Below are 144,179 nucleotides of genomic sequence, written 5' to 3'. Positions count from 1 at the left end.
ACTCGTCAAAAGTTTACAGACGCACTGTGCTCAAATGCTTGCGTTGGTATCTGCAGGTCAAACACGCTCACTTACACTACTGAAATCCTCTCAAAAACACACGTCAAAAGCTTACATACGTACTGCTCAAATGCTCTCGCTCACACTGCTCAGAGGTTTGTGTTAAAAAACACTTGTCAAATTCACTCACAAACTAATAGCAAAATCTTACACACATACCAGTCAAATGTGTTCTCAAGCACTGGTGAAATCCACTCGTATACAGTACTGAAATCCTCTCATAAACTTATCTCAAAAGCTTAGACACATACTGGTCAAATGCGTTCGCAAGCATTTCTGAAATTCTCTCACATACAGTACTGAAATCCTCTAATAAACTTATGTCAAAAGCTTACACACATACTGCTCAAATGCATTTGCAAGCATTTGTGAAATTCACTCACATACAGTACTGAAATCCTCTAATAAACTTATGTCAAAAGCTTACACACATACTGCTCAAATGCACTTGCAAGCGTTGGTAAATTCACTACTGAACCTTGCGGAACACCGCAGGTAACACGGCTCAGATGTCATTTCACCATATTTAACACAGTGCGTCCTATCTGAGAGGTAGGATCTGAACCATAAGAGGATGGTTCCTGAGAGACCAATCCATTTTTCCAACCGTTCTAGTAAGATATTATGATCCACAGTGTCAAATCACAGAATGTAACTTAAGAACAATGTTTTTAAAAACCGAATGTAAGAACAAGTTTCAGTCCTTGTTGCCACGAGTCCTCAGAAAGAAAAAGATATTTATTACCATACCCTTTTAATTATGATTGTTGATATTAATGTAAAGAGACAGTGTGTAATATTTAGTGCCTCCTTGTGGTACAAAAACTTTAATCCAGTAAAAAAAAACACATTGGTTTGAATAGTGGGCAAAAATACATTAACTATCATACCAATGTTAATTTTTATTTTACACCAAGGAATACCCATTTCAGTCAGCACCATGTTTGTCCAGCATCCTGCCACTGAGCTGTGCCGTTTATCACTGGCCCTCACTCATACAGGACAACACAGTGCCGTTTACTCACGTACAGTACTGAAATCCTTTAATAAACTTATGTCAAAAGCTTAGACACATACTAGCCAAATGCGTTCACAAGCACTGATGAAATTCACTCACATAGCCCACAATACTGAAATCCTTTCATAAACCTATGTCAAAAGCTGAGACACATCCTGGTCAAATGCGTTTGGCAGCATTGGTGAAATTCACTCACATACAGTACTGAAATCCTCTAATAAACCTATGTCAAAAACGTTCACACATACTGGTCAAATGCGTTCACAAGCACTGATGAAATTCACTCACATACAGTACTGAAATCCTCTGATAAACTTATGTCAAAAACGTACACACATACTGGTCAAATACGTTCACAAGACTGATGAAATTCACTTACATAGCCCACAGTACTAAAATCTCTCATAAACTTATGTCAAAAGCTTAGACATATACTGGTCAAATGCGTTTGCAAACATTGGTGAAATTCACTCACATATAGTACAGAAATCCTCTAATAAACTTATGTCAAAAAGGTACACACATACTGGTCAAATGCATTTGCAAGCATTGGTGAAATTCACTCACATATAGTACAGAAATCCTCTAATAAACTAATGGCAAAAGCTTACACACATACCAGTGAAATGCCTTCTCAAGCACTGGACAAATTCACTCACATACAGGACTGAAATCCTTTCATAAACTTATGTCAAAAGGTTAGACACATACTGATTCAATGCGTTTGCAAGTACGGGTGAAATTCACTCACACACAGTACTGAAATCCTCTAAAAAACATCTCAAAATCTTACACACATACTGCTCAAATGCGTTCACAAGCATTGGTGAAATTCACTCACATACAATAATAAAATCCTCTGATAAACTTATGCCAAAAGCTTACACAAATACTGGTCAAATGGGGTCGCAAGCACTGGACAAATTCACTCACATACAGTACTGAAATACTTTCATAAACTTATGTCTATCAAACACAACGTTTGACCATTGTGTAAGGAAGCATTTCAATACTGTTTCTGGGCGTATTTTACATTTTATTTGTAGACACCGACATTTCACCATAGTGTGTGAGAGCATTTGACATGTATTTGTGAAGGTGTTTCATCGGTTTGAGTCAGAGCATCTGAGTGGTAGAAGTGAACGTGTTTCACTAATTTATGTGAGAGGTCATCCTTTCAAAATAAAATACAGAGCTGAAGCAAAACCAAGAAAGTACCCTGATTCAACAAAGAGCGTGACCTTATTGCTTTGTGCGGAGTGCATACACACAACCAGACATACATCGCTCATGTTCTCGTTCAAGTCTTGGGTTAAAACATCGATTCACCCACGGATTCAATGCAAACATTTTGTTTTGAAGGTTTCCTACCACCCACATGATGTGATGTACGTCCATCATTTACGTCACTAACGATGTATTCTCCTTTGCAGCAAGGTTCTTGTAAAAGTTATTGAAGGTATTTACATAAATTAAATGTCCATCTGTCCTATGCCTAGTCTTTTATGTCGAATAAAGTTTGTGCTGGGTCTGTTGCTGGGAAAAGATTCCGTGTGTTTGAGCATGTTTTGTGTTAGCGCTGATGTTGAAACGATTCATGATCCTAATGCCGATTAGTGCGCATGTGTCTGTGTTTTAGGTTCTATTTAAATCAAGTCAAGTCTTGTTTTTTTGTATAGCCCTTAATCAGAAAGTCTCAAAGGGCTGCACAGATCAAAAACTATTGCAAACTACAGACTATTATGACACCATCCCCTCATTTAAAACCTACATGAGGGCAAACAATACACACATTATCAACATCAAATATAGGTTTTCATATGCTATAGAGTAGAAGTGTGTTTTAAGCTTAGATTTAAACATTTCCACTGAGGTTGCAGATCGAATCTCAGGGAAAAGAGCATTCCACAGCACCGGGGCCCGGATGGAAAACACTCTTGAACCTGCGGATCTCTTCTCGGCTCTTGGGATCACTAGTAGACCAGCGTTTCAGAGCGAAGGCTCCGGACCGGAACATAGGGAGTGTGAGGGAGCAAGTCCATGCATGATTTTGTATAATACCAACAGGACCTTAAAATCACATCATAAGCTAACAGGGAGCCAATGCAGGTTAGCTTAAATCGGGGTAATGTGATCAAATTTTCTTGTCTTAGTTAAAAGCCTCGCTAGAGCATTTTGTACCAGCTCAAGGCTCTTGATTTTGGACTTCCTGGAGACCGAGAGTAGTGCATTATAGTAATTGACGATCCGCATCTGACTGAGACAGCATCGGACAAATTTTAGCAATGTTGTGACGATGGAAAAAAGCTGTACTAGTAATATTCTTAACGTGTGTTTGAAAGGACGGATTGTGGTCAATATGACACCAATATTTTTGACTGAGTCACTCTGGGTGATATTACATTTGTCAATGTTCGGACCAGTTTTTGAGAACAAATCACGGCATTTAGATGGACCAATAACTAACATTTCGGTCTTTTTTTCTTTAAGGCGCAAGAAGTTGAGTGACATCCATTCTTTTATCTCAGTGAGGCAGGCCTCCAAATTTTCCCAGTTTAGTGTGGCAGATTCCTCCATCGGAAGATATAGTTGAGTGTCATCTGCGTAGCAATGGAAACTGATATTATAATTGCTAATGATATCACCTAATGGAAGCATATAAATGCAGAAAAGAAGGGGGCCAAGTACTTAACCTTGTGGAACACCATAGGAAACACTAAAGGGCTCAGATGTCATTTCACCATATTTAACACAGTGCGTCCTATCTGAGAGGTAGATCTGGAGGCATGGTCACACAGCCTTTCACGGGCGTATCGCGTAGCGTAAAGCACTGCTGTATCTCGTCTGTATCGCGATCTCAAAGCGTCCAACAGTGTCTGCTTCACGGGCAGAAATTTCTGGCCGTGATTCAGCCTCGATACGCCCGTGAAAGGCTGTGTGACCATGCCTTGAACCATAAGAGGACGGTTCCTGAGGGACCAATCCATTTTTCCAACCGTTCTAGTAAGATATTATGGTCCACAGTGTCAAATCACAGAATGTAACTTAAGAACGATGTTTTTATAAACCGAATGTAAGAACAAGTTTCAGTCCTTGTTGCCACGAGTCCTCAGAAAGAAAAATATATTTATTACCATACCCTTTTAATTATGCTTGTTGATATTAATGTAAAGAGACAGTGTGTAATATTTAGTGCCTCCTTGTGGTCCAAAAACTTTAATCCAGTAAAAAAACACATTGGTTTGAATAGTGGGCAAAAATACATTACCTATCTTACCAATGTTAATTCTTATTAAAAAATTATTTCTTTTACACCAAGGAATACCCATTTCAGTCGGCACCATGTTTGTCCAGCATCCTGCCACTGAGCTGTGCTGTTTATCACTGGCCCTCACTCATACCAGACAACACAGTGCCGTTTAGTGATCCAATGACACACATTGGGACATTAAAATTGATTCTCAATGTTTAGATCACATTTGTTTATTCACACCAGTATGTAATTCTACAAGTGTTTGTGTGATTGCAGGTTTTCATGAATGAAAACGAGGGAGACGTTCTAGTCAAGTCAAGTCAAGTCAAATTTATTTATATAGCCCTTAACCACAAAATTGTCTCGAATGACTGCACAGGATTACAGTTACAAAATTACACAATTACCTGATCTTAAACCAGCATGCGGGCAAGGAAAAACTCAAAAACCTCAGTGTGAGGAGAAAAGAGAAACCTTGAGAAAGGACCTCACATGTGGTAATCCCCCTTCCAGGATTGACCAGGGTGAATTACAATTAGCATTACTGTACACATAATAGTAAACATTAGGTAAGATGTTGAAAATGTCCGGAAAGTGCATGACATCAACGACGCCCCCAGCCTGCAAACCAGTCCAGAAAGTCTATGACGGCCACGACGCTGCGTCCTGTCTCTGCCAGCTGGTAAACGCAGGGGTTGACATGCTGCAGGTCAGACGCCGGTCCGCTGACCCATCCCAAATCATCCTTCTCCTCCGTATCAGCCAGGCAGGCGTCGGAAAAAGACAGGACCAGACAGAATATGAGGTGGGCATCAATCATATGCTTTGGAATAGAAGTGTGTCTTAAGCCTCGATTTGAAAACTTCCGTTGAGGTTGCAGATCTTATCTCCAGAGGCAGGGCGTTCCATAACACCGGGGCCGGGATGGAGAACGCTCTCGAGCCCGCAGACTTCTTGGCTCTCGGAGTCACAAGTAGACCGGCATTTTCCGAGCGCAGACTCCGTGCAGGAACATAGGGGGAAATCAAATCGGAGAGGTAAGAGGGTGCAAGACCATGCAAACATTTATATGTTAATAAGAGAACCTTAAAGTCACATCTTAAGTGGACTGGGAGCCAGTGCAAGTTGGCCAATACAGGAGTAATATGCTCAAACTTTTTGGTCTTAGTCAAAAGTCTTGCTGCCGCATTCTGAACCAGCTGCAAACTTTTAATGCTAGACATCGGGAGACCAGAAAGCAATACATTACAGTAATCAAGTCGAGAAGTAGTAAACGCATGAATTAAAATCTCTGCTGAAGCTTTGTCTGTAACCTAATAGCATCTTGATCTCGAATTTTTTGGACGGTCTGAGAAAAGGGTGACCATTTCCAGTCCCCAAAAGGAATCGTCCTACAGGTTTCAAAAGTTTCCTCCTCCGATCCACCTGACTGTCATGATTAAGAATACATTTTGGTGTCTTCATGGTTTGCTGACAATTGACTCATGAATAAGGTGAGTTGGAGAAGGGAAATGACCAAAAGCTGCAGGGTTGCAGCTCTCGAGGGGTCAGAGATGGCCACCCCTGGTCTAGGAGATGTACACAAAGTTGCTTCAGTTGAGGCAGCTGTTACGCATGATTAAATTGAATAGACTTTATTGTCATTGATTTTAACGTTGTGAAACATTGTATGCGATGAGATTAGACATGGCACTCCAGGGTAAACATGAATAAAACACTTTGGAGAAAGAACAAAGGATAAGACAGTCAGGATAAACAGGCAAAAATATTTGGAACATAGTGCTTAAATACTGGTCTAAGTTATACTAATAGTGCGATGAAAAATAATAGTAAATCGTAGCAAGGTCTGCACAGTCCATCAGCACCCTCCCTGGTACTCCATCCGGCCCAGCTGCATTCCTGGGGTTTACAGTTGTAGAGCAAATAAGCCCAGCACAAAAACGCATTCTTTGTTTCAAATAACTTACTTCGGAAGGCGTCCTCTTTTGGACAGTTCCCGAACCATTTCACCATGTACGATAATGAAATCTGATAACATGAAGTTTTCAATGTAGTTACAATACCCAAGGCAATGAATGTATTGATAAAATAGTGTAAAATAGAAACTTTCTTTTTGTCCCAGTAACTTCCAGACTTTCAGCGGTCTAAAACTCCCATATTATCCGGCGCATCTCCCCCCTCTTTTTTTCTATTATTAATTCTCTGTGTTAATAATTGTGTGTTCTTTTTCAATCGGTCTGGTTTGTTGAATGAATTTTCTTGGGATTAGTTATTCATATCAGAACTCAAAGAAATAATGTATTTTTTTTCATCAGTGTTGGAAATTTTAGCATCCTTCAGAGAAAAAAAAGATTTATGGTGGAGCACAAGCAACACTTAGAAGCAAATTCGTTTACTGATAGCAGTAAAGATTAATACGTTTAAATCCTAACAATTTTCAAAATTAAAGCTAGAAAAATCCCTACGCAGTTCTCGGCACACCTCCCACTTTATGCTCCTGAAGAACCTGTGTGTCGCTGGTAGGTTTTAGTGGTGCTCACAGGCGTGTTTGTCCGCCTTTTATAGGTTTTTGTGTTGGAACTCCAAGAATTCTTGGTTGCCAACGTCTGAAGGTGGGAGCCTGAGAAGGAAATCTCTTGAAACCACATTTGACTATTTGTTGAGAAGGACACAAGGGAAAGCAGAGGTTCCACATGTTTACTCCCAGACACAACGAGTTGTCGTCTGAAACATGATTTGGAGTTTTGTTCTTCTATAGTGCACATTATTAGCTTGCTGGAGAGTTTATAATAATCAGTATTCTATTCTATTGTCTGCAGCCTGACACAGTAAAAATTTTCAATGCACAAAATAGCCTGACGGAGGGCAGTTGAAATTTCAGACTGTGAAAACAAATGCTTTTGTGTTCATCATGACGGTCTTCATGGCTGAGTTTATTCATATATATATATATACCCCTGCAACCCTCGTCAGGATAAGAAGTTTCGTAAAATGAATATAAATGTCTTTTTCTTCTTCTTGTTCATTTTTTTCATTGCTGGTAATGTTGTCATTGGGGCATGTTGTAAATTATTTTTCTCCAAAGAAGAATCTACCTAGATTGAATCTCAGGTTTGTCATCATCACTGTGTCTTATTTTAAACAACTGAATGCCTTAACTGTATCCCACTTTCTTTATCCACGTTCTTTGTAAATATAAAGATCAGAAAAATTGAGATAACCTCACAGGTTTAATATTACTGTTGGTTTATTTTTGAACTTGAGATATTCTGCACTGTACTACAAAAAAATCTGACTAATTCAAACTATTGATTCATAAAAAATGTCAATTTGTCCATAATCAGAAAAAACGGTCTTCTCAACAAGACCCTAGAAAAAGCGTCAACTTTGGATTTCATGTGTTGTGGACATTGTTTTTTGTGTGTGTGTGTGTTTTTATTATATATTTATATTTTGCATTACAGAACAAATAGACAGGCCAAGACATTTAAGACATTTTTTACAACAAAAAAACAGCTGCTCCATACTACAGTACTCACATGGAATACCATTTAGGCAACAATAGATCCTCTCTGAGCGGAAGATGGGGTCTACATTAATTTGTTCAGTCCACCTTAGCTTTGTCCAGGTAGGTGAGAAATGGCTCCCAGGATGTCTGAAATTTCCTGGCTGAGCCAGCCCTCAGAAATATCAGTCCTTCCATCTGAATGACTGACAGCATGTCAGCCACCCACCTCTGAAATGAAGGGGAAATGGATAACTTTCACTTCGCCACGATCAATATTTTGGCAACAGTCATTCCCAGCATCAGTGAGTGCTGTGTGGCTACAGGAAGGCCTTCTGTTGACTGTGAACAGCCAAAAATGGCTAGATCCGCTTCAGGTTGGAAGGGTTTATCATAGGCCTTAGCATCCCAGTCAATTTTTGGGACCAGAATCCAGTCAGAGAGGGGCAGGAGTAAATAGCATGGGATAACGTACACATTGGAGAGACAAAAGGATCGAAACTGTGTAGCCTGGACTTAAAATAGTGGTGACGGTGGACTACTTTAAACTGAATTATTCCTGAGTGTCCTTCATCAAGGAGGGCCACCAGAAGCGTTGAGAGAGAAGGCTGCAAGTGGGTGCAGCCCCCGGGTGGCAGGCCAGGCGGGAGTCATGCCCCCATTGAAGGACCTCAGATCGGAGACCCTCCGGCACAAATAGGTGACTGTTGGGGCTGGTCCTGAAGCGCCTTCTTCACACGGTCCGCAATGTCCAAGGTAAGCGCAGCCACCACACGGGAACCGGGAAGGATGGAGGCTGGGAACTGGGAGAGACTGGCCCCCTTCTTGAACTGTCGAGAGAGGGTTTGACGTTGCGGGAACAGAGGCGGTAGGAGAGGATGAAGTTGAACCGGGCAAAAAAATAGAGACCAACGTGACTGTCTGGGGTTCAGGCGCTTAGCCGAGCAAATGTACTTGAGACTCTTGTGGATCGTCCAAACCAGAAATGGAACCGTCGCCCCCTCCAGCCAGTATCGCCATTCCTTGAGGGCGAGCTTAACGGCCAATAGCTCTGGGTCCTAAACGTCGTAGTTGCACTCCGCAAGTGAGAGACGGTGCGAGAAGAAGGCGCAGGGATGAATCTTGTTGTCCTCACTCGACCTCCATTCATCCATCCATCCATCCATTGTCTTCCGCTTATCCGAGGTCGGGTCGCGGGGGCAGCAGCGTTAAAAGGGAAGCCCAGACGTCCCTATCCCCAGCCACCTCCTCCAGCTCATCCGACGGGACCCCGAGGCGTTCCCAAGCCAGCCGAGAGACATAGTCTCTCCAACGTGTCCTGGGCCGTGGGACATGCCCGGAACACCTCCCAAGGGAGGCGTCCAGGAGGCATCCTTATTAGATGCCCGAGCCACCTCAACTGGCTCCTCTCAACGCGGAGGAGCAGTGGCTCTACACCGAGTCCCTCCCGGATGACTGAGCTTCTCACCTTATCTCTAAGGGAGAACCCAGCCACCCTGCGTAGGAAAATCATTTCGGCCACTTGTATCCGGGATCGAGTTCTTTCGGTCATGACCCAAAGTTCATGACCATAGGTGAGGGTAGGAATGTAGATCGACCGGTAGATCGAGAGCTTTGCCTTTCGGCTCAGCTCCCTCTTCACCACGACAGACCGGTACAGGGTCCGAATGACGGCAGACGCTGCACCGACCCGTCTGTCGATCTCCCGTTCCATCCTACCCTCACTCGTGAACAAGACCCCAAGATACTTGAACTCCTCCACTTGGGGCAAGACCTCCTCCCCGACCCGGAGGGAGCATACCACCCTTTCCCGACTGAGAACCATGGCCTCAGACTTGGAGGTGCTGATCCCCATCCCGGCCGCTTCACACTCGGCTGCGAATCGCTCCAGCGAGAGCTGAAGATCACAGCCTGAGGAAGCCAACAGCACCACGTCATCTGCAAAAAGCAGTGACGCAATGCTGAGGCCCCCAAACCGGACTCCATCCCCGCCAAGGCTGCGCCTAGAAATTCTGTCCATAAAAGTTATGAACAGAGTCGGTGACAAAGGGCAGCCCTGGCGGAGCCCAACCCTCACCGGGAACGAATCCGACTTACTGCCGGCAATGCGGACCAGACTCTGGCACCGGGCATACAGGGACCGCACAGCCCGGATAAGACTGTGCGGTACCCCATACTCCCGAAGCACCCCCCACAGGGCCTCCCGAGGAACACGGTCGAATGCCTTCTCCAAGTCCACAAAACACATGTAGACCGGACAGGCAAACTCCCATGCACCCTCAAAGACCCTGAAGAGTGTATAGAGCTGGTCCAGTGTTCCACGGCCAGGACGAAAACCACACTGGTTCTCCTGAATCCGAGATTCGACTTCCTGGCGGACCCTCCTCTCCAGTACCCCTGAATAGACCTTACCAGGGAGGCTGAGAAGTGTGATTCCCCTGTAGTTGGAACACACTCTCCGGTCCCCCTCCTTAAAGACGGGAACCACCACCCCAGTCTGCCAGTCCAGAGGCACTGTCCCCGATGTCCACGCGATGTTGCAGAGGCGCGTCAACCATGACACGCCCACAACATCCAGAGCCTTAATGAAGTCCGGGCGGATCTCATCGACCCCTGGGGCCCTGCCACCGAGGAGTTTTTTGACAACCTCGGTGACTTCAACCCCAGTGATACGAGAGCCCAACCCAGAGTCCTCAGGCTCTGCTTCCCCAGAGGAAGACGTGCCGGTGGGATTGAGGAGGTCTTCGAAGTACTCCGCCCACCGATTCACAACGTACAGGGTCGAGGTCAGCAGCGCCCCATCGGCACTATACACAGTGTCGATGGCACACCGCTTCCCCCCCCCTAAGACGTCGGATGGTGGACCAGAATTTCCTCGAAGCCGTTCGGAAGTCGGCTTCCATGGCCTCGCCAAACTCCTCCCATGCCCGAGTTTTTGCCTCGGCAACCGCCAAAGCCGCATTCCGCTTGGCCAGCCGATACCTGCCAGCTGCTTCCAGAGTCCCACAGGCCAGGAAGGCCCGATAAGACTCCTTCTTCAGCTTGACGGCATCCCTCACCGCCGGTGACCACCAACGGGTCTGAGGGTTGCCACCGCGGCAGGCACCGACTACCTTACGGCCACAGCTCCGATCAGCCGCCTCGACAATGGAGGCGCGGAACATGGTCCACTCGGACTCAATGTCCCCGCCTGCCTCGGGACATGGGCGAAGTTCTGCTGGAGGTGTGAATTGAAACTTCTTCTGACAGGAAATTCTGCCAGCCGTTCCCAACAGACCCTCACAACACGCTTGGGTCTGCCGGGTCGGGCCGGCATCTTCCCCCACCATCGAAGCCAACTCACCACCAGGTGGTGATCAGTTGACAGCTCCGCCCCTCTCTTCACCCGAGTGTCCAGAACATGCGGCCGCAGGTCCGACGAAACGATGAAAAAGTCGATCATCGAACTACGGCCTAGGGTGTCCTGGTGCCAAGTGCACATATGGACACCCTTATGTCTGAACATGGTGTTCATTATGGACAGACCGTGACGAGCACAGAAGTCCAATAACGAAACACCACCTGGGTTCAGGTCAGGGGGGCCGTTCTTCCCAATCACGCCCCTCCATGTCTCACTGTCATTGCCCATGTGAGCGTTGAAGTCTCCCAGCAGTACGAGGGAGTCCCCAGGGGGCGCGCTCTCAAGCACACCCTCTAAGGACCCCAAGAAGGGTGAGTACACCGAAATGCTATTTGGTGCATAAGCACAAACAACAGTCAGGACCCGTCCCCCCACCCGAAGGCGGAGGGAGGCTACCCTCTCGTCTACCGGGGTGAACCCCAACGTACAGGCGCCGAGCCGTGGAGCAATTAATATGCGCCTCTCACCACGGGCAACTCCAGAGTGGAAGAGAGTCCAACCCCTCTCGAGAGGACTGGTACCAGAGCCCAAGCCGTGCGTAGAGGTGAGTCCGACTATATCTAGTCGGAATTTCTCAACCTCACGCACCAACTCGGGCTCCTTCCCTGCCAGTGAGGTAACGTTCCATGTCCCAAAAGCCAGTTTCTGTAGCCGGGGATCGTCGCGCCAAGGACCCCTCCCTTGGCTGCTACCCAGCTCTCTGCGCAACCGACCCCTTTGGCCCCTCCTACAGGTGGTGAGCCCATGGGAAGAGGGTCCCACGTCGTCCCTTCGGGCTGTGCCTGGCCGGCCCCCGTGGGTAAGGTTCCGGCAACCAGGCGCTCGCCAGCGGACCCCACCTCCAGGCCTGGCTCCAAAAGGGGGCCCCGGTAACCCGCGTCCGGGCGAGGGAAATCGAGGACCAAAGTTTTGTCTCATCATTAGGGGTCTTCTGATCTGCGTTTTGTCTGGCCACTCACCTAGGACCTGTTTGCCATGGGTGACCCTACCAGGGGCTTAAAGCCCCCGACAACATAGCTCCTAGGATCATTGGGACACACAAACTCCTCCACCACGATAAGGTAGCAGATCAAGGAGCTCACGGTACACTCGACCTTTGGGATAAAAATTACTCCAACTTCCACGTCCGAAGCGTCCACCTCCACGATGAGCTGGCGGTTGGGGTCAGGCACCTGGAGGATGCTGTGTAGAAGTGGGCCTTGAGGGCGGAGAAGGCGTCGTTGGCCGCCGGAGACCACCGGAATGTCTCTACTGAGCTGTAATTCCGGATGAACCAGCGGTAAAAATTGGCAAACCCGAGGAACTGCTGGAGCTTCTTTTGGCAGACACCTTAGCTGGATCTATCTTAATGCTTCCCTCAGTCACAACATACCCCAGGAAGGACATGGTCGTGGCATGGAACTCACACTTCTTGGCCTTGACGAAGAGTGAGTTCTCCAGGAGACGGCGAAGAACAAGTTGGGCGTGCTGCGTGTGTTCCTCCAGGGACTTGGAAAAAATCAGTATATCGTCGAGGTACACAAAATCAAAGCGGCTCAACATGTCACGCAGCATATCATTAATTGGTCCTTGGAAAACTGCAGGTGCGTTGGTAACACCAAAGGGCATAACCAGGTACACATCGTGCCCTAAATGGGTGTTAGACGCTGTCTTCCACTCGTCGCCCTCCCGGATTTGCACCAGATGATAGGCGTTACGCAGTTCCAGCTTGGTGAAGTCCATGGCCCTCTGGAGCAGCTCGAAGGCGGAGGAAAGCAGTGGGAGAGGGTAGCGGTTCTTCAGCCCCCGGTAGTTGATGCAGGGGCGGAGTGACCCGTCCTTCTTTCCCACAAAAAAAAGCCCGCCCCTGCCGGCGAGGAAGATGGATGGATGATGCCAGCAGCCAGGGCGTCAGAGATGTACTCCTCCATGGACCGTCTCTCAGGAGCCGAAAGGAAGTTGAGGCGGCCCCGGGGAGGAGTGTAGCCCGGGAGGAGGTCAATGGCGCAATCATAAGGTCTATGCGGCGGCAGAGATGTGGAATATAAAAGCCACGAGTCAGGCAATACGTATTAAACATTGTGAGACTCAAAATTTTGAAACAAAAAAAATATTCACCAATGATTTAGGATCAGGGGCGGCAGGACTGCGTCATGGGTTCAAATCCAGTGTGAAGTTTGCATGTTTTCCTCGTGCTTGTGTGGGTTTACTCCGGGCACTCCAGTTTCCTCCCACGTTCCAAAAACATGTATGCCAGGTTAATTGGCTGGTCGAAATTCTCCCTAGGTGTGAATGACCGAGTGAGTGTTCTGTCTCTGTGTGTCCTCTACCCACTGCCTGAAGATAGCTGGGATGGGCTCCAGCATCCCTGCGGTGCAGATAATTGATGGATGGATGGATTTAAGATCAGTCGTGTCAAGTTTCTGGTGGTTAAGGGATCTGTGCACTATGAAATGTGTGCGCAGTGTATAGAGTTGTAGCCTCACAAATATGTATATTTTTTTGATCCACAGAGGGTTCACCCATCCAGAGTAAGCAGACTTGCACTTACACAGACTCATAATTTTTTGTTGAATGGGTTCGGGTTAGGGTTTGATTTTGATGATTTGATTATCTGATTGAATGGCGTTGCTGCAGTTACTCAGTATTTAGTTCTTTTTCACTTTTACACAATTATTATTTGGATGACAACTCTTTACTTCTACTTGAGACATAAAATTCTAAAATAATCATACTTATATATAGTTGCTAATACATCACATAAACACTCTAAGAAACTTACGACATTGCCTAGTTAATTCTTCAACATGGATGGATAAAGATGACAAAATGCACTTCTCCTAACAGCCTGTGTGGATCTACTGAGGACAACTAAATCGAAGAGCAGGAAGTGACAGGGAAAACCTGGAAGTAGTATTACCCAGGAGTAGTATTATTTCCCAATATTTTTTAAACTCAAAGCTTATATAAACACAAAACATCAATGTAGAACATTTCTTAATGAACTTATAGCCACTTTTGACTTTGAATTACATTTTCAACACATTAACTTATTAAGCAAAACCAGCTGTCATAAGGACAACACAACCTTGATTTTTTTCTCTCTGTTCTCTGAAATTTTTATCATTTAATCTTTAAACTTTCAAAAAAATAACCACTTTGTCTTGGATTTCATAAACTGTTTTTTTCCCTTTGCAGCTTTACATTAATCTCTTTCTTGTGTATATCCACAGTAAAAGCGAAATCACAAAGCCAATCTGTGTCGTTCAACTCAGGAAAATTTTCAGTATTCTCATGTAACTCCAAAGATCTCCTGTTTGAGCTCCCATACACGTTGACATACTTTTTCCAAACTTAACCAGCGGACATGAGAATGAAAAATTAAGTTTAAACCATTGATTCCCAAAGTCAACCTGGGCCTGGACCCCCAGTGAGTTGTTCAAACAGCTCAACCGTAGCCAATAATGTAGTGCTGGACACAGATATGCATTCTGGTACAAAGAAATACTTCATTTTAGTGGCTCGCGTGCTCTTGCTTTTTACTTTTGCACAATAAACCAAAACATGCTTCAACTCTGGAAAGGGCAATACAGACGCCTCCCGACTTACGGATTCCGGCAGTTACGATCATTTTTTGGGGGATGTCGAAAAATAACATTGCTGTAAATTAGATTTTGTATTGTGTGCAATTTTTTTCCAAGCGGAGGACAGTTCTGTAGTGCTTCTGTCCGCTGCGTGGCGCAGTGAGAGGTCACCCAGATTCCACACCAAAGAATGAATCTGGCTTCTACTTCCTGGTTCGTGTGTAATCATAACAACATCTACTGTATTGCCAGCGCGCTCAGAACTTTGGCGTTTTTATTGTTTAATATTTTGTGCATCCATTCAATGTGTATGCTGTAAAGTGTAAAGAATAGGCGAGCTGTTTCTTTTGAAACAAAAGTGGAATAAGAAAGCTTGATGTGTTTGAGAAAACGGTCAGAACGCTTTTTTTCGGACACTTTTTACCACGGAGGAGGACCTCCTGAAGCGCAAGTGATACCTCACTTTATTTATTGTAATAGAGCATATTATTTTATTACATTTTTAATTTTTAATATAAAACAATACAGGTTACTTATACAAGCCTTAAACATACTTATTCAAACCATAAACATACAAAATATAGCACTAAAGCAACTGACAAACAAATCCAACTTACTATCAATCGTTTGTAGGTCGGTCAGCGTCTGTACTCATATCATGATTAGCTTCCAGACAATTTCATTTTTTTGTTCTCACATCTAAATGAGTTGAAAACCATGCCTCTAACTTGTATGTATTAAAGAGGGGAACATAGTATTCCACAGCTGATTTGGTGAGTTTTTGGAGCAGTTCCAACACCTCTCACCAAAAGGTTCAATGACCAGTATTATTTTCCATGTCACTTATTTACAGTGGGACCTCGGTTATCGCGGTTGATGGGGAAATCTTGGCGTGGTCAAACGGGCAAAACGTGTCGATAGCCGGAGCGGGGGATCAGAGTGTGGTCGGTGGTCAAAAACGGGTTGTAGCCAGAGCGGGAGATCAGAGCGTGGTCAAAAGGACAAACAAAATTAGATAAGGACAATTTAATCAGATTTGCCTTACCTCACTGCGCACTTTTGTTTGCCAGGAAAGTCCTGAGAAGAATAGTCAGGTTCGTTCGCCGTTGGGCGCTAAAATATTTCGGAGCAGACCTTATTGCCTTGCCCCAAAACATAAAAACAAGATGCAGGGAGATCTTGGCGGGAGAGCCGTTTATTTATCTTCGTCAGTGTCCAAAACAGAGTTCTCATTCGTCTAAGAGACAATCAGCTTTTTTATATCCTCAGACAACATCTCATGTTACTTAGCGCGTCCCCTCGGGATGACACTTGGTTTTTCCTCAATGTGCATGCTTTTTGGGAATTGACAACCTTTTTTCAGAATGTTTTCATCCTCTTTCCATTTTCCAAAGTTACACAATTTCCAAGAAATTTGTTGGGGTCGGCCTGACACATCACAATTCCAGACTTGACCGCTTGTTCCACGCCAAGCAGAATGTTATTACTTGGCAGCCCAAGGCGAGTGTTATTAATAATAACACTCGTTTTTTTGTAGCGAAAACCTTTTTTTTTTCTATGATAGTTTGTTGAACTAGACATAGCTTACCAAGCCAAGAGGGTCTATCCTAATTGAAAAGTGTCACACAGCGACACGGCTTCCATGTGGTTCCGTCAATTTCTAAAAGTACATTTTCTGCATTTGACATTCTTTAAGAATTACGAATAAAGTGTCAGTCAAATGTATTACCTTTTCTCTTTTTTTCAATCTTACGGAGATGTGATGGTTGTGATTGCGATTGTCAGAACCAGGATAAATGGTAGACCCAAACGCGTCACCTTTACTCACAAGTTTATTAAGATACAGAGGAAAACAAACGCCAGCGATCTGGTGCTCGCTGGACGAGGGAAGCAAGCTGCTCACGGGATCAGAGCGTGATCCGAATGCGGAAGTGGATCTCCCGGAGCGGGAAATCTTAGCGTGGTCAAACGGGCAAAACGTGTCGATAGCCGGAGCGGGGGATCAGAGTGTGGTCGGTGGTCAAAAACGGGTTGTAGCCAGAGCGGGAGATCAGAGCGTGGTCAAAAGGACAAAACAGGTCGATAGCCGGAGACAAAGGGGGAATCAGGAACAGACTAGTATACGGATGAAAAACGGGACCGTCGGGAGCCAGAGTCAAAGTGCTTGCCTTGCGTATGCAATGGTTCGCTGACGGACTGACAAGGAGTGACTGGCGTACTGGGTATAAATAGGAGGGGAATTAATCGGGCAACAAGCAGCAGCTGGCACCAAACAAGCGGGCACAGGTGAGGGCAATGAGTAATCATGACAGCTATATCTGTAGGGGTTTTCAATTCAAGTGAACTATTGCGAGCATGATTTTCGATGTATATTTCACTCAAATGCAAAAATAACCCTATAATACAAAATAAAAAGCTTTTGTCAACCCCTTTTTCCAGGTTGGTTACACATAGGTCAGTGACTCGCTATGTAGAAGTAATTGACGAACACTGAACTGGCAGGCTAAATAAAAAGGCAGTCATTTACATGGTATTCTTTGGCGACCCTACAGAGCAACGCAAAGCCAACTACGTTCCTGGGGTCGAAGTGTCCCAAGACGGAGCGGACAAGCTCCCATAGGACAAGCAATTTCATGCTGGAAATGTCATGGACCTGATCACATGACATGGAACTAATGTCTGCAATAATGTTACCATCAAAATTAGCCATCATCAAGTGCCAAGCACACAGAAGAGGAGATGATGCGGTAATTCGTGGGAACAATGCAGCGGATGAAGCAGCCAAAGAAGTGTCAAAAAGCAAAATTCCTGTATTTGCGCCTATGGCGTCTCTGGAGCCGATAGCAACGCCAGAAGATATAATCAAATTCAAGAAAATGCAAACCAAAACGAAAAGACACTGTGGAAGCAATCTTTGATGATAAAGGACTCTGGAGGTCACATGAAGGACTGATTTTTGCTCCAGTGTCACTGATAGCTATGTTAATCTCGGAAGTGCACAACATAGATCATTGTGCAAGAGTGGAGGTTGTAAAAAAGCTGAAAAAACAGGGCTACTGGTTATATATATATGTATGTATATTTACAAGCCACAGTAGACGAAGTGCTAAACCAGTGTGAAATCTGTGCAGAAAACAACGTTAAAAAATGCATAAAAACACCAATCGGCCATATTCTCATGCCAAAAAGCCCAAATAAACATTAAATCTATGTAGATATTATCAAAACAGTTCAAGGAAAACGATATATGCTCGTCGTGATTGACCGATTTTGTCGTTGGGTTGAAGCAGTATCAAAAGACCTAGGTGCGGTAACAGTAATTACGTTTTTGATCAGAGAAGGTATTCCCCGATTTGGTATACCATCAGAAATAAGCTCAGATAACGGTGCGGCATTTGTTCAAAAGGTCGTGAAGGGCATCCTCCAAAAGCTGCACATTGAACAACGGTTAGGTGCGGTGTATCACCCACAAAGTCAGGGGTTGGTGGAGAGAGTAAATGGAACATTAAAATCAAAGATAAACAAGATCTGTGCGAGTACTAAGCTTAACTGGGTGGATGCGCTATCATTAACGCTTAATGAGTTATCGCATGCAAACTCATCGGATCACACATTTACACAGCATGAAATGCTAACAGGCAGACCAATGCCAGCACCGCATCTGAGAGGTCACCACTTGAGCAGCTACAAACTGAACTGAGAGACTAAATGAGACAATTGACTGCTATCCAATAAGCCATCTACCTGCAGGTGAAGAGACAAGAGTCCGAGGTCAAACAGCCATTGGAGAAGACGGTGGTCCCGGGGGATCTCGAGTACATCAAAGTGTTTAGACGAAAGTGGAATCAACCGAGACGTGAGGGACCATACACCGTTGGTTTAAGATCAGGTAAATGTGTAATTGTTATCCTTTGCAGTCCTTTGAGACATTTTTGTGATTAAAGGCTATATAAATAAATGTGACTTGACTTGTAAGGGAAACGACAACCGCAATCCAAGTCAAGGGCAGCTCAACTTGGTACCATCTGAACCACTGTACCAAGGCCCACGCTGCCACCGTTGATGAGACCAACCAAGATCAACAGCACAGTAAAGTTGAATTAGGAAAACAAGATGTTTATGATAAAATTGAGTGTGGTAATAAGTTGTCTGATATGGTTGTTACAAGGAGCAGAGCTCTAGAAATCGCAGCGGCGAATGGAAATCGCGGGTCCGGAAGTGCAGTTGGAGATCCGAACAGCGACGTTGCAGTTGCAGACCTTGACGCTTCAAAGAGACATCACCTCGGTTAAGTGTGACACTAATGTACAACATGCCAAAACATTTAAAAATTTGGAGATTACAATTCGCATCGGGTTTGACAAAAGATCAAATTATAACTACTAAAATCCCAAGCATTATGGGATTAATCTGACAAAAGAGAGAGTTACAAGTCGAAGTGCTGAGTGAATACCAAAAACCAAATATGTTAACGACAGTACAAACTAAAGGAACAGATAAGAAGCAACACACAAACAATTGGTGGACCAATTGGTGGTTCACTCCAGCACCTAAAGTGACGACACAGACGAGTATGGTAACAACACACCAAAAATTAGAGATAACTACACCCGCAACAACAACACTGAGGAGTAAGGTGATAACACGACAACAACCAACAATGAGTACACTGGTAGTACGTAAAATTCAGGAAAATGTTACAGAGATTAAAAAACAGCCACAGCAGCCACAGGTAAAATAAGGTGTTACCTTGAGCCCTACAACGAGACAGCCAATTAAAGTAAAAACTCAAAAAGATACAGAGGATAAGCCAATAGAAGTACAAACTCAAAAAATGTTGGCATACAAAGACTATTGCGCAGATGGTGGAGTTGACAATCAGGACAGCCAACTAGGCTTTGGTGGAATTAGGCCAAAATGTTTCAACCCAATGGAAGAACGTGGATGGGAGAATGCAAAACACAATACATAGTATAGATGGTTATGGTATACCGCAAGAGAAATGACGGATGAAGAATGTATTGCATGCTCAATGGCACCACCAGTAGTTCCAATTGTAATTCCAGAAAAACATGTGATGAAGACATGTGCAGATGATCAGCACCAGATATGCAAAGACCAAAGATTTCCTTCACAAATCTTTGTTGTTAAACCTCCTCTATTACCAATGTGTACTATAGAATGTAGATTAACTTTTGGTCAAAAAGGAGGACATTATCATTCAAGGTTGACATTTACACCTGCAAAAATTAGGTATAGGTTGTGTGCTCATCGGACAACAGATCAAAAAAGCCCTCCCACAAGGTACCGAGTGGATCGAACTGCTGAGAATTAATGTTATGCGAATGGTGGGTATAAGTTAAGAGGACTAATTGGACGTGAGGTAGAAAATACGTTAAGTGTAAGACAACTTGGGTGATATCTGCACTGCTTATTTCCACCTCCGCAATATTACCAGACTCCGCCCTTCCCGCACCACTGCTATTCTCGTCCACAGTCTTGTCACATCACGCCTTGACTACTGCAATGCTCTCCTCTTCGGCCTTCCTCAAAAGTCCCTCCAAAAAAATTCAGCTAGTTCAAAACGCCTCATCACAAAAACATCTTCCCAGCTGCACATCACCCCCGTTCTCCAACAGCTACACTGGCTTCCTGTTCAACATCGCATCAGCTACAAACTGATCCTATATACATATATGGCCATTCACAACCTGGCCCCTCCTTACCTGTCCGACCTTCTCCAGGTGCACGTCCCCCACTCCCTCAGATCCTCGTCCTCCCTCCGACTGTCAGTGCCCCCTGCCCACCTGTGCACCATGGGAGCCAGAGCCTTCAGTCACGCTGCTCCAAAGCTTTGGAACAATCTACCTCTGGACCTCCAAAACTGCACACCTCTCTCCACTTTTAAGTCCCGTCTAAAAACACACCTGTTCAGGACTGGCTCCAACACATAGCTTCTCCATTTCCTATGTTTTTATGATTTTATGTCTTGTTTTTATTTAATATTTCGCTTACAATTTTTTACATTGTATTTTTTTTCATTGTCTGTACAGTGTCCTTGGGAGGCCTGAAAGGCGTTTTTAAATAAAATGCATTATTATTATTATTTATTATATCCTGATTTCCGCACGCAAATATAGAACCTATATTTCCAGAAGCGACACTATGGTTTGAAAATCTAGGTGTGCATGATCAGTCATGCGAAAACATAACAATGAAATTCCAGATATACAATATTTCAGGGATCAATCAGTCGCAGTACTAGACAGTTTCTGGATGTGTGGGGATGACATCTTAAGAAACACGCTCCCACGGAATTGAGTCGGGTTGTGTACACTTGTGAGAATGAAAGCACCTGTCCATATAATGTATAAGGGGGTCAATGAGGTACTAAGAACGCCAGAGTTAAGAGAGCATATGTTCCAGATGGACGAATGTATTTAGATGCCATTGGGCAACCTAGAGGAATTCCGGATGAATTTAAAGCTAGGAATGAAGTTAAGTCTGGTTTCGATATCTATCTGGATAACTCCGAATATAAACGCAGAATGGATTAACTATATTTATTACAACTAACAACGTTTTATTAATTACACTAACGAGGCCTTTAGAGCAATGGGAGAACAATTACCTGAAACATCTAAGATGGCCTGGCAGAATCGTCAGACCCTCGTTTTTCTCTTAGCCAGTAAAGGAGGCGTGTGCCATATGATAAAAGAGGAATGCTGTACTTGTATACCCTTAAATACAGCCAAATCAGGAAGTTTCACAAAAGCAATGTCAAAGATTCATGAGTTGAGCAATGAAGTGACAGTGAATACTAAGAAGAACTGTATCTCATTTGATTGGTTCACATCTAAACTTAGATATTGGGGAAGTGAATTGGCAAGAGGAGGGATAATTGTACTGACAGTCGTAATAGTTATGTGTTTGTTGTATTTTTGTATCATACCTATCCTAAAAAAAGGAATGCTTAAGACTTTTGGAGAACAAACGACAGTATTGGCTGGGAATAATGTGGCGTAAGCTCAATTAGCACAATTAGTGATTGAATATCCAAGCCTATTTCTTAGCGAGAAAGAACAGATGGCTCAACTTAATGCATCATCATGAATTTCATTGACCCTTTGTCACAACGTCAGCAAACAGAAAAACCTAAACTAGATAATGGAGCATCTGCAGGAAGAGACAAAAATGATGATCTGGACTCATTGCAATATCCAATAGCACTTTCGTAAGACCCGTAATACAATATAGCGCTAGGAATAATTGCTACAACTCTATTGGTTTCTAATTGTGATTGTCTTGTTGGTATGTCACACCGCCGGGGAGGAAGCTGCTGGTTAAGATGGTCAGGATGCAACGTCGCTTTTGGGCTGCATAGAAGCTGAGCATGATGCCTGCTGGAATTGTCTCTGACACAGACATCTGACTTAATGACCCCCGATGAAGAATACGGAGAAGCATGGTCTTCGAAATGTTCACTGGGATGTGTCAAGCCAAATGCCAACATGAATATATACTATATTCATATTCAATCATGCACTCATACTGATATGTATCAACGCCTATTACCAGTAATTTGCACTGTTATTACCTATGTTATCGCTTATCAGTTAATCTATGCATGTACCTTTATCATGTATCGATCAACCATCGACAGTTTGCAATGTATAATCCGGTATTTACAAAAAAAAAAGAAGAGGGGGACTAGTGCATGGGTTGAAATGTTTAAGTCAATGTTTGGAGTGTCGGAGATTTTTTTGTAAGCAAAACGTTATCAACAAAAATTAAATTAGAGTCAGCAGGCTGACGGGCCGGCATTTAAATGTTACAATTCGGGTCATTATGTCCGCGTATTAGAAGCTATGATTTAATATACTTTACCATTACTCTAGTCAAGTCAAGTCATTTGTATTTGTATAGCCCTTAATCACAAAGAGTCCTAAAGGGTTCATAGGTTATTACACAGACTATTTTTTCAGACTATTATTACACCATCCCCTGATCTGGAACCAACATGAGGGCAAGGAAAAACTCAAAAACCTCAACATGAGGAAAATGAAGAAACCTTGAGAAGGGACCGCACATGTGGCATCCCCCTTCCAGGATTACCAGAAAGCAAAGGATGTTGCGATCACAAATAATACAGAGATATTGTCCAAGAAAAGTATAGGTTATTCATATGCTATAGAGTAGAAGTGTGTTTTAAGCTTGGATTTAAACATTTCCACTGAGGTTGCAGAACGGATCTCAGGGGGAAGAGCATTCCACAGCACCGGTGCCCGGATGGAGAACGCTCTCGAACCAGCGGAATACTTTTTGGCTTTTGGGATCACCAGAAGACCGGCGCTCTCAGAACGAAGGCTTCGGACCGGAACATAGGGGGAAATCAGATCTGAAAGATATGAGGGAGTAAGTCCATGTATCATTTTGTATAATACTAAGAGAACCTTGAAATCACATCTTAGGCTAACAGGGAGCCAATGCAGGTTAGCCAAAATCGGCGTGATGTGATCGGACTTTTTTGTCCTAGTTAATAGCCTCGCTGCAGCATTTTGTACCAGCTGAAGACTCTTGATTCTGGACTTCGGGTGACCGGAGAGTAGTGCATTACAGTAATCGAGACGGGAGGTAACAAACGCGTGAATTATAATCTCCGCATCCGACTGAGACAGTATAGGACGAATTTTAGCAATGTTGCGAAGACGGAAGAAAGCGGTTCTAGTAATTTTCTTCACATGTGTTTGAAAGGACAGATCGTGGTCAAATATGACTCCTAAATTTTTAACTGAGTCACTCTGTGTGATGTGACATTTGTCAATGTTCACAGCAGTTTTTGAGAGTAAGTCACGGCATTTAGATGGACCAATAACTAACATTTCGGTCTTTTCAGAGTTAAGACGCAAGAAATTGAGTGACATCCACTCTTTTATCTCAGTGAGGCAGGCCTCCAAATTTCCACAATTTAGTGTGGCAGATTCCTCCAACGGAAGATATAGTTGCGTGTCATCTGCTTAGCAGTGGAAATTGATATTATACTTGCGAATAATATAACCTAATGGAAGCAAGTAGATGCTGAAAAGAAGGGGGCCAAGCACTGAACCCTGCGGAACACCACAGGTAACACTAACACGCTCAGATGTCATTTCGCCATATTTAACACAGTGCGTCCTATCTGAGAGGTAGGATCTGAACCATGAGAGGACGGTTCCTGAGAGACTAATCCATTTTTCCAGCCGTTCTAGTAGGATATTATGGTCCACTGTGTCAAAAGCAGCACTAAGGTCCAGCAGCAGAGAAAGTGATGAAGCGCCAGAGTCCATTGCCAGAGGAGATCATTGGTTACCTTAATCAGAGCTGTCTCAGTCGAGTGGTTAGCCCTGAATCCTGATTGCATTGATTCAAAAAGATTGTTCTCGGATATGAAATTATTCAGCTGCTGTGCCACTACTTTTTCAAGTACTTTAGAAAGAAACGGTAGATTTGACACAGGTCTATAATTACATAAGCTTTCTGGATCAAAGTTGGGTCGTTTCAGTGTAGGTTTAATAACAGCGGACTTAAAAGCCACTGGAACTACACCTGAGGAGAGTGATATGTTTATAATATTTAGAACTGAAGGTCCAAGGACCCCAAAAAGACCTTTAATAAGTGAACCTGGAAGCCGGTCAAACAGGCAAGTCGTCGGTTTCTCCGTATTCACCACCTGTTTAAGATTATCGAGTGACAGTTCACCAAAATGGGACAAATTCCCTGGACAGCCACCATGTCGTGCATCTAGAGATTTCTGCCCTTTAGTATATGTTGTATTAATACTGTCTTTAGCAATTTCGTCCTGTATGCATTGAATCTTCTTATCAAAGAAGACCATTAAGTCATGGGCTGAATGGGTGGAACTATCTGGGATAATCTGTTGCCTTGTAAGCGATGCTAGTGTCGAAAAGGATTTTGGGATTGTTCTTTTGTGACTCAATCACCTTCGAAAGGTAGGCTGATTTTGCGGACGCAAGGGCCGCTTTATACTTTAACAAGCAGTCACACCAGGTTTGATGGAAAACCTCAAGCTTGGTAGCGCGCCATTTTCTTTCAGATTTCCTGCATTCTTGTTTAAGGGATTTAGTTTCATCAGTAAAACAAGGCGTGCGTCTTTTAGGTCGTGATTTAAGCCGTGTGGGCGCTACTGAATTCAGGACACTAGCCAGGGTAGCAATAAACTCATTCATGGGTGAGTCGATAGCGCCTTTGTATGAAGGAAAGGACACAACTGCTCCTGAAAGAAGATCGGAGAGCTCAGAAACTGTGCCAGTGCTTAGATTGCGTCCGCTAAATCCTTCAGCTTTTTTAGTACTACATTTAGCTAGCACCTCGAATGTAACTAAATAATGATCAGATACAACGGTAGTACACGGTAACACCGACATGTTTGAGGTTGAAACTCCTCGAGTGAGAACCAAATCTAGCGTGTTTCCATCTTTATGAGTTGGCAAATCAACCAGTTGATTAAAACCAAATGCATCAATTAGAGACCGAAACGCAACAGTAAGTGAACTGAGTGGGGAGTTCATATGAATGTTAAAGTCCCCCATAATTATAATTTTGTCTGCATAGGTTACTAGTTGAGACAAAAGTACAGCGAATTCGTCAAAGAAAGCTGTCTATGGCCCTGGTACACGATAAATAGTTACTACATGAATTGATAATGGAGAGGACCGCATAACAAGAGCCTCGAACGCCTTGTAATTATTAGAGGTACGAGGAGTAAATTTGAGCGTTTTTTCAGAAATAAGCGCGACACCGCCACCCTTCTTCAAAGGGCGTGCTACATAGCTGCTCACGTAGTCTTGAGGAGAAGCCTCATATAACGGTAAAAACTCATCCGGTCTCAACCAAGTTTCACATAGCCCAATCAAGTTAAGTTTGTAATCACGAATAATATTATCAACAAGTAAAGCTTTCGGAGCAAGCGATCAAATATTTAAAAGACCAAATTTTAGCTTTGCTGATTCGTTTAACTTAATTGAAGTCTTTGTAGAGATCGTCACAAGATGTCGCCGTTCGGATGCGTTGAGTTTTAGGCGTCGGTTGACCGGTGAAGAAATAATGGTGGAATTAGACACATCTTCGTGTCCTTCTTGCTCCTTCGGCTTCGCACACTTCCCCGCACGACAACCCCTCTTCTGCCTTCTGTCTTTATGGCGCCTTCGTCGCTTCGTAAGTGGAGTGGCTGACCACGGAGAACCCGGATCCCATTGTAGCTCGTTCGGGATATCATAGGTGGTATAAAAAGTGCCCAAAAAGTCGAAATTTAGACGCCCACCCAATTGAATAAGTTCCTCCCGACTATAAGTCTTATTGGCCATGCATGTGTCCAAAAAAGAAAGCAAAAAAGAGAAGAGAACGGTAGTAAATAGAAGGTTAGCTGGACAGCAACTAGCCGCAGCGTCCATACGCGCCATTTGTTTTTGATTGATTCGGTGAGGGAATAAACTCCCAAAGAGGGGGATTGTTGTGGTTTATTGGAGTCAAGTTTGCCATAAGGAAAATACATTAACTTTGGAAAATCGAAAGAGGATGAAAACATTCTGAAAAAACATTGTCAATTCCCGAAAAGGATGCACATTGAGGAAAAATCAAGTGCGTCATCGCGAGGGGATGCGCTAAGTAACATGAGATGTTGTCTGAAGATATAAAAAAGCTGATTGTCTCTTAGATGAATGAGAAGTCTGTTTTGGACACTGACGAAGATAAATAAACGGTTCTCGCTCTCCCGCCAAGATCTCCCTGCATCTTGTTTTTATGTTTTGGGGCGAGGCAATAAGGTCTGCTCCGAAAAGGGTTGGTTTCAACGCAGCTACACAAACAAAATTTTAAGAAACTGAAAGTACTAAGTCAACACAATGACATGCAGCCCCTCTTCCACTAACAATACAGCGTTGGACCGAATTATGAAAATATAATTAAGTGTCCAGTCTTTGTTAAACACCCTGCATCCACTGTCAAATTGTCTTTGATGGTTCTTATCTGAGGGCAGCACGGCGGCGCAGTGGTTAGCGCTTGTGCGGCACAGTTCATGTCATGGGAACCTGTCGTGGGTTCAAATCCAGCTCCAGACTTCCTGTGCGGAGTTTGTATGTTCTCCCCGTGCTTGCTTGGGTTTCCTCCGGGCACTCCGGTTTCCTCCCACGTTCCAAAAACAGCCGGCGAGGAAGATGGATGGATGATGCCAGCAGCCAGGGCGTCAGAGATGTACTCCTCCATGGACCGTCTCTCAGGAGCCGAAAGGAAGTTGAGGCGGCCCCGGGGAGGAGTGTAGCCCGGGAGGAGGTCAATGGCGCAATCATAAGGTCTATGCGGCGGCAGAGATGTGGAATATAAAAGCCACGAGTCAGGCAATACGTATTAAACATTGTGAGACTCAAAATTTCGAAACAAAAAAAATATTCACCAATGATTTAGGATCAGGGGCGGCAGGACTGCGTCATGGGTTCAAATCCAGTGTGAAGTTTGCATGTTTTCCCCGTGCTTGCTTGGGTTTCCTCCGGGCACTCCGGTTTCCTCCCACGTTCCAAAAACATGCATTTCAGGTGAATTGGCCGGTCCAAATTGTCCCTAGGTGTGAATGAGCGAACGAGTTGTCTGTCCCTGTGTGCCCTGCGATTGGCTGGCAACCAGTTCAGGGTGTCCCCTGCCCACTGCCCGGAGATGGCTGGGATGGGCTCCAGTAGAGGAGCAATAACTGTAAATGTCTAGGGCGCCACAAAATTAAGAAGCTGGGCCAACCTCATTTTGATTGTCTGTATTTACGAGTCAAAATGAAATGAATGCAGACCTTCACATCAAACCATAATTTTGTACAATCTTTGGCGGGCCAGATTAAAATGAAACGGGCCGGATGTGGCCTGTGGGCCATAGTTTGCCTAGGCCTGTCCTAAATCATGCTCACCTGCGAACGGGACTGTGGGTGCTCTCCAATGCCTGATTAACATTACAGCAAGGGAGAGAGAGAAATAGACACAGCCAAGAAGAACTTATTTAAGAAAAATCATATTATTACATTATATATACTGAGATAAATATACAGGTACAGTAGTACCGCTATTTACGAATTTGTTCTGGGAGTAGCTTTTTAACCTGAAACATTTGTAACATTTTGAATGTAACTGCGCTAATCCATTACAAGCCCTGAAAAAGTATGATATTGTTTTTAATGAATCAAAAGAGCATCATAACATGAAACATATACATATTACAATTATATTGGTTGGTTTTTATATAATTTGGTTAATAATCTGCCCCTTGTGTTGAGTTAAACATGTCATTATTATTGGTTGTTTTGTTCGATCCCCTAACCACTAGGGTTGTAGGGGCACCATTTCCTATGGTGTGTTTTGGGCAAGTACAGCCTGGTGGTGCCCATCCCTTTCCAGGGCAACAAGAGGCACATGATTTAAAAAAAAAAGATATTCATAAAAAAAGGTTTTATCTTTTAACTGCCCTCTTTGTTTACTGGTCCTCAGCAGTATTTTATGCCTCGCGTTTGTTTAAAAACATCTGTTTTTGTCAGCTTTTGTCAATCCGTCCGAAATGCGAGTCAGCTGTCATCACAATAAGCGATTGCCCGACCTGTCAACACTTTTACTGGGTGATCCCTTTCCACAAATTCAGAAACTTCATCGAAATTTGCCAACATGTCTTTAATTTGGGCTGATCTACTGCACGGCGGTGTGTTCTTATACACTTCTATTATCTCTTGCTTAGTTTTGATGGTCAACAAAAGGCTCTTCCTTTTCTTTTCTACAAGTCCACTTTTCTGCATGTCTTTCCAAGGGTCCATTGTTAATGATAGCTCTTTGTAGCAGTACCATACAGTAGACAGTTTACAGTGCGTTAAGGGGACATGAAGAGCATGCCGGGAAAGGGACACTAAGAGCATGCCAAGATTTACGCATTTGCACTGGTTGTCCGGCAGAACTATGTGAGCAGTGAATGGCAGCACGTACTGCACTATTTTTGACTTCGTATCCTGAAACACATTTGGAACTAGAGGCAATATTTTCCTGTTCAGGTACTTCGTAACCTTTGTATGTAGAGGGACCACAGTATGCACACAAACACACTCCCCCCACACACACACGTTGGCTCATAGGGGCACCATCTCCTGTGGTGCGTCTTGGGCAAGTACAGCCAGGTGGTGCCCAAATTGATATCTACTGTATATTTATCTCTAGATCTCTCTCTCACTCTTCATAGAGAGAGAGACAGACAACAAACAAACACACACACACACACACACACACACACACATATATATATATATATATATATATATATATATATATATATATATATATATATATATATATATATATATATATATACACACACATATATATATTGTATATGTACAGAATTTTGTAGGACTTTTCATCGCAGGATTCTTGCCCATGAAAGTTTCAATAATTTACTTCAGCCAGTGGAAAGGCAATATATATATATTTCTAAATACAGAGTTCAGCACAAATACATTAAAATTAGAAATACATGCAAGAATAATTCAAGAAAACTTTAACAACCTAATTTCCATTCTTATTTAGCATTTTGATAAATGATGTAAAAAGACACGTTATATTAAAATAATTAGGAGCAGGTTATGTACACTTGAATTTCAGTCAAAAATGTATTTGTGAAATATTGGTCTTGAAAGGTAAAAAAAAAAAATTCACTTTATCAACTTTGTTTTATCTTGATTTTTTTTCTCTTTTTTGTCAACTATTCTGGAGAAAGGTCGTGTCCAGGTCAAGCTTTGTAAGTCTAAAAGTTTGCTCGGTGTTACAGAAGGAGTTTTCCATTTCGATTCATCTTTAAAATTTTCCCAAGTCTTTGTTTTGCTGTGGCCATGCCTTTCTTTCGCCGCTTAGCTGTAAAGAGATAAACAGTAAACAATCATATTAGACAAATTTACCCATGTACAGTGGCCTAAGAAACTATTTGCCCCCCTTGAATTTTGTGACCTTTTGCCACATTTCAGACTTCAAACATCAAAATATAAAAGTGTAATTTCTTGTGAAGAATCAACAATAAGTGGGGCACAATCATGAAGTGGAACACACTTTATAGGATCTCTCATCTCATCTCATTAGCCGTACCGCTTATCCTCATTAGGGTCGCGGGGGGGCTGGAGCCCATCCCAGCCATCTCCGGGCAGTGGGCAGGGGACACCCTGAACTGGTTGCCAGCCAATCGCAGGGCACTTTATAGGATATTTAAACTTTTTTTTAACAAATAAAAACGAAAAAATGGGTGTGCAAAATTATTCAGCCCCATTTAGTTAATACTTTGTCGCGCCACCTTTTGCTGCGATTACAGCTGCAATCAGCTGGTGGTATGTCTCTATCAGTTTTGCACATCGAGAAACTGATATTTATGCCCATTCCTTCTTCCAAAACAGCTCGAGATCAGTGAGGTTGGATGGAAAGCGTTTGTGAACAACAGTTTTCAGTGCTTTCCACAGATTCTCAAATGGATTGGATTGAAAGTGTAGTTAATTTGTTTTAGATAGGCAAGTTCAGGTGGAGACTAATACATTAGCTCGTATCATGACATTAGTTCGTCAATCAAGCGTGTGTGTTTGTGATTGAGAAAGAGAGAGAGCATAAAAAAGGTGATTAGCGGTTACCATAACATTAGTTGGTCAATCTGGCTCTAAATCAAGAGTGCCCACACTTTTTAATTGGCCATTTCCGTTGAAATGTCAATGCACTTTTTGTTTTAAGTTAATTTAAGTGATGTTGGTTGTGTTTAAATTTGTATTTATTTATTGTAAAAAAATCAGCCTTTGGTTTTTATGTACCTTTATATGAGTTGCTGCTATGCCTAATTTAATTTCCTGCACTGTTAGTGTTTGGTTTAAGTGAAAGATTACTCATGTTGGATGTGTTTGAATTCTCATCTACTGTAAAAAGTTTCAGGGAGCTATATATACTATATATAAGTTTTATGTACCTTTATTATGGGTGGGATGATATGCTTTCGTCACGATTCAATTGTATCACGATACTAAGGTGCCAATTCAATTTATATTACAATTATAGATAATTGCGATTCTAAAAGTGTCGAAATTTGATGTAATTGATTATTGCAATTTAGTTTTTTTCCCCAAAATACAAACATCTTAAATCAAACTGTTCTGATGTGCAGTCATGTTCGTACTTTACCGCAGTGGGATACGGTTCTGCGACAAAGTTTCAGACAGTTTTAGTCATGTCTATTTCCGTCTTCCCAGGACCTGCATAAAACCAAAATGTGCACATACTTTGTATTTAGGATATACGGGCGACATTCTTGATCTCGTAACCGCTATCTTTCTATTGCTACTTTCCTCTTGTTGGCTTCCCCGTATTTTTACGTACTGGATATGACGTCACAAAAATCCATGAAACTTTATTTACTGTAAGAAGTTTCAGAGGGCTATTTAAAGTGTTATTTGAAATTATCACAAATATTATGTTTCTTTTTGCATTATTAAAAAGGTCTTAAGCCAGTTTTTAAGTTTTTTTACAGAGAATATTGGTTATTGGCCTCCTCTTAATACTAGCAATTGGTAAAAAAAAACAAAACAGATCTGTCGATCCCTATTTCAGTCACTCACATTTAGCATCCGAAGAAACTCCACAATCCTCTTTTGTGGATTTCGTGTTTGTAGATGACATTGACAGTTGCCTGTGGCTTGAGAACACTCCTGACGCCATGGCTTGTGGCAATGCTGGCAACTTGATTGGTTCATTGTCTACCTCATTTGCTAAAAGACCGACGTCTTGGGTGACCCGACTGTGGTCTGGCGAGCCACTGTCTTGACAAATGTTTTGTGGCTTCTCAGCAACTATCATCTTTTTTTTGATGAGTTTCTTCCTCTTGATTCTCTGCTGCTCCTCCTAGTGACATTTTTTACCAAGTTTTGAAATGTTATTTGCCAAATTTTCACAACCATAAGGCGCACATAAAAGTCTCAGATTGTCTTCTAATTGTGTGGCGCCCGTTCACATTTCCAACCAGGGTTGGGTAGGGTTGCTTTAACTGGATTACTTTCAATTACTTTTGGATTACTCCAATAGCAAATATGCTAATAAAAGACAAAATAAACTAAATATGAATAAAATTACAAAATTTTGTGCAGGCTAGGGGAGTAACGAAATACATGGAACGTCAAAAATGATGTTGGCAAGCTGTTCGGATTTGTTTTCATTTTGTTTCTGTCGCATTTTATGTTAGTTTTGCCGGAGATCAAAGAGATGAAAGCCAGGAGAGAAAGCTGACCACGTGTTGTGAGTCATAATTTTATTCATTTCTTGTCTTTTATTAGCATATTTGGTATTGGAGTAATCCAAAAGTAATTAAAGTAATCCAGTTAAAGTAACCCTACCCAACCCTATTTCCAACTAAATGCGTAATGTATGCAATCTCCTGTGACTTCTATCCGTTTCGTGTGAACGCTACCATGTCTCGCATGGACAGAAGAGAACACGTGATGACACACAAAATACACTAACTGGTTGCGGAAATACTCACGGATACTAACGCCGTTGCGTATCTTGCAATTTAAAGTTATTGTGATACTGATAGCTGAACAGAGTTGTCCCCCCAAATATTAATTACATCCAAAACTTCCCTTCCCCTCCATTGAATGCTTTCCAATGTTTTCGTCTACCATGGTGTGTTAATTTATAAGCTACGCGGAAGAACATGGACACCGAGCAACCGCAAGGGAATTGATGATTATGGATCACTGGTTCGCAAGTGGGGTAAGCTGAAGAACAAACTCTGACAATTAAAGAAAACTCAGCAGAGCTTCCGCGGAAATAAGTCAAGGTGGCCGAGTTGGAGAAAATACCCGAGGAGTGGATCATTGAGCAAAGCAGAACAGTAAAAGAAGACTTTTCAGAACCCGTGGTGTGTATGACTACAGTGCTCTTTTTTTAGAATTTTGTTCTATCCGTGTGTTTTACTTTGTCATTAATACTTAAATAAACCACAACATACCTCAGTTTTGCTACCGCTGTGTCTTTGAAAAAACACATACTTGTATGCTTGTCTGAGTTGTTGTAAGGTGGACGCATTAGAGGTCACCCGCGCATAATATTCAGGTGTTCCCTGTGTGTTAATTACAGAAATAGAACCAACTACCAGAACTGCGCCTTTTAACACGGTGCACCCTTTGGTTGTGAAAGTATGTTATTTGCACTTTGGATTGTGCCTGAATGTACACACCTGATGGGAAAGCTTTGCAGCTGTAGCAGCTAACCCGGTTTCTATGGAGGCTACACGCGCTCCTTCTCTTGCAGGCCTTTGTTGCCGAGGACCTGAGGGACCTACACGAGCTGAGAGGAGATTGAAATGAATACTTTTCAATTACCAAAGAAAGAGCACATGATTTAATTATTAATGACCTGTTGGGCTATATGGAATGTCATCACAATGTTTCCGCTTTTTTGATTTGGATTTGAAAACAGTATCGTCCTCCTCTGACTCCAATGTCGGATACACTAAATACAAATACAAAATTTGACCGTTAGAATAATATGATACATTTAAGCATTGCAAGTCTTTTTACTTTTATATATTAGTCAGGTCCTTAATTTGCCCTCAATCAGAAAAAAAATCTTGAAGGGCTTTTAACACATAATCTTTTTGACACATTGCCATTTTTCAGGCAGTAAAAATATAAAAACTCTATATTTTCTGAGACTCAAAAACATTAAAGACACAATCGTGAAAAGAAACCAAATGTATTCAACATTTGACATAAAATCAAAAAGAAGGCTTTGCAAAAACATTGACCCCCTTGGAGTTAAGACTTTGTACAAGCTCCTTTTGCTGCGATCACAGCCACAAGTCTTTTTGAGTGGGGTTTGGGGTTTTTAAGGGTTATTGTTCTATCTTCGTTATTCATTATCCATTATCTGTTATCGGTCAGTTCATTATACGCTACAAAGCCTAGGAGCCGGGACACTTACTCTCAGCCAAAAAGCTAAGCTAAGGTCCTAGCCCTAAAGCCTTGTTGCGATCATTGCGAATGCACCGTTCCCGAAGGTACTGCAATACCGGGCCGATGCGTGGAGTGGACAGAGCAATGTATGGTGGGCCAGATGAGTATGTCTATATATATCTCTTGCAAGAGAAATATTTGCCCATTCTTACTTACTTTGCTCTATAGCAAGGTTCTGCAACCTTTTTTAAGTCAAGAGCTAATTTTTGTCAGTAATTACAGCAAAGGGCACCAAGTTTGATTTGCATTTCTAAAGTAACAACTTATCATGTTATTAATATGTTACTTTGTTATTACCAGGTTAAGGTGTATCTTTCTTTAAACTTTTCCACAACCTTATCCTGGACATGTCTGGTGTATTTCTTGGTCTTAATAATGCTGTCCGTCAATGTTTACAAACATCAGAGCCTATCACAGAGCAGAAACTTAATGACACACATACTGTATGCACTCTGTCATCGTTAGTCATTTAGGTATTATTGGATCATTCAGAAGTCATCAGGGAATTTCTGGAGTCAGTTGGCTGAGCTTAGGGGAACAGGGGGCCATGGTTTTTGTAACACGTGATTTTCATTTTTTTTTTTCATATATAATATTTAATGTTGAAATACTTGGTTTCCACTTTACGATTATGTCTCACGTGTTAGTGTTTCCTAGAAAATCTTTTCAGTCTTTTAGAAGTTTGAAGCCTGAAATGTGGCAATATAACAAAAGGTTATTGGGGGAGGGAGGAATATTTTTGCTCGGCACTGTATACAACTGAACTGCATCCTTTCTCACCACTTAATACATTTGAACTGAAATACTGTAAAATAATTAACTGCTAAATTCAGAAACAAGTCCTTCTTAAATCCCAGTCTAATTGGTCAGTGTGGAAAACTAAATAATAGTGACCCAGAGGTTATGACAGGGGTGGGCAAACTATGGCCCTTAAGCCACATACAGCCCATCTGGCTTTTCAATTAGACGCACCAAACTAATCTTAGATATAGTTATAATATATACCACAGTAAATGAAGTATTACTAATACAAATGTATTCCCCAGTGTTTTTGATGTCTATTAAAAATATTATTTTCATGACGCTTTAATGCGCAGTGCTCTCAAGGCTACATTTTTTAAATGTATTTCTTTTTTTTATCAAGTGATATTTAGTTTCAAGCAAGAAAAAAATGTCAGAGCTCAGACCTGTTTGCATTTTAAGTCTTCCATACATATGATCAAGTTTGTGTTTTCAAAACCAATTTGATGAAATTAATCTATTTTCAAACAAATATTATATGTAATAAGGTCATGAGATAGAAACTTGCGTGTGGAGTTTGCAAGTTCTTCCCGTGCTTGCGTGGGTTTCCTCTGGGCACTCCATTTTCCTCCCACATTCCAAAAACATGTCAGGTTATTTGGCTGGTCAAAATTGTCCCTAGGTGTGAGTGAGTGAGTTGTGTGTCTCTGTGTGCCCTGCAACTGGCTGGCAACCAGTTCAGGGTGTCCATATATATATATATATACACAGTGCATCCGGAAAGTATTCACAGCGCTTCACTTTTTCCACATTTGGTTATGTTACAGCCTCATTCCAAATTGTATTAATTTAATCTCTTATCTCAAAATTCTACACAAAATACTCCATTATGACAATGTGAAAAAGTTTTTTTTTTTTTACTTTTTTTGAATTTATTAAAAATAAAAAACTAAGAAATCACATTTACATAAGTATTCACAGCCTTTGCCATGAAGCTCAAAATTGAGCTCAGGTGCATCTTTTTTCCACTGCTCATCCTTGAGATCTTTCTACAGCTTAATTGGAGTCCACCTGCAGTAAATTCAGTTGATTGGACATGATTTGGAAAGGCACACAGCTGTCTATATAAGGTCCCACAGTTGAGTGTGCATGTCATGCATGTTGCTGAGTGTAAATTAAAATTATACTGTGCATATATATATATATATATATATATATATATATATATATATATATATATATATATATATATATATATATATATATATATTTAAGGTCCCACAGTTGAGTCCCACAGTTGAGTGTGCATGTCAGAGCACAAACACCAAGTATGAAGTCAAAAGAACTGTCTGTAGACCTGCGAGACAGGATTGTCTTGAGGCACAAATCTGGGGAAGGTTACAGAAAAAATTCTGCTGCTTTGAAGGTCCCAATGAGCACAGTGGCCTCCATTATTCGTAAATGGAAGACATTTGGAACCACCAGGACTCTTCCTAGAGCTGGCCGGCCTTCTAAACTGAGCGATCGTGGAAGAAAGGCCTTAGTCAGGGAGGTGACCAAGAACCCGATGGTCACTCTGTCAGAGCTCCAGAGTTCCTCTGTGGAGAGAGGAGAGCCTTCCAGAAGGACAACCATCTCTGCAGCAAGCCACCAATCAGGCCTGTATGGTAGAGTGGCCAGACGAAAGCCAAAGGAACATGGAAGCCCGTCTGGAATTTGCCAAAAAGCACCTGAATGACTCTCAGACCATGAGAAACAAAATTCTCTGGTCTGATGAGACAAAGATTTACCTCTTTGGTGTGAATGCCAGGCGTCATGTTTGGAGGAAACCAGGCACCGCTCATCACCAGGCCAATACCATCCCTACAGTGAAGCATGGTGGTGGCAGCATCATGCTGTGGGGATGTTTTTCAGCAGCAGGAACTGGCAGACTAGTCAGGATAAAAGGAAAAATGAATGCAGCAATATATAGAGATATCCTGGATGAAAACCTGCTCTAGAGCGCTCTTGACCTCAGGCTGGGGCAAAGGTTCATTTTACAGCAGGACAATGACCCAAAGCACAAAGCCAAGATCTCAAAAGATTGGCTTCAGAACCACTGCGTGAATGTCCTGGAGTGGCCCAACCAGAGTCCAGACTTGAATCCGATCGAACATCTCTGGAGAAATCTGAAAATGGCTGTGCACCAAGTTCTCCCATCCAACCTGATTGAGCTTGAGACTTATTGCAAAGAAGAATGGGCAAAACTGCCTAAAGATAGGTGTGCTAAACTTGTGGGATGATATTCAAAAAGACTTGAGGCTGTATTTGCTGCTAAAGGTGGATTAACAAAGTATTAAGCAAAGGCTGTGAATACTTATGTAAATGTGATTTCTTAGTTTTCTTTTTTTAATAAATTAAAAAAAAAGTAAAAAAAAAAAACTTTTTCACATTGTCATAATGGAGTATTTTGTGTAGAATTTTGAGATAAGAGATTAAATTAATACAATTTGGAATGAGGCTGTAACATAACAAAACGTGGAAAAAGTGAAGCGCTGTGAATACTGTATATATAGGCAGCACGGCAGCGCAATGATTAGCGTGTGTGCAGCCCAGTTCTGAGGTCATGAGATTGAACCATCGAGGGGGCGATTATGCTTTATGGGACAACGCCGTACAAACCCTTGCCAGCTGTAGATAATCACAAAGGAAAAAGAAATGCAATTGCAAAACGAAGCATTTTTAAGCAGATTTGTTGTCTACCATTTTCAAGCATTTAAAAGCACTTCACCAAAAATTGAAGCACTTTTTAACCCTTGAAAACGTAACCTTAAAATTCAATCATTTTCAAGAATTTCAAGCACCTGCATGAATCATGGATGATAGCAATCTTAATTTTTACCATAATCTGAGTCTTTGAAGCATGCGTCCATGTGGTCCTGTTCATCGTATTCAAGACGGTCCATAGTCCTGCTCTTCTGGGTTTTCTTTACAAGCTGTTTGTTAGAATGCTTGTTGTTGCGTCCGATGCCAACCGCTCTGCTGGCCGTTTCCAAGGTCATTGAACATGGCATTTGTCGAATTCCCTTGGAGTGATTCCCAATCGTTGACTGATTGCTGATACACATTTCCTGCAAATTGTCCGATGATGACGACAGATTGGCCATACACAACATGCCCTGAATAGCTTCCTGTGTGCTGGGGGATGCAGGTGGCTTACTGTAATAATGTCAATAAGAAATACAACACAGAACAGTTACATCTGGCAGGAATATGTAACTGTAGCAAAAAAAAAACAACCTTTAACTGCAGAGAGTTTTGACAACTAATACAGAGTTTCTACATGATTTTCCTGGCCTAATTCAAGCACTTTTGAAGCGCTTCAAGGCCAATTTTCTTTTACATTTTCCAGTACCTTCAGTATCTTTTTTTGGTTAGTTTTGATGACTAAAATAAAGTCGGTATATTTCTGCTAGCACTTTGTGCCATTTTGCACTGTCCTTATCTATCCACGATCCCTTTGTGGTATAATTTCCACCATTTTGCTTCAACAATGCATGCACAGCTTCAATACGTCGCACCTTTTTACAAACACAGAAAGGGCACTGAAGGTCTCATCTCATCTCATTAGCCGTACCGCTTATCCTCATTAGGGTCGCGGGGGGGCTGGAGCCCATCCCAGCCATCTTCGGGCAGTGGGCAGGGGACACCCTGAACTGGTTGCCAGCCAATCGCAGGGCACACGGGGACAGACGACTCATTCGCTCATTCACACCTAGGGACAATTTGGACCGGCCAATTCACCTGAAATGCATGTTTTTGGAATGTGGGAGGAAACCGGAGTGCCCGGAGGAAACCCACGCAAGCACGGGGAGAACATACAAACTCCGCACACACTAAAGGTGTTGGGTAATAATGGAGTTCAATTTGGAAGAGGAAAATTTTTTTTAGATTCGTTTTAATGATATTAATGGCTCCGAAGCATAGTGCATTCAATCTTTCAATCTTGGAGACTGCTGATAAATTAAAATAAATTTATTTTCATTTTTATTAAAATATATAATATCACATAAAATAATGATGTGAAAAAATTTATATTTAAAAAAAAAAAAAGGAAAACAACAAGCAAAAGTTTTTTGTTTTACTTATTTTAATTTATATTTGTTTGTGTGTTTTCAAGAAGATCTGTGTCTAAATTGTTTAAAATACAATTCTAGACAGTTGTCGTGATTGCTAACTCGAGTCACCTGGAGCAATCACGTGGACGCCCTCTGATTGGCTAATTTTCCCTTCTTAAGCACGCTACGCCCAGACCTCTTCGTCTGAGGATTACGTTTGTACCCTGTATGACTCTCCTGATTACCTGTTCCGTCTTGATCTGTTTACCTGATTCTGCCTGCCTCCGATCCGACCTGCTTCCGTCCCACGCTACGATCTTCTCTCCATCCCCGGTAAACTTGACCTGCTTAGACTTCCGCACTCCGATTGGCTACGGGTTCCGAAGCTACCTTCCGCCATCGCGTCTCCCGCTAGCCCTGTACGCTTCCCTAAAAAAAGATCTGTAACGAACGCTCTGGGGTTTCCTGTTCTGTTCCTTCTGACATTATATTTTTCTATGTTAATCATTTGTGTAAAGCACTGGGGGCAGTAACGCTTCACATGACAACTCGATAATGAGGATTGGGAGCCACAATCGGTGTCATTACTTCCCACTTTTTGAATTTTTTTTTCTTTATTTAATGTATTGAGTCAGAATGCCAGGAGACACAGCAATGGAAATAATTTCAAGCATTATCAAGGACTTCACCCAAAATTCAAACATTTTCCTGACCTGGAAAGCACAACATTGAAATTCAAGCACTTTCAACGATTTCAGGCATCCGTAGAACCCTGACGCTACCACACCTGGGAAGCAAGGTTTCTGGCCTACTTCAAAACAACTGGCCTCAAGGACGCCTCCCTTGGAAACAAGTTGGAAGGAGTGGCTGACAAGTGGCAGAAATCGGTAGAAACTAACTTGCTTATCGTAACTGCTGTTTATCACTGTATTTTCCAGACAATAAGACTCTCCAGAGTAAAAGATGCACCAGCCCAAAAATGCATAGTTAAGAAGAAAAAAAATGTATAGGTCGCGTTGTTGTTAAAAAATATCCAGCACCATATACATACATGTCATCTCAAAGGCAATATACAGAAAAATCAAATAAAAAAAGAGAACCCAGTATACTAACGTTACATGTCCTTGTATGTCTCAGACACCTTTGGCAGTGATAACGCAACATGTTAACAGTTATTTGGATAACTCTACCTTGAGGAATATGCTTACCAAACTATTGGCTTCACTCGAAATTACTACATCCAATGAAATCTTCATTCCTGGTGTCACTTTTACCGGTAAACAACTGGGAGGGGTCGCTATAGGAGAAGCTGCCTCCTCTTCCTCTTCTATGTCGCTGTCAAGGTTGAAAATATCAACACAGACTAAGAGCGCCCTCTTGCAGTTTAATGTAATAATAACTTGTGAAGTGGAATACAGTACCAGTAATGCAACTTTAAAAATAATTATATAATAATGTTAATAAGTTCACATGTAAGTCTCACTGGAGTATAAGTCGCACCCCTGGCCAATATGTAAAAGAAAACTGCAACTAATGGTCCGGAAAAGGCTCGAGCAAATACACGTTACAGTAATCCCTTTGCTGTATCGCGGTTTACTTTTCGCAGTTTTTTTCGGTGTTTGCTCATCAAAGGTTGCCGTGTCAACTCAACCACAGGGGGTCCGCCCTTCCCAGGAGACTGGAACCCAGAGCCGGTACACGTCTCACCTCGCAAGGACAGTGTGAATTTGGTCAGCAAGTAGGCAAGAGGGCATGTCCTAACAAGAACAACTGGACCAAAACCCTGGCCGTTCTGGACCAAGTCTCAGATCAACAATCAGCCAGAGAACCTGGCCAAGTCAGCGGCTAAGCTTGATCAAGCCAGTGGCCAAACTGGTGGGACAAAGCCAGCGGCCTCAGAGAAGCCCCAAGCCACCAGCAGTCAACCTCTGCTTCAAAACCCTGCATCCTGTGGTCCTCGTCCCAACCAGCTCTAAAGGCTACCAGGATTCCTCATCGCTCTACAGCCGAGGACATAAAGGCTTGGCCGTTATCTTCATTGAAGCAGAACTTCGCAGAACATCTTGTTGTTGCTAGGTATTGGTATTGGTGCGATGTTAATGGGGGAATTCTGTCAAAATATAATAACGTAATAATCAAGCCAACGTTGTTGTCTATCTAAATGGTGCCAGTTTAGTTCTCAACTTTTAGTGGTCTTTGTTTGATTTTCTTATTATGTTTTATGTTCTATTCAAGCTTCTTCAGTAGATGATTAGTGAAAGAAAAGTCCATAAATCCAAAAGTGCGTGTGTCTTGATTAAAGTATATTGAATGGTCAAAAAGTGTGTGTAGCCACCTTTCAGAATAATCAAACAAGGTTTTTCACCCGTTTTCTTGACATAATTTAAAAACGTATGTGGTGCTCCAAAAGGCGAGATGAGTTATGAAAAGAATAAACTCGGATCTTTAATTCAATCGGTGAATAAACTGTTAGAATAATTATTTTAACACCCGTATTCGCGACATGGTGTTGCGCGCTGTTTAGTTTGTTACATGGGCTAAGAAGCTGATGCCTAAAAGTTTCCTGCAGCATCCGATCTCCAAGGCCTGGATTTTCTTTTCCAGTTTTGCTGTGGGAGTCCATGTCTTGCAAGGAACCAGCACTTGCATGAGTCTGATTTTTTATTTCAATGCTATATTGTTGTCCCTCCAGATACAGCAGGGGCGGCAGTAGTTTAGGAGGTAAAGCGCTTGTGTTTGGTTGCAGGTTTAATTCCTGGCTCCTCTGAGTTAAATGTCCAGGCGTCCCTTGGGTAAGACACTGAATCACTATGCAGGTAGGCAGGCGCCTTTGCATGGCTATCTCCGCTATTGGTGTGTGTGTGAATGGTTAATTGTGAAGAGATGTTATTGGAGGTCTTCAGCGCTATAGAAATGTAATTTATTTACCATTCGCCTCGTTTATTCGGGTGTGCCACATTTAATCTTGTTGTAAACAATGTTGACTATGTAGTTATTATTGATGATTAAGGCTGCAACTAACAATTATTTGTTTGTCAAGTAACAATAAACAAAAAATATATATTGAATCTATGTTATGCATGGCAAATATGTAAGATGCTCTTTCCTGCCACCTATATATTACATTTGGATTTATCATCCAAAACAAAAATGAAGGACAAATACAATTTATTTTGTTTAAAACAAAATTAGTATCACCCAAGAAAAAAAGAACAAAAATGTTAACCCACTTTCCAAAATGTTTTTGACTTAAAACTTTGAATATGATAAACAATTCCAATATGCAAATCATATATAATATGCTTAAGAATCTACCTATTGTGTGTATTATTATTGGTTGGTTTGTTGTATCCCTTGACCACTAGGGTAGTAGGGGCAACATTTCCTGTGGTGTGTCTTTGGCAAGTACAGCCTGGTAGTACCCATCCCTCGCCAGGCCAACATATTTTTAGTTTATATCTTTTTTGTGTGTGTCTGTATTATTGCAGCAGTTTCTGTTCCATTGAAAAGTATTAATTTCATGGTGTGTTACTGTTTCATTTCAATTCTGTTTGTAACAATGCAATGTTCCATTAAAAGATTTAAAGAAAATGTAAGATACATTTATAAAAACAGTCATTGAGCGCCCTCTGCCAGACCAAAGCAGTACTACAACCCTATAACTACACAACGAAATGCAATCCACTTATTTGCATTGATTTAACGAGCTTAGTGGCTCATAAATGGCGCACCACAACAAATCGATGAGGAAATAGGTTGATTATTATGTTGATTATAATATCATGGCGACAATGTGCTCTGCACTGTTTAGGAGATGACGTGTTACTATGCTAAGGAGCCATGATGTATACCCCCCATTTAACAAATGTTATCTAAATTATAAACTTAATATAAGAAACATTGTTAAAATAGCTTCAAACCGGAGGTGGGTAGAGTAGCCAAAAATTGTACTTAAGTAAAACTGCTGTTACTTCGGAATAATATTACTCAAGTACAAGTAAAAGTAGTCATCTAAATACTTACTTGAGTAAAAGTAAAAAGTACTGAGTAATTGTAGCAACATTATATTTATTGATTTTTTCAAAACAACCAATCAGATCATCAAATTATCAAAGTCCATTCAATCAACAAAAAAATAATAATAATTTAAAAATAGATTCAAATATTTAACGCGAATTTGGGTGCTTTAATAAACAATAAAACAAAAATAGTATAAATCAAATAAATAAATTAAGCACATATAGGACCCAGCGGCACATTTAAATCCCCAATACGTATCTTAACCAGGTCTAAAAGCAGAACAAGCTAGCTCATGAACTCGAACAAAGGAGACATTGCATATTGTAGCTTGTGTTTCACATCCGTTTTAAGGGGAACATGCTTTTGATGTCAGGCCAGGGGTGTACTTTTATAGTCGGTATTGCTAAGCGACATATTCGATCTGTTTTATCTGTAAACAAAATTTCCTCCCTCTGAAGTTGAATATGTTAAGGTGACGAGGCTACTACATTTGGTTGGTTAAGCATGGTAGAGCCTGACGGAGGTCTATGTCATAATAAAGACAGACTTGTACTTACGTCGAGGGGATTTATTAAGTAACTAAGTAACGAATTCAATGTTGCCAAATGTAGCGGGGTAAAAGTACTGTTTTTCCTTTACAAATCTACTTGAGTAAAAGTAGAAGTATAGGGATTTAAATATACTCCTAGAAGTACAAAATTTATCAAAACAAGCAAATGTAACGGAGTAAATGCACGCCGTTACATTTACGGAGTAAATGTAAATTTACGAGTAAATGTAATCCGTTACCACCCACCTCTGCTTCTCACCGAAGTGAACAAATTAAAACTAAAATGTGCACAGGCTTAAAGAGCATATAAAGTATTGGAAAAACTCACCTTGTGGTGCTGTATTCAATTCCACCCACTTGCTTGCTGGCTTGCAGCAAGTCAATAATACCTGCAGTCTTGCCACTTGTTTCATTTATTTTTTGGTTTGAGATGCAACATTTACCATAAGACTTGATGTCTGTGTCAACATGCACAGTTTCTTCACCTGCAGTTTCAGCAATCTGATTCTAGGAGGAAAAAAACACTAACAAGACTGAGTAAACATACATACATTAAGGTAAATGCAACTGAACTGCACATTACAAACATAATTGGTTCCATTAACCCTCCTGTTGTCCTTATTTTCTGTATACACCCCGTGTTCTCAGGGTTAAGATGACCCGCTGTGACTAAACCCCAAATAAATGCAGATTGATTACATTTTAAACACCTAATTTCATACGTCCTGAAGAAACACCTAGCCATTAACCACAATATGTTGTGTTTAGTTCTCCCTCTTAACCTGTATTCCTATAGCTAAAGAAAAGGAAAAAATGTGCGAAAAGGAGATTGCGATGCATATTTAATAATTAAATGATTAATGTTTCTATATTTTTCCCTTCCATGGGGTCTCCAACCTTTAATATGAATCTCTAAAATATGACATAATGGCATAAAAGGGGGGCTTAGCTGGAGGTCGTTTCAGAGGCTCACAATCAAATTATGATTCACAGATGTAAGATTTGATTGTAAAATTATTATACAGGTTTTGTTTAAACCTAAATATTATTTCCCTTCTCCAAGATGTAATCTTTGTACTGTTTATCAACTATGCATTTGCAAAAACTCATGCAGACTGAGAAGTGACAAAATAGTATACAAACACTCATAATATTGTCTATTTAATGATTTAAGTCGTTTTGCTTTTTATATTTTAATGAAAATATTTACCTGAATATCAAAACTTTGCTGCTAAATTTCATATATATTATAGAAATGATCTATAGATTCTTTAAACTTTTGCAAATACAACCAAGTGCTATTTTTCTAATTTTTTATTTTTCATATTGCCGTACACAAATACTTTCGAAGAATGAGTTTCCTCAATGGTTGATTAATGGTAGTCAGAAAATACAGCGACAGCGGGTACATTGCAAGTCGTGCCTGGCTTTGGTAATATCCATTCGACATATTTAAAGCTGCTGGTCATTGTTCAACAAATGTTTCTCTAGCACTTCTCTCAGCATTGTCTTGCGGCACACAAACAATGATGTGGTGAGCCACCTTTGGTCCACGGGCCATGAGTTTGACACATGTGATTTAGACAATGAACAACATAAATTTCATATGTACGTGTTTTTCAGATGATAGCAACAAAGTATCGTTACATACCTTTGACACTAAGAGCTTGGTCTTTGCTGTTTTGGTTCGCTGAGCTGGTCCTCTGATTTCTGATAAAACTGCAATAAGTAAATACATTAAGAAAAAAAAATCAATAAAGAAAGGCATAAATAAATAATCAGGGTTTGCACCAAATTCAAGCACTTTTTAAGGACCTTCAAAGCAATTTTTAAAATTTCTCCAGTATCATTTAAAGAAGAAATCGGGCATAAATCATGTATTTTGCAGAGCCTCAAATATATCTGCGATTTACATATGTGATTTTTAATCGTGCATGTGCATTTATCATGACATATGATTTTTAGATCTTGAGTAAATCACAATTACATTTGTTTTTGAGGCAAATCTCGCCTCATAAAAGGGTTGAGTAAAAATGACGGAAGTTCTTCCCATTAGAATTTACCATTGGGAAACACCTTACCTACCTTAATTTTTTAAATGGACCATAATAGAATAGATGTCCATAATTGATGTGTAATCCTTGCACGAACACACATTCCATAGTACACAATAATGCTTCATGGGACAAATGGACAATGCCATACAAACTAATGTCAGCTTCCCTTAGTTCTCAGAGGTACGTAAGAAAAGATAAAGCAACAACCTGTTTTTGTTGTTGTGGACAAATAATCTTTTATTTCTAACACGATATAAAAATCATTCCTGACCATTTAAATTGATTAATTATCTCAAAACCGGGTTTATTGATCAGTGCTTTAATTTCTGCTTCAGACTTTCTCCCCGAGATTCCCACACGGTGCTTTTTCTTCTGTTATTTGTCTTTGTTTGTTTCGTGTTCCAGTTTATACAATTGATTGTTAATAAAAGAAAATTCCATAGATGTGAGAGTGTGTGTGTTAATTAAGATATGTTAACTATCAGAGAACTGTGAAAAGAAATTAACGTAATATTTGCTATGTAGCTTATCTTTGAAACTATGAGACTGAAAATGTTTTTCATTCTGTTCCCTTGATAGTTTTCTAACAGAACAAAAACAAATGTGGTGCTCCTAAAAAGGCGCAACGAGGATAAACTTGCCCTTCAGTTTCATCGGTTCATCGATAATTTATTTAAAAAATTTATTAACCATCCAATTATTGCTACACTTCTTTGTGTTATAAAGTTATAGTCAATGTTTTTAAACCCCTTAATAACATTTAGTCTTTGATGATAGTGTTTTCAACAGACACAATGCACAATGTTTTGGAGTCCAAATGAGGATCGCTTTCCTGCTTTGACTAAGTTGTTTTAATTTTTCTTTTTTTTGGCCTCCGTGTTGCAATCTCTCTCTTGCGTTGTTTCTGTAATCAATGTGCTGCGCGCCCAGCCCCCACTCCTCAGCTCAGCTAACAAAAACATGCTTATTGACCAATCAACCAATTAACCAAAACCCAGTAAGAGGACAAAAAAGCATGCAAGCAAACACACCTTTTTTGCACCTTTTATACAATGTGGAAATCCATTTTGAAGAGTTGAAAACATTGACTTTGGCAAAATGATGCCTTAGCCTATCTTCAAAACATTTTTCTCCCGTCTTATCTATTAAAAATGTAACAGTTAATTTTAGTATTGTAAGCTATATGGTAGAGCAGGGGTCAGGAACCCATGGCTCACTTCTCATGAATACATATGGCTTGGGGATAATATGGGACATGTTTATTTGTTTTAATCTTTTTGCTTCATGCAGAGCTGATTATCACACATATGAGAAGCCAAGACAAAACCATTACCCAGATGGTTCGGTCCAGTATACTGGACTGTCTCAGAAAATTAGAATATTGTGATAAAGTTCTTTATTTTCTGTAATGCAATTAAAAAAACAAAAATGTCATACATTCTGGATTCATTACACATCAACTGAACTATTTCAAGCCTTTTATTATTTGAATATTGCTGAATTTGGCTTACAGCTTAAGAAAACTCAAAAATCCTATCTCAAAATATTAGAATATCATGAAAAAGTATACAAGTAGGCTATTCAACTAATCACCTGAATCATCTAATTAACTCGAAACACCTTGCGAGGGTTTCCTGAGCCTTAAAAACACTCAGCTTGGTTCAGTAAACTAAATCACAAGTATGGGGAAGACTGCTGATCTGTCTGCTGTCCAGAGGACCATCATTGATACCCTCCATCAGGAGGGTAAGACACAAAAAGAAATTTCTCAAAGAGCAGGCTGTTCACAGAGTACAGTTTCAAAGCATATCCACAAAAAGTCTGTTGGAAGGGAAAAATGTGGCCGGAAACGCTGCACAACCAAGAGAGATGACCGCAGCCTTAACAAAATTGTGAAGAAGAGCCGCTTCCAGAATTTGGGGGAGCTTCAAAGACAGTGGGCTGAAGCTGGAGTCCAGGTATCAAAAGCCACAGTTCACAGACGTGTCCGGGAAATGGGCTACAATAGCCGTATTCCCATGGTCAAGCCACTTCTGAACTCAAGACAACGGAAGAAGCGTCTGACTTGGGCTATGGAGAAGAAGCACTGGACAGTTGCAGAGTGGTCCAAAGTCCTCTTTTCAGACGAAAGCAAGTTTTGCATTTCATTTGAAGGTCAAGGCGCTAGAGTCTGGAGAAAGGCTGGAGAGGAGCAAAATCCAAGTTGCTTGAAATCCAGTGTGAAGTTCCCACAGTCAGCAATGGTTTGGGGAGCCATGTCAGCTGCTGGTGTTGGTCCACTGTGTTTCATCAAGTCCAGAGTAAATGCAACTGTGTACCAAGAGATTTTAGAGCACTACATGCTTCCATCTGCTGAAAAGCTCTATGGAGATGAGGATTTCATTTTCCAGCATGATCTGGCACCTGCCCACAGTGCCAAAACAACCAGTAACTGGTGCACTGACCATGGCATCACTGTCCTTGATTGGCCTGCTAATTCCCCTGACCTGAACCCCATTGAGAATTTGTGGGGTATAGTTAAGAAGAAGATGAAAGACACCAGACCTACAAATGCAAATGAGCTGAAGGCCGCTATCGAAGCATCCTGGGCATCAATAACACCTCAGCAATGCCACAGGCTGATTGCCTCCATGCCACGCCGGATTGATGCAGTAATCCGTGCAAAAGGATTCCCAACCAATTACTGAGTGCATCAATGGACATTTTCAAATGTTTGATTTAGTTTTGCTGTTATAAAATTATTTTTTTACTTGGTCTGAGGAAGTATTCTAATATTTTGAGATAGGATTTTTGAGTTTTTTTTCAGCTGTAAGCCAAAATCAGCAATATTCAAATAATAAAAGGCTTGAAATAGTTCAGTTGATGTGTAATGAATCCAGAATGTATGACATTTTTGTTTTTTTAATTGCATTACAGAAAATAAAGAACTTTATCACAATATTCTAATTTTCTGAGACAGTCCAGTATATATGAAACAATTTTAACTACAGTTTAGAGTCAAGGTGTCACACCACCAACCCAGTTTTGGCTGTAGATCTGTAATAAATCCTTAATGTGAAAGCTTAGTAAACAATCTCTAAATGGTCTACTTATAATGATATGGGACATTGCTAATGCAATATTATTACATAGATTTTATCAAATCATCTAATGTCACACAGTGAAATAAAATGCGCTGAAGAATTAGCTTTTGTCTGGAGAGCGGTTAAGTGTTTTTTTGTCATAAAATATATGGTCTGCCGAACCTCCTGCCCAGGACACGACCCAGGACATGCTGGATAGACTATGCCTCTAGCCTGGCCTGGGAAAGCCTCGCCATCCCGTCGAATGAGCTGGATGAAGTGGCTGGGGATAGGGAGGTCTGGGCTTCTCTGCTGAGGCTGCTGCCCCCGCGACCTGACCCCAGAAAAGCGGAGTATAATGGATGGATGGATGGATGGATATATGGTCTGGCTCTTTTAAAAAAATGTATGGCTCTTTGGGTCAAAAATGTTCCCGACCCCTGAGCATATAACATAATCATTGAATATATAATAACATCCTTGGTTAATCTCAATAAAAATAGCTCGTTTGCGTGGCCATGGATTGGTAAGAAAAGTCGGTGTAATTTTGCCAAAGCAAATATTTTTACATGGTATGCAAGGCGCAAATTTTCTGTGCTTTACTGTTCTATTACACTCCCTCCAAAATAGAAAGAAAGTCATTTTAGTAATGTTTGCGCAAAGGGGGATATTTTACGTTGGGGCTGCATTTGTCGGCACAACGAAGTGCAGAAACGCGTACCAGGTACAAAGAATTGGTAAGCATTCAGACTTTTATAAGCTTTTCGATCGCCGCTGGTGTATGGAGATACTCCATTTACTCCAGTTTACTGGCTTCACCCACTGTCTAAAAATGTTTACTGCTGTCCATCATGGTGTTGTCACGTAGTTAGGTCACGTGTGTCCAAAGGGTCAATACTTTGCTCCTCTGTACATTTTGTAAGAAGCAAGGAGGCAAGGACATTTTGTGCGGTTGTTATAAGTTCAAGAGGAGCCCTGGGTGTTATGACAGGGAGAAGATAGAAAGGAATACTTGTAGCAGAGTGACAGATAGAAAATTATTGCTTGGTACTTACAAGAAAGGTCGCCCTTTATGGTGTTCTTTTTTCGTCTAATTGGAAATTCGTCAATCTTCAGTTCACCCTCATCTGAAATATACTCATACTCATCTCTCACTGGGTTGAGTCTGTCCTCTTTTAGGTTTTGCATTGTCCCAAAAATAGTTATGCCGGTCTGATCTTTTATCTTCTTTGGGCTAAAAAGAAAACAAACAGGAAAGAAATACGTTGTTTAGCAAGGCTGTCCCTTGAATTGAATGCTGTCATTCAAACAAAAAAGGCATATGAACATTAAAAAAGTATTAGTTTTGCCATTCAATTGTGCAATAGAAAGTTAAATTCAAAACTGACCCATAGAAGCGGTTTCCAACTGACCACAAAGAGGATCAAGTATGAGAATAAAATGTGTGTGTTGGGGTTATGTTAGTTAACACTAGCACATTCTGACTCAAGCGATTTGACTCATGTCTATAACAAACCCATAGAGAGGGAAAAACCCTGGAGTTCTTGTGTTAAAAAGGCATATTTGCTAAGCTGAACAGTTTTGAATAAATTGCTCCTCTGTCAAAGGTTTGCAGAACTTGGTAATCAAACCTCATAGCTCCCCTTTGTAGGATTTTCATTTGACTTGCGGGGTCCCGTGAAAAGCACTGTTGTTAATAGATCTGACGGAGCATGTTTTCAGATAATCAGAATGCAAGGCAGACAACAGCCCAGTCCGCTTTGTATCACAGTAGAGCATGGCATGCTAGCAGCTTCACGATCAACTCAGCATGCACAGGAATGATAGCAACCGAAAAAAGTTATTTGTTCAGTAAATGCTTTATTTTTGTAATGCTGCTCTTGGGTTGGTTAGAATAGAATAGAATATACCTTTATTGTCATTGTTACAAAATGGGTTAACATATTGTGACAATGAAATGACACTCCAGTTTCACACATTCACAGTAAGGTAAAGAGACCAAGAAGATAAGGAACAGAGAAGATAAGGTTATAAAACAATGAGGATAAGGTTAGTTATAATTTACACAATATTTACACAAAGAAATGATGGCATGTAGGATGCTACATACAGTTGGTATCGTAAGGGTTTGTTCAATATGCATTTGGTGCAGAAAAAAAAACAGCGCAAAAAAATAGTCAAGTCATTGTGCAAGGTGAGCAGTAAGCATAGTGCAGTCAACATTGTGCAAGAAACATAGACATGAGTACCAATTTACGTTCGTATGAGGTAGTGTGTTTGCAAGAGTTTTCATTTTTTTGTGCGGTGTGTGTTTAGGGTGGTAATGGCTCTGGGGAAGAAACTATCTCTGAGTCGGTTTGTTTTTGTTTTGTATGACCTGTAGCGGTTGCCGGAAGGCAGCAGGTCAAAGAGGTGGTGGCCGAGGTGAAAAAAGTCCTTGATGATGTTTTCTGCTCTGCTGAGGTAGCGAGAGCAGGCAATGTCCTCCAGACTGGGCAGAGAGCAACCAACGATTTTCTGGGCTGTTTTGATGACCCTCTGGAGCGTTTTCCTATCTGCTGCTGTGCACCCAGCATAACACACCGTAATGCAGTATGTTAGAATGCTCTCCACTGTGGCTTTGTAAAAGGACACCTGCAGCTGCTGTTTTAGATGATTTTTCCTGAGCACTCTCAGGAAATGTAGTCACTGCTGGGCCTTCCCTACCACCGCTCTGGTGTTTGCAGACCAGGAGAGGTCGTCGGAGATGTGCACACCCAGAAATTTGAAAGAGTGGACTCTCTTTACACAGTCTCCTTTTATGATGAGTGGTGTTGGATTCCTGCCATTCCTTCTGAAGTCCAGTATCAGTTCTTTTGTTTTTGTGGTGTTCAGTATGAGGTGGTTTTTCAAAAACCACGTTGACAGTGACTCCGCCTCATCCCTGTACGCCGCCTCGTCCCCTTCAGAGATGAGGCCGATCAAAGTGGTATCGTCGGCGGACATAATGATTGAGTTTGTGAGTATTTGCCAGTGAGAGAAGCTTGTAAGTTACTGCTACCGTTTTACTTGAACTTTCTGTGAGTATATCACTGCGCTCCTGTTAGCATATTAGAAAAACAAATACAAGCGTAGTTGGCATTTCATAATCAAAGTAAAACTTGCAAATTATTATATCCTTTATATACCATTATCTCTCACAATCTGAATCTATTTCTTTGTGTAGTTGGTACAGGGCTTCTGACTTCTTCATAGATTGCCAACATTTTGCATCCACTCTAACAAGGTTATTAGTGTCTTTGGACATCGTGATGCCATGAATATAACTCTGTCTATAATAATTGAGACTGTTTTTTTACTGCATTTTGAGGTAAGTTTTCATAATAAGGAAGAATTGATACGGCAATGCTTTCAGGAATAACGAAAAAAAGAGACTCTCGCTCTTTTTTTGGCCGCCCTATTTGTGTGATACATTGATGCCGTAACTATGGTGGCCGTGGTTTAGCGCTCTCTGTTGGATATTTTAGGTTCTTCACTCATTCACAGCGTTTGTTTTCAATTAGCTTTTTGGAGTAAGCATGTTTTGTCTGTTATTGCATCTTGATATTATATTCAAAAAGCCACAGTCTCTTCGCTAATTAGGCAGACATAGTTGTGAAAAATTACTCAAAATTCCACTTGTCCTGGAAGCGGCGGCCCTCAAAGTCAGCTTTCCTTTTTTATTCACAGTCACTATGTCGGAAATGGGGTGGGCTAAAATACTCACAAAAACCCAATGGCAAGGTGGCCAAAGGGCTACTGCCATCATCTGGTAAAATGGTGATTTATTTTCTTTTTTTATACTGCAGTCAACATTACTGGTCGGCCACATATTCATTTTATGACACAGCCCGTGGGCCTTTAAAAATGTGATCAGGGGCCGCAACTGGCCCCCGGGACGGACTTCGGACATGCCTGTGTTACGCATACCTGTCTGCCTTTCATATTTGACTTTTTCCATTTATATTAAAGGACGCTTATGTTGTTTTTACAGGTAATTTGAAATATTCACAGCTTTGGACATGGAACAGAGACATCATGGACTGAGCACACAATCACAGAGCACACAGAAAAAGGCAACAACACACTCTTTATCATACCCATTGCTTATTAAAAGGAAGGCATGTCTGGGTAAAAGTCGGTTTAGTTCAGTGTCAAACATTACTTATTTTGCACTGTTTGTTTGTACAGCATTAGATACTCAAGTACCTCAAAAGCAAGCAAGCAGAGCAAAAAAAAAAAAAAAAAAAAAAAGGTAAACCATAATGGAGTGCAACCCCAAGCAGATGTCAACATTTATACTGATAAAAGGGTAACCAGCATTTAAAAAAGTTGAAAAAGAAACCCAATTGAGACCATGAAGGGAAAATAATAATAATAATAATACTTTTTTGTCACTATATATAAGTAGAATGATCTAATGTGTGTCTCCATCAGTGTAAGCATCAACATTAAATACATTCGAATTCTATGAAAAGTCAGAAGGGGGCAAACAATTATGATCGCCAGCGGGTGCTTCGTGGGTTTATTATCAGGTTCCAGATGTGACTTGGGCGGCGTCTGGGAGAAGGCAAGAGCAGTGCTGCTGGTCCGGCCTACTGCTAACAGCTAGGCTAACAACTCTTTAAAACCACCGCTGCAGACCCTGTAACTTGCCAACACCAGGTCTTATAGATATGAAACCATATTTTGGAGCCACAACTAGTAGGAAACCACTACATTGGAGATGCTTTGATTTCTGTGTATAGTTTTTTGATGCCCCTAACATCCATTGCAGCCTGGTTATCCTGGAAAGGGGATTACCTCATGTGCTGTCCCTTCTCGAGGTTTCGTAATTTTTTTCATGCTGAGGTTTAGAGTTTGCTGCACTGAAAGTAAAGGGGCTGAATAATTTTGCACACCCAATTTTTCGTTACCCATTTCTTAAAAAAGATTAAAGATAAAGTGTGTTCTACTTCATGATTGTGTCCCACTTATTGTTGATGCTTTACAAGAAATTACAGTTTTATATCTTTATGTTTGAAGTCTGAAATGTGGCAAAAGGTCACAAAGTTCAGGGGGGCCAAATAGTTTCGCAAGCCACTGTATCTGTATATATATATATATATATATATATATATATATATATATAAGGGGCAGCACGGCGGCGCAGTGGTTAGCGCTTGTGCGGCACAGTTCATGTCATGGGAACCTGTCGTGGGTTCAAATCCAGCTCCAGACTTCCTGTGCGGAGTTTGTATGTTCTCCCCGTGCTTGCGTGGGTTTCCTCCGGGCACTCCGGTTTCCTCCCACATTCCAAAGACATGCATTTCAGGTGAATTGGCCGGTCCAAATTGTCCCTAGGTGTGAATGAGCGAATGAGTTGTCTGTCCCTGTGTGCCCTGCGATTGGCTGGCAACCAGTTCAGGGTGTCCCCTGCCCACTGCCCGATGATTGCTGGGATGGGCTCCAGCCCCCCCGCGACGCTACTGAGGATAAGCGGTACGGCTAATGAGAGATGAGATATATATATATATATATATATATATATATATATATATACATACAGTCGTTCTCTACTCACAAATTTAATTTGTTCCGGGAGTAGAATTGTAACCTGAAAAATTAGTAAGTAGAGGCACCTTTTTAATGAAAATTGACTAATCTGTTCCGAGAAATGCCAAAGTATGAAACAAGTACATGTTAAATTTACAATACCACACAAAAAACCTAAAACGAGAGGCGCATAATGTAAAAAATCAAAGTCTAAAGGAAATAATAAAAAATATTCTCTTACTTTTTAACTGGCCTCTTTTGTTTACTGGTCCTCAGTGTTTTTTGCGTTCTATTTCTTGAAGAACCGATCCAATGACCTGCTTTGACTGGCTTTTGCGCGAGGCAGACGTCATCATAATGGGCAATAGCCCGACCAGTCAAAACTTTTTCTGGGTAAATGAGAATTCTGAGAATTTTGCCAAGATGTCCTTAATTTTGGCAGATGAAATGATAGTTCCGTCCTTCGCTATATATTTTGGGCAAATTCACAAATACGCCTCTTTTTTTTATATCGTTAAATTATTTCCTTTGATGCAACGTCCGTTTCTTTTCTCCTTGCTGCTCACTTTTCCGAATGTCATTCTTGAGGTCCATCGTTAATGTTTTGTATCGCTAGCATACAGTAAATTACAGTACTGTTTAGAAAGCGGAAATGGGACCGGAAGTGGACACAAAGAATAAGCAGTAGATACATGAGCATGCTGGCGCTCACGCATACGAATGGGGTTGCCAGGTACAGTACTGTGGAGGGCCAAAAGGCTGCGTGGAGGGTACTGGTCTGTTTATTCGTATCCTAGAAAAAAATTCGTACATCAAGGTAATTTTTTTACGCAGTTTGCTCGTAACCTGAAAAATTCGTATGTAGAGACGTTCGTAAGTAGACGTATGACTGTATATATATATATATATATATATATATATATATATATATATATATATATATATATATATATTTATATATAATAAACACACAATGCGCTTCACTTTTTCCACATTATGTCATGTTACAGCCTCATTCCAAATACTATTAATGTAATCTCTTATCTCAAAATTCTACACAAAATACTCCATTATGACAATGTGAAAAAGTTTTTTTTTTTTAAATTTTTTGGAATTTATTAAAAATAGAAAACCAAGAAATCACATTTACATAATTTGCTTAATACTTTGTTGATCCACCTTTGGCAGCAAATATAGCCTCAAGTCTTTTTGAATATAATCCCACAAGTTTAGCACACCTATCTTTAGGCAGTTTTGCCCATTCTTCTTTGCAATAAGTCTCAAGCTCAATCAGGTTGGATGGGAGACATTTGTGCACAGCCATTTTCAGATCTCTCCAGAGATGTTCGATCGGATTCAAGTCTGGACTCTGGCTGGGCCACTCCAGGACTTTCACGGGGTGGTTCTGAAGCCAATCTTTTGAGATCTTGGCTGTGTGCTTTGGGTCGTTGTCCTGCTGAAAAATGAACCTGTGCCCCAGCCTGAGGTTAAGAGTGCTCTGGAGCAGGTTTTCATCCAGGATATCTCTATATATTGCTGCATTCATTTTTCTTTCTATCCTGACTAGTCTGCCAGTTCCTGCTGCTGAAAAACATCCCCACAGCATGATGCTGCCACCACCATGCTTCAAAGTAGGGATGGTATTGGCCTGGTGATGAGCGGTGCCTGGTTTCCTCCAAACATGACGCCTGGCATTCACACCAAAGAGTTCAATCTTTGTCTCATCAGACCAGAGACTTTTGTTTCTCATGGTCTGAGAGTCATTCAGGTGCTTTTTGGCAAATTCCAGACGGGCTTCCATGTTCCTTTTACTAAGGAGTGGCTTTCGTCTGGCCACTCTACCATACAGGCCTGATTGGTGGATTGCTGCAGAGATGGTTGTCCTTCTGGATGGCTCTCCTCTCTCCACAGAGGAACGCTGGAGCTCTGACAGAGTGACCATCGGGTTCTTGGTCACCTCCCTGACTAAGGCCCTTCTTCCCCGATCGCTCAGTTTAGAAGGCCGGCCAGCTCTAGGAAGAGTCCTGGTGGTTCCAAATGTCTTCCATTTACGAATAATGGTGGCCACTGTGCTCATTGGGACCTTCAAAGCAGCAAACATTTTTTCTGTATCCGTCCCCAGATTTGTGCCTCAAGACAATCCTGTCTCGCAAGTCTACAGACAGTTCTTTTGACTTCATGCTTGGTGTTTGTGCTCTGACATGCACACTCAACTGTGGGACTCAACTGTGGGACCTTATATATATATATATATATATATATATATATATATATATATATCTTATATATATCTTATATATATATTTATATATATATTTATATATATATATATATATATATATATATATATATATATCTTATATATATATATATGCACAGTATAATTTTAATTTACACTCAGCAACATAATGAAGCCTTAATGGGTCTTACAATGTCAACAAAAAATAGACAAAATGTTCAGTTAAAGAAATACAAATTACCTAACAAAACAGACATTTATTTAAAGGTTACAGGCCATAAAAATCAGTATGTCCACAGTATCAGGTTTTAATACTGCTCGTAACAGGAGAGGATGTTTAATGTTTAACACATGATTGGCAAAAAATGGAACAAATTAACCTGGGACTAAGGGCCCGGTCACACAGCCGTTTGCGTCTGTATCGCGGGTAAAATTTTGCGTTTTTTTTTTGCCCGTGGTTGCCCGCGATGGAAAATGCGCAAAATTGGCCAACCCGCTGTTCATCGGTGGTATGCCCGCAAAACAGACGCCGGCGACTGTTCCGCTTCCTCATCGCGTCATTTCCGCGTCATTTTCTCGTGTGGACCACGGGTATAAAAGCTCCCGAGCCGGTGTTGTGCCCAAATCCGACTCCTACGCAAGCTATGGCACCGGAGAAGCCAATATGTTATTATTGTAATAGTTTTTCATTTTTATTTTATTATCTTGTTATGAAATGAAAATAAATGTCAAGAAATAAAAATGGATTAAGACGAGGTCACTACGGTGACGGGGATCCATGTCCATCCCAACTGACGTGTGCTCGGCAAAATCGCGCTGTATATACGCGGAGAAAGGCGTTTGACCGTCACACGCGTAACACGCTAATTTCACGTAATAACACCGCGATACAGGCGCAGAACATGCTATTACCATGCTCCACCCACGATTACCCGCTGAAATTTCCCGTCCTACCCATGTGTAACCACGCCCTGGCCGCGGCCAGAGCACGTCGTTCCGCGTCATTACCTCGTGTGCCGCCCGCGGTTAACACGTGCTCAAAGTTTTGAGCAGCTCAAAACTTTTTCGCGCGGCCAACCGCGTGTGAATTTCCGACCGCGAGTAAAGCACTGCTGTATCTCGTCTATATGGCGGTCTCAAAGCGTCCAACAGCGCCCAACAGCGTCTGCTTCACTGCCAGAAATTTCCGGCCGTGATTCAGCCTCGATACGCCCGTGAAAGGCTGTGTACCCGTGCTCTAAAGTATAGAGCAGCGCAAAACTTTTTCGCGCTGCCACCCGTACGTGAATTTCCGACCGCGTGTTAAGCACTGCTGTATCTCGTCTGTATGGCGATCTCAAAGCGTCCAATAGCGTCCGCCTCTGATTCAGCCGCAAACGGCTGTGTGACCGGGCCCTAAGACTAGATTTTGACTCCTTTCACGGCTACAATAACACCCACAACATCCCGAGGGATATACAGAGACCACCTGGATCTCCCTGGGTGACCAGCCTGCTCAACAAGCGACGGAGATGGTGGAGGGAGCGAAAGCAGAAGCGCGGCTGTCGGTCGGGCCTAGCTACTAGGCTATGAAGACTACCACACAAACCAGCGCTTCCGACCAATGCCAGGTCCATTGTTCACAAAATTGGTGAATTGGAGCTGCGGATCGCTACCAACAGCTTCGTCCAGAATTCAGTATTTTTCTTATTACAGAGTCTGGGCTTCACCCGCGGATCCCCGACGCTGCAGTCCAACTAGCAGGACTCACGCTACACCAGCACGACTGAGACGGAGAATCCAGTAAAAACAGGGGTGGGGGACTATGCTCTTACGTGCATAACGAGTGGTGCAATGACAGCAGAATCATTGAGACAGACTGCTCACCCGATACAGAGGTTTTAGCAGTATCTTGTAGACCCTTCTATCGACGAGAGAGCTAAATGTGGTCATCGTGATTGTGGTTTACGTTTCACCGTTCTGCTGCTTGCTGCTATCAACAAACAGCAGCTTCCACACTCCGACGGAGCTTTTATCGTCGCGGCGAATTTAATCAGGCATGCTGAAGAACTGTACTTCCCAAATTCATTCAATACGAGGACTGTGCAACCAGAACCAGGGGGAACCAAACACTGGACTGTGTTTACAGTAACATCAAACAAGCGTACAGAGCTTACCCCCCCCCCACCTAGCTGGATTCGACTCTCTCTGTCTGATCCTCACCCCCTCATACACCCCCTTCTGGAGAAAAACAAAGCCTGCATCAAGGACAATACAAACATGAGGAAGCTCTCTCTCAGCTGCAGGACTTTTTTCACCGGACTTGCTGGGAGGTATTAGAACATCATGACCTCCAGGAGTACATGATGGGGTTGTATTTATCCTACAGTTGACATTTAATATGTTATATGTGTTCTCAGCCATTTTGAAGAGTTCTCAGCCCGTAAACTACTCTTCAAGGCCATGAGTTGTGTTTTTATGTACAGACTGTGTTTTTGTTCTCACATACCAACGAAATACATCCTGACCTGCCATCCCATAACTCAAGATTGTTTTTCACCAAAGAGCGTGAGAGGAAGGAAAGGGAGTCTGACCCAGGACAAAGGAAACCTTCCATCATCGGCCGGAAAGCAGGCCTTCGAAAGAAGACTAATCAACTCTACGTAGCAAAGGCAAAAACTGAATATTAGAAGGGAGGTTTTTCGAGGAGATCCTCAGAGACAGAGCCGAGCCGAGCCAGAGCGCAGCAAGCAGGGCAGAGCGAGCGAAAAGATGTCTAACAGCAGAATCTCGGCGGCTCTCAATATGATGATTAATAAAGTAACTAATTCTAAAGAACCGATTCTCTTTGTCCTATATTGCAGAGCGTTTTATTATAAATGTTGGAAACTTGAACCTAACAGTACACTACTGTACTATCTTATAATAGACACTGTATGGACAACGTCACGGTAAATAAAAAAATCAGGGTCTTCCCAAACCAAAAACCCTGGATGTCCAGCGGAGTTCGCACCTTCCTCAAGTCAAGTCAATTCACATTTATTTATATAGCCCTTAATCACAAAAATGTCTCAAAGGGCTGCACAGGATTACAATTACACAATTACCTGATCCTAAACCAACATGCGGGCAAGGAACAACTCAAAACCTCAGCGTGAGGAAAAAGAGAAACCCTGAGAAGGGACCTCACAAGTGTCTCTTTACAGCATGGCCAGGGCTGACCTGAAGAGAGGCATTAAGGATGTAAAGGCATGACTCGAGCAGCATATAGCAGGGTCTACAACACATCACAAACTACAGAGGCAACAACCTGGCGACTGTTGCGGCTGATGCTTCACTAGTTCCAGATATTAACCAGCTTTGAAGCTGGAAGGCCACCAGCAGTCACACCACACCCACCAACAACCAGCAGCAGCACACTGAGACTTCAGGAGCATGAAGTAAGACCTGTGCCGAGAACTGTAAACCACAGGAAGGCAGCTGGCCCAGATGGAGTGCCATGGAGGGTACTCAGGGACTGCACTGAACCACTGGCTGGGGTCTTCACCACCATCTTTAACCAGTCCCTGTCACAGGCTACCGTCCGACCCTGCTTCAAAACCTCACCATCATTCCCATTCCCAAGAAGTCAGTAGTGGAAAGCCTCAACGACTACAGGCCTGTTGCACTTACACCTGTGGTCATGAAGTACTTTGAGGTTAGTGTCCGAGCACATCAAGGACTCCCTACCACCCACACTGGACTCCATCAGTTTGCCTACAGGACAAACCGCTCTACTGATGACGCCATAGACACCGCACTTCACACCGCACTGAGCCACCTGGACAGCAGCGGGAGCTACGTCAGAATGCTCTTCCTGGAATTCAGCTCAGCCTTCAAAACCATTATCCCGGACATCCAGATGGAGAAACTCTCACCTAGGACTCTCTTCCTCCATCTGCTAATGGATAATCTTCCTCTCAAACACCCCACAGTCCGTGAAACTCGGCCACCACGTCTCTCCCACCCTCACCCTCACACTCCCCCAAGGATGTGTACTGAGCCCCCTGCTTTTAACCCTCTACACCTCCGACTGTTCACCGACCCACCTCACAAACACAATTGTTAAGTTCGCTGACGATACCATCATGGTCGGCCTCATCTTTGAAGGGGACGTGGCGGCGTACAGGTATGAGGTGGAGTCACTGACAACGTGGTGTTCGAAAAACAACCGACTATTAAACACCACAAAAACAAAAGAATCAAACTGGACTTCAGGAGGAAAAGCAAGAACCCAGCACCACTCATTATAAATGGAGAATGAGAGTCTACTCTTTCAAATTCCTGGGTGTGCACATCTCCGACGACCTCTCCTGGTCTGCAAACCCCAGAGCTGTGGTAGGGAAGGCGCAGCAGCGGGTCAATTTCCTGAGAGTGCTCAGGAAAAATTATCTGGAACAGCAGCTGCTGGTGTCCTTCTACAGAGCCACAGTGGAAAGCATTCTGGCATACTGCATTACGGTGTGGTATGCTGGGTGCACGGCAGCAGACAGGAAAACACTCCTGAGGGTCATCAACACAGCCCAGAGAATCGTTGGTTGCTCTCTGCCCAGTTTGGAGGACATTGCCTGCTCTCGCTATCACAGCAGAGCAGAAAACATCATTGAGGACTCTTCATACCCTGGCCACCACCTCTTTGACTTGCTGCCCTCCGGCAGATGCTACAGGTCACACAAAACAAAAACAAACAGACTCAGAGATTTCTTCCCCAGAGCCATCACCACCGTAAATACACACTGCACAAAAAAAACAAACTCTCCACAAATGCTCTTTAAGGTGCAATGCCAATGCAAACACACTACCTCATACAGATGTGAAATTTTATTCATGCCTATTCTTACTTTTTACAATTTTGCCTATTTGCACTACATCATATTGCACTACTACGATCCCCTGTAAGTGAACACCCAATGTAAATATCTTCTGGTTTGAAATGCCCACACTTTCTTGTGTAAATATTTTGTGTTCATATATATCCAAATTATTTTTATCTTTTTTAAATCTTTTATCTTTACAGTCAAAATGTGTAACTGGAGTGCCACGTCCAATTTCGTTGTCACAATATGTTCAACCCATTTTGTAACAATGATAATGAAGGTATATTCTATTCTATTCTCTATTCTATGTTTCCTCTGTGGTTGTCTTGGTTGGCACATATTGTCAGCAAAGTTCACCGTTTTCATTATCATTATTTTTTTATTCAGACTCTTATGTAACTTAAACAACTCTCCTGTCTACGAATACCTTAGCATGTTTTGAATGGGTTTTCTGGGTGTCCTTTATCTCTTTAACATTAATTTTGACTGTTTTGTAGTCAGATTCACTCTGTGAGCCACTCTTCTGCTTTTCCCGAGAAATGATTGGCCGGTCCTTCAGTGTTGGTCTGTAACTTCTGTTTTCATTGCATTACCGCCCCATTTTTCAGTTTTTAAGATGCTGTAATTACAGTGTAATTACTTTTAATGAAGATTTATTGAACATTTTTACTATTTATCGTGGCAAAAATTAAATGACGATAATCATTATTGTTTTGTCACCTAGGCCTATTGGAAACCCTAGCTGGAAACCTTAGAAGAGATTTAAAACCCTAGATGGGGGCCGAAACCCTAGCAGTGCTTTAAAATCCTAGGAGGGAGGCTGAAACCTTAGCTTGAAACCCTAGTAGAGCTTTAACCCCTTAACGCTCTGACAGACCGCAAGCAGGCCGCCGGACAGTTCATAAACTACCACGTGTCTGTACGATCGGGCTGAACGATTTTGGAAAAAAAAATCTAGTTGCAATTTTTCAGATCTGTATTGCAATTTTGATTTTACAAGAAAAGTGCATTTTTGTGCTTATTTTGTTTTTGGGGAGAACTTAAACATAGTAACATGCAAACATACCTCGGGCTAATGTCCTTATTGACTGAGAGTATACAAATGTAACAATAACTATAGATCTACAGATTAAACAGAATTGCAGTAGAATACATAGTTGTTCTTGTCATTTTACAAAGTACATCGAAATCAGAGGGCTACTCCTTTCATTGTAAGAAAGCTATTTAGAGAGCGGCTGGCAGGCTACATGCTAGCTTTGGGTCTTTGTGCTGATTAAAATGCAAGAGTCACAAATGTAGCGGTTTTCCACAAGTAGTAGCTCCAAGTCGTCCGTTTCATGGGTAATGGATCTAGCTGTTAAGCTTTCCCTTCCGAAGCCGCCTCAGTCAATTCCCAGACGCGATAAAAATTCAGGCAGCACCCGCTGGTGATTAGCTTTTCTTTGCGCTTTGCTGACTTTCGGCAGAGACCAATTTAGTTAGTTCATTTAATTAATGAATTTAACGAGCCACTAAAGCGATGAGCTGTGGCGTTTGTTTTGGTGGCTACTTGTGAAAGGGCTGTTTGACTGACTGGGAGCTTAGACCAGCCTATCAAAGTTGCGCACACGCGTCTTGCAAACTTTGTCTCGCCTTTATTGGCTGGTACCATTAAAACCTGCTTCTTATTGGCCGGCGCTGTTAAACCCCGAAATGTAACAATTCTTGTTGGCCAAACACTCCATTACTCAAATAACAAACTGAAGCTATGAATCTTTGAAAAAACAAAAAACAAAACAAAAAAACGCAGTGTTTTGCAGTTCCCCTATCTCACTAAGTCACATTGCGATATCGATTCCATTTCGGTTAATCATGCAGCCCTAGTTTTTGATGTCACCAATCACTGAAAAACATCATGCCACATATCATTGGAAAGCTTTAACTCTTGGAATTCAAGACATAATGGTAATTTCAAAATGTACTTATCACAGAAACATCACGATCAGTCTGAAACAAGAAAACGCCAAAAATAGAAAGCTGGCATAACTCACCATTTACGTCCCCTGGCCGTCAATTGAGTTAAATGTCCGCAAAAGTTGCCTCGTTATATACAAGACAATCCAGAGAAGCCAATTGTGTAAAACACACAATAATGCTGACAAATAAAAAATTCATTCGCCTAAAAAGATTCTTGCTTCCTTGTTGCATGCTATCTGTTTCGCCCTAAAACTCCTTTTTAACTTTTCGGAAAATAACAGGCTTTTTCCACAGTTCGCATTAGCCTATACTGGTCTGTTTGATAAAACAGATATTGCCTCCTGTATCTCCAAATATTTTCAGCCAGTAGAAACTGATTCGAACGATTACTGACACATTTTTTGAGCCAATGAAAATCCTTACATAAATGTATACAATTTTTTCATGTGTATTCAAATCAGAGCCGAAAATGAATGTGCATAAATGGAACCATGGATTAGTTTTTTTATGCGCGTTCATCTCGTGCAAGTGTACAATATTATTGATTGACTTCTGGAAAGAGAAGTCTGGGGCTGCAACTAACGATTGATTTCATAATTGATGAATCGGTCGATTATTTTTTTCGATTCATCGATGAATCCGATTTCTAGTTTCCCTCTTTTTTATTCAAATATTGAAGTTTTGGACAGATAGTGCACAAAACAAAATATTGTATGATATAAAACAATAAAAAATACATAATTGTTTGTCAATTAACTTGATAATGAAAAAATGCATTAAAACGTATGCTATACACCTGCAAATATGTAAGGTTCTCTTTCTCTGCCACCTTATCCACAAGATCATATCAAATTTTGACTTATCATACAAAACAAAGAAGAAAAAGCAATAGATTTCCATTTGTGTAGATTTGTTTTCAAAAATGTAAGCAAACCCACTTTCAAAGTGTTGTCAACAAATTTGTTTTTGAGGGTTACATTTTGGAATATGATATGAAATAATAAGCACTCTAATTTGCTTTGATTTAACGTTCTTTGTGGCTCATTATTCACGTGATACAACGAATTGATGATCTAATTAGATGCCAACGCTTTTAATTATCCATTTTACTCGATTTGATCGATTTGTGTTGCAGCACTAGAGAAGTCAAACATTAATAACTCTTTCACAATATCTAAAAAATACACATTTGCAAAGATTTTAGTGTTAAACCTACCCTTAGAAAAATCTGTAAAATCCAATGTTTAGTTTTTCAGATTGTGATCAAATTTGACATGGTACCATGTAAGGCTTCATGTTATTGTCACACCTATTTTCCAGCTAATATGCCCATGCTACATTCATCTGTAGCCATTTGAATGCAAAAAAAAATCAGGTGACAATAAAAACCTTCTATTTCTGTGTGCTCCAACTTAGATTACTCAGTGTTAGTAACACTTGCAGTGGTTTGGGACCAAGCTTCTTAGTCTTACCTTTCAAAAGAGACTAACACCGTCCATATTCTCCAAACAGTTCAAGAACAGCATTCAATTTACTTTGGGTACGTCTCGGATTGGGATTTGAGGCAAATTTTACAGCAGCGTTAAGGGGTTAAAACCCTCGTCGAGGGAAGGAACCTTAGCTTAAAACCCTATCTCAAAATGTTCAAATCACTTTAAAACCCTAGCTGGAAAACCTAAAAGTGCTTTAAAACCCTAGTTGGGGGCAAAAACCCTAGCAGCACTTTAAATCCCAAGTCGGGGGCCAAAACCCTAAACCAAACCCTACCTGAAAACTCTAGAAGCGTTTTAAAACACGAGTCGGGGGAGACAAGATTTTTGATGCTGAAGTAGATTATGTCGGGGTTTTTTTCTCCCAATCCAGGCTCGCATAGGTTGACGCAGTTGGATCGAGAACAAAAGCTTGAAATTAGCATACAGTGGTGTCAATTAAAAAGTCGGATGCTTCTTTCGGACTGATATTAATGTTTCTGTTAGAGTTTAAGCCTTCCAATTATATGTGGCATGACGTATTTTAGTGACTGGTGACATTGTGAAGACCCACTTCGTCGGAACGTTAAGGAAACCCTGGCTTGAAACATAAAATCGACAATTGTCGTTGTCACAATATGTTAACCCATTTTGTAACAATGACAATAAAGGTATATTCTATTCTATTCTATTCTAAAAAGCTTGAGGTCTTCCGACTGGCCTGGTGTGAAATCTTGCTGAAATCTAAAATAGCTCTTGCCTGAGCTAAAGCATCATTTTTCTCTAAGATTACTGTTGCACATAAAAATAATCCAAAATTCTTGTTCAACACAATGGCAAAACTTACTAGACAGCAACTTAACCCAAATAATATTGAATTATTCTGCTAATGACTTTATGTTATTTTTTAATAGAAAAGATTTATCCGGAATGAAATTTTAAATGAACGTCTGCAACCCTGTCCTACCTTAAATATGCAGAAGTTTTGGGTCAGGATCTTGTCGGCGGCTGTTCAAAAACGTTGTCCAGTTTCAATGATTTGTCCCCTGATAGACTAACACAGATGGTCAGTAGGGCCAAGCAACTACCTGCCTGCTTGATCCGTTTCCGGCTTTACTGGTGAAAGATCTGTTTGGGATCTTGGGACCTTCAGTTTTAAATCCCATTAATATATCCTATCCTCGGGTATTGTTCCGGTAGCCTTCAAGTCTGCTGTCATTAACCCACGCTTGAGCGACCTAACCTTGTCACGGAAAGCCTAGGTAATTATAGGCCAGTGTCAAATCTGCCAATTTTTTTGCAAAATTACATGAAAAAGTCGTTGCACAGCAGCTTAATGACCTTATGTCAGAAAATAATCTCTTTGAAACTGTCCAGTCAGCATTTAGAGCAAATCACTCTACTGAGACAGCCCTGGATAAAGTAACCAATTATCTCCTCTTAGCAATAGATTTAGGTGCGTTGTCAATGCTACTGCTGCTGGATCTCAGTGCTGCCTTTGATACTGTGGACCACAACATAATACTTGTTCTTCTGTAATGCATCAGTATCTCAGGAACCGTACTCTCGTGGTTTAGGTCCTACCTGTCACAGGACGCAATGTGTTAACTACGGCAATTTGACCTCTAAACATTCTGATGTCCGCTGTGGCTTTCCATGGGACTCTGTACTTGGCCCCCTTCTTTTTAGTATTTATATGCTTCGGCTTGGTGATATTATCAGCAAGTATATAATTAGTTTCCATTGCTTTGCAGATGACACTCAACTGTACCTGCCACTGGAGACAACTGGTCAGTTAAGTTGTATAAATCTGGAGGCCTGCCTTACTGCGATTCAATCAAAAGAAAGTTCTTTACAGCTCAATAATGTATTTATTATAACAATGTCATAGAAAACCCTCATAGTTTTCTTTTCTTTTCAATATTTGATACAATAAGAAACAAAACATTTAATTTTTTATCATTGAAGTAATATTATTCAGTGTTGGTTTTCAGTTTAATTTGGAAACTTTTTATTTGAGATATTCCAGTATATTTGTGAGTGAATAATTATATAATTGATTTTGATCAGTTTCGATATGAAATAATAATAATTTTGAATAAATTGCAGAGTCAATGACCTGCGATGTATGCCGATGGAGATTTTTCGTTTTCCGGAGTTCCGTTTAGCGGAGTGGATGACGTCACACGCTAAGCCGGGAATCGGAGAGGAGGTTAGCTCCGGTAGCTACTGGTTGCTCCAGGTAGCTACAAGTTAGCGTCCGAGATGCTAGACGTGAGCCACGTTCCCGTAAAACACAGAAAACTGCACTCCCTGTACGCTTTGATGTTTTTCACCAGCACAGCCAGTTCGTCGGTCTTATTTGGTAAAGGGTTCACATTTACTATGATTACGGACTGTAAAGAAGACTTATAACGCTGCAAGCCGCTTAGCCTCCAGCACTGCATCCACGATAGGGCCCCCTCATCACGCCGGCGCGAGAATTCTTCAGGGCAAGGAGTTGATTCCTCGGATAAACGCATTTTTGTGCGTTAAACCCCATAACGATATGATAGAAAGTATTTCAAAGTGTACGGACGGCACCGAAGACCGAAACGTAGTTTTTGTGACCCAACCGTAATACCGTAGTGGGTTCAAGAAAACTGTACTCATTACGGCAAAACCGTAGTACCGTATTTTCCGCACTATAAGGCGCACCTAAAAGCCTTTATTTTTTTCAAAAGCTGACCATGCGCCTTATAATACAGTGCGCCTTATTTATGAATCAACATTACCGGTAAGTCGCAAAGTTTTCCAACTATCTTGCAGCCGCCGACTAAATTTTCCCCCGAACGCCAAGTAGTCCGCGGTGTATGCTGGGATTTATTTACCGGCGTTTCATTGGCTAACCAAGGTGTCAATCATCAGTTGAATCGATCACTATTGGCTAAAGTTATTCGGAGGTCAAGGGGCGGATCCTTTTTATCATTTACAGGCTGGCATTGGCCTAAACGGCAAAAATAAGCCTGCAATTGGCCGAAAAAGATGTGTCAATCATCAGTTGAATCGCTCACTATTGGCTAAAGTTATTCGAAGGTCAAGGGGCGGATCCTTTTTATCATTTACAGGCTGGCATTGGCTTAAACGGCAAAACAAAGCCTGCAATTGGCCGAAAAAGATGAATGTGTATAGCACGTGGCTGACCGCATACAGAAAGCATTTTTTTCTATTCTGTATTTGTAAATATTTTATTCTCCTGGATTTACTACACTCACGGATATAAGAGGACATTGGCTGCACATTATTATGAACACAACGACTTCAGTGAGCTACTCCGGGTTTTATATTGTCCCTGCATCTTGTTTCAGACTGAACTCGATGTTTCTGTGATAAGCGGTGCAGATAATTGATGGAATGGAGTGTTTATTTTTAAATTAAACTCAGTGTTTAGTGTCAAATGCACAGTAAAGTTACGAGCGAAAAAGAAAATAGAAACTAAGGAATGGTTGGCATTTCTTGAATCCCAAGACTTTAACCTTCTGAATGATATTTGAAACGATGCATTTGAGTGACATCGTACGGACACCGCATCCGCACGTGTTCTCGACACACATTTGCGTCTTTGCAAGCTTTGGCAATGTTAAGGGGGTAATAAGTTTGACTGAACTATCTGACTGTTTTGTCGACGTTCCCATTGTAGCGCCTTATAATCCGGTGCGTCTTATGTATGTCAAAAATAGGACCAAAAACTATTTTTTCGGGGTGCGCCCTATAACCCGGTGCGCCTTACAGTGCGGAAAATACGGTACTTGGCAGGTATGCCACTGTGATCATAGTGAGGATAAGCTGCAAAGAAAATGGATGGATGTGCGTCGTATATTTGTATTTATCATTTATCCATTATCTACACCGGTTATGCTCAGCAGGGTAGCGGTGGTGCCGGAGCCCATCCCAGCTATCGTCGGGCAGGGGACACCCCTGAACTGGTGGCCAGCCAGTTGCAGGGCACACAGGGACAACTCACTCAATCATTCACACCTGGAACAATTTGTAGTGGCCAATCAGCCTGACATGATATTTATCATTTAAGGAATCAGTATTTGCCATTTTTATATACTGTATATAGTGTAGAGGTAAAATGAATTCGTGTCATTCACTGTTATCTTTATCTATTCCATGGGGTGGAGCAAATTGATTAGTATGTGTATAAAGGTAGTAATGTTTGTGTTGTCAGACAGGTATCTGACCCAGGAGGGCATAAGGCAGGGGTCTCCAAGCTTTTTCAAGCTGAGAGCTACTGTTTACTACTTATTAGCGCAAAGGGCACCTCGTTTGATTTGCAGTTCTAAAATAACAACTTATCTTGTACTACTTACTATGTTGTGCTGCGCTACGTGTTGCTGTGCCTTTTGATTTTGGTACTAAGCGCACATTAAGTAGCATAAAGACAATCTTTTTAGTTAACCTGAAGACCGTTTCAAGCACCCTAACATTGGATCACTTAATATCAACAGTAAGGTAACTTAAGGTAACATCTAACGGTCATATTGCAGGTATTCCTTAAAAAACATGTTCATGACCTGATGCCATAAGTGTTTTTATTTTTCCCCTACTACTTTTTGACACCATCCATGGAGGAGTGGATATAACGGTAGGTCATGCGTCCAACGGTTAAGTACTCGCCCCCCTCCAAAAAAACTAGTAGAGAAAACACTTTTCTTTTAAAATCGAAAATCACAATTGGGTTTTTTCCCCAAAATCGTGCAGCCCTAGTTGTTATCCATTTGTAACCCAATATACATTGTATCTGTAATTTTGTTTTGTAATTACCAAATAGCTTTCCTATTGATTTGAATATGTGATGTAAAAAAAAAAAAAAAAGTTATCCTGTACATACCCCAAAATTGTCATGTGCGCCGGTGTAAAGCTGACTTTTTTCCCCAAGATTGGCGTCTTGTCAAATTTGCATTCCTCTTCCATTTTCAACAGGGAATCTGGTTTACATTTCTGTGGATGAAAGAAAAAAATTATGTCGCATAGACTACTCAATTAAATATTGACAAGAAAATGTAAAGGTATTTGCTGTCCTAGAGTTATGCATCTCTTCATGGATATGTTCATTTGAAAGTACCCTCACTTTACTCCTTCACTGTCATCCCCTGACAGAGAGCACATTCCTAATACATTTAATATCCAAGCAAAATAACTCCTGTTTTTTTTCATTTTTGAAGGGCTCGCAATAGATTTTCTCGTTCGTAAGTAGGGCAGCGTCTGTATATATACATCGTAAATTCCGGACTATAGAGCGCACCTGATTATAAGCTGCACCCACCACATTTCAAGAGGAAAAACGATTTTGTACTTACACAAGCCACACCTGTATATAAGCCGCATGCGCCCATATTAAAACATGTAACACAATCACAAAAGTAACCTAGACCTGACTTTAAGTCTCGCGATTGTAACTGAATATCCTTCATTAAAGTACACAGTCCAAAAATCACAGCCTAAATGAACGTGAAATGATACCGGTACTTAAGGTTTGATGCAGACTGGCATAGTCCAGTTCCTGTTGAAAGTAATCCAAAGAAAAATGTGTATATTTCCAAAGGTAAGGGTGGGAAAAATATATATATCCACTATTGTCCGCCGTGTTCACAAACACTCACCTTTACCGGTCCCCACTTCCCGTGAGCCCGCGTTTGTTACACCCCTTCTTTTTAATTCGCCCGTCCAAAACATATCAGAATAAGTGTCCAAAATAAATACAAATAAATACCTTACAAAAATATACAGTTGCAAATACACATTATACATGCTTACACATATTTACAAAAAAAGACGGTACACCGAGAGAGTTTTCAAAACTTTAATAATAATAATATAACTTTCATCCCAAACGGTGCCGGTGACAGGTAGCAACACGCTAGCAACACGCTCGCAACACAGTAAACGGGTCTGTTAAAAAAACATACCATACTTGTAAAAATCACGGTAAACCGTCCTCATCTTCCTCCTCATAACTGAAGCCATCAAAGTCGTCTTCCTCAGTGTCGGAAAGAAACAGTGTCATATAGACGTCGTCCCAGGCTCCCGCAGCCTCACTTGCGCTGTCACTGTCGCTGGTGTGCCCTTCTCTCCGTCACGGCTTTTCGGAACCCGTCGGTGATGGTGGATTTTTTGATGCTGCCCCACGCAGTCAGGATCCACTAGCAGACTTGCGAAAAAGTTGCCTTTCGCATGCGGCCAGTTTTAGTGAAGGATTTCTCGCCGCTAGTCAAGCCAAGAAGTTGCATTCTTCCTCGGCGCATATATTCCACCGGTCTAAATCTTACCTTTTGTACGCGAGCGCCGCTGGCGGCCGTTAGAAAAATTACATAAATTGGCCGCATCACTAAATAAGCCACAGGGTTGAAAGTTTGGGGAAAAAGTTGCGGCTTATAGTCCGGAATTTACGGTGTGTGTATATATATTATATATATAAAAAAAATATACCATATAATGTTACTAACTCAATTACTTTTTGGAAGAAGTAATGAGTAACTATAACTAAATACTTTTAGGGTTGCTCCCGTGTCCGTAGGCAAGTAGCCCTTCTAGAGGGACGTGTCCGTGAGCTAGAGCAGTTTAAACGGAAAATGTTAGGTGCCTCGGACACCACTGCTAGCGTGGGTTGTAGCGAACCTGCTAGTCCGGTTAGCACTAGCCCTAAACGGCATGCTCATCGCGGAGAGCCATTTCAGACGCATAACAAGTTCAGTCCCCTAGCTAGTCCTACTCCACCCCGGTCTACTGGCTCCCGCACCCTAGTTATAGGTGACTCCATCACCCGTAACATAAAGCTTAGCACCCCAGCCACGGATATGTGTATTTCTGGGGCCAGAGCACCCGACATTGAGGCTAATTTGAGGGAGCTGACGAGCAAACCTAGAGACCAGGACAGGGCTAGCTACACCGATATAGTCATTCACGTCGGCTCTAATGATACTAGAATGAAACAATCTGAGATGACAAAGAAAAATATTGCTAGGACCTGTAATCTCGCCAGAAAGATGAGTCGGCATCGAGTAATTGTCTCTGGCCCCTTGCCTGCGAGAGGCAATGATGAGAGGTTTAGCAGACTAGTCTCGCTAAACGGGTGGCTGGCAAGTTTTTGCAATAAGAAGGGATTTAGGTTTGTGGATAACTGGCCTGCTTTCTGGGGCCGACCTGACCTGCTGAGGAGAGACGGCCTTCACCCTTACTGGGAAGGTGCTCTCACTCTTTCTAAAAATATAGATTACTGTTTAAGCCTTCAATGACAGGGTACACTAGTGCAGGCCAGGTCACAGGTGATTAGTGAACCTGTATCCATGGGTGTGGAGTCTGTAACGCTAGAGCTAACTAGCGCTATGCTAGATTCATGCAATTCACATAGATTTTGTAGTTTAGAGCGTTCTACAGACTGCACCATACACCCTGATTTATACTCTGCTATAGCATCTTCTTCTGTGCTTCTTACCTCTGTTTTTCCCTTGTTAGGTGAGGAGGGAGAAGAAATAACATTATTTTCTACCAATAGTCACCCTGCTTCTCCACCTGTCAACAATATTCCTGTGGTATGGAATTCGGGCCGCATCTGCTGTCATGCAAGGCACAAGACCCGGGACCGGCAGTATAATCCTGTGGAGGTTACCACTAAGGTTGCCATTAAGGTTCAAAGCTCGCGAAAGGTTTCAGCTCAGTCCACAGTGCTGAAGCTTGGCTTCTGAATATTAAATCACTAGCCTCCAAGGCTTTACTTGTCAATGACCTTATTAATGAACACAATCTTAACCTTATTGGCCTTTGTGAGACCTGGTTAAAACCAAATGAGTTTGTAGTGTTAAATGAGGCTTCTCCCCCTAACTTTGTGAGTTCGCACTTGGCACGACCATGCAAAAAAGGTGGAGGTGTTGCTCTTATGTCGGAAGATAAGTTGAAATTTACTCCTAATACCCCTACTAGTTTTAAAACGTTTGAAGCACTTGTTATGAGGTCCTTAATGTCAACACCAATTTATTTAGTTGTTGTGTATCGCCCACCTGGACCTCAAATTTTTTGGAAGAATTTTCGGAACTGTTAACAGACTTAGTAACTTATGTGGACAATGTTGTAATTATTGGTGATTTTAATGTTCACATAAACTCATCAAAATCAAATTCACTTGCAATTGCATTTAAGTCACTGATTGATACATTTGGTTTCAATCAAATAGTCGATGTGCCCACTCATAAAGATGGGAACACTCTAGATCTCGTCCTGACCCGTGGCGTAGTAGCCTCAAATGTTACAGTGTTACCGTATCCTAATGCCATCTCTCATCACTATCTTGTTAAATGTGAGGTGCTGTTTAATGGTTACTGTGATAACGAAAATTTAGGGTTTAGCAGTCGCAATATCCGCCCTAAAACGGTGTTAGCCTTAAAAGAATTATTACCTACGGTAACTGCAGCCTTCCCTTCGTACACTGGGTCTGTTGACCCACTTACAAACAACTTCAATACTGCTTTGGTTAATGTTCTTGATTCTGTGGCGCCCCTAAAGTATAAATTCCGACCCAAGAAGAATACACCTTGGTTTACTGAAGAAACTAGGTTACTCAAACAAAGTTGCAGAAAAATTGAACGAAAATGGCGCACTACTAAGCTGGAGGTTATTCGACTGGCCTGGTGTGACAGTTTGCTGAAATATAAAGTAGCTCTTGCCTCAGCTAAAGCTTCGTTTTTCTCTAAGATTATTGTTAAACATAAGAATAATCCGAAATTTTTGTTTGACACATTGGCGAAACTTACCAGACAACAACTTAACCCAATTGGTTGCACTTATTCTGCTAACGACATTATGGAATTTTTTAATAAAAAGATGAAACTAATTAGGAATGAAATTTTAAAAGAACGCTCTGTTTCCTCCTCCTATATAAAAGATGTGGAGGTGTTAGGTATGGACCGTGTCGGCGGTTGTTCAGAAACATTCTCCAGTTTCAATGATTTGTCCCTTGATAATCTAACACAGATGGTCAGTAGGGCCAAACAAACTACGTGCCTGCTTGATCTGTTTCCAGCTTCACTGGTGAAGGATCTGTTTGGGATCTTAGGACCATCAGTTTTAAATATTATTAATATATCGCTATCCTCGGGTATTGTTCCTGTAGCCTTCAAGTCTGCCGTCATTAAACCCACGCTTAAACGACCTAACCTTGACCCAGAAAGCCTAGGTAATTATAGCCCAGTGTCAAACCTGCCATTTTTTGCGAAATTACTTGAAAAGGTCGTTGCACAGCAGCTAAATGACTTCATGTCAGAAAATAACCTTTTTGAAACTGTCCAGTCAGCATTTAGGGCAAATCACTCTACTGAGACAGCCCTGGCTAAAGTAACCAATGATCTCCTTTTAACAATAGATTGCGGTGCCTCATCAATGTTACTGCTGCTGGATCTCAGCGCTGCTTTTGATACTGTCGACCACAACATATTATTGGCTCGTCTAGAACGCATTGGTATCTCAGGAACTGTACTCTCGTGGTTTAGGTCCTACCTGTCAGACAGGATGCAATATGTTAACTATGGCAATCAGACCTCTAAACAATCTAATGTCCCCTTTGGTGTTCCTTAAGGCTCTGTACTTGGCCCCCTTCTTTTTAGTATTTATATGATCCCGCTTGGTGACATTATCCGCAAGTATAATATTAGTTTCCATTGCTATGCAGATGACACTCAACTGTATGTGCCACTGGAAAAAACTGGACATTTAAGTTGTAGAAATCTGGAGGCTTGCCTTACTGAGATTCAAAGATGGATGTCAAATATTTTTTTACGCCTTAACCCAGAAAAAACTGAAATGTTGATTATTGGTCCAGCTCACTGTCGTCAGTTGTTTTCAAACACTACCCTGAACCTAGACAAATGTAATATCACCCATAGTGACTCGGTCAAAAATCTAAGTGTTATATTTGATTCTAATCTGTTGTTTCAGTTACACGTGAAAAATATTACTAGAATAGCTTTCTACCACCTCCGTAATATTTGAGCATATTACTCCTGTATTGGCCATCTTAAGGTGTGACTTTAAGGTTCTCTTTTTAACATATAAATGTTTGCATGGGCTTGCACCCTCTTATCTCTCCGATTTGATTTCCCCCTATGTTCCTGCACGGAGTCTGCGCTCGGAAAATGCCGGTCTACTTGTGACTCCGAGAGCCATGAAGTCTGCAGGCTCGAGAGCGTTCTCCATCCGGGCCCCGGTGTTATGGAACGCCCTGCCTCTGGAAATGAGATCAGCAACCTCAACGGAAGTTTTTAAATCTAGGCTTAAGACACACTTCTATTCCAAAGCATATGATTGATGCCCACCTCATATTCTGTTTTGTCCTGTCTTTTTCCGACACCTGCCTGGCTGATACGAAGGAGAAGGATGATTTTGGATGGGTCAGCGGACCAGCGTCTGACCTGCAGCATGTCAACCCCTGCATTTACCAGCTGGCAGAGACGGGAGGCAGCGTCGTGGCCGTCATAGACTTTCTGGACTGGTTTTCAGACTGGGGGCGTCGTTGATGTCTTGCACTTTCCGGACATTTTCAACATCTTACCTAATGTTTACTATTATGTGTACAGTAATGCTAATTGTAATTCACCCTGGTCAATCCTGGAAGGGGGATTACCACATGTGAGGTCCTTTCTCAAGGTTTCTCTTTTCTCCTCACACTGAGGTTTTTGTGTTGTTCCTTGCCTGCATGCTGGTTTAAGATCAGGTAATTGTGTAATTTTGTAATTGTAATCCTGTGCAGTCCTCTGAGACATTTTTGTGATTAAGGGCTATATAAATAAATGTGACTTGACTTGATTTGACTTTCAAAGTAACATGCACTGTTCAACACTGTTCAAGGGGTACGTTGACTGAACAAAATAGCGTATTGCCCCTTGACAAGTTATCGTATACACAAAGGTAAATCATTAAGCACATGTGTTCCATCTGTTATTTAGGGCCCGGTCACACAGCCGTTTGCGGCTGAATCACGGCCAGAAATTTCTGCCCGTGAAGCAGACGATGTTGGACGCTTTGAGATCGCCATATAGACGAGATACAGCAGTGCTTTACACGCGGTCGGAAATTCACACGCGGTTGGTCGCACGAAAAAGTTTTGCGCTGCTCAAAACTTTAGACCACGTGTTAACCGCGGGCGGCACACGAGGTAATGACGCGGAAATGACGCGGAAATGACACGGAACGACGTGCTCTGGCCGCGGCCAGGGCGTGGTTACACATGGGTAGGACGCGAAATTTCAGCGGGTAATTGTGGGTGGAGCACGGTCATAGCATGTTCTGCGCCTGTATCGTGGTGTTATTACGTGAAATTAGCGTGTTACGCGTGTGACGGTCAAACGCCTTTCTCCGCGTATATACAGCGCGATTTGCCGAGCACACGTGTAATGGGTGACCTTGCGTAGGAGTCGGATTTGGGCACAACACCGGCTCGGGAGCTTTTATACCCGTGGTCCATACGAGAAAATGACGCAGAAATGACGCGATGAGGAAGCGGAACAGTCGCCGGCGTCTGTTTTGCGGGCATACCACCGATGAGCAGCGGGTTGGCCAATTTTGCGCATTTTCCATCGCGGGCAACCACGGGCAAAAAAAAAACGCAAAATTTTACCCGCGATAAAGACGCAAACGGCTGTGTGACCGGGCCCATAGATAGAAAAAACACTCCAAATGTAGGCTAAGAACACAAACTTAAATAATTGTTTTTTTTTTTAAAACACCTCACCTTGTATCTCCATTTTCCTTCAGTCTTTTGTTTTTGCTGTCTGGTTTCAAAGTGTTCCACATTGTAGAAAAAATGTTCCTTAACTGGGATTGTCAAAATATTCTTCACACCCTGGAAGAAAACATATACTGTTTTACTTGACATATAAAAAACAAATGCTCATTGAACTAATCTAAAATGCAGCCCCGCTGACAAATCAGTCGTTTCCGCCTTAATTCAGGAGTTCACATAGTCAGGTGACCAAGTTCAGTCACTCAGGTGTGTCTATAAAAGTTTTCATTTCCATCCTTTGTATTTCGAAATTAAACTATTTTGTTGTAATTCGTCTGTTTGGCTACAATACTCTCCATAAAAAATAAACAGACTTATCAGATGACTTTTGGTGTAGCCTCTGACCTTTGGATTGACACAACTATTAGACAATTGCAAGCTTTTTTTCACAGCCCTTAGCCTGTGACAACCTATGAGGGCCGGTATTGAAAACAATGTCATGACCTTCTTCGGCTTCAAAAATCTTTAGCCGATAGTGACCAAGTTATATGGTATTGACACATTGGTTAGGCAATGAAATTCCCAACGTATTTTGACACATTTTACTGGCTGTATTGAAACCAGAGCCAAAAATAAATCTGCGTTAATGCAACCTGGGATCCATTTTTACGTAGAATTATCACATGAAAGTGTGCACAATCATGTTTTGACTTCTGGAAACATTTCCCAGCTCTTCCCGAAGTCAAATTCACAGTTGGAAAGTCTTTAGGGCAGGGAATTTGATTGCAAAAAAAAATTCAGGCGAGAATAAAACCTTTTTTTAGAGTGTGTTCCAACTCAGAATGCTCAATAATAGTAGCATTTGCAGTGATTATTTCAGTTTGAGAGACTTTAGAGTGTTACCTTTCAAAAGAGACAACTGTCCATATTCTACAAACAGTTAAAAAAAAAGCATTTAATTTACTTTGGGTGTGTCTTGGATTGTGATCTTAGGCGAATTTTACATGAACGTTAAGGGGTTAACTCATTCAAATGCTAATCCTTCCACAGTTTTCATCTGATTCAGTCATATTTTCTATATTGTCTTTTCCTTTTTCATTCTTGACTCCTTACTTCATGCTTGATGCCATTACTGATTCTGCAAAACCAAGATTCGATAATGTAGCATTTTTATTGATTACATACATTTTCAACTTCTTCCCAGTTTTTTTTTTACTACTTATGTCTTTCAGTACTTATTCATACTTTTCAGTACTTTTTTGCAGTGCTCCCGAACCTCCGGGGTCCCTCCCTTTACCAGGCTGTGAGTCATTTGGTACCAGGCCACACAGAAAGAAATATAGGTTTCAGTATTTTCTGCCTATTACAGAGATCCCTTGGTTTTCGCGGTTAATGGGGACCAAAACTAGCTGCGAAAAGTGTAAATCTGCAAAATAGCAGCACACCTGCATGAAAGCCCCCAGGGGGGCAAACTTTGAGCATCCAGATGTTGTCATTACCAACTGAAAGTATATGTTTGTAACAGAATAACAACTATAGATCTATAATTAACAGAACACAACACATATTTGCAGTTGAATGAATGGTTTTATTGTCATTATACAAAGTTAAAACGAAATGGGAAGAATTTTGTCAAAAGCACGCACAGCTTCAGGTATGAGCGAAAAGCCCCCACTTACTTCAACACGCAGGGCCGTCCACCACTGCTTTGTCGGGGTTTATCACCCCCTAACCCCTCATTCACCACAACGTAATGAACCCTGGTTCGCATACCGTAGGAACTTAATCAGCCCATGTTCTCTTATTTTAAATTGACTTTCAAGATGACATGTATGTTTTTGGTATTGGGTTTTATAAAATGATTTCCCCCAAAAAATGTGCCTTAGACTCCAGATGCGATGATACACTTTATTGGGTACACCTGTCCAACTTATATTTAACACTGGATTTCTAAACAGCCAACCACATGGTGGCAACACACTGCATTTAGTTATGTAGACATGGTCGAGATCATCCTAAGGAGTTCAAACCGAGCATCAGTATGGGGAAGAAACTTAATTTGAGTGACTTTGAAAGTGGCATGGTTGTTGGTGCCAGCAGGCCTGGTCCAAGTATCTTAGGAACTGCTGATCTACTGGGATTTTCACACACAATCATCTCTAGGCTTTACAGATATTGGTCTGAAAAAGAAAAAAAATATCCAGTGAGCGTCAGGTTTGTGGGCGTTGTTGGTGCCAGAGGTCAAAGGAGAATGGCCAGACAAGTTCGAGCTGAAAGAAAGGATACAGTGACGCAAGTAACCACCCATTACAACCAAGATGGACAGAAGAGCATCCCTGAACGCACACTACGTAGAACTTTGAGGAAACCATTTATAGCTCAAATGTGCAAAATGCTGCTAATAATAAATAAGAAAAATATATATAAATATATAACAAAAATCAGTTCACATAAATAAATCTATAACTTAATTATAAATAAATCATATTTGGTTTACAAAATAAATTAACTTCATAAATAAAAAATTGCTCACACATAATAATTATCGTCAACTCTTTTAGGATAAGAAAGAAGATGCTTGTGAATCACTTTGCATTGAACTTTTGATTTAAATTGAAAAGCATGTAACAAGCAGTGATTAATAAACAGGAAAAAATGAACTTAAAATATTACAATGAGTCATTTGAGCTTGCACCTCACTGAGGATCTTTGTCATTCTTGGTGGCAAGGAGGCAACTGCAGTGATCAAGCTCTTCTCCAGGCACAGTCAGTTTCTTTGCTTCGTTTTGATCAGCATCACTGTTGAGAAGGAAGCCTCACATAAATATGTAGATGCAAACTCTAGCAGCTGCTCCAACGCTTTCTGTCGCAGCTCAGGGTGCTCCTGTCTCACACAGCCAAAACTGTGTGAGAGTGGATGCAGCAAACTTCATCTGCAGGCCACGGTAAGATGCTACTTCCATCAGTTTTTCCTGATGAACCTTGTTTCTGTTTGCTTCAGACAAGAGAAATGGGTTTCTCACCCAATCCAACTGCACAGATTTCTGATCCATGTCAGTAAAGTAGGAGTGAAAACCGCAGATCAAGTTAGCCAAATGTCCCACTATAACTTCACCAGTGACTTCAAAGGATATCAGAACTAAATACTGAATATAAAATTCTGTGCGATCCATTATCTGCACCGCTTATCCTCAGTATAGTCGCGGGGGTGCTTGAGCCCATCCGGTTGTCCCCTTCCCACTGCCCTAGGGACAATTTGGACCAGACAATTAATCTGACATGTATGTGTTTGGGAATGTGGGAGCAAACCGGAGTGCCCGGAGGAAAACCATGCAGGCAAAGGGAGAATAAGAAAACTCCAGATGGGGAGGCTGAGCAAGCTGGACCTGAACCCTGAACCTCCGCACCATGGGGCTGCGCGCTAACCACCCAGCCGCCGTGCCGCCAAAAGAATTCAGTGCATGAATACATATTTATATTTTATCGAACATTTTACAGAACAATTATTCTCAGGATTTATTATTCCGATAATCCTACTGATTTATATAGATATTTGGAAAAGCTTCACGTACCCCCAGGTGTACGTGTACCCCCATTTGAGAACCGCTGCAATAGAGCATCTTTAGGATGTTGTGGTACGGGATGATTGGCATCATGGATGTGCAGCTGACAATTGGGCGCGGCGCCAACTGTGTGATGCCATCATGTCAATATAGACAAAATGCTTGCAGCACCTTGTTGAATCTATGCCACGAAGAATTGAGGCAGTTCTGAAGGCAAAAAGGGGTTCAACCTGTTACTAGTATTGTGTAACTAATAAAGTGGCCAGTAAGTGTATTTTCTTCCCCTCCCCTTCCGAATTTTGCATTTTTGTGAGGGGGGGGGGGTGGGGGGGGGTATGGGGTTGTTGTGAGGGTCAAACAGAGTTCCCGAATGTTTGATCTTACATTACACAGTCCAGCGTTTTTCCGAATTGCTCAGTCCACAATTAGTAGATTTGGGAGTCCACAATTGAAAGGATTTGGGAGTACAGTCAATAAACATGCACGATTAAAGTCGACGATAAAGCTCCGTTGGGGTAGTGCAAGCTGATGTTTAGCAGCGGGCAGGAGATATAGCGCTATGCTAACGTTAGCATCTGGTGAAACTGTTAGCGGTGGAAAGTATACAGCAAACACAAAGACCACAGTTAACTCTCCCGGTACATAGCTAGAAACTCCATATCGAGTGAGCATTGTGTATCAATGGTTCCGCTATTATTGTAGCGCGTAGTCTCCAACCCCTGTTTTTACCGGAGTCTTCGTCTCGTTCGAGCCGGTGATGTAATGCGGCGTCGGGAAAGCCAAGACTCCGTGATGACAAAAAAAAAGTCCTCCAATTCCGGACGTTGTTGGTGGCGATCCGCAGCTCAATTCACTCATTGTGGACGGCTGGATCTGGCGTTGGTTGAACATGCTTGGGAGCGCTGGTCTGTGTGGTCGCCTTCTTAGCTTAGCTCAGCCTTTTCTCCGTCGTTGTCATTGTCGGCAGGCGGCAAATCTTCCAGGGAGATCCGGTGGTCTCTGTATATCCCTCGGGATGTAGTGGATATTATTGTAAGTGCGAAGGGAGTCGAAGGGAAAATAAGAGGGATCAGGGGACACTGAAAAACAAAAGACGAACTGGAGCCCGAGCCGCAGCGTCTAGTAGACGCGCCGCCATGTTGAACCAAGAGGATACACGAATATTCCACATGATTATATAGTGGATTTACACGTCTATTATCTTTATTATTATTTCTTAAAATGATCCTTAATTGTTAAACAAAAACTATGATGTATTATATAACCTTTATAAGACACCAATATAAAATGGATAAATGTAAAAGTATTTCAGAGGAGAAAGTGAGTTTCCAATTCTTTAGTTGATGGAAGTGATCTAATAATTTTATCAAGATGTCCATTACAGTGAACCGTTCCTGGACCGGGTTCATTTTTTACTTTCGCCACTAAACTTATTTGCATTGTGTTCTGTGCATTGCGTGAAATATTTAGAGCCTCCTAGTGGGACAAAAACATGCATTCCTTAAAAAATAAAAAAAGATTTGAATAGTAGGCCATCAACAATGGACTATGATACCAGATGTAAATATAATTTAAAAAAAAATCATAGGTTGGGAAATTTGTATTTCTTTTACATAGTGTAATCCATACCTACGGTCGGCATCATGTTTGTTTGGCATCTTTCTGCAGCACTGTTTTTTGTTCAGATTAGACAACAGTGCCATCTAGTGGTCAAATATTAAACACTGGGGCTCTAAAGTGATAACACATCTCATCTCATCTCATTAGCCGTACCGCTTATCCTAATTAGGGTCGCGGGGGGGCTGGAGCCCATCCCAGCCATCTCCGGGCAGTGGGCGGGGGACACCCTGAACTGGTTGCCAGCCAAAACACATGTAAAATTCAATTATGATAACATCTTAATGAAAACATATTAATATAAGCTTTTTATTTTAAAAGCTGCTTTTGTTAAGTGAATGTTCCTTCTTTTAAATGAATTCTAGCACTGTCGGGCTTCCATAATAACATACTTCCACCGAAATACACCAGAGTCTCTACAGACTCCGCCGCTATACCGCAAGTGAGATTAGTCGAGCAAAAGAAGAACAGGAAGGGGTGCTAGGAATCAAATGGACAGAACCATATATTAACCTTTAGTATGTTTATCCAAAATACATTTAGTGTGTGTATATATATATATATATATATATATATATATATATATATATTATATATATATGTTTTTTAATGATATAAATATGGGAATGTTTTAAGGTCATCATCTAACTCATTCAATAATAGAGTAGCTTTTCTGGTCGCACAATGGATTTTCAATTTCGTGCAAGGATATTGGACCTTGAAGTTATTAAGGACTAGTTAAATGCTATGGATTAGGGTGCGGCAGCATCTCGGAAGCGGGACCAAGAAGTCGCAAGTTTGATTCCCGGCTACTCCGAGTTGAATGTCGAAGTGTCTTTAGGCAGGACTTTGAACCCCGAATGCCCGCCATAATCAGGTAGACATGGCTGATGCTGCTATGAGTGTGTGAGTAAATGGGTTAAGTGTGAAGTGCCTTGTTTAGCGCTCATCTTGGAACTAAGAGGTCGCCGGTTTTGATTCTCCTCAGAGTTAAATGTCAAAGTGTCCTTGACCAGTGACTTGAAAAGCACTATATAAATTATTCCATTTTCCATTTAACCATTTCAAGGCTGTGGAGTAATTCTGACGCTTAGTTGTTCACATTTTTGTTTTGTTTTACTTAAAAAAAACGAGTTTTAAAAATGCTATAATTTGGGAGATGCGTGGTTTGAAATAAGGGATACCCCTTCAAAAACGGGCTAGTTATGCCCATGGTTAACCATATAGTGAAATACCAAATGCGAATATGCTTACCTTTGGGTTTTTTGACTTGTTCATGTTACTCAAGATCTCATTTGCATGGGACTCCAGAGCTTTGAAACTGGTGGGCTTGGGTCGACGGAGGAAATGTTGAAAAGCTTCAACTCTCTTCTTTCCTTCGTCCGTGCCTTTTATTTTTTTTAGAGATTCCCAAGCTTTAGACATCTTTTGGGGTTTGGATGGTCCCTGGGGTTTAAAGGGGTTGAATACTTTCTTTCTGAAAATCTCCAACATTTGGGAATTATCTTGAGGTTGTGAAACATGATCTTCAGAACAGGTTGTTGATGTGTCCTCAGATGTCACTTCACTCTTAATTGCTTTAGTGGCATTCTACAGAGGAAAAGTGGACAACAACTAATTAATTCTAGACAAATAAACCAGGACTAAAAGAGAAAAAAATAAAAAAAATAAAAATTATATATACTACAGTTCAAAAGTTGCTTAGAAATGTCCTTATTTTTTAATGCAAGAACAGAGATAAGTATAAAACTAATCAAAATAACACCCAATACACATTGTCAAGTGGTAAATGACTTATAGCTGCAAATGGCAAGTTTTTAATGCAATATCTACACATGAGTGTATAAAGGCCCACTTCCAGGAACCAGCACTCCAGTTTTATAATGGCACATTGTTTTTGCTAATTGTGTTAGGTTACTGGATAATTAGAAAAACCTTTTGCAATCTTAGCATAGCTGAAAAGAGTTAAGCTGGTTAGAAAAGCTATAAAACTGACCTTCCTTTGAGCTTAACGACTATTTGGAGTATTACATTTGTGGGTGTGATAAAATTCAGAATGGCCAGAAATAAAGAACTTTTATGTGAAACTTTGTAGTCTATTCTTGTTCTAAAAGTACCCATCAAGCCAATCCAACGGGAGATGCTTCTGGAAGCGTGGGGTTACATTTCTTCAGATAACCTCAACAAAGTAACAGGTAGAATGCCAAAGGTTGATTTTTTTTTAGAGGTAAACATGTCATTGACAAGGTAATTTTGTCAAGACCAGAACGGAGACGGGACCCACTTGCGTTACGTTTCTCTCAGTTTTATTGGAAAAAGAAGAGGGTTGCACCCACGGTCCGGTGATCGTGGGGCGCGGGAAGCAGGTCGCTCTGACCGTGAAAATGTAACTTCCGTGGCGAGCGATGGCAGTGTCAGGAACGGAAAAACGGGTCAGTAGCCAGGACGGGAGAGAAGAACGTGGTCAGGGTCCGAAACGAGTCGAAAGGCGGGGAACAGACAAGTGCAAAAACAGGTGGGAGTCAGGGTCGAAGAAGGCTTGCCTAGAGTAAACTGAGGTTCGCAGACAGACTGACAACAGGTGACAGAAAGGAGTGGGTTTAAATAGGGACAGAAAGCCAATCAGAGTCCGAGGCAGTTGGCGCCAAATGAGCGCGCACAGGTGCTTCGCATCAGTAATCATGACAGAACCCCCCCAGAGTAAAAAAAAAAAAAAAAGGAAAGAGGAACACACAAAACCCCAACAAGAAAAAAACCAAAAAGTAATATTCCAACAAATGAAACGATGCCCCATCATCAACATCAGGGAGCGGCTTCGGAAGTTCAAAAAACGGTAATATAAAAACCGAAAAGAAAAACCCCAAAAACTAGTATTCCTCCGAATGGACCGATGCCCCATCATCAGCATCAGGGGGCGTCGCAGAAGCAGGATCCGGGGGAGACTGAGCGGACCGGCAGGTGTCGCAGCCAGATGTCGTAGACGGGCGTCGAGACAGGCGGGCTACGGGCAGGCAGACGAACGTCGAGACAGGTGGGCAAGCAGGCGTCGAGACAGACCGGCGTCAAGACAATCCGACGGGCGATCCAGGCAGGCAGGCAGACAGGCGAATCAGGAAGGCGGACAGACCATCCGGACAGGCAGACGGACAATCCAGGCGGGCAGACGGACGATCCAGGCAGGCAGACGGACCATCCAGGCAGGCAGACGGACGAGTCAGGCAAGCAGACATACGAGTCGGGCAGGCAGACGCACGATCTAGGCAGGCAGATGGACAATCTAGGCAGGTAGACGGACGAGTCAGACAGGCGGACAGTCGAATCAGGGAAGCAGACTGGCATGGCAGGCGGACCAACGGGCATGACCGGCGGACAGACGGGCTTGGCAGGCAGGCGGACAGACAGGCATGGCAGGCAGACGGAAGGACGAGTCTGACAGACTGACAGGCGAAACAGGCATGCAGACATGGCAAGCCGGCCGACGGGCGGGGCAGGCAGGCCGACGGGTGGGGCAGGCAGGCCGACGGTTATGGTAGGCGGACAGACGGGCATGGCAGGTGGACAGAGGGGCATGGCAGGAAGAGGGACGGACAGGGAAAACAGTCAAGCAGACGGGCATGGCAGGCCGGCCGACGGGTGGGGCAGGCAGGCCGACGGGCGGGGCAGGCAGGTAGACGGGGGAACCTCTTACAGATCTGGCATTGAGGGAGTAGGGGACGGGATGAGAGGCTGTGTGTAGGCAGGTCTGGTGGCATTCAGCCCCCCCAGCAGAACCGCCCCCGTCCGCGAGTCGAAGTGAGGGTTGTGCTAACCAGCCAAGGATGACCCAAGACAAGCGGTTGACCAGGGGAGGGGAGCGGGTGGAACCGGATCCTTTCAAGATGGTTCCCAGACAGTCTCATCTTTATAAGCTCCGTAACGTGGGTCATCGTGCCCAGCAGGTGACCGTCCAGAACTTGGGCAGGAACTGGGGTTGGAAGGGGAACGAGTTTTAACCCCATTCTCCGGGCTAAGGCCGTGTACAGGATGTTGGCCTCAGCGCCAGAGTCAACAACGGCAGACAGGGACTGGGTGGAACTGGAACTCAGAAGGTGGACCTGGAGCACTGGCCTTCAGGTCTGGGAGATCGGGGTGTCGGACACTAATTCGTCATTTATGTAGTCTGCAAGGGTGTGGAGGTAGACGTCCACTAACGACTCAGAGTTCCAGTTACTCTGACTAACTAATGTCCGAAAATCGATCGAGTAATCGGCGATTACATTACATTACAACATTATCGGGGACCCCTCTCACCCCCATCATGGACTGTTCACTCTGCTAGCCTCTGGGAAGAGGTACTGCAGTGTGCGGTGCAGGACCACCAGGTTCCGCAGTAGTCTAGTCCCCCTGGCCATTAGACTGTTAAATGGTCAATCTAACATATAGTTAACCTAAATCTAAACGGCTGCTAATCTGACTTTTTGCACTACTGGCAGTTCTTTATAGCTTGCCACTCCTTGCACATTGCTCTCTGCACTATTGTAATTACAGCGTTATTGTTACAGTGTTAATGTTACTGTGTACCTGACTTGTTAACCTGACTGCCCATTTTGCACATCTGGTTAGCTACTCTTCTTGCACTATCGGCACTATGGTAAAATACTATACGTAGCCAAAATACAATACAACATTATTTATATCTGTACATTCAAGGAAACTGTGGGGGTCAGATGCATCGACATTTCGTTCTGTATACACGTGTACTAGAATGACAATAAAGTAGATCTGAATCTGAATCTGAATCTGATTGTGCGCTTTCCCTGCCGTGTACTCATCAGGGACCTCGAAGCGTCAGCTGATGAGGATCCCGTGTCGAACACTTTAAGCAACTCCTGAGCCAGAAGATCAAAAGAGGAACAAGCCGACGACCCTCGTTCAAATTCCGCCGTTCCCCAGAGTCGAGCCCTCCCGGACAGATGGTTGATAGTAATTGTCACCTTGGCCGCCTCTGACGCAAAGTTTCGGGGTTGCAGGTCAAAAATGAGTCGGCAGTTCACAATAAACGCTCGTACCTGAGCGGGATCGGCACAAAAATTTTTGGGGAGAGCCTGCTTCGCCATTTGGACGGGACAGACAGGTTGTGCGACGTCAGGAAAATTCCCGCGGGGTGGGGCCGACGCGTGCTGTTGTCGGGCAAGAACCTCCGGGAGCGCATCCAGCCATTGTTGCTGGCGCTGAAGCAACTGTTGTTGCTGCCGAACAAGTCGAAGAATAGCGGACACGTCACCCGACATCCGTCGGACCTCCGCCTCAGTCTCATGTGAGCGCTGCATGGCAGAGGGAGTCTTCGTCTTTCTCCGATCGGCGCTTGTGTGAGCGTTCGCTGGGTCCTTTTTCTGGTCAGTCCGTACTGTCAAGACCAGAACGGAGACAGGACCCACTTGCGTTACGTTTCTCTCAGTTTTATTGGAAAAAGGAAAGGGTTGAACCCACGATAGGGTGACCGCTGGGCGCGAGAAGCAGGTCGCTCTGAACGCGGAAGTGGGACTTCTTGGCGAGTGATGGCGGTGTCGGGAACAGAAAAACGCGTCAGTAGCCAGGTCGAGAGAGCAGAAAACGTGGTCGGGGTCGGAAACTAATCGAAAGCCGACGAACAGACAGGAGCAAAAACATGTGGGTGTCAGGGTCGAAGAAGGCTTTGCCTAGAGTAAACAGAGGTTTGCAGACGGACTGATAACAGGTGACAGAAAGGAATGGGTTCAAATAGGGACAGCGAGCCCATCAGAGTTGGCGCCAAATGAGCAGGCACAGGTGCTTTGCATCAGTAATCGTGACAAATTTAAAGGCATGTGAAAGCATAGTTACTAGCATACTAGTCATGTGACTTCTCTCATCAACAAATTGTTTTTTCCTGCAAATGTGTGCTTAGTCGCGAAAAATGTGAGAACCCGGACAAAATGTCTCTTAGAAGTAGCTAAGGGCGCCGGATCCCAACCACTTAACGGCTGGTTCCCCCCGAGACGTCTTTTTTTTCTCTTGTTATTGGTAAATATGCATTCATGTGGGATTCTGTGCTGTTGACTTTAAATTTGTTGAGCACAATAAAGGTTAAAATGGTTTTGTAGTTTATCCTCTTTTGTAGATTTCTAGATATTTTAAATATATTCCATGTTTATCAGTGTTAATATGTTTAGATAAAAATGTAGTTTCTTCTTCTTTCTTTTGTTATTGTATGTTTTCTTTAGGTTTTTTTTCATTTTCATCTTTTTTTTTATTTTCCTCCCATTTTCAACATTGGATACATAGTAAAGGTTTATTACTGTCATATTACAGGTATACCTCATAAAACATGTTTATGACATGATGCCATCATTATTTTTGTTTTCCCCCACTAATTTTCAACCCCACTCATGGAAGAGTATGTGTGCTGGTTAAGGCTCAATTTATTCTGTGCATAATGTTTCATAATAATTAAGAATGTCTGGATTAAAGCAACAAAAACAATCTTTTTAATGAGTCGAGCCGAAAAAGACGGTTCTCTAAAAATAGACGGAAATCCCACCTCTGCAAGTAAACGCGGTGTTTCGTATTTGCGCAGAAAATTTCAAATTAGTTTCCATAAAAAGACGTATTGTTGAAATAATGTAAATTGCTACCTTCCCTGGTAACTACTTACTTTTACCATAGAGTAATTCAGTTACTAACTCAGCTACTTTTTGGAAAAAGTTTTGAGTAACTATAACGAATTACTTTTTTTAAAGTAATGTGCACAACACTGCATGAAACATATATCGACTGGTAAATCAAGTGTTTTGCCTTTTGGTTCAATCTCCTTTGCACCAATCGTCGCTCCATCCTGCCCTTACTTGTGAACACGACCCCGAGATAATTGAAGTCCTCAACTTATGTAAGAATTTTATCAAAATCTTCCCCCTCCCTCAGGACATGCCGGAGGAGGAAGTCTTAACTATTTCTGATGGAAGATTCTGTTAGACATTCCCCTCCAAAAATAATGGAGCTACTTAAGGTTATAGGAACCTCCATACAAGTTGCTGCTAAGCACACCGCTGGGACAGGTAAGGGAGGGCGCTCTGTGTTGGGTAGGTGTGACTGTATGCAGGACTCTGATAACCTGGTGTGACTGTCTGTGTTTCTGTCTGTGAAAGGCTGGTATATTGCTGTCAGACAGTGAGCTGAGGTGGGCATGCGCAGTCAACGTCTCTGAATCAAAACAAATTGGGAAGCACCGCGACCGTTAGTTCCATTGAAAAGAAATTCATCAATGAAATCAGACTCTGACGAAAGTCAAAAGAATGCAACAAAACTGTTCACCTGCGGGTGCTCTTTGGAATATTTTTGGGTTCCAGAAGCGATTCGTGGGGAGTCTGGGAAAAAGGCAAGAGCGGTGATGCTGGCCTACTGCTAAAGGCTAGGCTTAACAATTCTCGTAAGCCACCGCTGCGGACCCTGTATCTTGCCAACGCCAGGTCCATTGGCCATGAAACAACTCGTGGGAAACTGCTACATTTGGGACGGTTTTATTCTAATCATCATGGAGGTTTGTCTCTATTGGAGGACACCCGATGCTTGCGCACAGCTAGCCGGCTACTTTCTGAATTGCTTTCAAACACTGAAAGGAAAATGCCTTCCATTTTAGTTTTACTTTTGTATAATGACAATAAAACCATTCATTCAACTGCAATTATGTATTAAGTATTACTGTTTGTATATCTATAATTGTTTTCTTGTTACAGTTCTATACTCTTAGTCGGTGATAACGTCATCTCAAGGTAAGTTTCACCCTTTGGAGGGTTTTTATGATGGTGCGATGCTTCTTTGCGGATTTTCACTTTTCGCGGGTGGTTTTGGTCCTCATTAACCACGAAAAACGGAGGGATCTCTGTACATCACCATTACAACAAGTTCAGTGTGAAAAGCCTGAAAGTTTCCCCGTTCTCTACTTAGTAAAGGCCCAGATCTGAAATTCACATCACATGTCTGTATTGAATTATTTCATTATATAATATATTTGAGAAAAAAAGACAATAGAAATACCTCCGATAGTCTAATCTCTCTGGCAAGATCTTTTATCAGCTGTGAGGGCTTCATGTTTTCTGGAAGCTCATCTTCGTGTTCTAGCAAGGCCTTAAAGAGAAAAATCACAAGTCAAAATCCTTAAACATATTTTTATCTCCTTTCTCTTTACCTGCTTTTTTGTCCATGCTCTGAAGGCTCCGTTGATGATTTTGGCAACATTGATCAGGTATGGTGCCGGCTGTTTATTTGATTTATGTAACCCTGCATACACAGACATTAAAAACTATTGTAGTTATTAGTGCCTACCTCCTCAAAAATTATTAACTCAATCAATGTAAGACTAGTATATCTGATGATTGCAAGAATTGGGTATGCGTCGATCAATAAGTCACCGATCATGATTAGCAATAGATGTGATCAAGTACAGTGTGTATGTCTTTAGAATATTTCTTGAAAGTATATTATTCCAGATGAAAAATCGGAATGACTGATGAACATGTTTTAGGGCAAAAAGCATTACCTCTGCTGCCCCCTTTTCCACTTTGTTTAACACTTTGGAGCACTTGTATGGCAGCACAGTGACCCACAAAAATGACATTGAAGCTATAATAAGCATCGTTCATCATGTGTAGTGTTTGATGTCATATTTTGGCAATATGTTTGTTTTTAGTTTTTTGACGAGGCATTTGGTTTAAGCATGTGTTAATAGTTTGTGATAAAACAGGAGCTTTAAAAAATGTATTAACTGTAATATATTTAATTTTAATCTAATGCTGATATCTACACCATCCGCCTCACCCGGAAAGCCATCTCTATTGCCAATGACGTAATCCATCCTACACACTCTCTACTTTGGGGAATTTGACTATCACAAGTTAATTTGGGAAAATACACATGCAAAAACACAAGATTACTGTATTTGGTAGCTCTGTCATGGCTTTGTGCCATCTATATAGAGTAATCTGATGGGGTTTTGTTCCAAAAATGAAAAAAGTAACATGTTTAACACTGTGCAATATTACAAAATTGTAGAGATAGAGATAGATACTTTATTCATCCCCGCAGGGAAATTCACATTTCCAGCAGCATCCCTTCGCTGAGAACAATACAATAATAAAACAACAAGGAATACAATATACAAATACCCAATGTGACGTGCTAATACCCACTGTAGCATGTTGTATAGAGTATTTAAATAGTGCTACATAAAATACACACTGCAATAAAAGTACGGTAATATGCAATGTAGGGAATTTGGTTTAATGTGGGCCTTTACTCCGCCGGGTGGAGTTAAAGAGCCTCATGGCATGAGGAAGAAAAGATCTCTTCAGTCTGTCCGTGGTACAAGACAGTGACAGCAGTCTGTCGCTGAAGCTGCTCTTCTGTCTGGATATAATGCTGTGTAGTGGATGTGATTATTTGTCCATGATTGACCGCAGCTTTTTCAGTGCCCGTCTCTCAGCTACTGTCAGGCTGTCCAGCTCTGTGCCCACAACAGAGCTTGCTTTCCTCGCCAGTTTATTGAGACGAGAGGCATCCTTCTTCATGAAGCTGCCTCCCCAACACTCTGCCGCATAGAAGAGGGTGCTTGCCACAACCGTCTCATAGAATATTTTCAGGAGCTTTTGCAGATGTTGAAGGAGGCCACAGCCTTCTGACGAAGTAAAGTCGGCTATGACCTTTCCTACATAGAGCTTCTGTGTTGGCAGTCCAGTCCAGTTTGTTGTCCAGCTGCACACCCAGGTATTTGTAGGTCTGGACAAATTCTACACCTTCTCCTTTGATGGTTACAGGAACTGGGTGAGTTTTAGTTCTCCTTAAGTCCACCACCATCTCCCTGGCCTTGGTGGTGTTCAGGTGCAGGTGGTTTGCGTCGCTTCATTGGACAAAGTCCTGAATCAACTCCTCCTCCTGCCCACTTCTGATACATCCCACGATTGTAAGTACAGTTTGACCTTTTAGTTTACGCACTTTTAGTTTCTATTTGTTGTGTAAAATGGGAAGATGAGTGTAATTTATAGATATACACATTATATATATATATATATATATATATATATATATATATATATATATACACATTTATATCACCTCAGTGAATCCAAAGCCCCACCCTCCACAGCTGCTGAAAGTACTGCAGTGTTCACCTTTGAATTGTTCGAGGAGATGGCGTCCCACATACCAGCACGCTGTCTCAAAGTTGGGGAATGGGGTGAGGGTTTTTACCTTTAACCGCTTCTCAATGTCATTCGCTCTAAAGAACAACAGAACTGTGTTAGAAAATATTCATTGCAAAATTTCAAAATCAATGTAACTGAATTTCAGACCTCATTTGCATCTCAACACTCAAGTTGTGGATAAAATGGCCGGAAAATGCTAAGCAGTCAACGGGAGTTAGAATTGCATTTATCCAACCTAAACAGATGTAAGAATAATTCATGAAAAAATACGAAACAACAACTGTCCATTTTATTATGCAACACATTATCATTTGTGGTTTTTGGATTACCTTAAAAGAGTAGGTTCAGGATGGCTTGTTTTACATAAGGGTTAGTTTTTGTTTTAAATTGTATCACATTACCACACACACACATATTATATATATATATATATATATATACATATACGTATATTCAATTCATATATATTCATATATAGTGTTCATACAACTCCCTGCCCACTCCATTAAGTGTTCACATGATGAAGTGGGCATGGCATTGGAAATAAGGTTAAATGGACAGGTGCTGGACAAAGTTGAAAGCTTTAGGTACTTGGGTTGCGATGTGGCTGGAGTTGGAGGAATGGAGGGCGAGGTATTGCACAGAATGGATCAAGGAAGCAAGGTCTTGGATGCTCTGGGAGAGTGATGAGTAACAAGAGTATGGATGATAAAAGAGGACTGTATGAGAGTGTGATTGTCCCGACTGTGTTGTATGGACAGGACAAACCGCTCCACCAGGGATGCCATCTCCTCTGCGCTTCACCTGAGCCTGACACATCTAGAGGAGAAGAACACCCATGTGCGGATGCTGTTCCTGGACTTCAGTTCAGCATTCAACACCATCATCCCACAACATCTGGTGGACAAAATGAGACTCCTGGGTTTCAACACCCCCCTGCGGAACTGGCTGCTGGACTTCCTCTGTGACAGACCCCAATCAGTGCGGATAGGTCAGAACAGTTCAGATGTCATCTACCTCAGCACGGGCTCCCCCCAAGGCTGCGTCCTAAGCCCCTTGCTGTTCACCTTGATGACACACGACTGCGTCCCTAGGTCCGCCACAAACCACATCGTGAAGTATGCTGACGACACAACAGTGGTGGGCCTCATCAGGGATGACAACGACCTGGCCTACAGAGAGGAGGTGGAGCAGTTGGTGGGCTGGTGCAGGGACAACAGCCTGGTCCTGAATGTCGACAAAACTAAAGAGATCATTGTCGACTTTAGGAAAAACCAGCCCAACCATGCCCCACTTTGCATCAACAACAAGGCTGTGGAGGTTGTCAGCAGTATCAAGTTCCTAGGGGTGCACATTACAAACAAACTCACCTGGTCCGTAAACACTGCATCACTGGTTAAGAGGGCACAGCAGCGCCTGTACTTCCTGCGGAGGATGAGGAGAGCCCACCTGCCCCCACCCTCCCTCATTACATTCTACAGGGGCACCATAGAGAGTATCCTGACCAGCTGTATCTCTGTGTGGTGTGGAGGCTGCAGCGCTACCGACTGGGGTAGTGTGAGGAGGGTAACGAGGACAGCAGAGAAAATAATCGGGACTACACTTCCCTCCATTCAGGACATTGGCCAGAAGCACTGCCTATCCCATGCTAAAAACATTACCGGGGACCCCTCTCACCCCCATCATGGACTGTTCACTCTGCTAGCCTCTGGGAAGAGGTACTGCAGTGTGCGGTGCAGGACCACCAGGCTCCGCAATAGTCTAGTCCCCCTGGCCATTAGACTGTTAAATGGTCAATCTAACATATAGTTAACTTAAATCTAAACGGCTGCTAATCTGACTTTTGCACTACTGGCAGTTTTTTTTATAGCTTGCCACTCCTTGCACATTGCTCTCTGCACTATTGTAATTACAGCGTTATTGTTACAGTGTTAATGTTACTGTGTACCTGACTTGTTAACCTGACTGCCCATTTTGCGCATCTGGTTAGCTACTCTTCTTGCACTATCGGCACTATGGTAAAATACTATACGTAGCCAAAATACAATACAACATTATTTATATCTGTACATTCAAGGAAACTGTGGGGGTCAGATGCATCGACATTTCGTTCTGTATACACGTGTACTAGAATGACAATAAAGTAGATCTGAATCTGAATCTGAATCTGAATGGTGCAGAGACTTGGAGCCTGAATGCAGATTTGAGAAGGAAATTAAATGTTTTTGAAGTGTTTGAGGGGTATGTTTGGAGTGACAAGATTGGATAGAATGTGAAATGAAATTGTGAGAGACAGAACTGGAGTCATAGCGAAACTGGGAAAGGGTGTGGATGAGAGGGTACTTGGTTGGTTTAGGCACATGGAGAGGATGGATGAGGAGCGAATGTTGAAGAGGAGCTACAGAGCAGAAGTAAATGGAAGGAGAACAAGAGGAAGGTCGCGATTGACGTGGATGCATGTTGTTATGAGTCCACTGCAGGAAAGAGGTCTAAATATAATGGAAACTAGATCTCTTATTGGCGATAGGAATGAGTGGGGAGGTGTTGTGAAAGGATAGTGGGATGTTTAGACGTGTTCTAAGGGATGGTCAGGGCATCTGTATGAAGCGGCAGGGGTAAACGAGTGAAAGCTGAGAGTGTGTTGAGAGTGTGTTGTGTCTCCCTGACCCGAGTGACATGGCCGCTTTCTTGTGTCTCGTTTCATCTGGAGGGACGAAAGGATGACCAACTTGGGTGCCAAGGTGCTTAACTTGTTTGGGTGTTTGGGCATTTGGGTGGGGCATGGTCCATTATTTTGTGTTTTTTTTTTGGGTATTTTTTTTCCTTTTTTCTTTTCTTTTTTGTGTGTATGTGTAGTTCTTGCTGTCGGTCACCCCTCTGGATATGACCAGGGTAGAAGATGGATAGATATATGAATATTTGATGGCATGTAGTGGGCATTCATCACTCTATATTAAAAGAAAATGATAAAAAGGAGAGATTCGAAAATGACAGAAGATGAGTCGTGGAATATACCGTAAATTCTGGACTATAAACCGCTACTTTTTTCCCAAATTTTCAACCCTGCGGCTTATTCAGAGATGCAGCCAATTTATGTAATTTTTTTAAAGGGCCGCCAGCGGTGCTCGAGAATGAGAGATAAGATTTAGACCAGTGGAATATACGTGCGGAGAAAGATCACAATTTATGAGCGTAAACATACCCTCATCGTGCAAATTGCACAAAATAAGGCACATGACGCAGCCACCATGTTAAAAGCATACGGGCATATTGCTGGGGTCTATTGAAGTAAGGGAGCGTGGAACGACATCATCATGATAAAATTTCTTTCCGACATTGAGATAGACAACTTAAATGTCTTTACCAAGGAGGAAGAAGCGGATGGTCTGCCGTGATTCTTACGATTACGTCATTTAATTCCTTGACAGACTAAATTGCAGGTAAGCGAGCGTCTTGTTAGTAGCGTGAGGCTACCTCCCAAAGGCACGGTTTAGGATGAAAGTTATATTATTATTATTAAAGCTTTGAAAACTCTCTCGATGTACCGTCTTTCTTTGTAATTATGTGTAATATGTATTTGCAACTGTATATTTTTGTAATGTATTTATTTGTATTTATTTGAGACACTTATTCTGCACGAGCAAATTAAAATAGAGGGGCGGAGCAAACGCCAACGCTGATGGGAAAGTGGGGACCGGTAAAGGTGAGTTTTTGTGGACACGGCAGAAAATAATGGATATATATTTTTCCCACCCTTACCTTTGGAAATACACTTTTTGTGTCTGCAACAAATTTTAAGTACCTATATCATTTTGGCGGCTGTAATTTTTGGACTGTGTGCTTCAATGAAGTTTCAATCGCAGGACTTGAAGTTTGGCTTGGATTAAATTTGGGTTTGTTTGATGTGGGTGCATGCGGCTTATATACAGGTGCGGCTTGTGTATGGACAAAATCGGTTTCCCCTTAAAATGTGATTGGTGCGGCTTATAATCAGGTGCGCTCTATAGTCCGGAATTTAGGGTATGTAAAACACAGTGCACATATACTACCTCCCGGAATCTGAGGGAATTCAACTGGAAGAATGTCGTCAGATTTTTTTATTACCCCAAAAATTAGGAGTGTTGTTTTCCCAGGTTCAACAACCATGCTGGAGAACATGTGGAGAGGTAGAGTTGACCACATACCTATATTTTGGCTTTGCCCAAGACTTGAAGATTACTGGGAAAAATTATGGTTTACTTTAAAGAAAAAATTGGGATATGAAACACCTAAAACATTCAAGGTGTTCTATTTAAGCCATCTAACAGAAGTAATACTACAGAGAAAGTATGAGTACTTGGTCAAAAAATTACTGAGAGCTAGCAAAAAAGTAATTACAAGATTGTGGCACAAACAAGATCTCCCCACCGTGGCGCAGTGGGTGTGCACAGTGGAGTTAATATTAGTTATGGAGAGAACAACATTTCGTATAAGAATACAAGAGACCCAATTTATGGGCAAAGGGAAAAAAAAGATAGACTATAGGGAAAATAAGGACACAACTTACAAAAAATGAAGACTGAACTTTGACAAATGTTTGGAACCTGGAAGATATTTCACAACACTGCAATGTTGTTTTTTTGTTTGTTTTTGTTTTGTTATGTTTAGTTTATGTTTAATTTTGTTTTGTTTTTTGTCTTAGAGCGATATGTACTTCAAAAACTACATGTTCCTGACCCCTGCTTTAAGGTTTAGATGAAGTAGTTAGCATATATAACCTGACGGAATGAACAAAGTCTGTCCCTGCTTCAGAGAGCATTTGTAACACTTGTCCACTTGGTCAGCAAAGAACATTTCACTGTGATTGGATGATGACCTCCAGCGCTCATAAAGAGAAAGGTTGGCGGAAGTTGGCTTGATGAGAAAAAATATCTGTTCCCCCTGAAAATACAACATTCATAACTTTAAATGGTGCCAAGTAGGGAAGAAAATCAAACGAAATAATCAGTTGTAACCTTTAAGACGTGGTACCAGACAGAGGCACCGCCACACTCAATGTGGAAATCAGTGTAACTGTCTTTGACACAGATCAGACAGTATTTTGTAACTTTTGGCTTTCCGAGAAGAGCATCTTCGGGCCAATAGTTTTCGACCCAAGACAAACGCTGCACAATTTTAGGACTCCCCACAATATCATTCATTCTGTTTGAGAGAAAACAATACAGTTTCCATGTTTAACTTTGTATTTCAAAACATGTGTATGTCCGCTGTGCATTATGTACCTTGAGTCAGAGATTTCCATATTAATTATATTCAACACTTTCTTTCTATCAGTACTGTAGTAATAATCAACAAATTCTTTAAGCTTCATCTTGCTATCAGTCTGTTTGGTGACATCAACGACATCAACTGTGACATCAGGACCTAAAATGTAGGGAAAAAAATGGGAGAATTACAATCATTATTAAATTCAAAATATAATCGTAAAGAATTAATGGACTTCATGTATATAGTGCTTTAACCAGTCACTGAATACCTCCCAAGGCACTTCACACTTTACCCATTCTCTCTCACACACACACACACACACACACACACACACACACACACACACACACACACACACACACACACCAATAGCAGAGTCAGACAACCTGTTATTGTGGGCAAAAATATATGAAAAATGTTTGCACAAGAATATTAGGATGGATAGGTGATATTTAAGGTAACATTTACAAATTAACGAATATATTTAATTTGTTAGAAATGTCAGGTTTTTTTCAAGACCTTCTGTACATCTGAATATTTGAAATAATACGTAAGTACAAGTTGTATGAATAACCTTTTAAAACCCATTTTTAATAATCTATGTAATAATCTTGTGTGGTGTTATGTACTGCTCATATTTATCCTTGTTTAATGCTTAACTGGCAGGTCTGTAAAAACAAATTTCTCCTTCGAGTCTAATAAAACTACAGATTTGGTATTATTAGGTACACACACTCTTGTCCAAAAAAGACCTAATTTTCAAGATGGCCTGTCTGATCAGGGGTCACCATGGCATCTTTTTCTAAAAAAAATTTTACAAACTGAGCTGATGCATTGTAAATCATTACAGCACACTTTAACTATTTTTCAGGACACATTTTTTTATATAAAATGTACACCTTTAACTTAATATTGATGCTCAAGGCCCACTTCTTTATATGGCATTTAATTAACTTTAATTCGGTTTAACTTATAACTTTTTACTGTCAGGTTACTTTTTATTTCATATATTTGTTCTGCAGTTGTTTTCATATCTATTTTAATATTTCAGTGTTTCCTCATTTGGGGGCCCACACTGGTAGGGTGTGGTTTAATGGCTGAAAATTCTGAAGCCATCTGTTGCCATCCTTATCAGTGTGGATAAGACCCCCTCTGCTCCCTCTCCTCACATGGTAAGTCTGGGCCATCATCACATTTCATTGCTATTACTATTTATTTTGTTTTTATGATATTTTAACCATTATGTGTGACTGTATTGTTTTTGGTTGTTGAGTGGGGATAAAGAAGGGGGTTTTAATTGTCTTAATGTATGATGAATGATTTTTTACAGCACTTTTCAGGCACTGTTTTGCCTGAAAAGTGCTCAACAAATGAATTTAATTTGATAATTTAATTTAGTTGGATAATTTGGATAACTCACTTTACACATTATAATTCCAATGTAGTTGTATAAAAACATTTAAGGGGATTTAATCCCTTTTTTTTCTTGTATTAAGGATATGACCATCACATTTTATTGATATTACTTTAGGCGGGTCAGTAGGTTGTTTGCAAGAGTTGGAAAAATGTGGCGTTGGTGTAACCTTCTGGTTCTGCCCCACAACAAAGTGCTGTCTATTTTCTTTTCAATGCGTTGATCCAGGAGACATTTTTTGTCATTAATAGTATTTTTTTAACTTGTATTAAATTAAGTTAACAAATACCTTACAAAAAACGCGAATGTCCCCAGACATGAGAATTCCATCCATCCATTATCTGCACCGCTTATCCTGAGTAGGGTCGTGAGGGTGCTGGAGCCCATCCCAGCTATCTTCCGGCAAGTACATACATGGTCGTATCGCACAAAGAGACATACAACTCACTCGCTCGTTCACACTTAGGGACAATTTTGACCTGTGTAACCTGACATGCATGTTTTGGGAATGTGGGTGGAAACTGGAGTGCCCGGATGAAACCTACGCAAGCACGGGAGAACATGCAAACTCCACAGAGGAAGGTTTGATCTCACGACCTCAGAACTGTGCCGCACACGCGCTAACCCCTTCTCTGCCGTGCTGCCCGACATGAGAATTCTCGCATGGGTAATATGATATTAGTAACTCAGGCATATTTAAAAACACATTTCAAGTGTTTTACCATGTGTCATTATAACTAAATAATTTAATTAGTAACCTTAAACGAGTTAGCAATGAATTCTTATTCATTACAGAAAGGGTTATAAAATTTTGCACAACATTGTCAAAATGATTCTACAATTTATTACCACTACAAAAAATTTTGTGTTTTTTTTTTGGCGGGGTTATTTATTTCCCTTTTATTTTCTTTGTTATTGTATGTGTGTGTCTTGCTGTCGGTCACCCCTCTTGAGGGATATGATAGATAGATAGATAGATAGATACTTTATTCATCCCCTAAGGGAAATTCACATTTCCAGCAGCATCCCTGAGCTGAGAACAGTACAATAATAAAGCCAAAAGAATACAATATACAAATACCCAGTGTGACGTGCAAATGCCCACTGTAGCGTGTTATATAGAGTAACTAAATAGTGCTACACAGAATACATATTGCAGTAAGATTCGGTAATATCCAATGTAGGTGGTGTGACCAAGGTAGATAGATAAATTACCACTACAGGTAATAGACAATGATTCAATGGTGGTTCCCACTCTCTTCGAAGTTTTCTCATATTGTATTTAGATTTTTTTGACATAAGTATACTCTTAAGAACAATTATCTACAATTTTTTGTACCAACTATAATAACCCATCTGGAGGGACAAGAAAATAGCAATGAAATCAAACATCAGACTCATGCAATTGCTGGTTACTTCCATCTTCCTCTACGCTTGCGAGACATGGAGTCTCACAGCGAAACTGGAATAGGCCTTGGAGATGTGATGCTAAAGGAAACTTCTAGGTATCAGCAACTTAGCCCATGTACAGAGTTGCTTTTTCATTGGTGCCCTGAGGACCAATGCGTTTAAGGGATTCGTGAACTATGAAACACAATTTAGCATTAGGTAAGCAATAGTGTAGCTTATTTAGGAGGTCAATGTTTTTTTTTAAGCAATCGATTGACTAATAGGTCCTTACAACGAGTTTGCCGCTTATTCCCTAATTATCCGAGAAAAAGCAATTGGTCCTTACAGCTAGTTTGCCGCTCGGGTTGTAGTAGTCAAAGGAAGAAAAAAATACAGTGCTGTTGTTGTGGATTGTTGTGGATCGCCTTGGACGAAAGAATGGCGTTCGTCATGCCAAGATTTCTTGGCAGGGAGCAGGCCATGTCAAACTGACCCAGGACATTTCTTGGAAGCAGAAAAACAGTTCCTGACAGTTATATAAAAGGTTACAAAACAATCAGTCCGTGGCACATGTACACGTGGCGTGTGCAGGGGAAGGGCGGAAAACTACCACTGATGTTGTTTTGAGGATACAAAAAGCCACCCGCCTCTTAGGACTGTGAGAGATTTCGAGATTCCTGTTACAATAAACAAACTCTCCCTCTGACGTCACGACTCCTCGCACCTTGTTTTTTTATTAGAATACTGTGGGACAAATCGGACTGTTTACACATTAAATCGGCGCCTCAACGTGGACAAGCCAAATTCTTGTTAAATCGTGCACGTGGTGTCGTCCGTAGGCAGGCCCAGGTTGGACGGCTGAGATACATTGAGTATATATTGAGTTGAGATTTTTGATTTTGTCCGGCATTGCGATCCTTCGCCCAGGGATTGGACAGCTGCCAAGTTTCGTATAGAGTCGGCGGTGTAGGTTTTGATAGGAGGGACGGTTAATTCCAGTCCGTATAATTGTCTTGAGATATGTGAAAAAGCGGTGATGAGACGTCATCATGGCTAAATTGACAGTTCAAAAGTGGACAATCTAGAGATAGTTCATACGGGAGTTACCTTGTAGGTATTTCCCTAGACTAAGGGCCCGGTCACACAGCCGTTTGCGTCTGAATCACGGCCAGAAATTTCTGCCCGTGAAGCAGACGATGTTGGACGCTTTAAGATCGCCATATAGACGAGATACAGCAGTGCTTTACACGCGGTCGGAAATTCACACGCGGTTGGCCGCGCGAAAAAGTTTTGCGCTGCTCAAAACTTTAGACCACGTGTTAACCGCGGGCGGCACACGAGGTAATGACGCGGAAATGACATGGAACGACGTGCTCTGGCCGCGGCCAGGGCGTGGTTACACATGGGTAGGACGCGAAATTTCAGCGGGTAATCGTGGGTGGAGCACGGTCATAGCATGTTCTGCGCCTGTATCGCGGTGTTATTACGTGAAATTAGCGTGTTACGCGTGTGACGGTCAAACGCCTTTCTCCGCGTATATACAGCGCGATTTGCCGAGCACACGTCAGTTGTGCTCGAGACGTCAAGGGGTGGATCCATGTCCACCGTAGTGACCTCGTCTTAATCCATTTTTATTTCTTGACATTTCTTTTCATTTCATAACAAGATAATAAAATAAAAATGAAAAACTATTACAATAACATATTGGCTTCTTCAGTGCCATAGCTTGAAATCTTGATCTGCACGGGACTGTGTCTTGAGCGGTTATGATTTCTACAGCCCGGTGTTATGCCGGCAAATGCATCCCTGCCGAGATTTGCATCCCCTCACTAGTACAACCACTTTTACCTCGTTTTATCTCACTTTTAGGGAATGTAATGGCGAACATATATCCAAATCCACTTCGTCTTGCATTTGTTGGGAATGTAATACAACATAAACCATTCCGTCTTTGTTTTTGTTGTGAACGTAATCGAACGGTAATGCACACCGTATATAAATCACTTTTGAGAACTGTTATGCACTCTACCGTAAAGCTTATTATGCAGAAATAAGCTTTATGGTAGAGTGCATAACAGTTTCAATACGAGCGATTTGAATAGAAAAAGGCAAAATAAACATGTTAACTGCTCAAAAGTGATTTGTATACGGCGTGCATTACCGTTCGATTACATTCACGACAAATACAAAGACGGAATGGTTTAAGTTGTATTACATTCCCAACAAATGCAAGACAAAGTGGTTTTGGTTATATGTTCGCCATTAAATTCCCTAAAAGTGATATAAAAGTGAGATAAAACGAGGTAAAAGTGGTTGTAGTAGCGAGGGGATGCAAATCTCGGCAAGGATGCATTTCTCGGCATAACACCGGCTCGGCAGCTTTTATACCCGTGGTCCACACGAGAAAATGACGCGGAAATGACGCGATGAGGAAGCGGAACAGTCGCCGGCGTCTGTTTTGCGGGCATACCACCGATGAACAGCGGGTTGGCCAATTTTGCGCATTTTCCATCGCGGGCAACCACGAGCAAAAAAAAACCCGCAAAATTTTACCCGCGATACAGACGCAAACGGCTGTGTGACCGGGCCCTTAGTTAGGGAGGTTGGCGTGCAAAGTGTGCTTAATAAAAGGTGCAGTGCAGGCCGCTTTGCCATTCTTGCAATCTGAAAGGTTTTTCCGATGTTAATTAATGGGCAGTTAATCAGATAGATAGATAGATAGATACTTTGTTCATCCCCGAAGGGAAATTCACATTTCCAGCAGCATCCCTGAGCTGAGAACAATCGAGAACAATCGAAAAATAACACGGGAGCTGCTGGAGTGGCTGCCATTCGTGACGGCGCCGGAAGAAAAGATTCAATTTGAATCATGTACAAACAAACAAACAATTGAATCATGTACAAACAAACAAACAAACAAAATATTCATGTTTCAATAAGTGGAGTGTTAATAAAATGGGGGGAAAATAATTTCTGATACTGATATAACCAGGTAAAACTAATTTTAAGTTACCTGTCCAAATGAATGTTGTGCCATCTCACCTTTCCCACTCTCTCTCCTCTCACTTTTCCCACTCTCTCTCCTGCAGTTGACTTGCTGCTGCTCGCTCCTGAAACTAATACTTACCTCTTTGTGTATTGTGCAGTCCCTTCTCAAGTTTCTTCATCTGATGTGATTGATTGGGTGGTGTTTCAGCCATTTACAAAGTGTGGGCATGTGTATATTTAAATAGGTGTTTGAATATGTATGTGCAACGACCCTCAATCATGCGCGACACAAGGGTTCACAGTTACTCACTAAACAATACAAATAGTCAAATATGTGATTATAATAATTATTATAATTATTGGTATCTGACCTATGTAATAAGTATATCCACAAGATTTTGTTATATTAGACATAAGAGTAAAGGAGGATTTGTAAAATGTATTTAATAGGGAAGATAAAGGGGTAGGAAAAATAAGCATGGTAGTATTATCAAGATAAAATCGCATAGAAAAAGCAATACAAAGAATGTGTGTGAACTATTAACGTGTTTCTCCTTTGCTCAGCAAAGTTTTGGCTTTTTGTGTATGCGTGAGTAAGGTTTTTACGTTTGGCTCGTCTGTGCGCCTTTTTTCCTTCAGTCCGGCATGTCGGAGCCTGTCTACGTTCATTTTTGACTGTTTCTAGATGTTTCTCTGCTCAGGGGGGTGAGTGGAGACCTCTCTCTGTCTGTGTTTTAACTGTTTGTGTGCCCAACGAGTTTGTGCGAGAGACGTGCAGGCGAATGAGATTCGTATTTTTTAGGCTAAGAAGTGTATGGTTAGAGCAAGGAAGACGTGGGAGACATAAATAAAAAGAGGAGTGACTATTTTTACACGCCCGCGGACACACATTGTTAATACAGAATGACTTTGAGCACAAAGTGGATATATTGATAAGAAAGATAGGATATTAAACGTTGCGGGAATGTGCGATTGGTGTTAATGAAAAATAGAGGACAGAGGAGATAAAAAACGGGGGAAAAAAAAAAAGAATTGAAGGAAGAGGTCTTATTCCGTTAAACTACTTAATGCTTGTGATAGGATCAAGTACGGGACAACGAGGGCCATTCCAGGGGGAGGAGTTGAGTCCACCCCAAAGGCAGGGATCAGAATGGAGATTTTCATTTTCAGCTGAAATAGCCAGCGTCCAGGAATAAACCAGGGCGGATGAATCCGGCCCGCGAGACAACACTCAGAGAAGCGCAAGAGAAAAACAAGCTGCAGGTTGAAATATGTCAACTTGATGTTGCCTTTCACAAAGACACTGTACTTGTATTTCTCTCTCTCTCTCTCTCTCTCTCTCGCTTTCTTTTCCACCCCTTTTCTCCCACTCTGTCTGTGTCTCTTTCACTCCCTGTGTCTCTCTTTTTCTCTTCCTTTGTTTCTCTTTGTCTCTTTCTCTCTCTTTTAACCTCTTTTGCTGTAACTTCCTTTTTTCCTTTTCTCTCTTTTCTTTTTCTCTCTTCATACCCTTCGCGCTTTCTTTTCTCTTTTCTCTCCTTCTTTCTATTTCTCTTTGGATTTCTTTCTTTCTCTCCCTTCCTTTCCCCCCTCCCTCACGACTTTTTATAATTTGTTTTGCGCGCTCTCTCCCTCTCTCTCTTTTTCTTTCTTTGTCCCGCCCTCTCTCCTCTTCCCTCCCTCTTTTTCTTATTTCTTTATCACTCTTTTTCTTTCTCTTTAATCTACTAGTCCGGCCCCCGACAGAATGTTTGTTCTATCGTGTGGCCCCTGAGTTAAAATGAGTTTGACACCCCTGACCTAAGATATAGGCCAAATATCCGGCCGCCGGAGAGATATACAGACCCTGGTCAGTTTCCCATTCTAATCAAGGGAAATAAAGGTCAATATATCCCCTGGCAGACACTCGACCTTGCTGGACTGATCTCCCGATTGCCAGACATACATTAAGGTGCTGGGAAGTGGATTCAACGGTTTGAGGAAGAGACTATTGGTAAGCTGCTAGCCATCGGCGATATCAAGTTAGTATCAGCGCAATGTGTAGGTGCTTCAACGATGGAGAACCTTTTGCGTCACAGCAACAATGGATGGATGGTCAATGTAATGGCGGATGGGACCGAATTTAACGCCTACCGAGCAGTAGTGTGGAGAGCACTACAGGATGAATACCCTGCCTAAATCGATCCAAAGGAATTAAAAGGTGAAACTCTCGGCGAAACTGAGAATTCAGCTTCATACATCCAAAGGCAGCTCAAACGATGGAAGCAGGAAACAGGGAGAAGTGGAGAACAGCCCTACACTTTCGACTCTGTTCCGCAATGCAGTCATCGGAGCCCTGCCAATACAAGTTCAGAGTAAGCTGGAAGATGTCGTAGGGTTAACCTTAATGCCATACAGGGAGTTCCGCAACCATGTTGTCCACGCCATTGAAAAATTCAGGAATGATCAACAAAGGCAGCAGGATTTAGAAAGAGCCGAACAACGGAAACTCACTCAAATGCAGCTCTCTGACCTTCAAAATAAAATTAAATTGAAAACTCAAGCACCTGTATTGGATCATCCCTTCCAAATAAGCATGACAGCTCCGCCTATTGCTCCATCAACCCAGCAACCGCTTTCGGTTGTTAATGTTTATCAGCAACAGCCATTCGGCCGGCGACCCTACAGAGCAGTGCAGGGCATAATGCCTGCCTGGGGTCGAGGTGTCCCAAGACAGAACAGACAAGCACCCACAGGCTAAGCGATTGTATGCTGGAAATGTCGTGGACCTGGTCACTTTGCGCGAAACTGTTCAGCAACCGGTCTAGGGGGTTGGAGAGAACCAAATGGGGGCCTGTCAAGGCAAGGTGGAGGATCGTCAGGTGCAGGTCCAAGATATTGGCACAAGGGGGGCCCAGAGAATCCTATAGGAGAGGCCCAATTCACAATTCATGCAGGGAAAACTGGCAGGGAACCAATAATCCAAGTCAAAGTTGAAGGCAACAAAATCCCAATGCTAGTTGACACCGGAGCTACATATACCTGCATAAGTTCAGAGTATGCCTCGAACCTCCCCATGTCCGGCAAATACATAAAAACAATAGGATTCTCGGGATCGAAACAAACCATTCCAATGACAGACCTAGTGAAAATCTCAACTCAAGAGGGTGAAATTATGATACCCATTCTTGTGTCAGATGAAACACCAGTAAATTTGCTGGGAAGAGACGCTTTGTGTAAACTTGGAGTTAAACTGTGGTGCACTCCCGACAGGGTGTATCTGGACAGAATTGGACTCAAAAATCAACTGTTACAAAAAAGCAAATGCACAAAGGTTTATTGGCTGGGAAATCTACAAGAGCCCGTAAATGAAATCATGAAAACCTGGGAACCTGTCATCAAAATACAGCTTCCAGAGGCATACAAGCCAACAACAGATGTATTATAACTCATCGTGCAGTATGGTCTACTGGGAAATATAGGACAAACAAACAAAGAATATGCGAATGGTGGGTATAAGTTGAGTGGACTAATTGGACGCGAGGTAGGAAACACGACAGTAAAGTGTAAGACAACTTGGGTGTTATCCTGGTTTCCGTACGCAAATATGGAACCTATATTTCCAGACAAAACAATATGGTTTGAAAATCCAGGTGTGCATGATCAGTCGTGCGAAAACATAACAATGACAATTCCGGATATACATTATTTCAAGGATCAATCAGTCACAATAGCAGACAGTTACTGGATGTGTGGGGGTGCAGTTTAAGGAACACGCTCCGACAAAATTGGATAGGACTGTGTACACTTGTGAGAATGAAAGTACCTGTCCATACAATGTATAAGGGGGTTTATGAGGTACTAAGAACTCCCGGAGACGCCAGAGTTAAGAGAGCATTTGTTCCGGATGGACGAGTATATCTAGATGCCATCGGGAAACCGAGAAGAATTCCAGATTAATTTAAAGCTAGGGATGAAGTTAAGTCTGGATTGGAATAAATACTTATCTGGATAACTCCAAATAAGAACTCAGAATGGATTAACTATATTTATTACAACCAACAACGTTTTATTAATTACACTAACGAGGCCTTTAGTGCAATAGGAGAACAATTACATGAAACATCTAGGATGGCCTGGCAGAATCGTCAGGCCCTCGAATTTCTCTTGGCCAGTAAAGGAGGCGTGTGCCATATGATAAAAGAGGAGTGTCAAGTCAAGTCATTTTTATTTGTATAGCCCTTAATCACAAAGAGTCTCAAAGGGCTGCACAGGTTATTGCACAGACTATTATTACACCATCCCCTGATCTGGAAACAACATGAGGGCAAGGAAAAACTCAAAAACCTCATCATGAGTAAAATGAATGCTGTACTTATATACCTTTAAATACAGCCGAATCAGGGAGCTTCACAAAAGCGATGTCAAAGATTCGTGAGTTAAGCAATGAGGTGACAGTAAATACTGAGAAGAACAGTATCTCCTTTGATTGGTTCACGTCTACAATTGGATATTGGGGTGGTCAATTGGCAAAAGGGGGATGAATGTATTGACAGTCGTAATAGTAATGTGTTTGTTGTGTTTTTGTATGATACCTATTCTAAAAAGAGGAATGCTTAAGACTTTTGGAGAACAGATGACAGTATTGGCTGGTAATAAGGTGGCAGAAGCTCAATTAGCACAGTTAGTGATTGAATATCCAAGCTTATTTCTTAGCGAGGAAGAACAGATGGCTCAACTGAATGCATCACCATGAATTTTTCCTGGCAGCGTCAACAATCAGGAAAACCTACACTAGGTGATGGAGCATCAGCGGAAAGAGACACATATGATGATCTGGACTAAATGCAATATCTAATAGTACTTTCGTTAGACACGTAATACACTATAGCGCGAGGAATAATTGCTACAACTATATTGGTTTCTAATTGTGATTCTCTTGTTGGTATGTCACACTGCCGTGGAGTAAGCTGCTGATTGAGATGGTCAGGATGCATTGTCGCTTCTGGGTTTTGGGCTGCATGGAAGCTGAGCGTGATGCCTGCTGGAATGGTCTCTCACTCCGACATCTGACTTCACGACACCCGATGACTAATACGGAGAAGCATGGTCTTCAAAATGTTCACGGGGGGACAGGCCTAAGGCCAATATGTATACTGAAATCATATTCAATCATGCACTCATATTGATATGTATCAACGACTATAATCCAATATGTACGGATAACAATGAACGCAGAGGGGGACTAGTGCATGGGTTGAAATGTTTAAGTCAAATGTTTAGAGTGCCCAAGATTTTTGTAAACAAAATGTTAACAACAAAAGTTAAATTAATTACAGCAGGCTGACGCGCTGGTTTTAATGTTACAATTCGGGTCATTCTGTCCGTGTATTAGTAGCTATGACAGGGTTCATTTTACCTCTGAAAAGTGATGGGTCCCGCGGACTCGCATGCTCAAAAATGTATGGGTCCCAACAGAGATCTTTGGGTCCCCAAAATTTAGTGTTATCGAGGTTGAAATTTTAAATCGGTGACAAATATATAATAAAAATCTATATATTCATTCAATTTTAATCATCACGGTTTATTGGTAATACAAATCAGTTATCACTTCAAGATTTTTCAGTTCACAACAATATTGTACATTATACAAAATAATATTGCTGAAATAATTATATTAATCCATATTTTCATTCAGTTGTAATCATCTGTTAATTGGTAATACAAAGCAGTTATCTCTTCAGATCTTTCAGTTCATATATTCTTCGTGGTCTGCTGTCCCGCCACAGTTGTAATGCCTTCTCAAGGTCCAATCCATTATCATCCTCCTCATAGCGTAACCAGGAATATAATTTAGTCCATTTTGGCATAAAAGTCCTTTTCTTGCTATGAGTATTCTTTTGTTTCTTTTCTTTCGTCGAATCGTTCGCTTGAACACACGTGTTTTCCTTGCCTCCGCGATCTTTCAAAGAATTTCCATACCTGTCAACCTCCACGGCTCCATGCCCATACAAAATGTTGTATTTTCCCTTACAAAATGATCTTACACCATATTTTCTTCAAATGTGTTTATTTATGTAATCTAACATGTTATGTTATATTGTACATGTGTTTCATATATCATATATATTGTTATTTAACATTTTGGTGTGAGATACTGAGTTGCTCGACATGAATGAGGTTTATTATAAAAAAGGTTCAAAAATCAAGTAGCTTGGACGTTCACCGTAGAAGGAAAAAATACATGCAAATATAATTAAGTAGAATAATACATTTTCTTATTAAAATTATTAATTCATTTTCTGCATCAAATTATTGTTGGTAATATACCGATTAAAGGGATAACCACAAACCTGTCTTTTTTTTCATTTTCTACTTTTCTACTTCCTTTTTTTCTTAATTTCCTTATACAACATAATTCATAATATCAATCATCAAAGCAAGTGAGCCGTTTGAGAGCCAGCTCTCTTTAATGAGTTGAGCCAAAAAAGCCGGTTCTCTAAAAAAAAGACGGACTTCCATTCACTACACAACTCGAACTGGTTTGACATGATTGATTTGCCGTTTCGTGATAGTCGGTGTATACTGGACGGAACCCATAATTGACAAATTTGCGTTTTTCCGTACGGATTTTCTTGTGGGTCGTACACGTTTTAAAATGCATAATAAATGTACTTTGTACGGCAAAAACGTACAGGTTGACAGGTTTGAATTTCTCCACCGTTTTTTTGTGCCGGAATTATTGCCGTTGTTATCATTTTCTGCATTATGTTTCGGCTTATTACTGACACTGAAGAAATTACCAATTTTGTGTTGATTTTCACCTTCCCTCGACGACACCCACCACAACAATGACGTGATGTCGAAGCGCCGAGGTCGGCGTGCAGACGAAAACTCGAACCCCAAGACCAAAACAACAATGGCGGATCTGCCTAACAAAAAGTTTGAAGTGCGGTAAATCTTTGTTAAAAAAAGTAATCGGGTAAAAATGACAATTTTTTTTGTCAAAAAAGTTGCGTCCCGGGGACGCACGTTGATTTGACACTATGCGTCCTCAGCAAAAATGATGCGTCTAGGACGCAGGGACGCGGGCAAACAAGAACATTGCTTTGATTTAATGTACTTTACCACTACTCTGTATTAATTTTTGGATTTTAATTTCCGTTCAGTGTGGGAGATAAATTTCCAAAGGGGGGATTGTTGTGGATCGCCTTGGACGAAAGACTGGCGTTCGTCCTGCCAAGAAATCTTGGCAGGGAGCAGGCCATGTCAAACTGACCCAGGACATTTCTTGGAAGCAGAAAAAATAGTTCTTGAAAATTATATAAAAAGTTACAAAACAATCAGTACGTGGCACATGTGCACGTGGCGTGTGCACGTGCAGGGAAAGGGCAGAAAACTACCACTGATGTTGTATTGAGGATATAAAAAGCCACCTGCCTCTTAGGGCGGTGAGATATTTTGAGATTCCTGTTACAATAAACAAACTCTCCCTCCGACGTCAGGGCTCCTCGCACCTTGTTTTTTATTAGTATACTGTGGGACAAATCGGGCTGTTTCCACATTACTGTCAAAAAGTATTAGTTCCCCTCCTGATTTCTGTGGTATTTGCATATTCATCACTCACAAACCTTTTAGATCATCAGACCGTTTTTAATCTCACAGAGACAACCCAAGGAAATACTAAATGCAGTTTTGAAAGTTTGATTCTGTTCATTAAGGCACAAAAAGTCTAAACCTATCTAGCCCTATGTGAAAAAGTAATCCTCCAACTCTTTGTCCATTCAAGGCACCCCCCCAAAAAAATCTAAACCTATCTGGCCCTATGTGAAAAAGTAATAGCCTGTATTTTCTCTCTCTTTTTTCTGGACTATTTCTTCTTCTTACCTGCTTTTAAGATTTTTCTTTTTTCCCTTTCTTCCTTTTGTCTATTTTTTTCTAGCTTTTTTAAAAACTTTTTTTTCTTCCATTTTTTCCCCTTTGTTCACCATTTTCTTTTTTCTTTTATTTGTTTCTTTCTTTTTTCCCAAGCGTTTTATTTCTTTTCTTTGCTTTTTCCTCTTTTCTATATTTTCCTGCATTTGTCATTTTCTCTTTTATCCCTTTTATTCTCCTTTTGTTTAGTTTTTTTTCTTAGCTTTTTACTTCTTTTTCATTTGTTTTTTTTTCCCTTTTTGCGCTTCAAGCCCACCTGTACCCCCATCCTCCCCCCAGAGTCAATTTGTGTAATAATGTTACATAAAGATTGTAATAGTACATACTAACATATGGATTAGAGCAACAAAAACAGTCTGAAGAGCCCTTTGGGAGCCAATAGAGCCAGCTACTTTTATTTAGCTGAGCCTAGAAAGCAGATTCGAGAAAAATTTTGCTGACTTTACTCAACTGCATGCAACTTCAACATTGCATTCGAAGTACTGCATTTAAAACACACCACCAAGAGAACCCCGGTTGCTTTGACCAGCACTGTAAGTTTGTCTGAATTCGATACTGAATTTGCAATTTGGATCCCTGATTTTAAGCGCTGGATATTTTCTTATGCGGGCAGAATATTGCCACCCTCATCCCCTTCACCCCACTTTGTAAAATCATAAAAATAACTGTGACTAACAACAGTTTTTGGAGAGCTGAGTTCAATTCCTCAGGCCACACAGAAAATTGATTGGCACCCCTTGTGTTGAATAAAGAAATCACTTCAAATGAATATGTTGGACAAAGTGAAGTAGGCTAAAAAATCTCAAGAACACATTTGACGTGCCACAATCCCCCAAAAAGTCCAGAGGAGACAGGATGCAATGTGTTAACTATGGCAATCTGACCTCTAAACAATCTAATGTCCCTTGTGGTGTTCCTCAAGGCTCTGTACTTGGCCCCCTTCTTTTTAGTATTTATATGATCCCGCTTGGTGACATTATCCGCAAGTATAATATTAGTTTCCATTGCTATGCAGATGACACTCAACTGTACAGTATGTGCCACTGGAAAAAACTGGACATTTAAGTTTTAGAAATCTGGAGGCTTGCCTTACTGAGATTCAAGGATGGATGTCAAATAATTTTTTACGCCTTAACCCAGACAAAACTGAAATGTTGATTATTGGTCCAGCTCACTGTCGTCAGTTGTTTTTAAACACTACCCTGAATCTAGACAAATGTAATATCACCCATAGTGACTTGGTCAAAAATCTAGGTGTTATATTTGATCCTAATCTGTCGTTTCAGTTACACGTGAAAAATATTACTAGAATAGCTTTCTACCACCTCCGTAATATTGCGAAGATTCGTTCGATGCTGTCCCAATCAGATGCAGAGATTTTAATTCATGCGTTTATTACCTCTCGGCTTGATTACTGTAATGTATTGCTTTCTGGTCTCCCGATGTCTAGCATTAAAAGTTTGCAGCTGGTTCAGAATGCGGCAGCTAGACTTTTGACTAAGACCAAAAAGTTTGAGCATATTACTCCTGTATTGGCCATCTTGCACTGGCTCCCAGTCCACTTAAGATGTGACTTTAAGGTTCTCTTATTAACATATAAATGTTTGCATGGGCTTGCACCCTCTTATCTCTCCGATTTGATTTCCCCCTATGTTCCTGCACGGAGTCTGCGCTCGGAAAATGCCGGTCTACTTGTGACTCCGAGAGCCAAGAAGTCTGCGCCCTGCCTCTGGAGATAAGATCTGCCACCTCAACGGAAGTTTTTAAATCTAGGCTTAAGACACACTTCTATTCCAAAGCGTATGATTGATGCCCACCTCATATTCTGTTTTGTCCTGTCTTTTTCCGACGCCTGCCTGCCTGATACGAAGGAGAAGGATGATTTGGGATGGGTCAGCGGACCGGCATCTGACCTGCAGCATGTCAACCCCTGCATTTACCAGCTGGCAGAGACGGGAGGCAGCGTCGTGGCCGTCATAGACTTTCTGGACTGGTTTGCAGGCTGGGGGCGTCGTTGATGTCATGCACTTTCCGGACATTTTCAACATCTTACCTTATGTTTACTATTATGTGTACAGTAATGCTAATTGTAATTCACCCTGGTCAATCCTGGAAGGGGGATTACCACATGTGAGGTCCTTTCTCAAGGTTTCTCTTCTCCTCACACTGAGGTTTTTGAGAATTTCCTTGCCCGCATGCTGGTTTAAGATCAGGTAATTGTGTAATTTTGTAACTGTAATCCTGTGCAGTCCTTTGAGACATTTTTGTGATTAAGGGCTATATAAATAAATTTGACTTGACTTGACTTGACTAGAAGAAATTAGAAAAAAAGCGATCTATCTATCAGTCAGGAAAAGGTCGCAAAGCCATTTCCAAGGCAGTATGGCTCTAGCGAACCACAGACCGGACCAAAATCCACAAATGGAGAAGACTGGGAAAAGTGGCATTCCCAGGAGTGGTCGACCATCAAAGATTACTCGGAGGATGCAAAACTGAGGAGACAAAAAACTTGAAAAACATTCAAGGAACTGTAGGCCTTGCTGGCCTCAGTTAGGTCAGTGTTCATGACTACACTACAGTGGGACCTCTCTACTTCGCGGTTCCACGTTCGCGGGTTCAGAGCTTCGCGGGTCTAAAAAAACGTGGTTCCACGTTCGTAGATTCAGAGCTTCGCAGGTCTAAAAAAATAATAATAAAATAAAATGATTAGGAAAATAAATAAATAAATTTATTTTTTTTAAACATCTTTGAACGGGCGTCGCTACTTCGCAGATTTTCACTTTTCGCGGGTGGTTTTGGTCCCCATTAACCGGGTCTAAAAACAATAATAAAATAAAATAATTTCCCCCCCCAAAATATATATATATATGTATATATACATATATATATATATTTTTATTTTTTTATTTTTGAAGGGGCGTCGCTACTTCACGGATTTTCACTTTTCGCGGAGGGGTTTTGGTCCCGATTAACCGCGATAACTGAGGGATTACTGTATAAGAAAGACACTGGCCAAAAATGTCATCCATGGAAGAGTTCCAAGACAAAAACAATTGCTGTCACAAAAGAACAAAAAGTGATCTCAAATTTGCCAAATTATCCTCAAGACTTTTAGAGAAACCTTCTGTGGACTGATGAGTCAAAAATTGATTTGTTGGGCAAGTGTGCAGCCCGTTAAATCTGGCATGAAAATGGCTAGCATTTGATAAAAAGAACATGATGCCAACGTTAAAGCATGGTGGTGGCAGTATGATGGTCTTGGGCTGCCTTGCTGCCTCAGGACCAGGTTGACGGAATAATAAATACTGATTTTCTTTCCAGAAGACCCTAAAGGAGAATGTCCGGCAACTAACTAGTTCACCCCTGAATTGCTCAAAAAACAAACAAAATGAAGTCCGGATTTCCAATTGAGATGCTGTGCTGTGACCTTAAACGGGAAGTTCTTGCTATAGAAAACATTACAATAATGCAGATTTTAAACAATTTTGCCAGTGTCTGAAACTCATAGGAAAAAGTTACCGGACACCAGAGCAGACAACTCTGAAAAGTTGCCTGCCCAGCCATAAAGTTGCCTGCCCCACTTTTCACAACTTGAAACACAATAAGATGACTAATCGCAAAAAAAAAACCCCATTGTATTAAGGATCAGAATACATAACAGAACAACACTTTAAAATTAAGTTTATTATCAATCTACTTTTGACATCATTGCATGTACCGTAAATTCCGGACTATGAGCCGCTACTATTTTCCCAAACTTTCAACCTTGCGGCTTATTCAGTGATGCGGCCAATTTATGTAATTTTTCTAACGGCCGCCAGCAGCGCTCGAGTACAAAAGGTAAGATTTAGACTGCAACTTCTTAGTTTGTGCACAAATTAATTTAGCGTAGACATATCCTCATCATGCAAATTGTAAAAGAAAGGCACATGATGCAACTTTGAAGCTGAACGCAATCGAGCAGTCCGACATAGAAGAAAACAGCTACCGCACAAAAAGTTTACTTTGCGAGCGTGATGCTAGCGTGTTTTGAATAAGGGAGTGTGGAACGACGTCTGTATGACAAAGTCTCTTTCCCATACTGAAGGAAGACGACTTTATTGACGTCAGTTATAAGGAGGAAGATGAGGACAGTATACCGTGCTTACTATAGGTACGGCATGTTTTCTTAACAGAGCTGATTACTGTGTTGCGAGCGTGTTGCTAGTAGGCTTTTGCTACCCCTTACAGGCACGGTTTGGGATGAAAGTTATAATATTATTAAAGCTTTGAAAACTCTCTCGGTGTACCGACTTTTTTTGTAAATATGTGTAACCATGTATAATATGTATTTGCAAGTGTATATTTTTGTAATGTATTTATTTTAGAAACTTATTGTGATATGTTTTGTACGAGCAAATGAGAAAGAAGGGGCGGGGCAAACATGGGCTGACGGGAAGTGGAGTAAAGGTGAGACATGTATGTGGACGCGGCTGACAATAGTGGATATATATTTTTCCCACCCTGACCTTTGGAAATATACACTTTTTTTCCTTGGATTACTTTCAACGGTCACCCGGACTCTGCAGATCTGCATTAAATTTTAAGTACCGGTATCATTTTCCGTTCATATTGCCGGCTGTGTTTTTTGGACTGTATCGGGTATGGGTTAATTTCGTGTTTGTATTGCGTTTTTTAAATGTGGGCGCATTCGGCTAATATACAGGTGCGGCTTGTGTATGTACAAAATCGGTTTTCCTCCCGAAATGTGGTGGGTGCGGCTTATAATCAGGTGCGCTCTATAGTCCGAAATTTACCATATATGACATCGCTGTTTTCCATCTGCCATCAGTATGAACCTGTATTTACTCATCTTCATTCATGCAATTTTGCGTTGCGTCGTCTGCTACAATCCACGTAAACTCATCTTTCCATGATGCTTTTAATGTACGTTTACGTTTTGTAGCGTCATCAATTTTGTTAGCTTCTTTTGCATCTTTCTTCTGGGGCTGAGGTTTTGGCTTGATTCCGAACCACTTATCAATTTTTCTTGTGTTCTCTGTGCGTCTACTTTGGAAAATGATGTGCAAATGAACGACCTTATAATGCTCGGGAAAGTCCGGAAGCACAAAGTGATTCAATGCAGGCTTCCGATTAGCTGCCGAGTATGCAAATGGACAAACGAACAAAAATTCAGAAATTTCCAAACCGAACAAAGATTTCGAAATCGGAATAAAGCAAAAATTTGATTTGAAAAAAAATATTTTGTGTTTTTTTTTTTTGTTTGCTTTTTTTCTTGAAAAAGTTGTCGGCCACCCCGGCGGAGATGTTTTGTAGAGATCTTTACGCCCGACGTAAAAGAGGCAGGCCCCGGGCGTCCAGGCAGACGTTATTTCAGACACTGATTCTGCAAAGAAGAGTGGTCCGAAATTCCTCCACAGCGTTGTGAAAAACTCATTACCAGTATTGTAAACGTTCAATTTAATGCTGCCAAAGGTGGACTAACTCGCTATTAGGTTCAGGGGGCAATAACTTTTTCACATAGGGCCGGATAAATTTGGATATTTTTTGTGCCTAATAAACTGAATCAACATTTCAAAACTGCATTTTGAATTTCCTTGGTTTGTCTCCGTGTGATATTAAAATGTATTTGATGATCTGAAACTTAGGCGACTGAGTGGTTTGTGCGCTCGTGGCACAGATCTGTGGTCATGGGTTCAAATCTAGCTACCAGCCTTCCTGTGCGGAGTTTGAATGTTCTCCCCGTGCTTGCGTGGGTTTCCACTGGGCACTCTGATTGCTTCCCACATTCCAAAAACATGCATGTCAGTTTAATGGGCCGGTCCAAATTTCACCTAGGTGTGAATGAGCAAGTGAGTTGTTCTGTCTCTGTATGCCCTGCGACTAGGGTCACCTGCCCGAAGGCATCCGTGATGGGCTCAAGCACCCCGCAACCCTACTGAAGATAACCGGATAATAGATGGATGGATCTGAAACCTTTATGATTGATAGATATGCAAAAACACAGATATAAAAAAACAAACTCGTGCCTATTTATGGATTGAACAACCTGTCATAAATATCTGAAATGCTAAGCTTTGGTCCTAACTGTGAGAAATGATTCAAGTCAATTGTATTCTTACCCACATAGTTTTCCACGTCACTTATGTAGAAGGTGGGAGATGGCATAGACATGTCCAAGCCATCCTTTTTCTGAACAAAGATGGGTTCATCAAAGCCGTTCTCCTCCAGGTAATCCATTGTGAGTTGTTGTCCACTTAGTTTAACTATAATATCCTCAGCACTAGGTAAGACAAACACAAGCACAAAGATACATGCACACAAAAAGCTCTTAATTATTCAGTTTTGGGCTTATTCCTAAAATCCCAAAGTTTAAATATTCAACTCATTCTCAATTATATTTCAAAACTCCAAAAACATAAATAATTTTTCACTTTATACGGTCCTTTACATCTCCAAAGGTAAACCTTAATGAGCATTTTTTGAATTAGTTAAAATTACACTGCAATACATTACCTTACTCAATTGGATATGGAATTTTATCAGTACAAAAGTCTATTATTCCTGTTTAAAATTTATAATGTTAACGACTTTAATTGATTGGGCGATATAAACCATCTAATAAGCAAATAGAATTTGTTTATTTAGTTGAGCATTGGCTATATGAAAAAAAAACATCAGTTGATAATGATAGCAATAATTATCACGTCTTTTTTTCCCCTTCCGCATTTTAATTCTAATGTTTGCCCCTGAGTGAAAATTGACAAACTCCAAAGCTGCTTTAATGAATCCTTAATGTCAGAAGGAAAGAAAGCAAATGATGAATGGTGTCGAAAGATAGGAGTGAACTTTGAGGAAAGGAGAAAAGTGTTCTGGAAAGAAGTGAAAAGAGTAAGAAACAGTGAGTCTGGAAAGGAAGAGAAAGTGAGGAGTAAGGAGGGTAGATTGCTGGTTAGCGGCAGTGCAGTCAGGACGATGGGAGAGAAGTGAGAGTCGAGGCGATCGATGGTATGGAGAGAATGCCTGTGTTGGGTGATTTAAATGTGAAGCTTGTGGAAACATTGGAGGTGCAAGAGGCAGTGAAAGAAATGAAAGGGGGGAAGGCACCTGGGTTGGATGGTTGTACTGCTGAATGCCTGAAAAAGGTGGCACAGCTATGATTGACTGGTTAGTACGCTTGCTGAATGTATGCTTTTTAAGTGGTGTGGTTCCTGTTGATTGGTTTAGTGCATGTGCGGTGCCATTGTATAAGGGTAAAGGTAATAAGTATGAATGTAACAATTCGAGAGGCATCGCTTCCGGGTTTTGGTGGTGTGACACTTTTTAAATCATCGTGGATTTAGTAATAAAAACGGGTAAGCTGTATGGAAGAGTCTTGATTAAGAGAGTGAGAGAAAGAACGAATGAGGTGGTGATGGAGGAGCAAAGTGGTTTCAGGAAAGGAAGAGGATGTGTGGATCAGGTGTTTGCAGTACGACAGGTGTGCGAGAAATATTTTGCAAAAGGTAAGGATGTTTATTTGGCTTACATGGACTTGGAAAAGGCTTATGACAGAGTTGATAGAGAGGCGTTGTGGCAAGTGATGGTGATGTATGGAATGTGTGGAAAGTTGTTGGAAGCAAGAGTTTTTATATGAACAGCAGAGCATGTGTAAGAGTAGGGAGTGAGACATGTAAGTGGTTGCCTGTGTTGACTGGTGTGAGACAGGGGTGTGTGATGTCACCATGGCTGTTTAATGTGTACATGGATGGTGTGGTAAGAGAGGCGAATGCAAGAGTATTTGGCAGAGGTGTAGAGATGATGGACAAAAGTGGAACAGTGTGGCAGGTAAATCAGTTGTTGTTCGCAGGTGACACAGCGCATGTGGCTGATTCTGAGGAAACATTGAGAAGGTTGGTAACAGAAGTTGGAAGAGTATGTGATAGGCGTAAGTTACGCGTCAATGTTGGGAAGAGTTCACGTGATGGAGTGGGCATGACGTTAGAAATAAGGTTGCATGGACATGTGCAGGAAGAAGTTGAAAGCTTTAGGTACTTGGGTTGTGATGTGGCTGCAGTTAGTGGAATGGAGTGCGAGGTATTGAGTGAATCAAGGAAGCAAGGTTTTGGGTGCTCTGGGGAGAGTGATGAACAACAATGGTATGAGTATGGATGTTAAGAAGGGACTGTATGAGAGTGTGATTGGGCCAACTGTGTTGTATGGTGCAGAGACTTGGAGCCTGAACGCAGATTTAAGACGGAAATTGAATGTTTTTGAGATGAAGTGTTTGAGGACTATGTCAGGAGTGACAAGATTGGATAGATTGAGAAATGAAATTGTGAGAAACAGAACTAGAGTAGTCGTGGAACTGAGCAAGCGTGTTTATAAGAGAGTACTCGGTTGGTTTGGACACATGGATGAGGAGTGAATGTTGAAGAGGATCTACAGAGCAGAAGTCAATGGAAGGAGACCAAGAGGAAAGCCGCGATTGACGTGGATGGATGGTGTTATGAGTGTACTGCAGGAAAGAGGTCTAAATATAATGGAAGCTAGAGCTCTTGTTGGTGATAGAAAGGATTGGAGAGGTGTTGTGAAAGGATAGTGGGATTGTGGACGCTTTCTTAAGGATGGGCTGGGCACCCGTATGATGCGGCAGGGGTAAACCAGTGAAAGCTGTCGGGCCCTGCTGTTGAACAAAAGAGTGTGTTGTGTCACCCTGACCCGAGTGACATGGCCGCTCTCTGTTGTCCCATTTCATCTGGAAGGACGAAAGCATGACCAACTTAGGTGCCGAGGTGCCTAACTTGTTTGGGTGTGGGCAATTGGGTTGGACATAGTCAAAAGATTTTGTGTGTGTTTTTTGCTATTTTTTTTCCCTTTTATTTTCTTTGTTATTGTATGTGTTTGTCTTGCAGTCAGTCACCCCTCTTGAGGGATATAACCAAGGTAGATAGATAATGTCAGAACAAAGAAGCATGGTGACAAACTATGACACAGCATTTAAGAAATATGAGTAACATTAACAAAAACTATATATTCTCAGAGAGGTAGCTGGATGAATGGATAGACAGATAGATCCTTGCTAGCTGGCTCACTCTTGGAAAAAATGTTTTCAGCTGGCCCAGTGTTTGTTGGGCCCAGTGCTTGTTGAAGGTAGCGACTCGTTTGGGGCAAAATTGTGTTTTTCCTTGACCTTCTAGCGGGCAACACTGTTTTTAATGGTGGAATAAGTTTGTTGTGTTGCCCATCTCGGTTGGCAAAGTTTGCAGTGTATATCGCAGCTCTGTTTTTTTTGTTTTTTTATTAGACTCTAAGTAGCCAAAATACAGTAAGACCTTAAATTAATGGGGACCAAAACCACCCGCAATAAGTGAAAATCCGCGAAGTAGCGGCGCACCTTCATAATTTTTTTTTTTTTTTTTTCAAAATTATTATTTTTTAGATCCGTTTAATGGGGAGCAAAGCCAGCCGCAAAAAGTGAAAATCTGCGAAGTAGCGACGCCCCTTCAAAAAGAAGAAAAAAAAAATCTCATTTCATCTCATTATCTGCACCGCTTATCCTTATCTTTCGCGAGCGAGCCCCTAACCCGCAGCGCGGGTACTTTCGGGCGCGATACGCACGACACCGCGACGGCCTGTCGAAAGCGCAGCAGAATGCGCGTTCACGCGAGGGGGGGGGGATTTTGTACGGGAGTCGGATTTGGGCACAACACCGGCGCGCGGTTTTGGTGCGGCTTCCGCATCACCGCCGTAATGCATAATAGTCTTTGAGATCCCGTCAGCAAACACGAGCTTTAACGTGCGCCACGAGCACCATGCTAAACCGGGAAGGCTCTCGACTTACTCTGGCCGTACTGATGTACTGGTAGCCCACGGCTGCCACTGCTGGGTCCACGCGGCTTCAGCTTCACCGCCCCCTAACCCTCACAGGTCCCCCTACCCCTTTCCCCCCCCATCGAGGGCCGTGTAGAGCCATCGCGGCCCGAGCGGGAGACGTGACATTGATGACTTTTTCATCCGCGTTAACAAATGCATTTTGTACGATTGCGCTTCATTGTTTAAATAAACGCATTATATAGACCACGATCGCCCAATTATTTTAATTAGCTCGCTTTATGGTTTCAATAAGCGTATTATATAGAATACGATCGCTTTTGTCGGAAGCGCAGCAGAATGCGCGTTCACGCGAGGGGGAGGATTCTGTACTGATGTCGGATTTGGGCATAACACCGGGAAACGAGAACGGCGCGCCGTGCTAGGGTCGTCGGCCAAGGGGGATTCCCGCAAAAAGTAGCGACGCTCCTTCAAAAAATAGTAATAATAATAAGAAGAATTTTTTTTTTTTTTTTTACCATTACAGACCGCGAAGCTCTGAATCCGCTAACGTCGAACCGCGAGGTAGCGAGGTCCCACTGTACTGCCAAGCAATTGAAGATGAGGGGCTCCCTTATTTTCCCCGGTAGACGGGTGGTAGTTGCAGTTTGAATAATCGAATTTTCTTGGAACTTTTATTGTTTGTCGCAGTAAAAATTGTGACAAATGTTGACGATATAATTTTATTGCCTAGGTCTACTTTATATCAAATGTTGGCGAGGAACATTGGAATACTGGTTAGCACGTCTGGCTCATAGTTCAATGGTTCTGGATTCAAATACAAGTAATGGTGGGTGATATGGTAACAAGTCATACCACAATATTTAAAATGTCACAATTGATAGTAAGAATATCAATGAAAATGATGATGATTTTAATGGGGGTGGATGACTTGTTAGCATGTCTGCATTAGTTTTGAGGTTCTGGGTTCAATTCCAGCAGCTAGCCTACCTGTGTGGAGGGGTGGCTCCAGAAAATCTGGTTTACTCCCTCATCACAAATCATGCGTGGCAGGCAGATAGGCGTGTAAAAATTGTCCCAAGTAATGACCGAGTAGTTGTATGGTTGTCTGTCTCTGTGTGCCCTGCGATTGGCTGGCAGTCCAGGGTGTCACCTGTCCACTGCTCGGACTCAGCTAGGATGTGCTCTATCACCCCCTGCGGCCATAGAAGGTATTTATTTCAATATATATATAATACGGAAATATTTTATTTAATACGATTTAAACTTTTAACATGCACTAAACCAATCCAGATTAGAGGTGAGATCGGGACAAAAAAAAATCCCTCCCAATCTGACCCGGTCCGCGGGTATTTAAGCCATGACTATCCAAAACCCAACTGATAAACTTGATTTGAGGGACGGGGCCCGAAGTAACCCCGAAGCTGCACTTTGGCGCCGTCCGTACTTCAGCGTCTAAGTGTGCGTTTCGGCGCCAGAGTGCATGCTTCTGCTGAAGTATGGAGCTTTATGTTTACTTCGGGCTCGGCCCCTCAAATCAATTGTACACTTGAGTGTTAAGGTACGTCCTGTGAAGTGCTGCGAAGTGCAGTGCCTAAGTGTGTTACTCAAGGAAATAAATAGCCACAGAAAACAATTGTATTCTGCAGATTACAAGATGAAAATAGTGAAATATGCAGAAAAAAACTGAAAGAAAGTTTGTTAAGCTGGTATGGTATTGGTGAGAAGCAGAAATGACATCTGATGTAAGCGACGTAGAGGTGGAAAGAGAAAGTGGCGCATCTTCTACCGTGACACAGAGGATAAAAACTTGATTTGGAGTTAATCTGATAGTTTGGTAAGCATGTTCTTTATGATAGTGTTATCTGAATAATATGACTTCCACGCCGAAGCGCAGCGCCGAAGAGCCGCGCTGAAGTATGTGACTCAAGTCCAATTACGGTCATTTCAGAACAAGATGACTTAAGTAAAAGTAAAAAGTAGTCATCTAGATATTAACTTGAGTAAAAGTAAGTGCAGCGAACAGCGTGCATGCAGTGCAGATTCCCCTGAAACACAAAAAAAGGTGCAAGAGAAGCCCGGGGCGAACTTAATCATTGACATTCCATTCCAATGCCCTGCACCCAAGATCTTACCTCTTATCTAAATTAAAGTAAGAATTGGTGATTGAATATTTAAATCTATAACTAACACTAAAATAAATACAACTATAGCACACCGTTATTATAAACATCTCTATGACATTCCGATTGCTTACATTTTCAAATCATTTACAATCGGAATTGCTATCAATTCATTTTGAACGGGTTTGCAGGCTTCTCAGGCAGTCCTGAGGTGCTACTCTGTGTCAAAAGGGTAACACTTAGTTCATCGTGGATTTAGTAATAAAAACAAATCTTGGGCTATTTCTCATCCCATGTTGTGATTATCCATCCATTATCTTCCGCTTATCCGGGGTCCAGACCCCCCTTATCCTCCAGCCAATTATTCCAGCTCATCTGATGGGAGGGGTTCCCAGGCCAGCCAGGAGACCGAGTCTCTCCAGCGTGTCCTGGGCTGTCCCCAGGGCCTCCTGCCGGTGGGACATGCCCGGTACATATCCAGAGGGAAGCGACGAGGAGGCATCCTTATCAGATGCCGGCGCCACCTCAACTGACTCCCTGTCAATGCAAAGGAGCAGTGCCTCTACACAGAGTCCCTCCAGGATGTCTGAGCTTCTCACCCTATTTCTAAGGGAGAGCCCAGCCACGCTGCAGCGGAAACTCGTTTTAGCCACTTGTATCCAAGATCGTGTTCTTTAGGTCATGACCCACAGTTCATGACCATAGGTCAGGGTAGGAACATAGATGGACTGGTAAATCGAGAGCTTTGCCTATTGGCTCAGCTCCCTCTTCACCATGACGGACCGGTACAGGGTCCGCATGACGGCAGACACCGCAACGATAAGTCCGTCGATCTCCCGTCTGATCCTACCCTTACTCTTGAACAAGACCACAAGATACTTGAACTCCTCTACTTGGGGCTGGATCTCATCCCCAACTTGAAAGGTGAGAGCTGAAGATCACAGCCTGAGGAAGCCAAACGCAGCACATCATCTGTAAAAAGCTTGGATCACCCACCTTGCCTATGGGGGCACGAAAATGGTGCACTCTGGCTCATTGTCCCCTGCCTCCCTCGAGATGTGGGCAAAGTTCTGCCGGAGGTGTGAATTGAAACTCTTTCTGACAGGAGATTCTTCTAGCCGTTCCCAACAGACCCTCACAACACGCTTGGGCCATCGGAGCACACTCAAAACCAGCTTCAAATTCAAATGTTTATTGTAATATGCACAGTAAAGAACCACATTTCCCTGCACAATGAAATTCTTTCTTTGCTGCCCACACAATTGCCAGCATGAAAAAAAAACTAAGAAACTATATGCATGTATACATAAAAGAATATTCCGAATATTAAAAAGATAAAATACAAGATTAACCTAAGATGAGTTAAGGCATCAAGATAAAAATAAATATAGAACACAGTTGAAAGTGACTGTAGTGCAAGAATAGTCCAAGCAGGTTTGATGAAACTACAAAGTCGATCATCGAACTGCGGCCTAGGGTGCCCTTGTGCCAAGTGCACATATGGACACCCTTATTTCTGAACATGGTGTTTGATGTGAACAAGCCATGATGGGCACAGAATCCCACTTGGGTTTAGGTCAGGAGGGGCCGTTCCCAATCACGCTCCTCCAGGTCTCACTGATGTCCCCCAGAAGTACGAGGGAGTCCCCAGTGGACGCGCTGTCAAACACACCCTCTGAGGACTCCAAGAAGGGTGGGTACTTTGAACTGCTATTTGGTGCATAAGCTCAAACAACAGTCAGGACTTGTTCCCCCACTTCGGAGGGAGGGTACCATCTCGTCTACGGAGGTGACGTGGCGCAATTAATATGCCCACTACCAGCAACTCCAGAGTGGAAGAGAGTCCAACCCCGCTACCCAGTTTTAATTCATTGAGCTCACAATATCTCTGAATCAAATATGTAGAAACATTACTACCCTTAAAAAATTCAAGTAAAATAGTGTTGTAGACCGCACACAATATTATGTTTTATTAACTACATAATTAAATTATCATCAATGTTTAGGAAATACTTGATTAATATTTTGAATTTATAGTATGTGGCTATTTTAAAGCAGTTTTAGGGTGTCACTTATATGCGATGTAGGCATATAAGAAATACTAATGTTTAGTTTTTTTAGATTATGATCATATTTGACCTGGGTCATGCATTTGTCCCAGTTGTTTTCCAGCTAAAATGCCCATGCTACACTCATCTTGCTTGTAATGTGTTCCAATTTAGATGATTATTTTTATATTATTTATTATTATTACTATTTTAGTAGGGGACAAAAATTCCGACTGTTGCCTTTCAAAAGATACCAAAACCGTCCAGATTCCCAGAACGGTTCAAACAGAATCCAATATACTTGGATTGAGGTTTTAGGTAAATTTTACTGGATTCTTAAAATGTTAAATTTACCGGTAAGTAAAAAGCGCCTTCTTCTGGTAGGCTTTGTTAGGGTTGCTATCTATAAATCCTTGAAAAAAAAAACAAGTGTAATGCAATTCCCCAATCACACTACGTCACATCGCAATGTTGATTACATTTCGGTTATACATGCAGCCCTAGTCAAAATCATGTTTACCTTGGGAATGTTCTCCTACGGAGCTCCTTTATGAAATCTTGACTCCCATTCTGGACAGCTTGGATATCGGTGCTTTGCCAAGCATCTTGTTTGTTCCAATGCATTTTCCTTTTCACTATACACAAAAAAGAAAACAAATGTTATTTTTGATTTTTTAAGGGACAGAATGACGCTTAATGCATATTTAGACATCATTATGATTTTCTCCTGAAATAAATTCAAACAAGAAATAACAGTTATTGATTTCCACTCCACAAACTTCTACACACTCAATCAGACCTAGGGACAATTTGGGCTTGCTAATCAACATTCAATGCATGTTTTGGAATGTAAGAGAAAACCAGAGGAAACACACGCAGGCAGAGAGAGAACATGCAAACTCCACACAGAAAGGCCAAAGCCTGATTGAACCCAGAACCACAGAACTATCAGGCATACATGGATGAACGAGATTCCCACTGCCCTAATGGAGTTAGATTGTGATCTGGGTGGAATCAGCAGTGACATGTCTTGTACAGGAAAGTAACACTTTGTGCCATGATTAAAAAACTTAAAACAATCGGAGTTTGAACGCCGGTACGCTAGGGTGCGATGCTGAGCGGCGTACGGGTGTTTTAGCCCCTAATTATGCCTCCGAAGAAGTTCGGTGCAAGCAGCAAAGTTGCAACAGGTCAAAAAAGAAGGGTAGTCCGTACAACTATTGCCTTTAAGAAAGACATAATAGCTAAATATGAAAGAGGTGTACGAATTTCCGATCTTGCTAGTGAATACAGCATGGCTAAATCTACTATCAGTACGATAGTAAAGAATAAGGAGGCTGTGAAATCGAGTGATGTGGCTAAGGAAGTTAGCGCTATAAGCAAGCAACTGCCGCAAGTTTTGGAAGAGGTTGAAAAACTTTTGATGATTTTTCTCTCCCCACCGTCCACCACAATTGGAAGAAATCCTATTCATAATCCTTTTTTTTTATTTTTACACGTTCATGTTAGCATAATCTTTCGTACGGAAGATTACGCTAACGCGAACGTACGATCAGCCTGGGTTAGCTTCATGTTTACGTTCTTGCTAAACAATCAGGGTGTTGGAACGGATTAAAATGATTTTACATTACCTTTAATGGGAAAAACGATTTTCCGTGATCAACCAAATCGGTTTTCGAACAGGGTTCTGGAACGGATTATGGTCGAGAACCGAGGTTCCATTGTACTAGTGCACCAAAAATATTCCGAAAACAAAACTTAATTTACAGTACTGACTAAAATTCAGATGCCCGTACATTCACAACTGCATGTACACTTGGTGTGCCATTATGTTGATCTTAACCCCTTAAAGATCGGTATAATTTGCCTATAATCCCAATCAAAGACGTACCCAGAGCAAAATTAAAGCCGCTCTTAATCCATTTGGAGAATATGGACCAGTTTGGTCTCTTAAGAATCTAAAGTTTTGCCCCAAATTGAAATAATTACTGCAAGTGTTACTAACATTGAGTGATATGAATTGCAACACACAGAAATAGAACATTTTTTATCAGATATATATTTTTTATCTTTTGGCATTATCGTGAGTTTTGGGTTAAATATACGGTTGGATTCTCTTAACTGTCATGGATGTAACAAAACCATTTTTGCGGACATTTAAATCATTTGAAGACCGCCAGGGGACGTAATTGCTGAGTTACGCGGGCTTTAGTTTTGGGGTATCTTGTTTCAGACTGATCAGAATGTTTCTGTCAGTACATTTTGAAATGGTCAACATGTCTTGAATCACAAGAGTTTAAGCTTCCCAAAGATATGTGCGATGATGTATTACAGTGGTTGGTGACAGCAAACACATACGTATGTTTATCAACAGTACGGCAGCCCACGTTGTCCTATCCCTTGCCCACATGGTAAAGTGATAGAGAGGAGACAAAATATTGCTGCTACTACTACTACTACATTAAAAAAATCTGTCCCGATTACCCATAATCCTCCCCTGTGCCCACTCGTTTGGCGCCAGCTGTTGCTCGTTGCCTGATTGGGTCCCATCCTATTTTAACTCACTGCTCTCATTCACTCCGTCAACGAACATCCGCACATGCAAGGCAAGCACTATTTGACTCTGGCTCCCGTCTGTCCCGTCCACCTGTATGCTGCTCGCCTGCCCCTGGTTTCCCGATCGTCTCCGGCTCCCTGAATTTTTACTTTATTCGACCACGTTTCGATCTCCCGCACCGGCTACTCGACCCGTTTTGCCAACGCCCTGGGCACAGGCTCGTGCTGGCCTGCTCCAGGCTGCCAGCACGTACTCTGTCGGGGCCAATCGCCGGAGGACCCGCGCTCCTGTCTACCAGGTGGGCCAAAACGTTTGGCTGTCCACCAAGGACCTTCCTCTCCGGGTGGTATCTTGAAAGCTGCCTCCCTGGTTCCTGGGTCCATTCACCGTGGAACGAGTTATCAGCCCATCGGCAGTTCGGCTTTGCCTGACCAGCACCATGAGGGTCCATCCAACATTCCACGTTTCACGTATCAAGCCGGTCCGCCAGAGCTCGCTGGCACCAGAGGCACCTCTGCCTCTGGCCCCTTGCCTGCTGGACGGGCATTCCGTCGACACCATACGACGCCTCCTCCGCTCCAGGTGGAGGGGTCGGGGGCTCCAATATCTGGTGGATTGGGAGGGTTATGGTCCAGAGGAGATGTGCTGGATCCCTACCAGACAGATTTGGACCATACCCTCATCAGGTAGTTCCACCAGCGACACCCCGATCAGCCTGCTCTCCGCAGGGGCCGCCCGCTTCTCCGCTCAGCCTCTTCCTGGTCCAGCTCCTGCCGCGCCCCCGGATATTGATGATAGGGCATCAGTCTGTTACGAGGAATATTGAGATTTTTTGGGCTTTTGTTTTTTGGGACTTCTGGAGCCGTCCCTTGGGGGGGGGGTGTCTGTCACGATTGCCCTCACTTGGGCCCACTCGTTTGGCGCCAGCTGTTGCTCGTTGCCTGAATGGTTCCCCTTCTATTTAAACTCAGTGCTCTCATTCACTCCTTGTCAGTCCGTTAGCGAACATCTGCACATGCAAGGCAAGCACTATTTGACTTTGGCTCCCGTCTATCCCGTCCACCTGTATCCTGATCGTCTGCCCCTGGCTTCCCGATCGTCTCCGGCTCCCTGACTTTTTCCTTCCTTCTACTACACTTTGATCTCCCGCCCGGCTACTCGAACCCGTTTTTGCCCATTGACCACGCTCCGCTCGCCCGTCCCGGCTACGCAACTCGTTTCTGCCCATCAACCACGCACCCATCCCGTGAGCTCCCTGCCCAGCGATCACCGGATTGCTGATGCTTGCTTTCCCATACCTGACTTCTCAGCTTCCGCAATAAAGTTTGTTGTAAAACATTACGCGTTTGCGTCTACTATCTATTCTGGGTCTGACAAAATCATTATACAAACTGACACTAAATATTAACTAAGGAGGGGTACATGATAGTAATTGGGCTGACACTAATCTGACTGATTACAGTCTTAAATAATGTCGAAGTTTTTGGCCCAATAGAAAAAATATACCCGATAAGTAGTCAATTGCTGCCACACTAGAATGCCTTAATGACAACACATGGGTTACTCTTCTGTACTAGACATTTACTGGCTGATGTTTTCTTTAACTGTTAGGAATGGACGTGAGTTCATTTTAAATGCCTGTTTAAGCATGCAGCTTAAAATCCAATGCGGCCTGTACAAAAACAGAATTTCTACCTTAAATTTGCACAAGCGGCTTTTTATCTGCTGCACTGTGTAGTGCAGAATTTAGGGTACATAACATAAATATATTTCCTAAAATTTGCTAAAATTAAAGCAAAAACACTCAATTGTTTTTACTCATATACAAAGGCCTAGAGAAAATGTTCTGTAGCTATATACGCATAGGACACATCAGAAGAAAGCTTGAACCCTTCTCTTTTATTAGAAAATAATGCTACCAGCTTTTACCATTTTGTAGTAAACAACAGTTGAACATTGCCAAGTTTCTTAAAAATACAAAAAAAAATCTAAACAATGCCTTCCATTAACACATGCAAAAAACATTTTATTGCAAGCACACTGAATTTATGCATGAATGAGGCATAAACTTAGCAAGAATTTTTTTCTGGTAAGGTGACCACATGATTTGGGTTGCCATGGCGATCGCGTATGTATATGAGATGTCATCCCTCTCATCCATTCATCATCTTTTTTAAACACTTTTCTTTACTGTATACTAGTAGGAAAAATGAAGCAATTCCTTTGAAAAACAGTTAAAAATATTTTTGTGGCAGAATTTCTGAAATATCTCTCATTTAAAAAATGTACATACATGTTGATTTGCCATGGGTCTTCTCGCAGTTTGGACAATGATAGGTGTCAATATCTGGGGCATCATCTTCATCCACACCAACGCAACTGAAAACCCAAAAAAATGTTTTAGTTTAAATGAATAGTACATAGATAATGTGTTTACCAATTGAATTAAAAAAAAAATCAAGAATCTAAGACAGTGTTTCCCATTGAATTGTGTGAGACCCCGGTGGGTGGACAGTCTAAGAGGGACAACCCTACCACCATAAATTGCATAATTAATGAAAATGCGTGTGCTTGAAAATTATTTTAGCTGCCCGGCTAAAATCTGGAGAGTGGAATGACGTTTTAACAACAACAAGAAGATGAAAGTGTTGTATCTGACTCAGAAAAGGAGACTTATCTTACTGGTAACCATGGAAACCAGTATCTGTTTCATGTGGGGTAGCAATCCCCTACACACAAAAAAACAGCATGGTGAGGGATGTGCACCGCCAGGTTACACTTGTCCAAGACACACCACAGGAAGTGATGTCCCTATGACTGATGTGGTTAAGGCATCTGTGAACTGAGAACTGTGTGATTTTCACATTTGAACAAAAAACAAATTCTTGAATTGGGCGGTAATAGGGCTGCACAATTTTGGAAAAAACACTAATTGCAATTATTCAGACCAGTATTGCAATTTTGATGCGATTTTCAATTTTAAAAGAAAAGTGCATTTTCTGTGCTAGTTTAGTTTTTAGTGAGTAGTTGGATGCATAACCTACCAGTACATACACTTTTCCATAAGTGGGGACAAAAACAAGTGGAGAAAAAAATAAAAATACTGAAGGAATTAGCTCATAAACATGTTTTATGAAGAATACCTTGAATATGACAATATTACAACTTTCTATATATTTTCAAGATTTTAAAGAATAACAATTAATGGGGTCATTTTAGACCACACTTATGCATCCAAGGGTTAATACTAGTGACATGCTTTAAACTTAAATAGACAGCGCCCTTTTCTGGGGAGCTTAGTTAGGTCTGCTGTAGGCTCACATGTGGGTTTGTTGCGTGCAACTTGCAAACTTTGCCTCGCCTTTATTGGCTAGTGGTGTTAAAACTTGTCTCTGATTGGCTGGCACTGTTAAAACTCGAACTGTGACAATTCTGGTTGGCCAAACACTCCAACACTCAATTAACAAAGGGGAACTATAAATCCTTGAAAGAAACACATTGTCTTGCGATTCCACAAATGGCACTACGTCACATCGTATTATCGGTTAAACGTGCAGCACTATTCGGGACTAGTATTTTGGTCTACGGCTGCTTCATATGTTGAAGCGAGACTTTGTGCATAAATAAACCCCTCGAATGATTGCATTAGATTTTATTTTGTTTTTTATTCTTTAATGTTTTGGAAAGTGATTGTGTTATGTGAATGCGCAATAAAATCTACTGCTTTTTAAAATCGAAAAGTTGGCATGTATGCCTGCTAGTCATTGCCAAAGTTTGGCTCATCTCTAAAGAGTAGGATGACGCTTTTGAACGGAATAGAAAAGAACAAAATAAAATAAAATAGGTCTTTCTTGTCATTGATGTTAACTGTAGGGATTTCTCTAGCTTTAATTTTGAAAATCGTTAGGATTGAAACTAATTATTCTTTACTGCATTCAGTTAACAAATTTGCCTCTAGGTGTTGCTTGTGCACCATAAATCTTTTATTTCTCTGAAGGATGTTAGGATTTCCTACACTGATTAAATTCTTTTTAATTAAATTATTATTTTGAGTTCTTAGAGTTCTGATATGAATTACTAATCCCAAGAAAATTGATTCAATGAACCAGGCCGATTGAAATGACACAAACAATTTATTAGCAGATAATTCATGATAGGGAAAAAAAGGGGAGGAGAAGGTGTGGGAGTTTTCGATCACTGACAGTTATTAGCACAGTCAATTTGGGGAGATTCCCTTCTACAGAAAAAAAACTCATTCCCAAGAACCTGGGAGTGTTAAATCTTTTACTTGTTGTTACGGAGAGATTTGGTCTCGTGCTACGAATGGTCACAACATATGGCCCACGTGCTGAACTCAAAGCCACAGTGCAGGCCCGCACAGCCGCGCCATGCTGCCGACTTGCAATGAGTCAGTCAGGGAGGAGAAAAAGAGGAAGGCTATCACTCCCCAAATACTTTTAATATGGACCAGTGACGCTTAACCAGATCATGCCTCTATGGGCCTGATCTTAGAGATCTGATACTCGCAGTATCGGGTGACAGTGTTTGAAATTGCTAATTGTTAGAGAGCCAAAGAAGTGAGAAATTTGCATAATTTTCTATACTTGAGAATGTCCACCCAATCGATATAATTACGTACGGTGAGAACATTATTTTATCAATACATTGCCTTCGATGTTTTAGTTACATTCAAAACTTTTTTTTTATCAGATTTCATTATGGTACATGGTGAATTGGTACGTTTCCAAAAGGGGACGCCATTGTTCCATCCATTCCAAAGCGAGCCACCCTAAAAAAGAAGGTGGAAGTCATTTTTGTGCTGGGCTCATTTGCTTTACACAACGTTGTGAAACATTGTATGCAATGAGATTAGACATGGCACTCCAGGGTAAAACATGTAATAAAGACTTTGAAGAAAATAGGCCAAAAAAATCACTACATTGTAGTGCTTACAAAACTGACAATGAAATGCAATGAAAAAGAATAGTGTATTATAAAATACTGCAATAAAAATAAGAGAAATAACATCCAGCATCAGCAATTTTTCAAACCCAGTCAATATAAATCACAAGGTACATATTTTCACAGTTTCGAGCAATAGTACATATTTTTTTACACTGACAACAATGGCGGCCAGATGACAAAGGTGCTATGCCTGAGACACATCGGGAGGCTTCTCCTGCTACTGGTAAGCATGGAAACCAGTACTATGGGGGAGGAAACCAGTACTATGGGGGAGGGAACCCTTACGACAAAATCTGGCCTGGAGAGGGATGGGCGCCACCGGTCAGTACCTGCACATTACAGGATGTGGGGCCTCGACGACCAAAGTGGTTAAGAGATCCATAAACCGTAAATTTAAAAGTAGAATTGTCTTTTACTGCCAATGATATCAACGTTGTGAAACATTGTATGTGATGAAAATAGACATGCACTCCAGGGTAAAACATGTAATAAAGACTTTGAAAAGGAAAAAAAAATAAGAATATCAGCAAAAACTGTCAAAAAATAATTACAATGTAGTGCTTAGAAGTTATAATAATAACTCAATAAATAAGAACAGTGGATTATAACAATAGTGAAATAGTGAATAGTGAAAAACCCCAATATAATTAACAAGGTACATTATATATACATATAGTCCTTTATTTCCATTGATATCAATGCAATGAGATTAGACGTGGCACTCCGGGGAAAAAATGAAATAAATACTTTGAAGCAGGCATGATTCTGGGTTCAGAGCTTTGGGGGTGCTTAGCACCGAGGGTCTGGCTGGTTAAAAAACGTTTTCTTCATTTCACTTCAAGTGAATTAGAATTATTCAACACATTACAGGAGTGTCGCTTACCCATTTTTAAATATCAGATTACACTTTATGGTTAGCAGAAACACTATTACTACGCTATGCTCAGTTTTTACTTATTTTTTTCGAATAGAAGGGTCGTGGGCCATGCTAGCAATCAAATGGACTGAACCATTTCAAGCCAGAGGAGTATTGTGAACATTTTTGTTTTGTTTTACTTTTAGTCTAGTGTTTTTTCTAGAAAAACAAAACAAAAAACAAATCATATTTAAACCTAACCTTTTTTAATTAAGGAAAAGTTTCAACAAGGCTGTGATTTTGAGCACCCCAGAACATGGACTAGGAACACCCACGCTTGGAAGAGAATGAAAAGATAAAAGTCTGTCAATAACTAGGCCAAAAAATAGTTACAGTGTAGTGCTAAGAAAACTGGCTGAGCTTGTAATAAAAATAATGTGATGAAAAGGAATAGTGCGTTGTAACAATAGTGCAATGAAAATAAGAGCAATAACATTTAGCAGCAAGTCGGTCAACGTGCCCAAAAGAAAGCTAACCACAACAATAGCTAGCAACATCAATGCAGTGAATTGGTGCATTGTGGAGGCTGCTATTCCTCGTAGAAATGTCAATAACTCAAGTAGTTCATTCACGGAAGCGGAGACAACAGTTTACTACACACAGGGTACGCTTAACAATAAGTTCTCATGTCTAATTCGCCATGTATCTCAGCCCATTACGGGAAGTGCAAATACTGATGCCTTTATATTAGCATAAAAACGCCAACAGGAAAATTCTAATCCTGGTAAATTGTCTCAAACGATACACAAAACCCAGAATTGGCAGTATTGCATACGCACAACTCAAAAGCGGGCACAACCTCAGGTCATGTTCCGCCGTTTCCACCCCTTTTCAACATGTCGTACTTAAGTCCAACAAATGGACAAGGCCACACAAATATATCATGTTTAAAAACGCTTACGGTGTATTGACATTTACATTCGGTTAATGCTCACTGCCAACAACCCCCACTTCTTCTCCGAGACTCAGCCACAAAGCTATCAAGCACAGCCAAAGGGGTTGCCGTTGTTGTTCATGCCCATTTCGTAAAAAAATTGTATTGCATTGAGCAAGTGTTTTATTTTTTGTTACCTGCCATGAAACCAGTCTTTGCAGGCATCGCACTCAATCATAAATTGGGTCGCGTCGTAAGGTAATCTGCAGATGCAATAGATGGGCAGAGTGGCCATGTTCGATTCAACAGCCAGCGTGCGGGTACGTATGCGCGTGCACGCGAGATGTTTTGCGGGCTAGTCTGCTTGCGTGCAAAACTATGGGGCGCCGTTAAGGTCAATATTGAGAAATCATCTCCCATTTGCTACAGAAATGTTGTCAGTAATGGGAAGTGTAAACGATGGACGGAGTCCTCTTTAAACCCAACATGAACTTGTTTATTTACAGAACACGATATAGCGTCTTTGCTAGTTTACAAACATGTCTCCAGATACCACGCGGTCTCCCTGTGTGTACCGTAATAACGCGTCTGCCGCGCAGGCACAATCAATTACCGTACATGACATCTCCCCCCCCTTTTTTTTTTTTTCTTTTTTCACAGCATTATCATCCGAACAAGAACAATTAGTCCCCTGTGTGTGTTGTCGCTTCCATTTCTTAACCCCTCTCCCCAAAGGCCATAATGAATTTTAACTCATTCACAGGTCAAGTCTGTTAACAGGTTTACACACCCTTCCAGACCTCGGATGGGTCTGGCCTTGATGCGGCGAGGGGGCTTGCGTGTTCCAGTGACCCTGGAGAGCGATACCGTCGGGAGCTTGCTCCTGGTAGGGTCACCCATGGCGGGCCGGTCTCCGGGGTAGGTTCCAGACAAACAAAGACCCCAGCGTGTCGGTACGCTGTGAGGTGGCAGCCCCACCAACCGACTATCCTGCGGAAGGCTAACAACTCACCCAGGAGAAACCCCCTTTGTTACGAAACTGACCAGAGAAAGAAGCCGGACTGACCAACACGGTAACGGACCCCAGCCTGCCCCCGACCAACGAGTACGGATCGACCTTCGTCGTAAGACCCGTGTCGCCACCTGGAATGTCCAGACACTCCTTCGCCCCGGAGCTGCCACCCTGCTGTCCCGAGAGCTCTGTCGCTATAACATCACCCTGGCAGGGCTCTGTGAAGTACGATGGCAAGGCAATGGTGAAACAACAGCTGGCAACCATTGCTACATCTGGAGTGGCCCCGAGAGTCGGACCGGCCTTTACGGTGTGGCTCTCGCCATTCCAAAAGCCCTCCGGAGGTCCCTCATCAGCTGGACACCAATAAGCGACAGACTACTGTCTGCTCGCTTCCTCCACCGTCACGGCAAGATGACAGTGATCGTCGCCTACGCCCCCACCGATGTCACTGATGAGGATGCGAAGGACGCGTTCTTTGACCAACTCCACCAGGCTGTCGACCAAGCCCCACCACACGACGTCACCATCATCTTCACCGATGCCAACGCCACTCTATCCAGCAATGATCGGTCCCCCGGCTCACCTGTCGGCACCACCTTCGTTGACAGCACAACAAACGACAATGGCAACCGCCTCCTCCTCCTCTGCCACCAAAACAACCTTTGTGTTGCTGACACCTGGTTTCCCCGGAAATGCATCCATCACTGGACGTGGTACAGCCCAGATGGCAGAACCAGGAAGGCATTGGACCACATCCTGATATCACGACGCTGGAAGTCGTTTGTAACCAACTGCCGGGTGTTCAGAGGAGCACAGCTTGGCAACACAGACCATCGTCTGCTGGTGGCCCAGCTCAAGCTAAAGCTCCGAGCCAACCAGCACAAGACTCTGCCGCGCCCCGACTCCTCCCGACTCAGCGACCCCAACATCGCCAGAGACTTCAGTTGCTCCATCCGCCGCACTCTCGATGCCCTGGCTCCTGACAAGCTGACAGACTGGGCGGCCTTCAAGGAAAGTGTCCTCCAGTCTGCTCACAATGTCCTCGGACGCCCGCGATCCTCCCCGAGAAAGCCCTGGATATCAGAGAGGACACTAAACATCATAGACCAGCGGCGTGAGGCCCGGCTCCGAGGCGACCTCACGGAGTATCGGAGACTGAACCGCCTGCGCAATGTGGCCATTGCTGAAGATAGGGAGAGGTTTTGGCAGGCAGAAGCCCAACAGCTTGAGTCCGTGGCCAACAACAACAACATGAGCCGCGTATTCAGTCTACTACGCCAAGCCCGTAGCGGCCCACACATAAAGACAGCGCTGGTAAAAGACTCAGACGGCAACCTCATCATGACAGAAGCCAACTGTCTCGCGCGCTGGAAGGAGCACTTTAGCCTCCTCTTGCAGCACAGCACCATCCCGGCTGATCCCACCCTCCTAGTGGCTGCAAACACAGCACCTCCTAGCGACGCCTGCTGCACAGACCCTGTAACACCCGAGGAAGTGAGAGCTGCTCTGAAGAAGCTGAACACAAAGAAAGCCCCCGGCATCTGTGCCATTACCGGCGAGATGCTCAAGGCCGGCGGTGATGGCATGGTGGAGTGGCTAACCTGCCTATTCAACCAGGTGTGGGAATCGGAGCAGCTGCCCACCGACTGGACCAGAGGAGTCATCATGCCCTTCTGGAAATGCAAGGGTGACAGGCTTGTCTGTGGAAATCACAGAGGTATAACCTTACTCTCCATCCCGGGCAAGGTCTTTACCAGGATCTTGCTCAGCCGTGCCCTTCCAGCAATCAGAAGCTGCCGCCGTCCCCAGCAGGCTGGCTTTATGCCCAACCGCTCCACAACGGACCACATCTCTGCCGTCCGTTTGCTGATAGAGAAGACCCGTGAATTCCGTAAAGATCGCCATCTATATATCGGATTCATTGATCTGAAGGCCGCCTTTGACACCGTCTGCCACTCTTCACTGTGGAACATCCTCCAAGCTCTCGGAGCCCCACCCAAGATCATAGCCCTGTTCAAGCTACTCTACAGCAACGCAGAGAGCTGTGTCCGTATCAACGGCATTGACTCCGACTGGTTTACTATCTCCAGCGGCGTTCGTCAAGGCTGCGTGGCTGCTCCCGACCTTTTTAATTGCATCATCGACCATCTGATGTTCAGGGTTAGTGAGCGCATCCCCGGAGTGTCTTTCAGCAACTACCACCTGACTGACCTGGAGTATGCTGACGACACAATCATGCTCAGCACTTCCTACAGCCAGCTGAGAGACGCTCTGGGCATTTACAGCGAAGAGGCAGCGCGGCTTGGCCTCCAAGTGAGTTGGACTAAAACCAAGTTCATGTATGTTGGTGATGGACCAGATCCACCTCCCATCCAAATTGGTAGCGACATCGTAGAGCCTGTCAAGAGCTTTGTGTATCTGGGGTCCATGGTGACACACAATGGGGACCTAAAACCAGAGATTCTCCGCAGAAGAGCCCTGGCAGCATCTGCTCTGCAGTCTCTCTGGAAACCACTCTGGCGGCACCAGACCATCGCACGCAAGACGAAGCTCCGCATTTACAACCTCGCCGTACTCTCTATCCTGCTTTATGGCTCAGAAACATGGCCCCTGAACGACACCCTGGCCACAAGAATCGACGGTTTTGATAGCAGGGCTCTCAGAACCGTCGAGAACATCAGGTGGCCCCAGCGAGTCTCCAATAAAGAGCTCAGAGCCAGCACGTGCCAGCCCCGAGCATCTTCCTTGGTCGCACAACGCCGCACCCGCTGGTTTGGCCATGTCCTTCGTCTACCACCAGACCATGCGACACGAGCCATTCTCCAGTTTGACCCAAAGGCAGCAGGCTGGAGACGACCACGAGGGAAACCCCGCACTCGATGGCTCGACGTCATTGCGGGCGACCTCCAACAACACGGAGCTGCTGTAGAGGATGCAGAACAGCTGGCACAAGACCGCCAGCATTGGAAAAACCTGGTTCATCTGGTCGGCTCAACGCACAGGGACGGGACCCCCCGACCTTCGCTGGAGCAATAATCAATCAATCCAGACCTTGTCACAATCTGTCTTGGTGGAGGTGTGTCGGATGGACATGTAGCCTGGACTGCAGGGACAGTCTCTTCTTGAATGGTAGGCTGTAACTGCACTTCATCCCTTTCTGTAGACGATGCTTGAGTGCGGCGTATAGCTGACGATGTCAGGAGATGACGACGATTCCGCCGTAGAACAGCACCGTCTTGGGTGGTGATATTGTAGGATCTACTTGTAGCAGCCTCTCCTGAGACCACAGCTGGTCTAGACCATGACTTTTCTTGATCCAGCCTGGTGTAGACCGTTGCTCCTGGTTGTAGAGCAGGTAGGAGTCTGGCTCCGTGACGGCGGTTGAAGTAATGAGCTTGCACTGCTTTCTGCTTGGCGTCGTTCACTTTTACCGTTTTCCTGCTGGGCCATCTGGGCAGGAGATTCTTCTCCAAGGTTGGAACCGTCGTCCTGATCCTCCTTCCCATTTCCAAACACACTTGGCATGACATCACTGCGTCCTTTAACTGCTTGGACAGCCCTGGCCACCACACTGATGTTTTGGCTCTCTCTCTACATTTGACCAGGCCTTGGTGCCCCTGGTGTAGCTTCTCCAGAATTTCGGCTCTCATAGAACGTGGCACGACAATCCTGCACCCTCTTAAGACTAGGCCGCCTTCAACGGAGAGCTCTGACTTCACTTTAGTAAACTCCCTCGCATCCAAAGGGACACTACTTATGTGTTCAGGCCACCCTGACCTGATAAGCTTACTGACAAGCTGTAACTCTGTGTCAGTTGCAGTGACGTTTCTAATGTTTTCAAGTCTCTTTGGTGAAGCTGGTATTCCCCCGACTACTGAGGCTACATCACTGTGTGTATCCACATCCCCTTCACTACATGTCAGTGGGCTGCGTGACAGTGTGTCTGCTACCACAAGAGTTTTACCTGGTGCATACTCGGCCACCGCGTTGAATCTCATGAGCCTCATCAGTAGACGCTGACATCTGAGAGGAACATTTTCCAAGCTCTGATTGTTGATAAGGGGTACCAACGGCTTGTGATCTGTCACTAACCTGAAACGTTCAAGGCCATTTAGGTATCTGTCAAACTTTTCACATGCCCACACACCTGCCAGACACTCCTTTTCTATCTGGGCATAACGTGTTTCTGCAACAGATAGTCGTCTGGAGCAGTATGCCACTGGTTTCCAGTGTTCTCCATGAAGTTGTAACAGCACACCCCCCAGTCCAAAACTGCTAGCATCTGCTGACACTACCGTGGGTTTGGTGACATCATAGTAGGCCAGCACCGGTGCAGTAGTCAGTAATTCCTTTATGTTTTCGAAGGCTGTCTGTTGAGCATGTCCCCACATCCAGTTATTCTTGTCCTTCAGCAACTCATGGAGCGGCTGCCCCACAGTGGAGAGGTTGGGAATGTACCTGCCAAGGAAAGTCACCATTCCCAGGATTCGCTTTAGCTCAGTGACATTTACTGGAGGTGGCATTTTACGAATTGCTGCAACCTTCTCAGGATCAGGTCGAATCCCTGACTTGTCGATGAGATGCCCCAGGAACTTTAGTTGGCTTTGCCTAATGGAGCACTTCTCCTTATTCAGTTTAAGTCCAGCTGACTGAATACGATGCATCACTTTGTTGAGACGTCTGTTGTGTTGCTCCATATTGCTCCCGTAGACCAAAATATCGTCCATGAAGACCTCTACACCTTCCAACCCTTGTAGAGTCTCCATCATCTTCCTCTGGAAGATTTCAGGTGGACTAGTAATTCCAAATGGCAAGCGTTTGAAGCTGTACCGACCAAATGGAGTTATAAAGGTTGTGAGCTTGATGCTGTCTGGATGCAGTGGAATTTGCCAAAACCCGCTGGCTGCATCGAGTGATGAAAAAACAGTTGCTCCACTTAGCTTGGCTGTTATCTCATCCACAGTAGGTAGGATGTATCGCTCCCTTTTGACAGATTCATTCAGTCTTTTGAGATCAACACATATGCGAGCTTTGTCTGTGTTCTTCTTTGAGACAGGGACCATAGGTGCACACCACTCAGTAGGTTGTGTCACGGGCTCAATGATGCCATTACTCTCCATTCTCTTTAGCTCTTCTTTTACCTTCTGGAGCATCGGGAGTGGTACCTGGCGTGCAGTATGTACAGCATACGGCTGGGCATTGTCTTTAAGCTGTATTCTCACTGGCTCTGTTTTCAATGTCCCATAGTCTGCGTGTTGCTGAATGTTCAAACTGATTTCGTCTATTCTCCTCACAAGATTCATTTTCACTGACATTGAGCGACTTAAGAGATTATTAGTGATCCCCTCTACTACATAAGCTGTTAGTGGATATGATTTTCCTTTGTAGGTTACTGTGGCCTGGAACCTTCCTAGACAATTTAGCTCTCCACCTGGGCCGTCCAGTGGAATGTCTGGTGGCTCCAACACACTTTCTGGAGTGTATGCGTTGTACGTCGCCTCGCTGACTACATTCACATCTGCCCCTGTGTCGATTTTGAATGTTATTGGCTTTTTATTTAGCCGGAGCTTAACTGACCACTGTTCTTTTACATTTTTCACATGTGACACAGCACCCAGGAAGTATGCTGACTGCTCGGGTTGTCCTGACTGTTCTGCCTGCTCACTAATCTCATTCACTTGCTTTTTATTCCTGCACACTCTAGCCCAGTGCCCGGCTTTGTGACAGATATGGCAGGTAGATTTCTTAGCAGGGCAGTTTTCATCTTTGTTATGCTGTGTTTTTCCACATTTAAGACATTTTCTCACATTTCCCCATTTTCTGTCTTTCTCCCCACCTTGTGGTTTAGACTTTGGGTATCTGTAGCTCTGCCTTGTAACTTCATGCACCGTCCCTACTGCTTCTCCTTGCATGTTGACGTGCGCAGTAATCTCTTCCGCCTGTCGAACTACTTGCACAGTCTGAGTCAATGTCAGGCCTTCCATCAACTGAAGCTTACGCGACACTTCCTTGTCCAATATTCCAATAACTATCCGGTCTCGGATGTTTTCCTCACGGCTCGTGCCGAAATCACAATGTTCTGATAGTTCATATACAGCCCTTATGAAGCTTTCTGCCCTCTCCCCAGGCTTCTGGAAACGCTGATGAAAACACGCGCGTTCGTGGATGATATTCCTCCGCGGAACGAAGTAATCATCAAACTTCTTCAGCACAACGTCATAATTATCCTCTTCACCGTCATTAGCAAAAACAAAAGACTTGAACACATTCTCCGCCTCGCTTCCCATTGCGTATATCAAGCAGCTTACTTGAACTTGTCCATCGTCTTTGTTTAGTTTCGTAGCGATTCTGTAGCGCTCGAAACGCTGCCTCCAGTCCGGCCATTCTGACGGTTTCTCGAAAGCAAAGTTCGATGGAGGATTAAACTTGGCCATTATGACTTGTCTCCTTATCTGGATCCTTTCAGACTTCTGACACCATGTAAAAGATGGACGGAGTCCTCTTTAAACCCAACATGAACTTGTTTATTTACAGAACACGATATAGCGTCTTTGCTAGTTTACAAACATGTCTCCAGATACCACGCGGTCTCCCTGTGTGTACCGTAATAACGCGTCTGCCGCGCAGGCACAATCAATTATCGTACATGACAGGAGTGAAATGCTTTTGTTCGGAAAGACTCACGTGGTCAATTCACAAGCGATCGTGCGAGATCGGAGTGCGCGTGCTCGCAGGGTTTTTTTGCGGTATAGTATGGTTGGGTGCAAAACTACGGGGCGCCGTTTAGACCATATTTGACGATTGGTGCTCACGCTCACAACACACTATTGGGTCATCAATAAGAGTAAGAATCTCATTTCATCAGCTGCACCGCTTATCGTCAGTAGGGTCGCGGGGGTGCTGGAGCCCATCCCAGCAATTATCTAGCAGTGGGCAGGGGTCACCCTGAACTGGTAGCCAGCCAACCACAGGGCACACCGGGACAGACAACTCGCTCGCTCATTCACACCGAGGGACGATTTGGACCGGCCAATCCACCTAAAATGCATGTCTTTGGAATGTGGGAGGAAATCTGAGTGCCTGGAGGAAACCCACGCAAGCACGGGGAGAACATAGAACATACAAACTCCGCACAGTAAGTCTGGTAGCTGGATTTGAACCCACACAGGAGGTACCCAAGACCTTAGAACTGTGCCTCAACTGTGCTGCCCCAAGAGTAAAAATACTTATGTGAAAAAAGACATGAAAAACGCTCCCATTTATATTTACTAAAATATATACACAGGCATACCTGTCAACCTGCGAGATACTGTGACCTTACTAACGGCTCAATTTTCCCTTACTGAAAAAAAAAAACGTACTTGTGTGTAATATTTCATTGCGCAATTTTTGTCAAAATTTCCCATTAACATTTACAACATATTTCTAGCAATAATCACGTATGTTCTTGGTTGTAGAGCATTGTGTGGCGTTTTTTTTTTTTTTTTTTTTTTTGCTGTTGACAACCATTCATTTGATGGGTTCAGTCTGTCATTGATGGACTTAACTTTGTCTACTTTCTCCACATCATTGTGGCTTGAAAAGTAACTTTTTAAAGCAAGTAATTGACTGACTGTTCTCTTCACCACTTTCTCAAGGGAGAGCCATCTTGTTGGGCAATGTTTCAGTATTCTTTGCTCTTCAACCTATGTAAAACTTTGAAATTCTTCCAATTCTTCAATGCGTTTGGAACTTCTGTCAATAAAATAAAAAATGTTCACCAGCAAATCATCCAGTTTGAATGGCAGCTCTTTAACACCATCTAGAGCAGAGGTGTCAAAGAGGCGTCCCGCGGGCCAAATCAGGCCCGCTAAGGGATTGAATCCGGCCCGCGAGACAACACTCAGAGAAGCGCAAGAGAAAAACAAGCGGCAGGTTGAAATATGTCAACTTGATGTGGCCAAAGCCAGGTGCCTCGAACAAAGACTCTGTACTTGTATTTATTTCTCTCTCTCTCTCTCTCTCTCTCTCTCTCTCTCTCTCTCTCTCTCTCTCTCTCTCTCTCTCTCTCTTTACCACCCCTTTTCTCCCACTCTCTGTCTCTTTCACTCTCTGTGTCTCTCTTTTTCTCTTCCTTTGTTGCTCTTAGTCTCTTTCTCTCTCTCTGTGTCTTTTTAACTTCTTTTGCTCTAACTTCATTTTTTCCTTTTCTCTCTATTCTCTTTCTCTTTTGGTACACTTTGCGCTTTCTTTTCTCTTTTCTCTCCTTCTGACTTTCTATTTCTCTTTGGATTTCTTTCTTCCTCTCCCTTTCTTCCCCCCTCTCTCACGACTTCTCTTTTTATCTCTTTTGTTTCTCACGCTCTCTCCGTCTCTCCCTTTTTTTCTTTCTTTATCCCGCACACTCTCCTTTTCCCTCCCTCTTTCTCTTATTTCTTTTTCTCTCTTTTTCTTTCTCTTTAATCTACAAGTCTGGCCCCCGACAGAATGTTTGTTCCATCGTGTGGCCCCTGAGTTAAAATGACTTTGACACCCCTGATCTAGAGGCTAACTGATATGTTAGTCTCGTTGCAAGTTTACAATGCCAAAGATTCTAGTCTCGTTGCAAGTTTGCGCAGCCAAGTAAAGTCAAGGCATATTTATTTGTATAGCCCTTTATCACAAAAAGTCACAAAGGGCTGTACAGAGCACAACAACAACAAGGACAACAACAACAACAAGAAAATAACTAGTAAAATATAAAATCAGTTATATCAAATATTTTTGTAGGAACGGAAATATGTTAAGCAAGATACGGTAACTTGGTTTACATAGCATCCAAATACAAAATATGATACTATAAATGATAATAATATTATAATTTAAAATTCATACCCAGGTAAAAAACTAAACTGGGGCTAGATAGCTAGCGAAAATATTAAAAAAAAAGATCAAACGCTAGCTCAATAGCATGCAAAAAATGTAAAAAGCTAGGTAGATAGCTTGCTAAATAGCTAAAAATGTACGAACATAGCTAGTACAAAGCTAAAAAAAGTAGCCAGATAGCTAGCTAAAAATCCGGCAAATTTTTTGCTCATTTCCTTTATGAACCCTAATTGCTGGATTTAAGTTTTTTGTACCACTAGGAGGCACTAAATTTTACACATGGTCCCTTTATAGACTAACACTGCTCCAAATTTTACACTTTAAGCGCTCACCTCCTCGACATTGAGGTTTATTGTGTCCAAGATTCTCCTTGGACCGATCAAGATGAATAAAAATCAATGCACAACAAGCCGTAGATTTTGGGTCAACAATTTTGGTTTTTGGTTAACAATGTTTGTATTTCCCGTACAAACTTTCTCGTATGGTGTACATATCTAAAAATGTGCAAAAATCGTACAGAA

The 144,179-nt window shown here is 42.1% G+C and overlaps 1 protein-coding gene and 1 long non-coding RNA gene across 7 annotated transcripts; both read right to left on the bottom strand.

Annotated features, from left to right (window-relative positions):
- Positions 1–26,300: 26,300 nt before the first annotated feature.
- Positions 26,301–29,098, bottom strand: LOC148363487 (uncharacterized). Its single transcript, XR_015850605.1, has 2 exons — positions 27,248–29,098; positions 26,301–27,148 (listed from the first exon to the last, which is right to left on the bottom strand). It is a non-coding gene; the product is annotated as an uncharacterized LOC148363487 (long non-coding RNA).
- Positions 29,099–29,276: 178 nt separating this feature from the next.
- Positions 29,277–134,223, bottom strand: phf2 (PHD finger protein 2). 6 transcript variants are annotated; one of them, XM_088337368.1, is made up of 22 exons: positions 133,997–134,221; positions 129,338–129,423; positions 125,008–125,122; positions 116,626–116,786; positions 96,813–96,954; positions 96,546–96,732; positions 96,309–96,471; positions 91,699–91,786; positions 91,519–91,625; positions 89,541–89,632; positions 89,390–89,479; positions 82,613–82,948; positions 76,188–76,298; positions 69,300–69,409; positions 49,427–49,605; positions 44,904–44,971; positions 43,581–43,759; positions 37,467–37,783; positions 33,246–33,341; positions 33,067–33,176; positions 31,451–31,733; positions 29,277–29,720 (listed from the first exon to the last, which is right to left on the bottom strand). In XM_088337368.1, exons 1-22 carry the CDS (start codon positions 134,092–134,094, stop codon positions 29,632–29,634), a joined length of 3,207 nt encoding a protein of 1,068 aa, XP_088193494.1. In that variant the 5' UTR covers positions 134,095–134,221; the 3' UTR covers positions 29,277–29,631. The 6 variants fall into 6 exon arrangements, 5 of the variants coding, with proteins under 5 accessions (XP_088193494.1, XP_088193496.1, XP_088193497.1 ...); XM_088337370.1 differs by lacking the exon at positions 33,246–33,341 and having other exon boundaries at positions 133,997–134,222; XR_015850650.1 differs by lacking the exons at positions 29,277–29,720; positions 31,451–31,733; positions 33,067–33,176; positions 33,246–33,341 and adding exons at positions 35,973–36,294; positions 36,376–36,516 and having other exon boundaries at positions 133,997–134,223.
- Positions 134,224–144,179: the final 9,956 nt, after the last annotated feature.

Source organism: Urocampus carinirostris, chromosome 6, assembly GCF_059441175.1.
Source record: "Urocampus carinirostris isolate Australia breed hairy pipefish chromosome 6, RoL_Ucar_1.0, whole genome shotgun sequence".
Lineage (NCBI taxonomy): Eukaryota > Metazoa > Chordata > Actinopteri > Syngnathiformes > Syngnathidae > Urocampus > Urocampus carinirostris.
The sequence above is the reverse complement of the archived record's forward strand: the minus strand, read 5'-3'. Positions and strand labels throughout refer to the sequence as shown.

Bases quoted from the DNA above. Each gene is read 5' to 3' on its own strand.
- phf2 (XM_088337368.1), bottom strand. From the start codon at position 134,094: ATGGCCACTCTGCCCATCTATTGCATCTGCAGATTACCTTACGACGCG. The intron at 37,784-43,580 runs GTGAGTTTTTCC...ACATTATTACAG, and splicing joins ATTGAATACAGCACCACAAG to TAAGCCACCTGCATCCCCCA. The intron at 33,177-33,245 runs GTCATTAATAAT...ATCTCCTCTCAG, and splicing joins CATTCCATATAGCCCAACAG to CTCGTGTAGGTCCCTCAGGT.